Source organism: Sphaeramia orbicularis, chromosome 19, assembly GCF_902148855.1.
Source record: "Sphaeramia orbicularis chromosome 19, fSphaOr1.1, whole genome shotgun sequence".
NCBI classification, from domain to species: domain Eukaryota; kingdom Metazoa; phylum Chordata; class Actinopteri; order Kurtiformes; family Apogonidae; genus Sphaeramia; species Sphaeramia orbicularis.
The window spans coordinates 32,146,872-32,291,050 of NC_043975.1; the positions used below are offsets into that span (position 1 = coordinate 32,146,872).

Consider the following 144,179-nt stretch of genomic DNA (forward strand, 5'->3'; position numbering starts at 1 on the left):
ATTCTGGGCATAGCAACGTGATTGTAAGGGTATTGTATTCCAAAATTACTAATATCTCCCAAAATGTTAGTCCTATCAACTTGCTATTTTCGCTAGTCTCTTCCTTGACCAAAAATACATAAGTATGCCGAACTGCAGCAGTCAGCTCTTTCCAGATTTTATGTGATACCCAAGATACACACACAAACAGAGTCCACTTTCATTTATAATATTGATGATGAGCGACCAAACGTAGGGCAGATTTTGGACATGAGTCAGTTTATAAAGATGCTGGAATGAAGAGTATGACTGGTGTTATGGATGTTGAGTAATGAGCAAAGATGAGTTGGAGTTTTACCAATTAAGTTTTTTTTTTTTTTTTTAATCAACACAAACCAATGTGTTCGCTTGAGAGTGAGGAGAGGGTCATTTGAGCAGTGAATATAGACTGTAATGGTGAGTGTTAAAGGCAGCTTAAAACTGAAGAAAGAGCAACTAACTGTAGTCTAGCAGAGCCAGACCCACCTCTGCACTTTGCCAGCACAGAACCAGCACTGGAGGTAAGTTTTATTATGTTTATACTGTATGTAAAATGACATAATACCTCAAAGTGGACATGAACATGGCTGGACAGCCTGTTCAAGTGGCAAAAGAATACAACCTAAAAAATACATTATTCCCAACTATTCAGTATTTTACCACAGAGGTACAGTTTTACTATTTTAGACAGTATTTAATCATCACCTCTTGAAAAAGAAAATTCTGGCATTTAATAAAATGTCCTCCTTTTGGTCAGGCGTAATTGATTTGATTATAAACCACAAACAATGGTTTCTTTTTCAGGACAAAGTGGAGAAAAACAACAGGAGCAATATAAAATACTTTTACAGTCTTTAATTTTTTTTTTTTTTTAAACAAGGCTAGTCTTGTCATAATCTTTAAGAAGTCACAGTCATAATAGATATTTATCATGCTACAAACATCCACAGTTCCTTGCCAACACAAATCCTGGCTACAAGGAAGTCAAAGAATACTAAAAGGTTGAAGAAAATTCATTATCAGGAATGTTAAGTTGCCATTCGAGTGATTATCTTTGGTGATTTTAATGTGACTCACTTATATGTCATGGTGCTGACACTGGAAGATATCTTAGAGGGATATAATATCTGTTACTACTTTACACAAAAGATTACACACATTTGTTGTTTCATCCTGAATCCAACGCTATAAACTTTAAATCTATTTTCTTGTCATAAACCAAGGAACAGAACTTGAACAGAAATCTACAATATGATCTTGAGCAACATGAGTTACTGAAATGAAGCAAAAAGGTCAAGTTTTCCATTGTGTTCAAGGATTAAAATCCAAGCTTCAGGTTTGTGAAAGCTGTACGGTGGCCCAGGAGGTTCACAACAAAGACACAAAAGCTCTGATGTGAATCCAAAGTCCACAGTATTTTGTTGAAGTTTTGAGTTACATGAAAAACCATCTGTGAGTGAACAGATGCTGATAATATTGATTTATTTATTAGATTAGATGTCCAGTGTTGTATAGTAATGAAGTAATAATACTTTACTAGTGTGCTCAAGTACAGTCAACTCTCGTTAAACCGCCCGCCGTTATACCGCCATTTTCGCTCACCGCCGACCAAAACCATTGCAGAAAAATCCCCAATGCATTATTCCATTAGCTACCGCCATTTCCGCCTATCGCCATCCGCCAGCCCAGTTCCATGCACAAACAACACTTATACCATTGATTTCCCGACCGTTATACCGCCAGCGTGATTCCCATCGAGTACACATAAATTTTAACAATGCACTGAAACAAACGCGCCAGATGCTGATCGCGACAAGCTACGAGTAGGTCTACAGAACGGCCACCGTTCATTTATCGCAGAACATTCAGCAGGTCAGGATGTCGGGAAGAGGACGTGGGATTAAGCCAAAGCCTCAAGATGATGGGGTGTCATTTCCCGACACGGTATAATAATGCTTAAAATGTTTCCCCACTTTAAATGATCCCTTACAACATAACAGAATCAAGATTTATTTAGAAACGCAATTAGAACGGGTTAACGGAGGCAGCATAGACATCATATAGTAAAGACATGCACATTATGGACGCAACTCGTTGTAACGCCATTTTCGCTATACCGCCAATTTGGCCGTGAACGGAAGTTGGCGGTATAACGAGAGTAGACTGTATATGTTGGGGGAATTTGTACTTAACTGAGTATGTTTTATTCTGTTTACTTACACTTTTACTTCTCTACATTTCCTAACTCAATTGCATACATCTACTTCAATACCTTTTTAATGCACAGTATCCTTACTTGTTATGAAAATAAATTAAAGGAAATTTGATGTTTTCACCACTGAGATTACCAGTGACAACAAAGTCAGGAAGCTGATCTGTCATTGGGCCAAGAACAAACAACGGTCCAAACTCACCCATTTTCAATATTTATACTGCTTGTCTTTTACTTAACCATGTTTTTAAAATCCTGAATAAACTTTATAATATTCAAAATTTTTACTACATTTGGTTGTTATTAACATTTACCTGTACTTTTTTGCTTTCATTACTTGACTACAGTTAATTGTATATTACTTCATATTCTTAAGTACAGTAAATACTAGATACTTAAAGACTTTAACTTGAGTAGCATTTCAGTTGGTGACTTGAACATCTACCCACCTGTACTTCTACTCAGGGGTGACTTTCCAGTACTTTATACCGCACTGGCCTTGTCATTATAATGCTTTTAGATTTTCATATTTATGTATATGTATATCCAGCTAATTTTAGGCATCCTACTATAAAGGACGGTCTGTGTCTTTGTCCGACGCACCACGGGTATAATGCTGCTAGTTAGATTAAAGCTTATGCTTAGTCAGCATGACTTAGAGTACATTAAATGTATAATACATGCAACTGGTCATTATGAAGTCAGACAAACTGAGTATTTGATATAAAATAATTGCTTGCAACAATACTTTACAGAAATTAACTTTTAATTTATGCCATATATCCATCTGGACTAAACTCTGGTTGGAGCAGAGTTCACAGCTTTATTAAAATTGCAGAGGACATGGATCAGGACCGTAGAACGATGCTGTAAAACTACCATAACACATGGTACATGACTGAACTATGCACTGACTACTGATAATACTCATATACAACATTAGGTGGCCGGGCAGATAAATATGAAATTATAAGGACAGTATTTATTTACTTATCAGACAAACAGTCATTTTTGTTGTTGTTTAGCTACTTGTTGGTATTTTTATTTTTGCTATTTATTTTTTGCTCTACATTTGCTATTTCCATTTTGTTATTTGCATCTATATTGTTACTATTATCATTACTTATATTATTTGTTCTTCATTGCTGTCTTTGATCGACAGATTTATTGATCCTCTTATTGATCCTCTTACTGATCCTCCTATTGTTGCCTGTAAACTATATGTTTTTTGGTCTTCTTTTACATAAATACGTTAATCAATTCACTTTTTGTCAAGATAAACAAAGCCAATATGACAATTGTGAAAATGAATTGCTTTGCTGCTAAACTGGTTATGAGATTCTGATCATTAGCTTTCTTTTGACATGAAAAAATTAATATGAGGAAATAGACTTTTGCTATTGTTGCAGTGTTGTTGCATTTGGAAAGGTAAGTAAAGTTGGAATGAGTCTGCTGGTTCAATAAACTGGAAAGCTGACACATCTCTTCAAACACTAGTGTGTTTTACTTTCAACCCTTTATTATGAACCACAAGGAAATCACTGGAATAAAAGAACAGATGCATTCAAGTAATACATTTTCTCCAATGTGTAAATAAAAAGTTAACACTCTCCCTTGTTTTCCACAATTACACAAAAATTACACTATAACTGTATATAAGATGACACTGTTTTTATGTACATAAAGTTTAAATGTATAGATTTTTTTCCCCTAATTTTACTTTGATTTTCATTATATCTTGTGTTTATAATTTTCTAGTGAGACAGCTACCTTGAAATTCCTTGAAAGTGTTTACTTATTTGGCAAATAAAGATCATTCTTATTCTGATATAAACATACAAGTCAAGAAATATAATGTGAAATACAATCTGACAGTGAGGTTCCACTCCCTGATTTTAAAACATCATTTAAAATTCTGAAAAGTAGTAGGAGTTTATGATTCTACTGATTTTTACAGAGACAAAGACACACAGATTCTTAGATCTACACTCAGATACTGATTACACATGAATATACAACAATTACTCTGGATTATATTTCAACTTTTTAACTTCTTTTCAGTTAGCAAACAGAATAGATCCAAAGATGCTGGACCCAAAGTACTGCTTGTTTCCATGATTTCTGAAAAAGAAGAAGCAAAATTTACATAATGTATGAAACTCGGTCACTTGAAGGTGTACAAAACTTGTGTAAAGACAACTTGGGTTTACCTTAGAGATGGGGATGGCTTAGGAGTCCGAGTGAGATTTCTGCAGTGTCGTGGAAAGAAACATCCCTTACCACTCTCCCATGGTAACCTGGGTAGCAGTGCTGTAGGAAAATAAAATTGAGGATATCTTATTTTTATTATATTTTACAACTTTAAATCTCATTTCACAGATCCCAGAAGGTGATACATACAGCTGAGCAGTTGTTGTTTCTCAGGAGACACAGGTGGACCCTGCAGTGTAGGTAGATGGATTGGAAGTTGGTAAAAGTGAACATCCTGAAGGAGAAACGAGCCGTCGTAGAGACACCATTCTGTAGCAATTCAACTGTCGTATCCTCTGGGTTAGGACACCTGGAAGTAGACAGAAGTTATATTGTTACCAGGCAGCAAATCAATACAGTTAAGTTGTAAAAAACTGGTTCCAAGCAAAACAAAACACTGTACGAGGAAACTGTGAAGTTCAAGTATCTCTTACTCTTCACGAATGAGATCCCAGCGGACAGGGTGGTTGGGGACGTTGACAGGTGTGGCCCAGCAAGAGTCCAAGACAGTGGAAAGCTGTCTTCCATCAATTCCTTCTGTCCGCAACTCAATGTATAACCTCTGATCAATTTCGATTTCAATGTTGCTGGTACTGGTGAGAGAGTAGCGGAAGCCAGAATCCCGGTAGGGAGTCATCCTCACTCGGTAGTGACCCTCCCCAGCTGGAAGTTTCTTGTCCACAATGCTGCAGGAAAACACAGAAGTAACAATTCAATTGGGAAAAGTTTACTGGAAAAACTAATATTTTACTGTAGCAAATACATCACAAATTACATTTAGCAAGTGAATCCTTTATATTTAAAAATGACTAAATCAATAAATTATGTTGAGGGGATTTGTCCGTCACCTCTCTACAGGGTTGATGCCCACTTCCATAGATGTAGCCTGAACCAGAGGATATTCACAGCAGAAACGGAGATGAATGTTCCTCTGGCGGCTGATGAGACCGTCATGTGGGTCCACGTCACCCTGGATGACGTTATCATAGATGAAATGGGTTCCATTGCTCTGAAAATTAAAATGACAGGTTTACTGGTTATACAGTACATGTGATGTCTCACCCAAAGCATTAATTGACATCAGTGTCTTTTTTGAACCGTACTGTGAGAAGTGTTCCACACAGCTGGTCGTCATTGTCAAACTGGAACACCAGTCGTCCGTCCTGTATGGTCCCGTTACAGGAGTGTTCTCTGAGATGAAGAGCAGCAGAGTGGAATCCTGCTTCAAACAGCTGGCAGCGGGACACCGACATGGTGCCTGAACTACTGACACAAGTGATGGATGAATCTAGCAAATAAACACAGAAAAAGGAAAAAAAAATATACATAATGTTTTTCGTAAGTTTGTGTAGTACTTTTATACAAATGGTGGATTCAACAAGACTGTAATAATTTTAATAAGGCAAGTCTGCAATTTGTTCTTACGTCTTTTTGGATTCTAAAATGTTAACTTTAACATGTGACCAAAAACAATTTCATTTCACTAAAAAATAATTACTGTCGAATTAAGTAGTTCCTGTCCTTACCATAGCTTTGATTGTTGGGCCGATGGTGGTGTTCATCACAGAAACAGCCATAAACACCGTCCTTCTCACCACACCACTCATGATCTGTACAGTCCAGATGTTCACAGGGGTCTGACTCAGCTAATAAGCAAAGGAAGACAACATTAGGTTCAACTGAAGATGAACAGATACACAAAATACCTAATTTCACAAGTAGGACAAGTGTTTTCTCTTAAATATGCCTTTCTTTTGGTCAGTGAAAACTTACCACAGTGCAAATCAGAGCGCCACTCAGGGATGTCCAGACCCAAAACAGAGCAGGTTCTCTCATAGGCTGAGACAGCTGAACACAGCATGCCATTGGCTGGAGTGTAGAGACAGAGATCGTACACACAGGAAGTGAAAAATGGCTGTGGGTCAGAGTGGAGGTGACAGGCACTGAAGGGGCCGCTGGTGTTGGTGATGACACTGCAGAGGTCAGAGTATTCATCTACGAAGCGACAGTCATCCAGACCACCGCCACTTCTGTCGTCTGTGGATCCACATCTAAAAGCACAAAAGGGAATTCATAATTTGTGCCAACACATGAATCATCAAATGTTTAAATGCAAAAAAATCTGTAAATACTTTAAGTTCAGCAAAATGTTTTAAAATGACAATGTTAAAAATCCAACACCAATGAAATAAACCGCTCACCGTGGTTGGCTTGTTGATGACTTCCAGCTGTTTCCAAAGACATAGTCGTTCTGTACCAGTGTGCCATTAGGAAAAGCTTTGTCATCTGAAGGATCTCCATTGAAGTTTCCACACATCCCAGTGACTCTGTTTTGCCAGTTCTGAACCACTCTGACCAGTAAAGTACTACGGCCATCAAACTGAATAACCACGTCAGATGCATCTACCACCACATAGGCTCCCTGTCTTACCACTCGAGCTAAGGATCCGACAGTGGTGGGCAGAGACGCCTCACTGCCATTGACCTGAGAGGATGACACATTACAGAATGAGGGAGTAAGAGCACACTCTGTAAAAGCATCATCACAGAAGTCACCCATTTGAAATAGGATTATCAGATTATTATTATTATTGCAGAAAAGCTAACAAAGAATTTTACCTTTACTCTGCTGTTTGGTCCAAGTCTGATATGCACACTCTCTGGGTGATTAGAGAGGTATACATCCACTGCTGATACAAATGACACCTGGTTGTTGCCACGGTGATTGTTGGTGGCCACCACCTTAAAGTTGGTTTCACTGTCGTCTTGGTTCACGCTTTCACTAATGATGTAAGAGCATGTGCCCTGGAAATGGGCAAGTGCACCATCAAATGTGACGTAGTGTGGATCACCCCACACAGTGCAAGTTGACATTGCATCATAACAGCCCAGCTGGCCGTCTTGGATGGTGCAGTCTTGTGAAGGGGTACAAGATGCGGAAGAACAGCGCAGGTCATTGGGGGCATGGCATTCACATCTCTGGGAGCAACCATCTGTCCAGAAAGATTCTCCAGCCTGACATAAAAAAAAAAAAGATACAGAAATACAAAACAAATTCTGCCTTAGTTAAAATGGCAAAAGGTGAGTAACTCTATTTTTCCATTCCACACATTTAATGCAATATGTTAGTGTTTATCAGTCAGTTAGGCTTTCCTGGCCAGTTTTCTAATCTTCAATTATATTTTGTCCATTCATCTGTAAATATGACCAAAGAAAAGTCTGACACATTTTCTTTTCTTGTTTTCTTCCTTACAGACTGGTTTTACTAGTTGCCCTGTAGGGCTACAATGTCCAGTAACAAACTGCTGTTAAAGGTATGTAGGATTGTGGCCAAAACTGGTACTGCATTCACATTCAAAATACTGTAGAGCATGGTATCCCCTCTGCCTCCCCCCCAGATCCAGCATGAGCATCTACTACAAGGAGCAACCCATAGCAAGCGATGACTGGTATTTATACTGGGCCCGGTCTCTTCACACAGGGCCAGGCTGTGGTCTCTAGTCCCGGGCCGCCGGTCTCTTTACCCACTCCTGGAAGAAGAGACCACGGCCCAGTCCCGGTGAGATCACGGGCCCGGGCCACAGGAGAGCCGGTGTCGGTCTTCTTCTCCACTTTCAGCCATTTCCATGTCATAAAAGCATCTCCTATACATATCCTTGTTTTGTTTGTCACTTTGTCATGATGTATTTGGGAATAATAAGAGGCCTTGTAGGTTTATTAACATCAGACATTTATGATCAGAAATGTTCCAGCTGCAACTCAGTGGGAACTGTCCACTGGGATGCTGAAACGCTACCGACTTGGTGATTGGGAGATGGGTGATGGGTGGAGCATCAGACCAAAACACAAAGTGACAACATAAACATTACTTGTGGGCTGCCACTTACCTTTTCAAATGCAAATATTCTGGCCGCACTACTACTGTCAGTGATATCAGTATTTGAAATGAACATGATTCCTTAATGTCTGGTGACATCCAGGGCCATTTTATGATTACATGGACATAATTCTTACATACAGCTCCTTTAAATTGCAAAACAGTTTATCATTACAAATAATACTACATTGCTCAATTTCCACGAAGATATGAATACATAGGACTGGTTCACAACCATCTGGTCAAAAAACTTGGAGGTCATTTATCATGTAGAGATGGCTTCTCTTTTTTGTAAAAGACACAATTAGTTTTTTACTACAACATAAGTTCTATAATATTTTGCTAATGTTTGCATGGGAATGTGTGTAACTCATTTAGATTTTACTTACACTATAGTAGGAGCCATCATACTGGCAGCCACAGTTTTCCGCTGGAACACACCCAGTCCCACTCCTCAGGAATCCCTCATCACAGAAACATCCTTCAGAACAAACATGCTCACAGGTGGCATCAGTGCTGCTGGCACAGGTGTGGCCACAGTCAGTCCCACACAGCTCATAATGGCTGTTGGCTGGACAGTCAATCCCTTAAAAAGTGGAGAAAGATATTTGATATGTCATACTAGTGATACTTCAGATCAATAATATTAAACAATCACTTTATTCAAGACACATTTTGAGAAAAAAACATTGTTTTGATATTTGTGTGTATTTAGATGATGGAGGCTCTGACTGGGTGACTTACTACATGTGGTGTTTTGTCTCCAAGGGTAGATTCGGACATTAGCAGACTGACAGGCACTGACATATGCCTGAATAGATCTGCACAGAAGATCGTTGCGTTGATTTCCAGAGATGCAAACATCAAAAACACAGTCATTGAAGTATGGCGTTGGGTCCACCTGCTGATGGCAGAAGCTGAGGGGGCCATCAGCTGCTGTAATCACTTCACACTGAGCTCTAGCAGGTTGGTCATTGGTACATTGTGGACAGGAAGTGCCACACCCATCACTGCAGCTGTAGTTCCCTACAACCTTCCAAGCAGTCCCAAACTCAGATGGAGAGGTGACTACCACTCCAGATGGAGTCATGAAGTCATCATTTCGGTTTCCATTGAAGTTTCCACAGAGACCACAAGTTCTCCCACTGTGTTTAAGAAAATGATTAGAGAAATATTCAGATTTATGTATTAGATTGTAGGTTATTGGAAATTTTATAAAATACATTAGAAATCAATCGAGACATGACAATTATGAGACAAACAAATACCTGTAATTTGAAGGTACGGTGATTGACACTGTACTCCATCCATCATAAGAGACACTGAGACCAAAATCTGAGTCTACAAATGTGCGATGTCCACTTGCATAAATAGAAACAAGACCTCTATTCAGCAGAAGAGGCAAATTCTTAGTTATGCCATTCACCTGTAACATTTAAAGAAAATATTATTTGTCAAGTCCAATGGTCAACTTGGTAATTTACCAGATTATTATCATTTTAATGAAATCATGTTTGAAAAAAACAGGATTTTTCAAATTTATATTTAATCTTAAAGTTGTGAATGTCACCAACTATTCAGGTATGGTTGATCTTACCATTACAACACCACGGCTCTGCCTTGACATATGCACTCTGTAGCCCCACACATTCACAAAAACCTCAGCAGTGATTGAAACTGGCAGCCCTCGCCATGCCTCATTCCTGGCCTCCACAGAAAACTGGTGGAGTCCAGTGGTGTCATTACAAAGCGTTGCCAGAACATAGCGGCAGGTTCCCTGGAAGTCATAGGCATTTCGATCAAAGGTCAGATAGTGAGGGTCACCTGATGCAGAGCAGGTGCCATGAGGACTGGGATGGCAGCCGTACTCTCCTCCAACCACACGACAGGACTCCTGGGCACCACAGGAATTGGGGACACAGTGAACTATTCCTGTAGTACCATTACAGGAACACAGGCTCTGACATTCATCGCCAGCCCAGAACTGTTCTCCTCCCTGCCGATAGCGGCCTTGGTGGTGGCATCCACAGCCTGTTGGTGGTACGCACTGGTTCCCATTGAGGACAAAACCATCATCGCACTGACAACCCTCCTGGCACGGAGTGTTACAGGAGAAAGGGAAGGAGAGGCTGGGGCATGTGGAAGGACATGAATCTCCACAGACTTCATAATGGCTGTTTGATGGACAGGTCAGCTCTGGACAGAAACACAGAAGTGGATTAAATGAAGTCAAACATGTATTTAGGTCAAAGCCAACCTGAAGCAAAAGGGAGAAATATCTTACCACAGCCAGTTGCATTCCTCCAATGTCCGAGGGTAACACCCTTCTGTTGGCACATCAGTGCATAATCTCGGAAGACCTCACACAGTGTTGATGTTGGATTTGCAGAGGACCTCATAATCTCCACACATACATCCACCTGTTGCCATGGATTCACCCTGTCCCAACATGCAGAAAATGGCCCATGTGACGATGCAAGGAGGCCACAGTGCTCTGTAGTGTTGAAATTAGTTGCACTGTTGCGATCTCTAGTTTCCACACAGTGTGCACTGAGGGAGCCATCTCGCCAACTGTCCCCAAATGCCTGAGAACTGTTCACCAAGATACCATTGGGTGTGCGGAAGTCATCATGAGGGTGACCATTGAAATTACCACAGAGTCCTCCTACTGAACTACTGTAAACAACTGGTGCAGTGATTCTGACAAAGTGCGGCCAGACTGTCTGCACAGTTACACCAAAGGAAGTGCGAAGGATGATGCTGTGAATGCTGCTGTGATAAATCTGAATTCCACTGTTGGCTGATGTGAATGGTAGTCTGATGAGCTGGCCATCAACCTGCACACACATTCAAAGGAGGTTTCTGAGTGTTAATTTTTTTTTCTATTTGCACTATTTTAGTGGGATAAGCACTTCAGGAACAATGATAATTTTAGAAAAACTGTTTTATAATGTAACTTCTCATTTTGTAAAATTGTGTTTATTTCCTCTTTGAATGGATGTCAGCAACTTACCTGTACTCTGCTGCGGCTGGACATCTCAATGGACACATGTGTTCCCTGTGCCTCAAAGTGTAGTACCCGAGCAAAGCCCTGCTGGGCTTGGGGGACTTTTTCTGCACTTACTACAAAGTGGGGGTGACTGGACAAGCCCATTACTTTGGCAAGGGTCAGCTGACAAGCCCCAGGATACTGGTATGTCAACCCATCAAATGTTTGATATGACCCTGGGCCCCTGATCCAACATGTGCCAAAGCTGTTAGGTCTGCATCCTCTTTCTCCTTCCTCCAACCTGCACGATTCAAGTGGACCACAACCATAGGGCCGGCAGGTCATAGAACCATGCCTGCAGTGGCATTGTCTCCCACAGTCTTGGTCTAGTATTACACTTTCTCCAGAGCGGTAGTAGCTTCCCTCAAAACTGCAGCCACACTGAGCACGAGGGACACAGTTCCCACCGCTGAGGATGTAACCTGAATTACAGATGCAGCTCTCCTGAGCAGGGAGGGGGCAGTTCTGGGTAGAATTAGGATTGACACAAGTGGCAGGACATCCTGTACCCTGGGGCTCAAAGTGGCTGTTGTCTGGGCAGGGGATTTCTAGAATGAAATGTTTAAGGAAAAAGGTTGATAATGGTATCATAAAAATTGTATGAAAGAGTTCTTTCAATAGTAGTTCAATGACTGACAGACATACCACAGAAGCCCTGTCTCCTCCAGCTAGGCAGCTGTACACCATTCTGTTGACACTGACTTGCATATGCATTTAGGGCTTGACAAAGAATAGGTTGGTATCCTCGCCCTACACACATATCAAAGACACAACTCTCCACAAATCTTTGTGGTGGAAATCGTTGATGACAAGCAGCAAATGGCCCAGAGCTGCTTCGAAGAATACCACAATGATCACTGTTGCCGTATAAAACTGTCTGAGCATCAGTACAGGAAGCACAGCCCAGACCTCCACACCGAGTCCCACAACCAGGCTGATGATCTCCTGGTGCTTTCCAGCTGTTGGCGAAGACAACATCAGAGCTCACAACTACGCCTTGCCGTGTTCGAAAGTCGTCCTCTGGGTGATTGTTGAAGTTCCCACACAGACCACATGTCTTATTCTGGTAACCAAAGGGGACGCTGATTCTCACATAATGATTTGCGTCATAGGATACAACTAATCCAAAGACAGTGCTGATGGTCACAGAAAAACCTGATTCATAAACTTGGACTGTGCCATTGTTGAGAGAGAATGGCGTGGTCATGAATTGTCCATTGACCTGTAAGACAGCATATTTGTCACAGACTAGAAAAAACACATCTCCAAAATAAGTACATTTAAATATTACAACAATTATTGTGATAACCACTAACCTTGGCCGCGCCACGACGTCCTTTTACAAGCTCAATTGTTTCATTATAAACAAACACTTTAACCAGTCGTGTCCAAGAGACATGTGTGCTGCCTCGATGCTCATTTGAACCTTCTACTCTATAGTAGGGCACCCCATGACCACATTTCTCAGAAAGAACATATGTGCATGTGCCCTGGAAGTGAAACACAACTCCATCAAAAGTATAGTAATGTGGATCACCACTTATGGTGCAGGTTCGCCTCTGGACTGTTTGACACGAAAACTGAAAGGCATCACGACGGCAGGCTTGAGAAAAGGTGCAGGGCTGGTTCTGGCACTGCAGGCCTGATGAGGTGCAGGTGCACTTTTGTGCACATGTACTGTCACTCCAGAATGAGTCACCCAGCTGCACAGGCTCACCTAGAAAAAAATTATATTAATCAGAAGATTAGCTACATATGTCTTCTGTCCTTGATTAATAAACTTTTCATCCAGTTATCCAGTTACTGAATTACTAGCAACCTCTCGTTAGTGATGTAAGTGATAAATTATCTTGGTCTCCTACAGAGCTGTCTACTTTAATGGCACTGACGGAGTTTTACAATGTGGTATATTCACACCCAAACACATTCACATTCAAGGAGAACAATCATTGAGAGAAACTTGGGGTTAGGTGATTAAACTTTATCCCACTACAAGAGCTGTTTTTTGTTTTTTTTTAAACAATACCTGATAAGTATGGAAGTATAAAGTTGCCATAGTAACTATTTGATGCAATGTTAGGTAAACACTATTTCTTGAATTCTTGAATAAGAAAATACAATACAAGAAGGTGAATCCATTGGGCCATTGGACATGATGACTGGGACACAAACATACAGTATATGAATTCAATGGATTAGTTGACAGAACTTGCTTGACCACATTATGATGCAAGGATAGTTGACACATCTGACTCAACTTACAGTTTTTGTTCCAGAACATTAAGTCATAGTGAAGTCTATCTTTGATTTTCATTATTTTAGACACATGACAAATTTCCTGAGTTAAAAATTTGTCTTGTAAGGTAACAGCAATCTTACCCTTGACTTATGGCCACCAAAACGTAATCTTTAACCTTTTAGATAAAAAATATTCTTCATAATTAGTGCAAAAATATGCTATGACAAGTTATGGAAAAAATGTCGTTTTTTTTTAGATATTACAATCACAATAATGCATATATGAGGTCACACTGACCATCGATTGTTGATATCTGGCCACTAAAATAATTTTATTTCATTAAGAGTCAAAGTATTTGTGTCAAATTTTAGGAACATCTAATGGATGGAAACTTCTTACAGAGAACGATGGATGTGAACACAACTATCAATCATAGGTATTGATCTAACGTATTAATATTATGGCCATTGTATGCCTTCCTGAGGTCTTACCATTGTGAACACAGCCTCTTGATCCATGATCTAAACGGAAAGCCCAACGACCAGCAACATTGACATTGCTTGTCTGGCGGAAGACAGAGTTACTGCCGGTTGCAGTCTGAGAAAATGATCCAGGGATGGTAAAATGGTGTGTAGAATTGATTGTGTCATATCCAGCCTGAAAATACAAATTAGATTTGTAATTTTAGCACATTTAGTTTTTATTCAATACATTTTCATCAATGAGTTTGGATTCAGTTAGTGTTATGGTATTATATGGCAGGGCAGGGCAGGGCAGGGTAGGGTAGGGTATCTATGGTACATTATGCTACAACATGGTGTTATGTTATGTTATGTTGTGTTGTGTTGTGTTGTGTCATAGTATAGTATATTATAGTATAGTATAGTATAGTATAGTATAGTATAGTATAGTATAGTATAGTATAGTATAGTACAGAATGGTATGGTATAGAATGGTATGGTACATTACGGTACAATATGGTACAGTACAGTATAGTAAATTTTGTTTCACTTTACATGTATTTTTAAAATCTCTGACCTGAACATTGCGAGAGGTTGCAGCTATTATCCCGTAGTTCATCAGGACAAATGAGTACTGGCCTCCAGAGATCAGCACAGCTTGGGCAGTTGTTTGCTGACAAATGCAAAAAGGATGTAAATTTTCCAAGGCAAATATAGTAGCAGTTTATAGCATAATAACGATTTTTGTGGTTATGTTACTTTAACCATTCAAAGTGGGCGAACTTACGGTTCCAGTTACTGGATAGTAGGCCACCTGATACCATGTTGCAACAAAGACCCAGTTAGCAGCAAAGTTCAACCCGGGGAAGTACTGATTAATATCATGTGTGGCTTGTTGGAGAACACTGCCACTGGTGTATTGCTTGTAGTAGACCTGACCATTATTTCTGTTGTCCAGATCAGTCCAGAATGGAGCTATGATGTCTCTATGTCCATGCATTGGGAACCTTTGAGCCGTATACCTATACCACGGCTGGAGAAAAGTCAAATGTCCATTGTGGTTTACCTGTAAATAAATCGGGCAAAAAGAGGAGGAAAAATTTTATTTTGAATATGGTTTAGATTATTCCAAAGTTTCAAATGACGGAAATTATTTTCTATGAGAAGTACAACATGTGAAACCTTTACATTTACAAAATATTACACTTCATCATTTTTATGGTTCAGGTAAATTCATTTTTGTATTTCTAGTCCCAAGTCATTGTTGATGTTTGATTCCTTGAAAAATTCATTCATTCATTCATTCATTTTCTGAACCCGCTTTATTCTCACTAGGGTCACGGGGGTCACTGGAGCCTATCTCAGCTACTTATGGGCAAAGGCAGGGTACACCCTGGACATGTTGCCAGTTCATCGCAGGGCTGACATATAGAGACAAACAATCACTATTCCCCAAAATATCAATGAACGTAAATTTTACATACATAAATGGTGTTGTAGCGCTGTCCGAAATACGAAAAAGGCCTGAGGAGGGTAATTTGAGGAGAACTTCCATCATCTGATCGAGAGCTCTGTGTTCCCGAAACTGGATAGAGAGGTGCTGGAAAGAAAAAAAATCATTAAAAAATATTAAAAATTACCCATTTATGTGACACAAAAAATAAACTAAAAAAAAAAAAAAAAACAACAACTGAGCATTTTGGTCTTGAAGGTCTTTGCTTTAATGTGACGTTCAGGTGTCTTCTATAGTGTGTCAGATTCAGGACAGTCACCTTTGTGTTTGGTTGCAGGTACGGCAGAGAATATCTTAGGGTAAAGACTTGCTTTTCAGTAGGAGATTCTACAAATGAATCTTATTACATAAAAGGGAACTCTGTGTGTGTGTGTGTGTGTGTGTGTGTGTGTGTGTGTGTGTGTGTGTGTGTGTGTGTGTGTCTCGGGTATCACACAAGATCTGGAAAGAGCTGACTGCTGCAGTTTGGCAAATGATTTTATTTATTTATTTATTATTTTGGGTCAAGGAAGAGACTACCAAAAACAGCAAATTAATAGGACCAATATTTTGGTCTATATTAATAATGTTGGAATACAATAGCCTTAGAATCACGTTGATATGCCCAGAATCACATGAACACTTTGGCGGTGACTGCTGGACAAATGCGGTATAGCATGTGTGAATACACAATAAGTATCTGTGCTGGGGGATCGGGATGTTGCCCCTAAGTGTCAATATGTGGATTTTAAAAACACCCCCACTTTTCACATCCCACCCTTGGTATTAATAATGATGAAGTCCAGGATCTATAACTTGTTCCCCACGGGTCATTGTGCTAGTTTAACTTTAAAGTTAAGAACAGATCCTAGTAACATAAATGTTGTTTACAAAACATCTAAACCATTAAGACGCTCCTAAGGTGAAAAACTGTTAGGAGTAGAGAAGATGACTTATAAGAGGGCTAAGAGTTTTTTAAACTGGGGAGAAAAGGGAGAAAAGACAAAAAGTGTGAATTTATAGACTAAAGAAAACTAAGAGTAGCTAAATCAAGCAAAGAAAATAAGGACAGAGAAGTCCTTACTCTGAAAAAACATGAAAACTACAACAAGTGGAAAAAGTAGGTGGAGTTTATTGATAAACCCCACCCCGCTACACAACACTTTGCCCTTCCTCTGCTGACCCTGCCTACTCAGGGATTAAATTAGAATTTTAAATTAAAAATAATTGTAAACTAGATCAAACAAATTTACTGTCCTTTTTAGGTTATTTTGCCCAAGTCTTAGCTTTCAATCTGATCACACTTTCTCTGCCAAATTGTATGAACTGTCTTAGAAAAAAAGTTGGACAAAGTTTTCAAAAAAAATTTAAAAATTTAAAAATCAGCCATTAAACTTGACAAGGCACCTCTCCTAGTGGTAAAGAAAATACATGCCAAATCTGAAAAGCATCGGGTGAATAAACTGCAGTTGAAATCAGTTGGACAAAAATCCTTAGACGGACGGAAAGACAGATTGAATTCCTGGTGTTACACTAGACCAGGGGTCACCAACCCTGGTCCTTGAGATCTACTACCCTGTATGTTTTAGATGTGTCCCTCTTCCAGTACACCTGATTCAAATGATAAGCCTATCATCAAGCTCTGCAGAAGCCTGATAACGACCGTCAGGTGTGTTGGAAGAGACAAACATCTATAACATGCAGGATAGTAGATCTCACCCTCAGCCACCCATACTTAGACTGAAGAATATAATAACAATGAAGAATCCAATGTTAATGACTTATGGTCACACAACAAAGACCTTTTTTACACAATAGTTCTAAAAAATTATTAGTGTCACACAATCTGTCCAACAAACTTTTTTTTTTATTATGCTTCAAGGCTCTCCCTGAAAAACACTAAAATTAAATGAAAACCAGTCAGTTCTTCAGAATAAAAATAAAATCACTTTTATATTTGTACAGATAAAAAAACAGCCTAAAATCAAAACCCAAATTGAAACACTAAATAAAAGTCATAATTTTTTAATCATATTGTTGCTACATTTAAAGAATTGCTTATAACATGTAATGTATAAATGCCAATTGTTTCTGTGATTAGTCCTGTTGATTTCATTCTCTGCCCTTATCACATGAGAACTTTTGTTTTACCGATACAATCTTTATCTAATTTTATTTTCTAAGGCTGTGATTTGTGACATATCTGGGATCAAGATCAACTCACTCTTAAATTAGATTGAAGCTGAACTCTCTTTCTCACTTGGAGTTGCTCCAAGAATTCTCATAAACCATTCCTAAGCTAAGACTCACACAGGACTTTTCAACCAAATGTGACAACACTAGTACGGTAACACACACCCTTTTAGTCTAATTTGACATACATATATAGGTCATAAGTAGGTCTAGAGTAGTCATCAAACTCACAACAAAGTAGGTCTTTTGAAGTTCTTTAAAAGCAACCAAAGCATTTTTATGTCTAAAATGCACTTGCAACTATTCATTTCAGTAAGATATGTCATTTATTACTGATATAATGCCAATAATTTATATTCTAATCTATCAGTTGAGTACAAAATAACTGTATTGAGACATATTGGTATTAATTTCCACTGCCATAACAGCTCGTCTGTTTAATAAATCTAATATTTCTTATTGACATAGTTTTCAATTTGGAAGATTCAGCAGTTAAATTTGTATTAACCTGACCTACACAAATATTAAAGCATTCTACAGCAGTGATATGAGCTTTAGTCATGTAGGCATAGTTGATAAGTATTGTATTATGAAGTACTTGAGTGAAATAATAAGAATTATAGAAGTTTAACTTACCTGTAGTTTGCGGAGCCACGGCACCTATGCAAATAAACACAAAAATATTTTTCAACAATCATCTGACACTGAAAATTATATTAAAAGAAGCCACTTTAAATTAACTGAATTACGCTGTATTAATTTCAGTTACACTGAATTATATACTCACTTATTGAGCAGAAAAGTAGCAGCGCCAAGAAGAGTTGACTTGCCATCCTCAAAAGGTCAACAATCAACTGTGCAGAAAACATAGTAGAATGTTTTATATATATATATATATATATATATATATATATATATATATATATATATATATATATATATATATATATACACAATTATTAAGGTTGAGGCTAAGAGATCACTTATTTATAAGAATCTTTATCCACATTCAAATCTACTTAGATTCACCAAAAACAAGATAAAAAAATAAAAAAAAAAATTTTTAAAAATTAAAATTAATCAAATTCAGTATATCACCAAATTAATTAATTAATATTCATCACTCTGTTACAAGTGAAACAGAAAAAAATTCAATAGAAGCTGTGAATAAAGTTCATGCATTACGTACAGTTTTGGAAATTGCAACAATAGTTGGGAAAGAAGTCCTAAAAGAGGCAAAATCACATCACTTACCTGTTCACAGGTGCTCTTCTCTGTTTGCAGAACAGAAACGAGGCTTTATAAGTAGCGGACCAGTCCCATTCATGTGGTTTGACCAGTTTTTGACGAAGCCCATCATGAAGACAATCTCTAATTACTTCCTCATAACAAACAAATCACACCCCTTATTGTAAGGTGTGAATAATAACTTCAACTAGACATGCACAGAAATGTAATCTCTGTGTTTGCCTCTTGCTAGATTTGTGGACTTGTGGTTGGATGCAATGTAAAAGCAAGAAATAATACCAAAGAAGGACTGTTTATAAGTAAAGTACTGTATATACACTACCAGCCAAATGTTTGGACTCACCTTTTCATTTAAATGACATGACATGGACCACAGATGGCCAACAAGAGCTCAGCATCACTGGGAACTCCTTCAAGACTGTCGGAAAACATTTCAGGTGACTACCTCATGAAGAAGAATGCCAAGAATGTACAAAGCACTAATAAAAGCAAAGAGTGGCTATTTTGTAGAATCTAAAATATAAAACATGTTTGGAGTTATGTTACACTTTTTAAAAACTACATAATTCCATATGTGTTCATTCATAGATCTGATGCCTTCAGTGAGAATCTACAATGTAAATAGTTGTGAAAATAAAGAAAAACCAGGTGAGTCCAACTTTTGACTGGTAGTGTATTTGGATGAAAGTTACGTTATTCTACATTGCATTTGTATGTACAATTTATCACAAAAAATGTCTGACTATAACTGTGCAACAGCACAACAAGAAAGAGAAAGAATAAGGATCGGCTGAATTATTGACACTGTTTTTCAAAACCTAAATTTACAAATCATAAGATTAACAGCAGAATTTGTGATTTGTATGAACAGTTTTGAAAAGGTTAAGGTAATGTGTTACATTTCTCCCAAACACACACATGAAAAAACTCAACTTATGGATGGAGGTTGCAAATTGGGAAAACAACAAAACAAAGTGCACAAAAACCATGAGAAGGGGTCAAACAAATAAAGGGCCCTTTTAGGGGTTCTAAAAGGAGACTGAAAATACTATTTACAATCACCCACTGAGTCTATCACAGAGAGAGATCAAACAAAAACATGGGCCTTAAACAATATTTAAAATGGGAGTCAGTGGTCAGGATGGGGGGGGGGATACCTGAGGTGGGAGGGACAATCTCCTTTTAGAATTCAACTGACCAATTACAGCCAGGTGAGGAGAAACATGACAGGTGCACCTGATAAATACTAACAACCTGTGGACAAGATCCAACCAAGAAAGAAAACTACTGTGGTGTTAGGATCGTGTGTGTGTGTGTGTGTGTGTGTGTGTGTGTGTGTGTGTTTCAGGGTGGAGCAGGTCCAGGTGCAGCTGGTTTGTAATGGTCTCAGCTGCTCTTCATCAGCCAATCAGAGGGGACGGTTTATCCGCTCCTCTGACCGACACTCTGCATCAGTTCGTTTCAGCTATGGTAGCTATAGTCTGACTGCTATCCTCTTGTAAATGTACAGTTTCGGTATTCTAACCACTATCTGTGTATTCTCAGATCCAGAACCTCTGTCCGACTACATTGCCGACCCGACTAGCCCCGTGCCTCTGCTGATCCACCCGCCTCCACTACCAACCCACAGTCTGGAGCCTCAACCCTGAAGCCACACCTAGTTTTTCCCTGTTCTAAAGAATTGTGCTCTTCATATCCTGCGTTCTTCTCTGGAAGAGCTGTTTTCCTTTTGCCCTGAAGTCATTAAAAAGGGTGTAGCCAACCTTTGAGTTTCGTTCTGCCTCTTTGGATCCAGTCCACCTTTTTTAACTTAACATGTGGTATCTGTGTCTGGAACCAATGACACTGAAAAGATGGGAACTCACTAAATCCATACCAGTCAACAATAATAGTTGACAGTAAGCCTCTCTCTTGTCCACCCCTCTACCATGTGTCATTGTGGGATGTTCTGGAAAAGACAGAACACAGAGTCAGTGAAAACCTGTTTATAGACATATGATTTATAGACATATAGACATGTTAAAAATAACAAACGGTAGTTTCACGTGACTTTGCAGTTTACATGTATATGTCCCACTGTGGGTTAGGGTTAGTGGTGCAGTGGATAGCACTGGTGCCTCACAGACAGAAGGTCCTGGGTTCGATTCTACCACCAGTCAACAGGGGTTCTCTCCAGGTACTCCGGCTTCCTTCCACCATCCAAACACATGCACTGATAGGTTAATTGGTTAATCTAAATCACTCATAGGTGTGAATGTGAGAGTCATCGTTTGTCGTCTCTATATGTTCAGCCCTGTGATGAACTGGCAAAATGTCCAGGGTGAACCTTCGCCCCTAAGTAGCTGGGATAGGCTCCAAGCGACCTAGTGAGGATAAAGTGGGTTCAGAAAATGAATGAATGAATGAATTGTTAGTGATTCCCTCCTAAATGTGTGCGAGTGTTTCCCGCCACACTAATGGCGGCAAATTCAAATGGAATGTACATGTTTTAATATTTAGTGTCTAATGTGGCTTTGAAAGGGCCAAAGGCCTTGGGGGATCCCACCAGGAAACCAGAGGGAAGAGAACTGAGGACAGATTTGATAAAATGGCAGAATGGTATGAATTTTTGAAAAAAAACTAGGCATTGTGGTGACCTTTAACCTACAACATGACCTTGACATTAAACTTTTCAAAGTACAAAGTACTCTTACGATACAATATGGCACTTACAAGATCATTAAAAAGCCCATCATGAACATATTTATACTTTGCACTGGACAAAAGAGTGGAGACGCTGTGAAAGTTGCGATTTTCAGAGTTAAAAAAGTAATTTTCGGGGTGGGGGGGTTTTGGATGAAAATTAAAAAAAAAAAAAAATTACACAGGAGTGCTTAGAACATCTTGTTGCATCAGAAAATCAGGGCCAATGTGGTATTTGATATTAAGCCCCCCCCCCCCCCCCCCCCCCAATATAATATGAGAGAAAAAAAATCAGCAATCAACATTTTAAGATTAACATGTGAAAAGTCTTTGAAAGAAAAGAAGTTTTCCAACATTTTGATGTATAAATTGTTGAAATCCCAGAAATGTGAGAGTTATGAAGAGTTGTTTCTAGATTTTCTACCATAAAATCTAACCCTCTCCACTCTAAGTTAGAGTGAGAGGATTTCAGCCAATCAGCTGTCAGCATTCTGTTCCCTACGGTGGTCGACAGGTGCAAATGCGCTTCATATACAGAAATCATTTTCATATTAAAACGCCCTGCATATATCAAAATAAATGCTAGAGGAAAACGCTGCATAAACAGGAATGTGCTGCAAAAACAGAAAAGCGCTGCAAATGTGGAAACGTGCTGTAAGAAAAGAGCACTGCAGAAACTAAAATAAATGCAAGAAGAAAACACTGCATATCCACTCACACAACAGAGGTGCTCCAGGCCTCCAGGGGCAGCGCTGAGTTTTGACCCGAGAAACAGACAATGGTGAGAAGAACAGTTTATGGTGGAGGGTCTTCATAATAAAGATTAAGACCAAATGTAAAAAATTAAAACAAAAACAAACAAAAAAAATGTACCTTTACGTCTCTGTGTGCTCTCTCACGACAAACATCACTTCAATCCTTCCACCATATACTGTTCTTCTCGCCATTGTCTGTTTCTCGGGTGAAAACTCAGCGCTGCCCCTGGAAGCCTGGAACACTTCTGCTGTGTGAGTGGATATGCAGCATTTTCTTCTTGCATTTGTTTTAGTTTCACCGGTACCATGAGAAACATCTCTGACATTTCTCACTCCCCCAAAACACATAAATGAGTGGACTTTTTCTTGCAGTGTATGCAACATCATACATTATTAATACCTCTGTAAATCAATTAAATTAACATAAAAAGAACTGTTTTTAGTCATCAGTCCCTTCTGAATTTACAAAGGTGAGGAAGCAGGACTAAACTTGTTGTTAAGTACCAGATGCATGTAACCTGCATTAAACATACACGTACCTTATCTACTTTTATATGAACTAGTTCTACTAACTACATGTTGCACATGGATACAAAACTATATTTGCATTTTACACCATTCCATATTATTGTGTACATACTGTATTCTGTTATCACATCACTAAATAAGCATGCACGGGTGAATGAATGAGGAAGTAGTCTTCACAGAAATTCCCCTTCTGGGAAGCCTCTTTAAGTAGGCCACTTCATGTGTCAGCTTTGCACGTGCGACCTTGTCAATAACTTCAAGGTCTTAGGCGTCCATATTTCTTATTCACTCTCCTAGTTTCTTCACATGAACAGCGTCATCACAAAAGCACACCAGAGACTATTCTTTCTGAGATGTCTGTTAAAATATGGTATGTCAACAAAAACACTCATCACCTTTTAACGCAGCACAATAGAAAGTCTCCTGACTGGCAGTATATTGGTAGGGTTTGGGAATATTACATCACACGACCACACACTCCTGATCGGAACAGTAAAATTGGCATCTAAAATCATTGGAGCACCATTATTACCGTCACTACAGGACATCTACACAAACCACAGCAGGAAAAAGGCTCTGGGCACCATACGTACAGGACACATGCCATCCCATACACAGTCTCTTTTATTATCTACTGTCAGGAAGGCGCTTACAAAGCAGCAAAACCTGGACTACTCGCTTCAGAGACAGCTTTTTTCCTCAGGCAACACAACTGCTGAACAGCAACTCAGCCAGAAGGAGGTAGCTGGAAAACTGCTGCCTGATTTATAGCTTTTATAATTATACTTATTTATTTTGTGTTTTTGTATTACAATAGGAGGGCTAATGCTATTTATTGTTAAGTATTGTTATTGTTGCTGTGATTGTTATTGTTATTTGTTTATTTATTTTTTATTACTGGGTGGAGAGAGAGCCAGGGCACACTGTTTGATTGCCATGGTACTTGTACCCTGAACATATATGACAAATAAACTTGAAACTTGAAACAATTTGTTCAAAAACATGGGTTGATTTTGTAAACGGAAAAAGAGACTGCAGACCCTTACATTATATCCACAACACTAAGTAATTCCACTGTGATATAAATACACTAATAGAAACACATATTTTAATAGATCCTGACCCTTAAAATTATATTTCTTAGCTGGAATAGGATGGATGTGATTTCAGTGTTAAAAATGTAAGTACTATTTTAAGACTAAGAATGAAAAAGGACTGAAAAAGTCTGTGCAAAAAAAACAAACAAATCTGAAGTTACTGTGTTCAAAACTAAGGAATAAGTGAAAATGAAAATATAATGAAACTTCCTGAATCATACAGGGTGGAGAAACAAAATTTACAATATTTTGAGGCAGGGATTGAAAGACAGTGTATGACCAATTAGTTTATTGAAAGTCATGAGAATTTATTTGCCACAAGAAAATGTACATAATAGAAAATGTTTTTATTCTATGTGTCCTCCTTCTTTCTCAATAACTGCCTTCACACGCTTCCTGAAACTTGTGCAAGTGTTCCTCAAATATGCGGGTGACAACTTCTCCCATTCTTCTTTAATAGTATCTTCCAGACTTTCTCATGCTAGTTCAGCTAGTTTTGCTCATAGTCATTCTCTTCTTTACATTATAAATAGTCTTTATGGACACTCCAACTATTTTTGAAATCTCCTTTGGTGTGACGAGTGCATTCAGCAAATCACACACTCTTTGACGTTTGCTTTCCTGATTGCTCATATGGGCAAAAGTTTCTGAAAAGGTATGGATAATAGTGTTAGGTATGATTATGACATCAATATATGTTTGGTTTCAAAACAATTGACGTAGTGCCTGCTGAGAAAAAACAACTAAATGTTCATTGTAAATTTTGCTTCCCCACCCTGTATCTCTCGATCAATGTGTTTGTCATGTTCAAGGCCTTCACTGTGTTCAATTCCAAGAAAATCACAAAAAGTTACTCTATCTCTCAACTAGAACAAAAATTCTGGGATTCGGGTAGATGCAGATCCAATTACACGGAACAAACACTTATTGTATAAACTTTCTCAAGTCATAATGCACTGTAGTTTTTGAGTGACAGATGTAGATATCATTCATAACAGTGTACGTGTGTACCTGTGTATCTAATTACAGATGAAAGTGCAGCTTAGAGGCAGACACTGTCATAGATGGTGTGACAGGTGTTATTTATTTAATAATCTCTTTTAGCTTGAGAAGTAACCCTACGTGTCCGTCTTCCTCGGAGCCAGATGACATTAACACAAAAACATAAGGGCATCAAGGTTATGTCTTCATCGGGGTTTGTCTGTTTGTCTGCTGGCAAAATAACTCAAAAAGTTATGGATGGATTTGGATCAAATTTTCAGGAAATATTGATACTGGCACAAGGAATAAATTATTAAATTTCAGTGGTGATTGGGGAGGGGGGACTGATCTGCCTTGGTGGAGGTCTGCGCTCTGCGAGTGCTTTTATAGTTACTTCATCCATTCAGTGATTTATGCATTTTAATGCTATTAACAAACCAGCCTGCAACTAAAATTATCATCCCAATCATTAAAATCAAATAAAAATCAAATAAATACTAATTAAATCAAATAAAAATGATAATAATCACCTACAGATTGTAAAGTACTATAACTAAGTTCTCTCATCATGAAAACAACAAGAACTCACAAATGAAACCACAGCAAATACAAGAAAATATGCAAGTGATGGAATTACTGGTAGAGTCACGATAGCATTTTTGTTTTGATAAGTCATGGAATGTGGACAGATTGTGCACAGGCTCTTGACACACTTAGCGATTGGCAGATAAACCCAGGTGGCCCGACAGTATTTCACTTAAGAAAACAGACAGCACAAAACAAATCTGATCAGATTGCATTGTACTAAAAGTTGTTGAAATCTACCCCAAATGCACACAGTGTGATATGAATATCAACAATACAACAACTGATGATTATATTGCTTACTGTAAAGTGCATTGTTTGAAATGCAACTGCATATTGTCATGAAAAGTTCTAAATGAAAGAATTAAACCCCGATGATAAGAGTAATTGAGTGAGTAACACACTACAACAAAGAAACTATTATGTGTGTGCATGATAAAGCTGTCTGAGGATTTTTTTTTTTTTTTTTGTGCTTTATGTGCTCTGGCTGAAGGATTTTAATTAAATTAAATCTATGTATCTGGATGTGTCACTTGTCAAGATTCCACTTCCGTGCAGAGTCCTGAGACTCCCTTGGGTGTGTGTGCTCTCATTCCTCTGTGAGGTTATGTTTTTTTAAGAAAACCTGGTCAACAAGCATGCATACCAGAATGGAACTCTTTCGATATCCAGTTATGGACATGACAGATAGTTCCGTCTGTCTAGTTTTCAACACTCACATAAAAAATATCTCACGTGCATAAGAAGCAAGTCCAGTTGGGACATTATATTCACTGAGGATTTACATGTTTAACAGTGAGATTATATTTGTCCTTACATTGTTTAACCGTGAAATCCTAAAAAAGAAAGTTTTTGAATATGTTTTTTTTTTCATTCAGTCAGATTGTAACACCTCAGTACCACATGATTTTGTAAACAGATTTTTTTACACCACAATAAGACTTGAGATGATAATTACACCAAAGACAGAGGGAAAAAAGGACTATAGTGAACAGCACCAATAAATAAATCAATAGAATTTAAGACATCATCACAATAATCATTAAAAATAAATATATTAAAAACAGATGAGGAAAGATACAAACACAAGAAACAAAACAAAAATGCAAGGAAAATACTACAAAGCTATGTTCTTGATAAGTGTATATAAATGACTGCAGGGGTGTCTGTTTGGAGATGTCATTATTAATCACAACATTTAGAGAGAAGAAATTATTATTCACACAAACTGCTGCTGAACTTCACCAGGATCACCAGTGGATGCATGGAAATATAATTGAAATGTTTAAAACAATATTGCAAAAAAAAAAAAAAAAAAAAAAAAATATTGTTTATTTCATAAAATGTATACCCCCCACCCCATGCAGAGTGCATAGCATATTAAAAAGTTCAAGAAATCAAACAAATCAAATACTGTGCTGATCACTACTTAAATACCCATTCATGAATGTGTTGTACTTAATAGAAGAGAATAGGCTTTATTGTCATTGTGTGTACACTGAAATTAAGATTGCTACTCCAGTCAGTGCAACAATATAAAAAACAACAATATTTCAGAAAAAAGAATATACCCAGAAGTCTTAACACCTCCCACTTGGCCGACTGATCAGGAGATCCAAGGAGGCCACAATAATCACAACAGTTACTTGAGTCTTTAAATGGACTCTTGTTGCTTTAGTTAGTGGGTAACCCTGGGAGGCAACTGAGTGGTTCAAGGGCAAACCTACACTCAATAGGAGGAAAGGTGGTGGAGCCTACCTCCTTAGTTAGCCTTTGTACTCATGTTCTAACTCATGGAAGCATTTGGACTACTGAAGAGCACTTTAACTTTGAAAGGTCACTTTATTCTGAAAGACACTTTAGATTCCATGTAGCTACTAAGGCTGGACTTTAAGTCCACGAGTTCCCTTTGATGTCCACTTAAAGACTCAAGTAACTGTTGTGATTATTGTGGCCTCCTTGGATCTCCTGATCAGTCGGCCAAGTGGGAGGTGTTAAGACTTCTGGGTGAAACGACAAAGCTGTTAAGACTGAGTAAATGGGTTTAAAAAACTTCACTGTTGAAAATTGTACTTGTTTGGTTTCTTTAAATTTCTTTATGTGTTTACATATTTTTGTCTAATTTTGTTAATAATAGTAATGTTTATATTATGGTAAATTAAGTGTGACAGTTTATATTTATGAGCAGGCGGGGTTGCCTGAGGTTATATATGGCGGCTGTGGCCCATTCTAATCAACCTATTCATTGATCTGTTCGCCATCGGCAAAAGCACACAGCCCATTGGTATGTAACAAACGCTATCAGCTAATGTAGACTGCTAAGGGTGTTTAATCGTTAATAGATGCTTGTGTATGTTTTCATTTGTCTTGTTAAGTTAGCGTTACTTTACAGTGGAAGAATGTTTGTGTTTGTTTAACTATGAGTTGCGGGAATGCGGAAGTTCGGCTGTGGCGTGAGTGCCAATTATCAATGCTAACCGTATCTTACGTTACCTTAAATATTCTTTAAGTTAATGATCCTGGCGACTGCCATAGTAAACTCCGTAGTAAGCGACGTTTAATTCTTAGTCTGTAACAATGTCGCGCTGCGGCGCATTTTGGCTTTGTTTACGTTGTGGTCGGCATGTGTAGTTATTAGCCCATGAGCTCCCATTCATAAAAAGGGCTACGGTGGCGCTACGGTGGCGCTACGGTGGCGCTTGGGTGCGCTTTGCGCATGCTCCAAGGACACTAAGCCTTCTGGGTAATGTAGTTTCCAGGGTAATATAGTCACTGTTGTTATTAGTCTAATGTGTTTTGTCTTTTAAGTCTGTTTGTCATTTGAGAGATGACTTTGTTTGCTTGATGTTGTGTTTTATGTGTGAAGAGTGCATTGTAATTATGAATTTCTATGTGTTTGTTTTTATTCAAAGGTTTATGACCTGTGATAATTCCTGTGAAGAACAAAAAATAAATTCAGCAAGAAAAGGATAAACACGAGTTGTAACATTGTGTGCTGTCTGTCCAGCCTTTTCGGAGGGCTAAAAATTTTGAAAAGTCCGAACAGTCATAAACCACGGACAGAAAACCTTAAAGAAAGGACAAAGCCCGAAGAACAGAATTATATCTAAGAGACTGCTGAATTAATCTGACTGAGCTAACAGCCCATCCACAAAGCTGTTTGATCATCTGCTAACCTGCTGGCTGAGAAATAAATGAGCAAAAGCCCAATAAGGGCAGAAGAATTATCTGAACCTAGGTGGCACTAAAAGCTTGTATTCTGAGTAAAAGCAGAAAAAGGGTGCAAGATGGCAGCAACAGAGGAGGCGCTGGAGAAGCTAAAGCAGAAGCATTCAGCTGCTCAGACCATGTTCACCAAAAGAGCCAATCACCTCACCTCCAGAGCCGATGCTCTTAGAGAAAACGACATGATAAATGAATGGAGGAACTTTCAAAAGGAGCACTCCAGAGTCAGAGATGCAGGGTTTGAATATACAACGGCCCTGATAGAAGCAAACGTCGAAAAAGCCACAGAAAAGGCAGAAAGTATCGACGAGAAAACAGCAGACTGCGACCGTAAGTTTGATGAAGTTGAGCAGATAGTCCTAATGAGCTTCTGGTCAAGGTTTGCTGAGGAGGGAATTATCACTCTCGCTAAAGAGGCTGAATCAGCCATGGATCAGGCTGAGGCAACCGACCGTCGACAGACAACCAGAAGGCAGCGTGAGCTCATGAATAGAAGCCTGGAGCGGGAGATCTTCGAGCTTGAAAATGAGCTGAGTAAATGGATTGACTTGATTCCCAGATCCAAGCTAACAGAATCAAGAGACCGTATAAGGAAACTGAAGAGGAGACGTGAGAAACTGTGGGATGAGTGGGTATGGCAAAGCAGTACTCGAGGTTCGGATCAGTCCGGCGATGAAGAGGAGGAGCCAGATGTCAAAGTGGAGCGAAATCAAGTTGGAGAGCAGAGCAAGACCCGTGAACAAGCAACGGCTGTTGGTGCTCAACCTAATCCTGATCCGTTCTACTCCGTAGAGACACAAGCCCCTGTAGTCGGCGTCCAGCCTAGCTTGCCCAGTGCACTCCCCGATCTCAGCTATCGTGCACTTCCACATCCTGTGAGCTCATCACCTGGGACTTTCAACGCACCACAAGGTGGCCCAGACATGAACCCCGGAGCATATAACTTCAGACCTCTAATTAGCCTTGAGCGAGCACGCCTGCCCATGTTTTCCGGTAACATCAGGGACTACTACCGCTGGAAAGCTGAATGGGAGGACCTGGAGCGGCTGGGAAACCCACACAGATTGGAGAACGTGAGGAAGTTCCACCTTCTAGGCAGCCTAGATGAGAAAGTCAGGAGGGACCTCGCATTGTCCAGCTGCAGTTCCGTCAACGATGTGTTCAGGCTCCTTGACAACAGGTACGGGAACAAGCCAAAAATAGTGCTGCTGATTTCAAAAGAAGTGCAAGGACTTCCCCCCATCAAAGGAAACAACCCTAGAAAGGCAATTGAACTGATCCAAGCTATAGAGAGAGCACTGCGTGATCTCCAAATCTTGGGGGAGGAAGATGCAGTGAAAAATCGAGTGGTGGCTCAGTCAATTGAGAGCAAGCTATCCGATTCTCTTAAAGAAAAGTGGTTAACATACAAGAATGATCCTGCAAGCGGCTTTTCATCACGCACCCACTTTGATTGTCTACTGCAATACCTGAAGAGGCAGGAGGACATTCTCGAGGAGTTAGATCAGCTGCAACCCACTTCAGAGAATATGCCTGAGAGGTTTAATGGAAATAGAAAAGAAAAAAGAGCATTCACCAAAGCCACATTGGGAAACACCCAAAAGAACTCACAACCAAATTCATGCATCACGTGTGGTGACAGTGAGCATGCAGGTAGACTATTCGCCTGCAAAGTCTTCAAGAAGCTTAACCTGTCAAGTAAGAAAGCTCAGCTAAGGAAAGCAGGAGCATGCTTCAAGTGTTTGTGCCTTCATGGTGAAGCTAACAGTTGCACCCCAAAGTATCTTTGCTCAAAGGATGACTGCCGAAAAGGGGGGTCTTCAGACCACAACTACCTCCTCTGCCCAAAACCACAGATCAGGAAAAAGGATCAAAAGAGTGGAGAGCAGGGTGACATAAAAGTGGAGAAAAGAGGATTTGGACTGACTGACAAACAAGAAGAGCTCCTAGCCAAACTCCCTCCAGAGCTGAAAGCAGAGTTTAAAGAAGCTTTCTCAAATAAAGTATCAACCACAGTGTGCACCAGCACTGGCTGCGATCCAAAAGAGTACCCAGTCATAATGATGCTACAAGAGGTGACAACAAACTCGGGCCAGATAGTTGGTGCACTGATTGACCTCGCATCGGATACAAATTATATCTTGCATGAAGCCGCCAGACGTCTCAACCTGAATGGAGATGACATTAAGTTGATTGTCCAAGGAGTTGGAGGGATGGAGAAGGCAGTTTCTACCAAAAGGTATGCTCTGAGGTTGAGAGTAAAAACCCCCAAAGGTACAGTCACAGAGCACAAACTTCTCTGTTACGGCCTGGAAAACATCGCTAAGGTGAACCAAGCAGTCACACCACAGCAACTACGGAAATTTTTCCCTGATGTTGCAGCCAAGGATTTGGTCCGCCCCAATAAGATTGATCTCCTAATTAGTCACAGGGAGGGTCGCCTGGTCCCACAACCAACCAAAGTGGAGGGAGACCTTGTCCTCTGGGATGGTCCCCTGGGTAAAACTGTCGGTGGTACGCATCCTAACCTCTTCGAAGATATAGACCTAGTAGTGCATTGGTCTGAAACCCACTTCGCAAGGTCAATGAGAACAGCTTCCAGAGCGTACAGAGAGATCCTTGTGAACCCGGCAGGACCTAGAGAAGCCCAAGTAGAACATGGAGAAGCAATCCTGCGTAGTACTGCAACTACCAGCAAAGAAATTTTTGAGTGGTTCGAGTGGGACAGTGTCGGCGCCGCATGTGAACCTCAATGTGGTGGCTGTAGGTGTGGTAGGTGTCCCCCTGGAGGCAAAGAAATGACTCTAGGAGAGGAAAGAGACCTAGAGAAGATCAAAGAATGCCTCACCTATGTGCAAGCAGATAAGCATAGTGCCTTCCCTCACTGGGATGCATCCTACCCTTGGAAAGGAGACCTTGTGACCCTACCTGATAATCGTTGTGCAGTAGAGGCCACCTTCCTGAACACGGAGAAACGTCTCGGGAGGGAGTTGGAGTGGAAGGCTGCATACAGGGAGCAAATTCATGAGATGGTCTCGAGGGGAGCTGCAGCTAAACTCACCAAAGAGGAGATGGACAGCTGGAAGGGACCGAAGTGGTATATCAGTCACCTAGTTGCACCTAATCCTCACTCAATTACTACACCTGTCAGAATTGTATGGAACAGTAGCCAAGAGTTCCGGGGGGTGAGTTTAAATGACCTCCTGCACAAGGGTCCAGACGTCCTCAATTCAATCAGAGGAGTTCTCCTGAGGTTCAGGAGTGGGTTGTATGCTGCCCTAGGTGATGTGAGGAAGATGTACAACTCCGTGTGGCTTAAAGACAAAGAAGTCCATCTTCATCGCTTCCTCTGGAGAGACAACCCAGAGGATGAAATTGAAGTCTTTGCTCAGGGTAAACATCGGTGACAAACCTGCGGGCTGTATCGCTCAGGTTGCAATGAGAGAAACTGCAAACCTGCCCCAGTTTGCTGCCATGGTTGAAGAGCGCCGGGTTCTGATGGAAGACAGTTATGTCGACGACATCTTGACATCCTGCAATGACCTCAAGACACTGGTAAAGATTACCAAAGGAGTGGAAAAGATCTTGGAAGCCGGGGGCTTTTCCCTCAAGCCGTGGGTCTTGTCTGGCCAAAGTGGGAGGTCTGGAGCTGCAGTCAACCCCAGTAACAGTGAAAAAACTGCAACTATGCCCAAAACTCTGGTGTTACCCAATCAAATGCAGGATGAAGAAAACAAAGCACTAGGAGTTGGCTACGAACCAGAGACTGACAAACTTCACGTAATGACATCCATCAACTTCTCAAAAAAGCGAGGCAAAATGAGGTTGGAACGTGACTTATGCGAGCAAGACGTCAGAAGCAACACTCCAAATCCCTTGACTCGTCGAATGCTGTTAAGCCAGATTGCTGGTTTTTATGATCCTATCGGCCTAGCCACACCTGCTAAGCAGAAAGGAGTAATGCTGGTAAGGGAGTCCTACCAAGAAGCGGGTAAAGGCAACCCAGGTAAAGACACATGGGATGACCCGCTCTCTCCAAAACTCCGGGAGGCCTCCATAAGACTCTTCGAGGAGTATGTGAGGCTTGGCCAGATCAGATTCGAGAGAAGTCTCACACCGCCAGGAGCCATAGGCAGCCCACTGGGAGTCACGTTTTCAGATGGGAGTGAAGCTTCCTATGGTGCCGTACTCTACCTCAGATGGGAGACACAGAATGGAGTTGTCGTGAAACTGGTCGAGTCAAAGGCCAAACTCAGTCCATTAAACCAGAAAGGGGATGTGATTAAGGCAGAGTTATGCGGCGCAGTCTTCGCAGTTCGTCTGAAAAAGTACTTTGAGAAGCACTGCCGCATTGAGGTCGCACATTGGGTCCACTTTGTGGACAGTCAAACAATCCTGGGAGCGATCCAGAAAGATAGTTATGGCTACCAGACCTTCTTCGCGAATCGCATCGGAGAAATCCAGAAGGCAGGACCAGTAGAAAACTGGAGGTGGGTTGAGGGTGGCCTTAACATATCCGACATCATCACAAGGGGAGCATCTCCTGAGGAGCTCGATGAAGAGTCAGAGTGGCAAAGGGGCCCTGAGTTCCTAAGATGGCCGGAAGCTGAGTGGCCTGTGAAGATGGCCAGTGAGATAGTGACTACCGTTGCTGATGATGTTAAAAGGCTCCAGAGAAAAGCTTTTTCAGCTGCAGTCACCAGAGCTCAATCACGGAAGAGATCTACCCCCTGCAATGCTGATGTCGGTTTGGATTTGGGAGCACTGAAGGATGATGACGGTCGTCCTACACTGCAACTGCCACTGAGAAGCCAAGATCCAGTTCCAGCAGCAGACAGACCGAGGAGGAAACCCTGGGGTGTGAACCTTGTGCACCTGGTCGAGCCCAGGCGGTTTAGTACTCTGTTAAAGTTATGTGGAACCATCGCCTGGACTCGACGAGCTGCAGAATCCTGGTTGGAAAGGAAACGCCCAACCTTGGGTTCAGCAAAGTGGGAGGTAAATGGTTCCAAGCTATCTGCAGAAGAGAGAAAAGTTGCATTCCAAGACCTTGCCCTCGCAGCTCAGGATGGTATAGATTTTCACAGTACGACCTTGAACCGTCTGGTTGTGACCAAGGATGACAACACTGGTCTCTTGCTGTGTGGTGGTAGGGTTCAATCTTGGAATGAAGATGGAATGGCTGTACCTTTAATTCCTTTCCAGTCATGGCTGGGGACTTTGCTGGCAAGAGAAGCTCATGAGGTGAATCATGAAGGCATCGCTGCGACACTGCTGCGCACAAGAAGAAAGGCCTGGGTGGTGCAAGGTCGGAGAACAGTCAAGAAGGTAGTCAGTGAGTGCATCATTTGCAGAAAACAAAGAGCCAGATTGTGCCAGCAAGTGATGAGTGATCTTCCTCTAGAGCGTACCAGCAGATCAAACCCCTTTGAGTATACCACACTGGACCTCTTTGGCCCTTTTGAGGTTATGGACGCTGTTAAGAAAAGAACCAAGAAAAAGGTCTGGGGAGTAGTGTATTGTTGCATGGCTTCCAGGGCTGTCCATGCTGACCTCGTTGATGACCAGTCATCTGAAAGTTTTCTTCAGGCTTACTCCCGATTTACGGCTCTTAGGGGGCATCCTAAGAAGTTATGGTCAGACAGAGGCTTAAACTTCGTGGGTGCCAGCCCTGCGCTAAGAGAGCTACACAAACACCTAGCCTGTTTACAGAATGGATCAGTTGAGAACGTGGCTGCCAAGAACGGCAGTGAATGGCAGTGGGATTTCCACCCCGCAGACTCGCCCCATAGGAATGGTGCAGCTGAAGCAGCGGTTAAGCTCATTAAAAAAGCTCTAAACAGCCTCAGCGGAGCTACCAGACGCTACACATGGGGGGAGTTCCAGACTCTTCTCTACTCGGCAGCTAACTTGACCAACGAGCGTCCCATCGATGCCAAGGCACAGGAGCAGGAGGACACAGTGGAGTATTTGACTCCTAACTCCCTTATCCTGGGGCGTACTGGGCATGGAGGAGATATGCACGGGATCGACATGGAAACCCACCCTTGGCGTAGGCTGAGGGCTGTCCAGGCTGGAGTGGACAAGTTCTGGTCGAAGTGGAGTGAGTTGGCAGGTCCAAATTTATTCATCCGGCACAAGTGGCACCGAACGGAGAGGAGCGTCGAGGTTGGAGATGTGGTCTGGATCGCGGATCAGAATGCTCTGAGAGGACAGTTCCGGCTTGGTCGAGTTGTTGCTACGTATCCTGACAAGAAGGGGGTGGTCCGGGACGTGGACGTCAAGACCTGCATGGGCCTTCCAGCCTCCCTTGTGCCTAGGGCTCAGAGGAAGAACTCTATCCTGTCTCCAACCATCGTGCTTCACAGGGATGTACGGAGGTTGGTGGTCCTGGTTCCGATTGAGGATCAACGGGAGGTAAGATAAGTCCTCGCCATGGGTACCCGAAAGACTGTGACTTTAAATGGACTCTTGTTGCTTTAGTTAGTGGGTAACCCTGGGAGGCAACTGAGTGGTTCAAGGGCAAACCTACACTCAGTAGGAGGAAAGGTGGTGGAGCCTACCTCCTTAGTTAGCCTTTGTACTCATGTTCTAACTCATGGAAGCATTTGGACTACTGAAGAGCACTTTAACTTTGAAAGGTCACTTTATTCTGAAAGACACTTTAGATTCCATGTAGCTACTAAGGCTGGACTTTAAGTCCACGAGTTCCCTTTGATGTCCACTTAAAGACTCAAGTAACTGTTGTGATTATTGTGGCCTCCTTGGATCTCCTGATCAGTCGGCCAAGTGGGAGGTGTTAAGACTTCTGGGTGAAACGACAAAGCTGTTAAGACTGAGTAAATGGGTTTAAAAAACTTCACTGTTGAAAATTGTACTTGTTTGGTTTCTTTAAATTTCTTTATGTGTTTACATATTTTTGTCTAATTTTGTTAATAATAGTAATGTTTATATTATGGTAAATTAAGTGTGACAGTTTATATTTATGAGCAGGCGGGGTTGCCTGAGGTTATATATGGCGGCTGTGGCCCATTCTAATCAACCTATTCATTGATCTGTTCGCCATCGGCAAAAGCACACAGCCCATTGGTATGTAACAAACGCTATCAGCTAATGTAGACTGCTAAGGGTGTTTAATCGTTAATAGATGCTTGTGTATGTTTTCATTTGTCTTGTTAAGTTAGCGTTACTTTACAGTGGAAGGATGTTTGTGTTTGTTTAACTATGAGTTGCGGGAATGCGGAAGTTCGGCTGTGGCGTGAGTGCCAATTATCAATGCTAACCGTATCTTACGTTACCTTAAATATTCTTTAAGTTAATGATCCTGGCGACTGCCATAGTAAACTCCGTAGTAAGCGACGTTTAATTCTTAGTCTGTAACAATGTCGCGCTGCGGCGCATTTTGGCTTTGTTTACGTTGTGGTCGGCATGTGTAGTTATTAGCCCATGAGCTCCCATTCATAAAAAGGGCTACGGTGGCGCTTGGGTGCGCTTTGCGCATGCTCCAAGGACACTAAGCCTTCTGGGTGATGTAGTTTCCAGGGTAATATAGTCACTGTTGTTATTAGTCTAATGTGTTTTGTCTTTTAAGTCTGTTTGTCATGTGAGAGATGACTTTGTTTGCTTGATGTTGTGTTTTATGTGTGAAGAGTGCATTGTAATTATGAATTTCTATGTGTTTGTTTTTATTCAAAGGTTTATGACCTGTGATAATTCCTGTGAAGAACAAAAAATAAATTCAGCAAGAAAAGGATAAACACGAGTTGTAACATTGTGTGCTGTCTGTCCAGCCTTTTCGGAGGGCTAAAAATTTTGAAAAGTCCGAACAGTGAATATGAAATTACAAAAACTAAAAACAAAATAAGAAAACAGAATATACATTTTTCCAAAATGTAAAATAGAATAAATGTAAAAGGACAGTAAAAAATAGAGATAGACATAAAATATGAACAGACACAATATTAATTGTATGTAACAGTATACATATCTATGAACTTGAGTCTATTCAAAAATTAGTATGTTAGCTTTAATGTGGCATATTTACATCTGATGCTGTCTCAATACAGATATTCATTAATGTGCGTTATCCTTTATAATTAAAATTTATCTATAGTTTTCAACAAGACGATGCAATGCCACGTACTACGCAGCCTTCATATTTCACTTAGACTTGGCTGAGGAGGAGGAAGACATGACTGAGGAAAATATGTTCACAGGAAAGATGAGGCCAAATTAGAACTTCTGCCGTTTCATCCCTTCAATACCTAAATATAATTAATAACAATTGTTGTGACAGTAAATAGAAACATTAAACTGTCACAATTTTTTTCTTGTACAGGGTGAGGAAGCAAAACTTACAATGAACATTTAGTTGTTTTTTCTCAGCAGGCACTACGTCAATTGTTTTGAAACCAAACATATATTGATGTCATAATCATACGTAACACTATTATCCATATCTTTTCAGAAACTTTTGCCCATATGAGTAATCAGGAAAGCAAACGTCAAAGAGTGTGTGATTTGCTGAATGCACTCGTCACACCAAAGGAGATTTCAAAAATAGTTGGAGTGTCCATAAAGACTGTTTATAATGTAAAGAAGAGAATGACTATGAGCAAAACTATTATGAGAAAGTCTGGAAGATACTATTAAAGAAGAATGGGAGAAGTTGTCACCCGAATATTTGAGGAACACTTGCGCAAGTTTCAGGAAGCGTGTGAAGGCAGTTATTGAGAAAGAAGGAGGACACATAGAATAAAAACATTTTCTATTATGTACATTTTCTTGTGGCAAATAAATTCTCATGACTTTCAATAAACTAATTGGTCATACACTGTCTTTCAATCCCTGCCTCAAAATATTGTAAATTTTGCTTCCCCACCCTGTATGTGTTGGTTGTATGTTTACAATTGAGCTGAAATTGACCAGTACATTTGATTATCACTGTTTTCATTTTTTGTTTGCATCCATCCGTCCATCCATCCATCCAGCCATCCATCTTCTTCCACTTCTCCAACTCCAGGTCGTGGGATTCTCCATGCCACATGGGCACTGATGCAGCCCCATAAATGCTTTTGTTTTTAATAGTTTGAATGGTATTATTGATCTTTGGCTCAAAAAACAAGCTGGATCGTGGACTCGTGGACAGCTTTTTTTTAGGTTGCATGTTTTGAAGTATACTGAAACAACAATGGCATATATATCTATTCATCATAGTAGTACATGTAAAGGTCCTTTATATTCATGATAATATAGTTAGCAACAAGGAAGACTTTCCACTATGGCACTTTTTTTTTTTAATTAACTTTCTTTACTGGAAGCAATGTGATAGAAAGGACTTCCATTCTTTCATTTTTCTTTTTATCTCTCCCACAATCCCATCCTACCTGAAAAAAGACCATTCTTTATGTAAATCCAATATTGATATGTGATCAGTACAGAATACATATGACAGTTGTCTAATTAAGAAAAATATGTAAATAAAATAAGATAGAATTTAGAAAAATAAATAAATAAAAAGGGAAGGGAGGTTCAGTCATCACAATCAAGCAGAGATGTCATAATTTAAGAGAGGTCCCCAAGTTTTTTCGAACGACTTTAAGGAGCCATTGAGGGAAAATCTAAGCTTTTCAAGTCTAATGGACAGTAACAGCTCTTTCACCCACCTGCTAGGAGATGGAGGTTGAGGGTGTTTCCAGTCAAGGAGTATGAGATGCCTGACTAACAGAGTGGCAAAGGCAAGAACAGTCTGTGTGACTTTAGAGCAGTGGTTCTTAACCTGGGTTCGATCGAACCCTAGGGGTTGGGTGAGTCAGTCTCAGGGGTTCGGCGGAGGTCAAGACACACACTAGACTCATTAGTCGGGTGTGTGTGTCGGGCTAGGTCTGTGTGTGTAAACAAACGGCTTTGGAGACTCTTTCTCTGATTGACATCCAATATACGCGGTGTATTGTTGTTGCTTATAGCACTACAACACAATCCGGAAGTGTTTCTAATCTCTTCCACTCGTCTGACGATGAATTATTTGAGTATTTTCCACATCCTTGTTATGACTTTTGCTACTTCCTGTTAACCACGGAGGCAGCCATGTGTAGCGTTTGTTTACATTTTCGGTCACCGCACTGGTCAGTTACAATCATGTGACGACCGACGCACTGTCGCAGATGGAGAAATCGTATTACACTAAAGCCGAGCTAGTGCCGTAATAAGGATGCTGGACATAAAAACGAAGAAAAGGAACAGACTTTGCTGTGAAAATGACAAGAGAGTGGCACTTGCCAAGGTGAAGCCATGCATTTCTGAACTGGTCTCTCAAAGGCAACAGCAGAAGTCACACTGATTTGCAGTAAATATTCATTATTATTGTAGCCTGATGGAAATTAGGTGATGGGTGTGTGTTAAAATGTTAAAAATGATAAATAGCATAAATACAATAAGTTCATTATTGGAATACAAAAATTAAAACCATTTCAGTGTGGTAGTATTAAAAAAGGTCATGTCTTTGTGAAAAGGTATGGAATTTGTTGTAAGTTCATGCACTGTATTGGTTTTGTTCTTTGAACACAGTGATGTTAATGCACGGTTCATTTTGGGCACCAGTAAAACATATACCTGTGTCTTGAATTTGGAAAAAAATCATATTTTATTTTTTAATAAAGAAGGGTTCGGTGAATGCGCATATGAAACTGGTGGGGTTCAGTACCTCCAACAAGGTTAAGAACCACTGCTTTAGAGGAAACAGGCTGCAGAGGCACCAAACAGAGCCAATAGAGCAGGGGTCAGCAACCCTGGTCCTGGAGAGCCACTATCCTGTATGTTTTAGATGTATCCCTCTTCCAACCCACCTGATTCAAAGGATAAGCCTATCATCAAGCTCTGCAGAAGCCTGATAACAACCGTCAGATCAGAGGATCAGGAGAAAAAGTAGTGTTATATGTTGTGTTAAGAATTTTGAAGATTTCAGACCAAAATGTGTCAAGCCTGGGACAGAACCACAACATATGGGTATGGTCAGTTGGAGATTGTTTGCACCTATTACATCAGTCAGATACATAGGGGTAAATCTGAGAGAGCCTAAAATTGGTGTAGTGAGCTTTGAGTACAACTTTACATTGTAGTAGACCATGCCTCACACAGATTGAAGAGGAGTGAACAAACCGAAAGACTTGTCACCGATGATCATCAGGCAGTGTGATTCCAAGCACTTATTATGGCACTTTTTGAAGTATCAGATCAGCCATCTTTTGCCTTGTTGACAGCTTTGCACGCTATCTACATTAAGTCATTCGGAATAACAAGATAGTTTACTGGAATTGTTCAACTTCCTTCTGGTAAATCTTAGGTGGGTGTTAACCTATGTATGCAGCAGTACAAATGGTATGAAAAGAATGCCGTGTTAACAAGAAATAAAGATAATGTCAAGGAGTCAAAAGGTGTCTTGGCATTTGGGGTCTGTGTTGCCAGTTACGCTGTTGCAGTGTTCCCCATTATGAATTTACAGTAAATTACAGCATAGGATGGTTAATGTACATACAGAGAGTTCTTGTAAATCATTCTATGTCACATGAACCAACTGTGGGGGAAGAAATAACCACTCTCAAAGTGAGGATCTAAGGAAGAAAATTTGTGATTTGAAAACACAGACGGCACCCTTTTTGTTTGAGAGCACAGAAGGCAACCTTTTGTTTCATGTTCCCTGCCGAGCTAACCTCTTTAGCATTAACCAGTGATGTTTTGATTATATGTTAAGATGCCTCCACCAGGTCTGAGAGACTTACCCTCCCTTTCCCTTGGTGTAAACCCCCTTCCTGGAGTGCGAGCCCCTCCCTTTTCCCTTTAATGTAAATTCTCTTGTCTCCTTCCTAAAGTACAACACCCTTTTTTTATTACTTTGTCTTTTGTTTTCTGTTGACTGCTTTGAAGTAACTGTATAAATACTATCTGAAAACGTAGATTCAGGGTCAGACTACTGAAACAGACTCTATCTGCATTGGTACTCTCACCGTGCTCTGGAACACTAAATAAGTAAGTAAGTAAAGTAAGTAAATTTTATTTATAGAGCACTTTTCACAGACAGAGTCACAAAGTGCTTTATCAATTCAAATCAGAATCAAATTAAGTTTACAGAGACCCAACAGAATCCTTCAGGAGCAAACACTTGTGATTGGTGACAGTGGCGAGGAGAAACTTCCCTTTAACGGGCAGAAACCTCGAGCAGACCCAGACTCCTGAAGGATGGCTGTCTGCCTTGACCAGTTGGGGTTAAGAGCGAGAGAGTAAAGGAGGAGAAAAGAGAGAGTGATAGAGATATAGAGAGACTGGGGGGGGATGACACATGGAGTACGTTAAATAAAGCTACAGTCATCGCAGCAAACTTTGAACCACGTTTTGTGATTTTTCTTCAACAGATCTATAAGCCAGCGTCTCTTTATTCATACGATTTTGGATCCGCAAAGCCTTTGCTACTGTAACATTATGGTGACCTACAGGAAATATTTCTGTCCAACTTGAAAATGTATCAGTTATTATAAGTGCATATTTTATGTTTCACATTTTGTCAGTTCAGTAAAATCTTTTTCAAGCTGTTCAAAGGGATATGCACCTTTAAGAAAGGAGCCTGGTTTTGCTTTAAAATTACCCTGTAGATTGTTTTTTGGTCATATTAAGCACCATAAAGATAAGATAACATAACATAACATAACATAACATAACATAACATAACATAACATAACATATGCCTTTATTTGTCCCACAAGGGGAAATTCCAGGTTACAGCAGTGAAGCACAAAAAGCACACAAGAGCAGAAGGAGTGTAAAAATAAGAAATAAGATCAATCAAAAAAACTATACTATTTACAGTTGTGCATATGTTGATCATGCTACAATAAAAAGTACAGATATTTATGCAAAAAGGTAGGGAGTAAAAGTAAAAAGTTGCCAGAAAAATAAATACTCAAGTAAAGTCCAGATACCTAAAAAATCTACTTAAGTACAGTAAGGAAGTACTTATACTTTGTTACTTCCCACCTCTGCCTAAACTGAACAAATTGCTGCCGTTACGCTTCCTTCAAAGCAGACTATGATGCTTTAAGGTTGACTGTACATTAGACATAAATGATGTCTAAGTAAACATGCTAGCCAGCAGTTCAGTTACAGCCTGATCACTCTCTAGTTACATTGGTATTTATGGACAAATTCTTTGTGGAAAAATTTGTACCCTTTAGTGATTTTGTTTATTTTGGTTACAGACTTTTCTGCAATGAACCTTGCAACATTGAGAAATGTAATATTTGGCAAATCAGTCAGGCAGGTTGTTTACACTCTCTTATCCATTTTCTCTCACTGTGTCGACATTTGGCAGGAGGTCCTTTTCCACGACGATTGTGTATTTGCAGCAAGTATGAAAAAGGCCAATTTTACTTTGTGTTTTGAAACCTTAGAGTTACTTAGAGCTGAATACTTTAGCAAAGCTAATATCATGGTTTGCATTCTTAGTGAACAGGTTAACAAATCATCCACACTTATACAAATCTGGTTTTCTGTATCAGTTGGTTCGAACGTTTTGATGTATTTTCTCATTTCTTGTGAGAAGGCTGTTGGAGAGTCTTGAGCTAACCTTGCACAGATGGGGGGGGCCTTTATGGATAAACACAAGCCAGAACTATGATTTTTCATCTACTGGAATTGAAAAAAAAATTGTGGGCTTAATATTATTCCGGAGATCAGGTACTTTTGGGGCTTCTGGAATAAACTACTCGCAGTTTATTCACAATTGCAGGGAGTGATTTTTTTAACTGGTAAAATCAGTGTTTTACAGGATGAGTTTTGGTATTCTGTACAAATACAGTGCTGTCATAGTGAATAGATATTTGGTTTTGGTATTTGGCCCTAGAGTGTATTTGTAATAGGTGGTAGTAGGTCAGATTGTAATAGGTTCCCACTGGTTTTATCAGTATTGTTTTAGAATTTCATACAATATCTCCCTAAAAATTAACTAAGCAGGATGATTAAACTACTATTTTAAGTTTTTCATTAATGTCAGAGCTTGGATCATCCATTTTTGTTGGTTTTGTAACAGGTTCAATAGCTGTATTTCCTGTTGCTGATTTAACCATTATTTTTGTCTTTTAGTGTTTGCAGGTGACATTGTGATTCAGTTCAATTTAATTTCATTTGTAGAGCCCTAGATCACAACAAGGTTGCCTCACAGGGCTTTACAGAATTAGTTGGATATGAAAACAAACAACAGTCAAATAAACAGTAGATGAAGGAAATGGACTAATGTCCTGGGCATCCCCCGTCCTTAGACCTTCTTTCTCAGCAAGGAAAACTCCAAAAACACAGTGGGAAAAGAGAAACCTGGGGATCTCACAGTGAAGGAGAGATCCACTCCCATGGACGGACAGGCTGTAGATGCACCAGGACTAATGGATGTCCATTTACAGATGTCGTTCCAGTATCTGGAGTGAGAGCAGGGAACAGGTGGAGGTATTGGAGGTAGTGTGAACATGTGTGAACAAGAAAGGCACTCGGAGAGCGCAGACCTCCGCCAAGACAGATCTGCCCCCACCACCACCAAAATTTAATCATTTCTTCCTTGTGCTAGTATCAACATTTCCTGAAAATTTCCTGAAAATCCGTCCATAACTTTTTGAGTTATCGTGCTAACAAACAAAAAAACAAACAAACAAACAAACAAACACATAAACAAACAAACACGCACGCATACAAAGCAAAGTGATCACAATACCTCCTGGCAGAGGTAATGAAAGGGGAGGAGGTGAAACAATGAGGACGCAAGGAGTCGAGGTGAAGATGGCAAAGGTTTTGAAGTATTTGGGGTCAACTGTTCAGAACAATGGGGAGGTTTGGATTGGAGGTGAAGAGGCAAGTGCAGGCAAGGTGGAGCAGGTGGAGATGTGTGACAACAGAGCATCTGCAAGAGGTAAAGATACACTATATTGCCAAAAGTATTTGCTCACCTGCCTTGACTCGCATATGAATTTCAGTGCCATCCCATTCCTAGTCTATGGAGTTCAATATGACGTGGGTCCACCCTTTGCAGCTATAACAGCTTCAACTCTTCTGGGAAGGCTGTCCACAAGGTTTAGGAGTGTGTTCATGGGAATTTTGGACCATTCTTCCAGAAGCGCATTTGTGAGGTCACACATTGATGTTGGACAGAAGGCCTGGCTTTCAGTCTCCACTCTAATTCATCCCAAAGGGATAAATCCAGGTGTGCCTAATTAATCAGTAGTCACAACAAGAAGTAGCAGACACACCTGGATTAATCAGTGTGTCCAATAATGAAAGACAGGAAATAAGGAACCCACCTGAAGTTCAGGAAGTAGTGGGGCTGTGCATAGAGTCCATTATAGATCAGCCTGGACACATTGTCTTCCCCGACTTTTCTCTCATGCCCTCTGGGCTGTGCTACTATGCACCCCCCTAGGAAAACAAACAGATATTTCAACTCATTTATTCCCTCAGCTATAAGGCTGCTTAACACTGGGAAGTGACTGAAGGTGATTTGATTTGCTATTTATTGTGTTTTTTATTATTTTTTAGCATCTTAGTCCTTTCTTCTCATTTCATTTTACTGTTGAACTTATTGCCCAGTTGCTGCTCTGTGAGTACTGACAGGTGAATGTGTATGCATGTGACTGTCATATGTAGGAGTGTTAGAAAATATCGGCTCTGCAATACATCTCAATATTTCATTTCACAATACTGTATCAATATTAAAAAGTACTGTATCAATATTTTTAGGTATTTATTCAAATGCAGACATGGCGGGGGTTGATTTTTTTGTTTTTTTGTTTTTCTTTAATGTTTCTATCTTTATTATTATTTAACACTGTTTTATTAAATAATAGTTATTTGAAGCATCCTAAAAGCACTTTTTACTGTCAGACAGTGTCAGATGTTAGTTCCTTTGGAAACTAGAAAAATGTTGTGATATAGCATTAGATCCGGTTCTGATCAAATAAAAATGTGTTTAGTATTTGTACATATTTCTGGTATAATTCAAACCTTCCAGGAAATAATCTTTTTTTTTAAAATTACCTTATTAACAGTATCATGATATATCATAATATATCGTATCGTGGTCGTAGTATTGTGAGTTGTATCATATCACCAGATTCTTGCCAATACACACCCCTAGTCATATGCTGCTATGAATGTTTTGCATTTGTTTGTTTGTCCCTAATTGTGTGGATGTCCAATAAGGCAGGGTAGCTGTGAACTGAATTGCCCTTCGGGGATTAATAAAGTAGTCTGAATCTGAATCAACTCTGATTGAGATGGTTCAGACATGTACAGAGAAGGGGTAGTGAATACACTGGTAGAAGGATGATGAAGATGGAGCTACCAGAGGAAGACCAAAGATGAGATGTGTGGATGTGGTGACGGAGGACATGCAGGAGTGGGTGTGAAAGTAGAAGATGAAGGAGACAGGGTCAGATGGAAGCAGATGATTGGCTGTTGCGACTCCTAAAGCAGTAGTGGTCTTCTGACGTTGAATCTCATCTGCTCGTAACAGAATTTAGTCTCTTGACCCCACACATTGATAATGAGATGATTCTATCACTATCCATGCTGTTCAAATCCAAAACTTTTCCATGTAAATTTGGGTGCTAACTGTCATGATAATCATCCAGATCATGTTCTGTCTCAGCGTGGGAATATGAGTCAGTGTCATTACGTGGGTGTACGTGACCTGATGTGGGTGTAGGTAGTTATGCTGATGTTTCTCTGACATCGCTTTCATTTCTGTCCAAAGTTTTGACTTTCATAGCTACGCCTCCTGCCTCCACCACTTCCTCATTCACACCAGCTGTCATACATCATCCCTCGTGGATGGTGATCTGACCAGTTTTTCTACAGTGGTAGTACTGCATCTCCTTATCTGCATAGAAAATCTCAGCAGATACAGAAAGAGAAAGAGAAATGCTGGTTATCTCTCTGTTCTTTATCATTTTCTCTGTATTTTTCACGAGACAATATTTGCCAATATCGCATTTTCTCATCCTATGACATGCTTTTTTTTTCTGTTTTAAAACCATCCTGTAATTCCAATCCTAAATTTTCAGTGGCCAATGCATAAATGTTTATGAGTCTTTGTACTTTGCATGGCTGTGGTGGCTGCTCCTCCCTCAGGCTCGTATAGCGGTGGCGGCAGTGGCTATGACAGAGACAGAGGACTGGGATGGTGGTTCAGAGCAGCGGGTACCTGTACGGGTTTTTTTGACAGCACTCAGAACAGTATCAGTACCATCATTGTCATGTTCTTTCATGTTTTCCATATTCAAAACATCTTTATTTCCTGCTTTTCTTCTTCTGCTTCTTCATTCAAGCATCCTCTCTACTGCACAAACCACATTTTTGGACATTTTAAACCTTCCTTTCATCTCCCTTGAATATTTGACTCTCTTCAATTAGTAAATGTTAATATTTCCCTTACATATATCTTTATATTTTGCTCATTTCTCAAGATATTGAATAATTTAAGAATTTGCATAAATTTCACATCACTGGTGAGATTGCCAGTGATTTCCTTACACTTTTTTTTTTTTTACCTTTTCTGTTTTTTCTTTTTACTACGGGATGTCCTCCACCACTTTGTTCTCTTTCATTTTCAGTATTTTTACCAAAAACTTTGAATGCTACGACAATATTCAGCAGGAAATACCACGAGCCACCCATCATGAGTATTTTTTCTTAAGTCTTCGAACCCTACAACAATTTTCAGCAGGGAACACTGCAAATTACAATGTACCCGGGGTTTCCTCAACACACTTTTGAGGCCTTGATCAGTCATGTGCAGTAGGTTCTTTAAGAGAATCTTTAACAGACCTCTCAGCTCAATTCAATCAGTCTATCCTCCTCCACTGAATGCCTTATTCTTAATTTACAGATTGTTTTTGTTCCCAGGTCCTGGAGGAAGAAAAGGATGGCATTTGGGATCTGCCTTGAAGGATCAAGTTGTGTGGGCAAAGAAATCATCACTCTCAAAGCGAGGATCTGGAAGTCAGCCTATCTTTATTCAAATAGTGCACAGAATCTCACACAACTCAAGGATTGTAGGAGAGGAGTTCTTCAAACAGAGAAAACATCAGTATTTAAGCACAATACATGTTACACACAAACCACATCATGGTTTTCTCTGCAACCAACAAGTTATGGTCTCACTGAAGCTGAAGTGACCTTGGTCAAAAACGTACTTGTACTGAGTGCAGTTGGGAACGCAGGATACAGATAAGGCAACAGCTCTTCTTTGTTTTATTCCCACTGGCCTTCATGTTTCTGAAACAAATATGTACATCATTAAAGGTGCGGGAGACTTTCGTGACCAATTTTTTATCAAATCTGTCAGACCTCAGTCATATCCTCAGTATCACAAATCTCTGTAAGTCTTTCTGTGATTACTCACCTGAATCTCTTGCATTACGGTGAACAATTTCGAAGTGTCATCCACCATAAACAAACCCTTTGTTTACAAGCAGAGCCGGGAGGGAACTTGGGCATCTTTGTAATTCTGTTGCGATGTGCACTGTGGGAAGCGAAGGCTCATGCCGCCGCCTGACAGCGGCAACACGACCATATGATATTATATGGATGAAACAAATGCAGAAACAACTGAAATGTGGAAACGGCTGGAGGAATATGAATAGAGGGAACGGAGCACCTGCCTTTTCCACTTCGTGTCTTTAGCAGCTGCCACTGTCACTGTCACGAACTCCGAAGTGTCTGTGAAGGGGTTTGACATCCGAGATGTGGGCTTGCCGCTTCATAATATTTATCTTGATTGTGATTTGGTCAAAGGGTGTGTTGAAGTGGGGGTCCGTGCGCAACTTCCTATAGAGGGGGTGACTTTACTCTTGGGTAATGATTTGGCTGGGGGTAAACTGCTCATTACTCCAGCAGTAGTCACTGTCCCTCTACCAGAGAACTCAGATGATTTGGCTTTAAAATTTCCAAAGGTGTTTTCTGTCTGTGCCGTGACTCGGACGAGGAACGAGCATCAGAAACTGGGGGAGGAAGGGGACCTGTCTGATAGTTTTCTAATGGACAGCTTGATGTCTCCACCTGCCTCTCTGGAGGTCCCTGTCCAGCCTTTTCCGTTGCCCCAGCTGGACACAAAGGTATGCATGTCACGTGAGCAATTAGTTGCTGTTAAAAAACGGGATGTAACATTAAATTCTTTCTTTGAAGATGTTGTGCTAGCATAGGCGTTAAATGATCTGTCAACTGGGGTTTTCCTGAAAGGTGATGTACTCATGCGTAAGTGGACACCTCTGCAGCTTTCTGGTCATGATGACTCGGGGGTGGTGGAGCAAATAGTTATTCCTCAAGTCTATCGACCTGAAATCTTAAAGTTGGCGCATGATCACCCACTCTCTGGTCATCTGGGTATTAATAAAACTTTTGATCGTATTTTGCGGTATTTTTACTGACCGGGTCTGAAAGGTGACGTGCTGCACCACTGTAAGACATGCCATGTACGCCAGGTTGCTAAAAAAAGTTAAGCTATTTCCCCATACCCACTTTATCCAGTTCCTGTTGTGGCTGAACCATCTGAATGTGTGCAAACTGACTGTGTTGGGCCTTTGCCTCGCACCAAAAGTGGTAACAGGTTCCTTTTAATTATCATGTGCATGGTGACTTGTTTTCCCAAGGCAATTCCTTTGTCTTCTATTACAGTTCTGGCTGTGGCTAAAGCCTTGATTAAATTCTTCTCTGTGTTTGGTTTGCCAAAAATCTGCAAATCAGATCAGGGAACGAATTTTATTTCTCGTATTTTTGCACAAGTTATGAAACAGCTTAACATTACTCATGTGTGTTCGAGTGCGTATCGCCCAGAGAGTCAGGGTGTCATCGAGCACTTTCATAGGACACTGAAGTCGATGCTGCGTACTTACTGTGTTGAGTTTAACATGGACTGGGATGAGGTTGTCCATCTCCTCCTCTTTGCTGTTCGTGAGGTAGTCCAGGAGTCCCTTGGCTTTAGTCCGGCCAAGCTAGTGTTTGCGCACACAATGAGAGGGCCCCTTAGGCTTTTGCAGGGGAAGTGGCTGGTTGATGGCAAACCTCAAAATCTGCTAGATTATGTGTCAAAATTCCATTTCAAGCTTCAACGTACGTGTGAACTGGCAAAACAAAACATGACTAATGCACAGAGGAAAATGAAGATATGGTTTGACAAAGATGCAAAAGGCAGGAGTTTTATTCCTGGCAATAAAGTGCTGGTCTTATTGCCCATTCCTGGCTCCACTTTGCAGGCATGTTACAGTAGCCCTTACCTGATTAAAGAGAAGGTGGGTGATCGCGACTATGTTACTGACACCCCTGAACGTCGACAACGCAGTAGGCTGTGCCATATTAATATGTTGAAGCCTTATTTTGACAGGGATTCCCAGCCTGTTCCCTGTCCTCCTGATGGTGCAGAAGCCAGTGGGTCACCGGAGCTGTCCAGTGCTGAAGTGTCTGGGGGGGGGGGGGTAGAGTAACTTTGGCATTGTCTGGTGGTGCCAGTATCCTCTCACCAGAATCTTATGATGACCAGGATGATGTTGTGGGTATATCAAGTGATGTTGTTCCTGGGCAACTTAAAAATTCAGAAATGCTTTGTCATCTTGATGATTGTTTCCTGCATTTGGTTCAGTCTGAATGTGATGATGTGATCAGTCTAACTGGCTCTAATTTGCATCTCTTTTCAGATGTGCCGACTCACACGCATCTGCTGCAACACGATATTGATGTTGGTGATTCTCCACCAATTAAACAACATGCATACCGTGTGAATGCTGATAAGCGTCTTCGTCTACAAAAGCAGGTGAACTACATGTTGGAGAATGGCATAGCTGTGCCACGTGCAAGTTCTTGAAGTTCACCCTGTTTTTGCACTGATTTCTGCAGTGTAAACGGGGTCACAAAACCTGACTGTTATCCCCTGCCCAGGGTAGATGACTGTGTTGATAATGTTGGGCGTACCAAGTATGTTATTAAGCTCGACCTACTAAAAGGTTATTGGCAGGTCCCTTTAAAACCCAGGGCTCAGAAAGATTAAGATGAAGATTAAGAAAGAATTAAACACTAATGATGAGAGTTTTACAAGGATTATAGTTGTCATGTTACACCCTTATGTAAACTCTTGGCACTGTCTAACATTTTACATTTCATTCCACAGTTTGAGTTTCCTGTTTAAAGATATTTGAATTAAAGTATATTGTTACTTCAGACAAGTTGGTTATGTAATCACCTGAGTGACAGCTGCAGTTTGACAGAAATAAAGGACATGACCTCAGAAAACATGCTGTTGACTATAGCTACTGGTAACTGAGAGAACCACATGGACAAATGGAAGATTATAGTAACACATTTGATGGAATTTATGGTTCTTGCATTTGTGGGGTGGAGGTATGCACATACATATACGATCCTATACTTATAAATTGTGCTTTCTGCATAAAATGAATTGGCAGTGTTAGAAGAGTAAAGTTGTGCAGCTATCCTAATTTGGCCAAAAATATGACTAAGGCAATTATGTTATGAGGCTAATGATATGTTGGTTTAATTCCTGGCATGCAGTAACTAACATGTTTTTACCAAATTACACCCTGCCAACAAAAAAACATTTTAACCCATAATTTTTTCAGCTCTAAAAAAAAAAGAAGTAAAATCAACATTGACATTCCAAGTTACTGTTTTTATTTAGAGTCAATGAAAATACTTGGAAGTTCTATAAACCCACATTACATAACTGTGGACCCAGATTTATGACAATAGGAGACATGAAACTATGTGATCCACCATGAAATATAATTTATTCATGATGCTGTTTTTATTTCTGCATGTTATATTTCAGTAGCAGGCTGTGTTTTCCACACCTAAGCCTTCAGTGGTGTTCTACCTGACATAATCCACCTTTAATATCAAAACCATATCATCCATACTCTACAAAAAAGGCAATATAACAGGTCATTGCATCACAGATAAGTCATGAAGCGTGAATGACTGTCATTATTAAAGCAGGAAACCCAATGAACACAACGCAGCAGGCAGCAGGTCTCCTTTCACTACAGCCACAGGTTCACTACATCCATCATCTCAAGTAGAATCATCAATATTTATTTAGTTAAATGGCAAAAGCATAGAAATGTTAATAAAATACACTATAATCACCAATACTATTGCTGCGTAATCAAACTGGGGTTTAGTCACTAAAATCAAAGGATTTTCCCTTCAGTCCAAGTAAACATTTGTGAAAAATTAGAAAATAATCCCCTAGTTGTTCCTGAGATGTCACAGACAGATACAAGATCCAAGTCAATATGACTTTTGGTCGCCAAAATTATTTAAATTGATCCTTCTGCTCTAGTCAATGTTTGTGCTAAATTGGAAGAAAGTCCTTCAAGGTGGTCCTGAGATATCATATTCCGTCTCTTTGCCATTGTGTACTGAGGAGCGGGCAGTACGGACAGAGACAGAAGGAGACTTAATAAACTGGTTGAGAGAGCCGGCTCTGTGTTAGGCTGCCCACTGGACTCCATCGAGGAGGTGGTGGACAGAAGGATGTTGGCGAAGCTGACATCCATCATGGATAACGTCTCCCACCCCCTGCACCAAACTGTAGAAGCCCTCTGTAGCTCCTTCAGTACCAGACTCCTACACTCCCAGTGAAGGAAGGAGCAGTAGCACAGGTCAGTCCCCCCCACAGCCATCAGACTCTACAACAGTTTACAGTAAACCTCCACCCCTCATATCACACCATGTGCATGTACAACTATAATAAAAAATATGTTACTATGTAAATAATATGCAGTTTTTAATTCTATATTAATATAAATATTTATATAAATACCAAATGTTTTACTTTTGTCTTATATTTTATTTTTCACTCATTTTTTTTTCTCAACCTGTCTTTTTCTTTGCACTTACTTGTTGTATATTGCTGTTGTTAACTGTGAAATTTCCCCACAGTGCGATTAATGAAGTCTTATCTTATTAGAATGGGAAGACATGAATTTACAATAACCTTGACCTTTACCTTTTACCACCAATATTGTTTCAGTTCCTCCTTTTGTACAAGTAAATGCTCATATCAGATTTCGTGACTGTTGCTGAGGAACACATTAAGGACATTATATAACAAACTTGGCTGAAGTACTAAATGTAACCATATACTTTAATCAACTTTTCTTTCACCAGGAAACATGATTTAAATAATCTCCAGGAAGCTTTAGCAAGCAAATAACTTCTGTCAGGTGTTCAATAGACTGTGTGTCATTTCTTTTGATGACATGGGTTGACTGCAGCATATAAAGTCCTATTTCTTTGTCACAAATGTATTTATTATTTAGTTATTTACCTTTATTTAACCAGGAAAACCTCATTGAGATTAAAAAATCCCTTTTCCAAGAGTGTCCTGGCCAAGATGGGCAGCAGTACATTAAAGAGTTACAGACTTTCATATAAAAAAATGAAAACAAGTTTTCAATATACAAAAACACAGAATCAAGTCAAACCTTCCAAAGTCAACTTTGCTAAAACATCTGCAGCCAGATGTCTCCCTCTCTAAGTCATACAACATCCTCTGAAAAGTGTCCAATGAAACCAGGTCTTTAAGTTTCAGGTCTTTTTGTAGTTCGTTCCAGGTGAATGGAGCCGCAAATCTGAAGGCCTTTTTCTGCTGTTCTGTTCTAACTTTAGGAATAGACAAAAAGAAGAGATCCTGAGAAATGTTCCTAAAGTTTCAGTAATATGACAGACTGACATGTATCTATTAAATGTATTGCATTATATCACATTAAAAAAAACCATTAAAGGCATATGGAGCGTTCTAAATGGCGTTGTGAGAAAAGAATCCACAAATTACTTGAAATTTTTTACTGAAAATGACAAGACCTTTAATAATATAGAAGAGGTGGTGAATGGTTTTTACAGATTCTTCATGAATGTGGGACTATAATTAGCAACAAAAATAAAGGAACCAGAGACAACAGAATGTGGAGGTGTAGAAGATTTGGTTGATAGAAATCCAAGCACAATGTTTCTAGGAGCAGTTGATGAAAAAGAAATCATGGAGATAGTGAGAAACTGTTAAAACAAAACCTCTACAGACTACAACATGTCAACAGTGAAGAACGTTATTGAAGCAATCACAAAACCACTGACCCACATCTGCAACTTGTCTTTGCAATCAGGTACATTTTCCAACAAAATGAAAATAGCAAAGGTGATACCACTGTTTAAAACTGGGGATAGACATCATTACACAAACTGCAGACCTGTGTCTTTACTCCCCCAATTCTCTAAAATACTTGAAAAACTATTTACAGACAGACTGGAGAAATTCATTGAAAAACACAATCTATTTACAGAAAGTCAATATGGATTAAGGACGGACAGATCAACATATCTGGCATTAACAGAATTAATGACAAAAGTTACTGATTGTTTAGACAATAAAAAAAAATAGTAGGAGTATTTTTGGACCTTAAAAAAAACCCTTCACACCACATTATTAACTAAACTGGAAAAGTATGGGATAAGGGGGATTGGGTTGAGCTGGGTGAAAATCTATTTAAAGAACAGGCAACAGTTTGTGCAAATAAGTGAACATAAATCAGAGTACATGGAAATAACATGTGGAGTGCCACAGGGGTCAGTATTAGGTCCGAAGCTATTTATATTATATATCAATAATATATGTAGAGTATCAAAATTACTGAAATTTATCTTGTTCGCAGATAACACAAATGTTTCCTGTTCTGGGGAGAATTCGCAGTAGATTTTGGAGATGATTACAACAGAAGAAGATAAAGTAAAACTGTGGTTTGACAGAAATAAATTATCTTTAAACCTGATACTGTTTGGAAGACATAAAACAGAATCCCACGTAGAACTAATAATCGATAATACACAAATAGAAAAAGTAAATGAAATAAAGTTTCTTGGTGTAACCTTGGACCACAAAATCTGCTGGAAACCTCACAGAAGCTACATAAGAGCAAAGCTGGCAAAATGCACTGCAATTCTGGTAAAAATAAGTCATATTCTGGATCCTAAATCACTGCATATTCTATATTCTTCCATGTTTTTACCACATCTGTCCTAGTGTGTGGAGATCTGGGGAAACATCTATAAAAGCACTCTATAGCCCATATGCACACTACAGAAAAGAGCAATAAGGACAATAAACAAAGCAGGATACACGGAACACACAAACCCACTATTTATGCAGGGTGTCCCATAAGTCTCCATACAAAGGAGACATAATGCATTCCATACATATATGGTTCTAACATGTATTTCTTTATATTACAGATAACCCAAAGAATGCATTTGAATAAAGAGCAACAAATTGAAATCATCCTGATGGCCGGTTCAGCAAGCAGTCGTATGGTTGCAAGCGCGTTTAACAGAAAACATGGGACGAGTATCACACACGACACTGTGGCAAAACTTATTCTCAAGTTCATAAAAACAGGAAGTGTTTTGGATCAATTTGTTCCCGACAAAATGGCTTTGTGTTACTGCCTACAACACAGCAATTACTGAAATTACTTGAACAATTTGAGAGATTGGTTTTCTAAACATTGATTGATTGATTGATGTATTTATTTCAAACATGAATGTCAACATAATTTTAAAGGATTTTTATCAGTAAATATTATTTGCTTTATTGAGGGACAAAAATGTGTCAGTGATTCCAGGTTATTAAACTGTTTATTGTGAGCATGACTTTGTCTGGTAGTAAACTGTCAAGGCAGTAGTGAATGAATGGACTCAAACCAGAGATGGGCACTTGCACTTGTGACTTGGACTCGAGTCGTACTTAAGTTGCACACTTAGTGACTTGAGACTTGACTCGAGTCTTGACCTCAAAAGACTTCAGACTCAACTCTGTCTCGAGGTTCGGGACTCGTGAACAATCTTTTTTTCTTTTGTGCAGCAGCTAAGCCTGACGGGTCTACTGAGCTGAATCTCATTTCATTCTTAAAGTGCATGCATCATTACCCATGTGTGCTGCCACAGACCTGAATGTCAACAAACTAGTGCAATACTGCAACATGGTGAGCTCGTCTACAGGAGCATGAGCCATTCAACGTATTCTTTTGATATGGCAACTTCACACAGACTCATAGCAAACAAACTGCTACGTGCAATGTTTGCAGAATGAAAATAAAGGATGCAGGATCAACGACCTTAAACTTTATAAGGCACCTTACAATACACCAATAGGTCAGTCACTTAGAGTTAGCAAACATGTTTAATGTTAGCTCACTCATGTCGTAGACAGTACCGCTCAGCTGTCTAACGTTAATACGTTGCTGGTTTTATAGCTGGAAGGAGGGATAACCCCATTATTTTTGTCATGTTTTGAAAAGATGAGTGGTCATGATGTTGCTAATCATCCATGTCCCACTGCCATCATCTACAGGATAATGACAGTCAGACAACCATGTTCATTATGAATGGAGGCTAACATTACAGGCAGGACACGAAGAAGTTTTTGCTGACCACCTAACGTTAGGTTTATAGGTTAACGTTATACTGGGATTGAGAGGCTCTGCTGTGACAGTTGGAGACACTAATGATATTGTTGTAATCTCTTATTGATATTATTTGCAGGCTTTTAGCAATATATTCCTGTTACCCTCAGTAAGGTTAGTCTATATTAATTTTTATGCCTTTAATATTATCTCAGAACCAGTTCTTCCCTCAGAACCCAGTAGTTCCAGATGCTGCGCATGAATATAAAAGTTTGCAGAATTAGTAACCTAACCTATTTCACATCCTGTTCATGTACAGGTTCACAGAATGCAATGAAGCAAAAAAAAAAAAAAAAAGGGGTGCCAGCACTGTTCCCTCTAAGCTGCCCACGGGCTCCGCGCACAGAAAATCTGCGCTGCGCACAAAAAAAAATAAAATCCAACCTGAACTGAGAAAAATAAACACATTGCAATTTATTCTGTACCATTTTGCAGTGTGACTTAGAGTGACAGGTGACGGGTCAGCCAATGAGATGATGCAGTTTACACACGTATTCATGCAGCTAATCAACGTCATCGTTACCGTCCTTACGTGCCGCCAACCGGTGTGTTTGACTGCGAAACGGCGTAGCAGCGGTGGAGTTAAGAGCTACGCATGATGCTTAGTCCTGCTAATGGTAACTTCTTACAATAATGGCGAAACGAACGGGCACTGGCACATCCACTCACCAAGCCAAAGTAAAAAAAGAAATGCACTTCTTTTATGATGGAATGGCTGTCGGAGAATGTGCAGACGGAAGGAAAAACAGCAAAACTGGGTGAGATTTTTTCTGTTTCGAGTGAGAAAGGTCTGCTCTGCAAAACATGTAGCGAAGCCAAAGTAGCCAGCGAGTTTTCGGAGGGAAAAGTGTGGACAGAATGGAAGCTGGACTACCTCAAGCGTCACATTCAGCACAAAAGTCATTTGAATGCGGTTGGAATTATACGAAGATGCAAGATGGGAATGGGGATCGGTGCATTATTGGGGGAGAGCACCACAGACCGAGAGATGAGGAATGAGCTGTCACTCGTAAAGAAATCCAACCCCGAGCAAGTTAAAGTTCTCATCGACAATATTCTTCTGGCCATCAAAATGAATGCATCAGTGCTGTCGGGTCAACAAATTCACGATCACATGGCAAAGTACGTGAGTATACCAAAAAGCTGGCGAAGCAAAAATTATGCCTTTGAATTTGTTAATTAAATCAAAGAGATAGTGCAGAATGAGACGATGTACAATGTTAAAAATGCACCTTGGCACACCCTGATAGTAGATGAGAGCACAGACATAACAGTGCACAAAATGCTAGTCATGTATATCAAATACAGGGAGAAAAATGACGTCACCCATAAAACTGTGTTTGGCGGCATCATCCAGCTGACAGCATGCACTGCTCATGATATTGTCCAAGCAATAACTCAGTTTTACTCCAAGCATGAACTGGACATGCAGAGAAGGGTGATGCTGACCTCTGATGGCGCCTCAGTAATGCTAGGAAAGTACAATGGTGCTTTATTAAAGCGGCAAATACCACACTTAACTGAACAACATTGTGTGGCCCATAGAGAGGACTTGGGCATTGATGATGCGTGGAAAGATGTACCTTTGATGCGTGATGTGGAAACTCTTCTTAGAACGGTATATTCCACTTTCTCTAGATCCACTGTAAAGAGGAGAAAATTGGAAGATCTAGCAAAGATTCTCAATGAGGATACATTGTCATTCAGGCCTTTGAATGAAGTGCGATGGCTGTCACGGCACCAAGCTGTGAATGCTGTTCTGAGGAACTAAGCCGTGCTTGAAGAATACTGCAAGAGAGAATCAAGTGATAACGGAGATCCAGTGGCAAATTACTGCTACAAAAAGCTGACTGATTCAAAGTTCAAGGTTACTCTCACTGCTCCGGGAGATGTTTTGGGTGAATTGGCACAACTTTGTCTTTCTTTTCAAAGACGCAACCTGACTGTGATGGAAGGACACTGCTTTGCAAGAGCAAAGATTGAGAAGTTGCGTTCCCAATACCTGAGGGATGAGAAAGGATGTTCAGTGGAGTGACCGTGTCAAAGAGGCGATGAGGGCCTCATCAGCGGATGGCAGAAAAACCAGTGAGATTATCCGTTTTATTCGTACGCTCTGTGATCACTTGGATGGTCGTTTTCCAGAAGATGAATTGAAGGAGTGGTCTGCATTTGACATTGAGGCGTTGAGCTCAGACATCAGTTTTGAATATGGATCAGCAGACATTGTGACACTGGCAAAGAAGTATGAGGCCATTCTCCATCACCCACATTCTGTGGAGGTCATTAACAGTGAATATGCTGAATTGAAGTACATAATGAGGCAAAAACTTAAACAAGGGTCCATCAGCGCATTCTCAGATATGGTGGCTGCGGCACTTAGATGCGAGGAGCTAAAGAAGATCTCACAGCTTGTGGATATTTGTGCTACATTTCAAGCATCCAGTGCAGATTGTGAAAGAGGCTTTAGTTTAATGAATCATATCAAAACAGCATCCAGAAATCGTCTTGAAGTGGCACATTTGGACCAGCTGATGCGCATAAAGTCAAAGCTAGAAGCAGACGGGGACATCAACCTGGACAAAGTGTTCAACCATTGGAGATGTGAGAAGGACAGACGGAAAAAATAAGGTGACATTTAATTTCTCAATCAGTTTTTTGCTTATTCTAGAGTCATTTATTAAGAATTTTCATTTATTATGAATAATCATTAAATGCTATTACTACAAGTTGTAGAAATGATAATAAAAACTGTGTAATTATATATTTTACAGAGTTGATGGAATTTTCACCATATCACATGCTTGTGCTAGAGCACATGTCATTGTCCAAAATGTGAATGTTTTAATGTGAACAAAATTTTTTCTCAAAAGGTGTACATGTCTCAATTCGTCCAGAGCAAGATCCCCACCCTAACCACAGAAGGAGGACTCTCACACCCCGTGGAGGAAGCAGACAGGGTCATCAAGCTGGACAAATTGTACAACGATTGGAGAAGTGAGCAGGACACACAGGAAAAAATAAGGTGAAATTTAAGTCCTCAATCAGATTTGTGCTTATCTAGTGTCATTTATTAAGAATTTTCACTTGTGGATACTGATCATTAAATTCTGTTATTAGTTTATGAGTAGTAGAAATCCTAATAAAAATTGTGTAATTATATATTTTACAGACAAAGAGTTACAGGAGCAGGACTCTCTCACCCAGTGCACAGCAAGAGTTTCGCACACTGACATACAAACACATACTCATAATACAAGTCAGAGATTTATAATAAAAATGCGAAGTGTGTTTTCAAAATTGCAGTTTATAGTTGGCGCAATTCGGTTGGCAGTTCATGTTGAGCCATGCTTAAAATAAATATACTTCCAATGGTGTTAACATACTACACAGGTCATGAACATAATTTTTGTCTTTTCCATTGTAAGTGGACTAAATCACTTAATTAAAATCAATCTAATGGAAATTACTGTTGTAATTTGATTCTTTTAATAAACTATCTAACTTGGACGGATGTGATACTGGCGTGACCACGGTGCACATGTCTGATGTTGCTCACAGTGATCCAAGGGACCGCTCAGAGAGTTTGTGTGTTTGCTCAGACACATGAAAAATTAGATGGAACATTGGGTGCCAGTGTAGAGGGTTAGAACAGGATGGATACTTTCATGACTCAGGCAACAGAAGTTCAGGTATACAGCCATCCCAGGAGTCTGGAGACTGCTTTTGTTGCACCATGGTTGGGGTCAGTTCAGTTTAGAATTTTGCATCAAAATTTAAACACTAAGAAATATTTAACAGAAAATGTTGTGCAATCCAGCCAACCAGTAAACTGAAAGAGTGTTAGATATTACAGTTAATGTTACTGCAAGGAAAAATACAAGTTTATTTTTTTTAAAGAATAGCTTTTATTGTGGTCTTTTTCCATATTGCATAAATGTTGCTATTTGATTGAGGGATGATAATACAGTACAACTTTGTATTCCTGAGATATAGCTATGCTGTGTTCTAAGCAGAATGACTGTCATGCGCTCATTAACTCCATTATAGACTTGACACTTGACTTGGACATGAACTCAGAGATTTGTGAGCATCTCTGACTCAAACACATGGTGCTGAAGGGAGCGACAGATTTTATTAAACAGAAGGTAAAAATGAGTAGGGAATTGCAAAACCTGAGGGGTAGTGATCTGGTGCTGCACAGCTGCAGAGGAGCCCCTTATATGGGCTCCTGATGGTCAGGTGCTGCAGCTGTGCAGCATGCAGCAGGTGAGGGAGGGGTCAGTGACCATGCCATAGCGGACCACGTCAAACATTGTCATTGACAAAAGATTGCAGGGAGTTAGATATTTGCTGTTGTGGCTGCGTAGTTATTTCTGAAAAAACAAAGGTATGCTGTGGTGACTAAAGGTGGAGTCAGTCAACAATAAAGTACTAGTTCTGGTTTGACAAACTGGAAACACAACACATCCCTTGACACACCAATGTGTTTTGCTCACAACCCTTTATTATGATCCACAGAGAAACCTGGACTGACTTATACACTCCATACAAGTAATATATTTGTCCCATTAAACTTAATTATACCCAATTCCTACATTTCTGATTGAAGATATACAATAATTACAGTGAATGAAGTGAGGATAATACTGATTAACATCATACAGCGATCATACAGCAAAGGAACAATAGGATTAAGCCTCAGTATGTTAAATGAAACTGGTTTCTACTGTTTATCCAAATAAATTCTGATTATAATGTGATAACAGACAAACAATGCAAGGAAAACACAATTTCAAATACAATCCAGAAGCACAATCCAACTCCCTGGTTTTAATATAACCTTTAAAATTAACACTTGTGTTTTTTTTTTCTTTTATGACTGTTCATCTTATATGTTTTTACTGTGAGAATAAAATTAAAGTTCCTGAATTTACACCCTGAGATTATGTATGAAAACAATTATGATGGATAGTATTTAATCTTTTTAAGCAAGATTTTCAGCAGAATGCACACAGAATAGATCGTCACCAAGGACATCTAGCCTCCTTGTTTTCATGATTTCTGCAAGAAGAAAACCAAGATTTTAAAACAATGTATCCATCAAATTGGGATAAAAACAAAACTTGTCAAACAACATGTGAGACACACCTTAGATATGGGTACGGCTTAGCAGTCCTAGTGAGATTTCTGCAGTGTCATGGAAAGAAACATCCCTTTGAACTCTCCTGTGGAAACCAGGGTAGCAGTGCTGCAGGGAAAAAAAAACATTACAGGCATTTTATGGTGACTTTATTTTCCATCTCAATAAAAACTCAGACTACAAACACATGGTGATACATACAGCTGTGCAGTCATTGTTTCTCAGGAGGCACAGGTGGACCCTGCAGTGTAGGTAGATGGATGGGAAGTTGGTAAAAGTGAACATCCTGAAGGAGAAACGAGCTGCTGTAGAGACGCCGTTCTGTAGCAGTTCAACTGTCGTATCATCTGGGTTAGGACACCTGGTAGGTAGAAGTAATAATGTTACCCAGCAGTAAACATCAGTGACCCCCTGGCCACCACTTTTGACAATGAGAGCTGCCCTGCACTTATACCCCCTACAGTGGCATGCTGGGTAACCGGGAGAATTGGGAGGTTTCCTGGTGAATCACTGCCCTTTTGGGATGCCTGGGGGAGAAAAATTATAAATACAGCCCCTAACGGTTGGGCAGTTTGTTCAACTGGGCTGAAACAAATAGCCTGGGCTAGTGTTTCATGATGATAAGACATTAATTAACTTGTATAAATGTTTTTTATTCATGAAAATCCACCAAATGATGACTGAGAATACTCATTTCGCATCACACTTCTCTTTCCCTCAGCCTGAAATAGGGAGATACCATTGAAAACTGTTCTGCACTTGTTAAAGTTGGTTGAGTCCAATATAGCAGCATGCTCCTGACTGAGGCTGGTTGTATTGGAGAGGAGGAATGGCCCCGGGGTCCATAAAGACAGACAAACTGAGGCTCGGTGGGACTGAAAAAGCCAGGATAAGAAAGCGAAAGGCTGTAGAGGAGGATGCTGCCAAGCGTGCGAAACTCACAGAAATTTTTTCAAGAAGACAGACAGAAGAGGGAAATGGTAAAGGGTCGGGGGTATAAGCTAATTAATAAAAGCAAACATCAGGCTTGGATGGTCTGAATAGGCTATACAGTATTTAACCAGTTCAGCTTGCCGTATAATGGAGTAATATATAAATAAAGTTGCAGATACTAGTGCACTCCTTAGGCACACATTGAAGCTTTAGTTTCATTTGAGCTGTTCCATATTGAGTTCAGTTTTAAGTCAGGTGTTTTATCTAAGGTAACTTTTGAAAATATGTTATTTGTGTTCTTATTGTGTTCTGCCAACATATTTGTAAAACATATTTCTTTCAACAAAAGCAAAATATGTTCATTCATTAATCAGGTATTTAAATTTCAAAAAATTTATATGTATAATACTTATACTGAGTGTAATTTCCATCAACAACAGGCCTATATTTCTCAGAAGTTTAAAGATGGCCTTCATAAAGACGTGCATGTGGTGAGTTTATGAAACTTTTCCTGTTTTAACCAACTTTTGACCTTGAGCTGTGATAGCTACTTGTTACAGACAGCACATAAACAGTGGATTTAATTGACATAAGTGTTTTACTGATTATCCCAGTGCATGAAAGAGGTGTGCACACATTACGTGCACAGTGTGTGCATATTTAGAACTTGAAAATTGGTTAACCCATAAGTATTACCCCTGGTCTGTGGGCCGGTTGGATATGAAACTCCCTGGGCTGAAAAATGGTCCCAGTATCCCATTGACCCCCTATACCACCTCCTCTATGCTAGATTCTCCTATCTGTTCCCATGATCATGCACTGATCCTGAAAGACCTGAAAAACGTATGTCAGCATCACCGTTCAAATTTGATGGTCAACACCACTTAGAACGTAAAAATAAAGGTCAAGGTCGACGCCCAAAGAAGTCATCCAAGAGCTTCACAAGTTCCATTTAATTACCAAACAGGAGACTTTCTGATTTGCTGAAGGCTAATTGCATTGACACTGATGCACAGATGTACAGACACACAGATGGACAATACCCCTGTGGCTGATGGTTGAGGGTTAAAAACTGGTTCCAAGCAAAACAAAATACTGTATGAAGAAGTTGTGAAGTTCAAGTATCTCTTACTCTTCACGAATGAGATCCCAGTGGACAGGGTGGTTGGGGATGTTGAGAGGCGTGGCCCAGCAAGAGTCCAAGACAGTGGAAAGCTGGCTTCCATCAATTCCTTGTGTCTGCACCTCAATGTATAACCTCTGGTTAATTTCAATTTCTATGTTGCTGGTACTGGTGAGGGAGTAGCGGAAGCCAGAATCCCGGTAGGGAGTCATCCTCACTCGATAGTGACCCTCACCAGCTGGAAGTTTCTTGTCCACAATGCTGCAGGAAAACACACAAAGTAATGAGACAAGTAACAATTCAATTGAAAAAACTTCACTGCAGAAACAAAAAACTAATGTTTTACTGTAATAAAAACACCACAAATTACATTTAGTTAGTGAAAGCTTTATAGTTTTACTAAATTAATAAATTATGTTGGGGGATTACCTCTCTACAGGGTTGATGCCCACTTCCATAGATGTAGCCTGAACCAGAGGATATTCACAGCAGAAACGGAGATGAATGTTCTTCTGGCGGCTGATGAAACCTTCATGTGGGTCCACGTCACCCTGGATGACGTTATCATAGATGAAATGGGTTCCATTGCTCTGAAAATTAAAATGACAGATTTATTGGTTATACAGTACATGTAATGTCTCACCCAAAGCATTAATTGACATCAGTGTCTTTTTTGAACCGTACTGTGAGAAGTGTTCCACACAGCTGGTCGTCATTGTCGAAGTGGAACACCAGTCGTCCGTCCTGTATGGTCCCGTTACAGGAGTGTTCTCTGAGATGAAGAGCAGCAGAGTGGAATCCTGCTTCAAACAGCTGGCAGCGGGACACCGACATGGTGCCTGAACTACTGACACAAGTGATGGATGAATCTAGCAAATAAACACAGAAAAAAAATTGAAATTGATAATGTTTTTTGTAAATTTGTATAATCCAGTGTTTCCCAACCTTTTTGAACCATGGCACATATTTTACATTAGAAAAATCCCAAGGCACACCACCAAACAAAAATTTCTCAAAAAGTATATATATTTTTTAAATATAATGTAAATCTAGTCTCAATTTACCTGCTCAGTGTGAAACCTGGGCCTGTTTAGTTGAACACAAAGATGATATTTTTGCAGGAATTGAAGAAAGACACAAATCATCCTCAACCACTCTGAGTCTCTCTCTTTTTTTTTTTTTTTTTGGGGGGGGGGGGTGAGCACATCGGGGGTGCACGGGCAATAGCTCCCCCTCCCCAACCGGATACCCGGGGTTTGTGGGTAACTCGTTAATCCACGCATCACTAGTGAGGAGGGCTTTATCAACAGAATGCACTGCATCGGGGCTGGTTCACTTTCACTTTTATTTTTATTTTCCGAACATTAACAGGAGACTGTTGGATCATTGGTGTGTGCAGTCATATGTATCTATATCACGCTGCTCACTTACAGTACCAATCAGGTGAAATTGGATAACTTTCCACAGCACACCTGATGATTTCTCATGGCACACTAATGTGCCATGACACGCTGCTCGGGAAAAACTGGTTTAATCGGTACTTTTATACAAACAGTGGATTCCGTGTGTAATGTTAAAGAAGCTGTTTACAGCAACGACTGTAATAAAGTTGATAAGGCAAATCTGTAGTTTGTTGTTTTGGATAACAAAATGTCAACTCCTGATTTAAGTATTTAATTTATTTATTTTTTTAAATAATTACTTTTGAATTAAGTAGTTCCTGTCCTTACCATAGCTTTGATTGTTGGGCCGATGGTGGTGTTCATCACAGAAACAGCCATAAACACCGTCCTTCTCACCACACCACTCATGATCTGTACAGTCCAGATGTTCACAGGGGTCTGACTCAGCTAATAAGCAAAGGAAGACAACATTAGGTTCAACTGAAGATGAACAGATACACAAAATACCTAATTTCACAAGTAGAACAAGTGTTTTCTCTTAAATATGCCCTTCTTTTGGTCAGTGAAAACTTACCACAGTGCAAATCAGAGCGCCACTCAGGGATGTCCAGACCCAAAACAGAGCAGGTTCTCTCATAGGCTGAGACAGCTGAACACAGCATGCCATTGGCTGGGGTGTAGAGACAGAGATCGTATACACAGGAAGTGAAAAATGGCTGTGGGTCAGAGTGGAGGTGACAGGCACTGAAGGGGCCGCTGGTGTTGGTGATGACACTGCAGAGGTCAGAGTATTCATCTACAAAGCGACAGTCATCCAGACCACCGCCACTTCTGTCGTCTGTGGATCCACATCTAAAAGCACAAAAGGGAATTCACAATTTGTGCCATTCAGTAGGGGATTTACCTACTGATGCCCTCAGCACTGTGCCCCCCCCCCCCCCCCCCCCCCCCCCCCTTTTGAAAATGTGCAGAAAGAAATGACCAGCTCAGCCGAGATTCAAACACTGGTCTTCCACTCCTTATTCTATTGCATTACCATTGACTGACCTATTTTCTGACCTTTATACTTGTCTTCATTCTTTTCAGGATGTGACGTTTACTCCTGTGGGTGGTGCTTGTGTGCAAATTTTTGCATGCTGAGGCTCTCCTATCTCTAGTATTGGAGGAGGGGAGGGGGGTCTACTGCGCACATGCCATTTATAACTAGTGTTTATATGGTAAAAGGAGTTAAATCTGAACTAAAGTCTAATAATCATGAAAAGACAATTGTCTATTCAAGCAGCATTTGGGTCTGCATGAAAAACAAATTGGCAGCCACAGAGGGTATGTATCATTATAGTCTGAACTGTAGAACTTAATGGCATTTACCACAGAACACAGCCAGTGATTGGGTGAATCACACAAAGTTGTCAAACACAGGCCTACTGTATATCTAACTGGTGTGTGTAGATACATTTGACTGCATTTACTGGCTGTTGGACATGTGTCAGCATCTTGTGAATCGTTACAGTGTTTAGTTGGACAGCTTGTCTAGTATTCTACATGCACACACACATTGTCCTGTATGAACTACTAGTAGGCCTACCACCAAGTAGAAAAAAGAAATGCTACTACATCTACATACTACATCTAAACCTCAGGGTTAGTTAAGATTAAAGTGTATATTGTGTTGTGAAACATGACCATAATGCATGGTATGTTTGAAAACATAGCAAACAGGAATATGATAGTATAATCATAAGTATCATCATATGTTTAACTTCAAAAAGTACTGCAAATACTTTAAGTTCAGTAAAATGTTTTAAATTGACAATGTTAAAAATCCAACACCAATGAAATAAACCGCTCACTGTGGTTGGCTTGTTGATGACTTCCAGCTGTTTCCAAAGACATAGTCGTTCTGTACCAGTGTGCCATTAGGAAAAGCTTTGTCATCTGAAGGATCTCCATTGAAGTTTCCACACATCCCAGTGACTCTGTTTTGCCAGTTCTGAACCACTCTGACCAGTAAAGTACTACGGCCATCAAACTGAATAACCACGTCAGATGCATCTACCACCACATAGGCTCCCTGTCTTACCACTCGAGCTAAGGATCCGACAGTGGTGGGCAGAGACGCCTCACTGCCATTGACCTGAGAGGATGACACATTACAGAATGAGGGAGTAAGAGCACACTCACAGAAGTCACCCATTTGAAATAGGATTATCAGATTATTATTATTGCAGAAAAGCTAACAAAGAATTTTACCTTTACTCTGTTGCTGGATCCAAGTCTGATATGCACACTCTCTGAGTGATTAGAGAGGTATACATCTACTGCTGATACAAATGACACCTGGTTGTTGCCACGGTGATTGTTGGTGGCCACCACCTTAAAGTTGGTTTCACTGTCGTCTTGGTTCACGCTTTCACTAATGATGTAAGAGCATGTGCCCTGGAAATGGGCAACTGCACCATCAAATGTGATGTAGTGTGGATCACCCCACACAGTGCAAGTTGACATTGCATCATAACAGCCCAGCTGGCCGTCTTGGATGGTGCAGTCTTGTGAAGGGGTACAAGATGTGGAAGAACAGCGCAGGTCATTGGGGGCGTGGCATTCACATCTCTGGGAGCAACCATCTGTCCAGAAAGATTCTCCAGCCTGACATTCAACAAATAATATAAAACATAATACTTAAAAAATGTATTATGAATTCAGCAATATTTAAAGGTTCAATATCTATCCATTCATTTTCTTGGGTTTCAGGGGTGCCAGAGCCTCCCATGGCTACCTATGGGCTAAGGCAGTGTACATCATAAATGTGTCGACAGAGCAAAGGTTCAGTGTGATATTTAGTGAGATCTAGGGGCTAAGTTACTGGTTCCAAAAACCTGTATACCGTTCTACCTTAACCTACAGTGGTCACTAAAAACACACAAGTGCACCTTTAGAGTCAGTGTTGCTTTTGTTTTTAGAAAAAGAAATTTGACCTCTGGTCCATACTCAAACATAGTAGGTAACAATAATGTACTATGTTACTGAAGGTCACTTAGTATAAAATGAAAAAAGGAAATTAGAAAAAAAAAAAAACTTTATTTGGAGCTACTCAAAGGACACAAGTGGTGAAAATAACTAACCTCATGAGAGGCAACCTGTTCCCTCTGTACATGTAAACAAGTCAAGGCAACAAAAATACATTTTTATAGGATAATACACTTATAGATACATAGTTTTTCTGCAACAAAATCGTTTTAAATCTAAAATTTAGACCTTTACATTAATTAGCCAAAGAGTGATGAAATTATTATTAAAGCATTGCAAAATAAATGTTACACGTATGTACCAGGTCTGTCAAATTTCAATCAACCAACCAATATTTTCTGAAATCAGGCCCTAAAAACTAATTTGTCATTTTTACACCTTCTTGTTTGTAAAAAAAAAAAAATCTAAGATGGGTTTTCAGTCTTGGACTCTATCTTACGTAGTGTGGGGTGTGCTGAGTGGTAGAAATATCTACCGTCTGACAAATCAGTCCAAAAAAACTCACTTTCAAATAAATGAATATTACTTATTACAAATGGATTTCTTTTGTATTGTTGATTAAACATATCATTGTTATTGCTGATGTTTGCATGGGAGTAAGTGTAAGTGTAATTACATTTTACTTACACTATAGTAGGAGCCATCATACTGGCAGCCACAGTTTTCCACGGGGACACACCCAGTCCCACTCCTCAGGAATCCCTCATCACAGAAACATCCTTCAGAGCAAACATGCTCACAGGTGGCATCAATGCTGCTGGCACAGGTGTGGCCACAGTCAGTCCCACACAGCTCATAATGACTGTTGGCTGGACAGTCAATGCCTTAAAAAGTGAAGAAAGATGTTTGATATGTCATACTAGTGATACTTTAGATCAATAATATTAAACAGTCACTTTATTCAAGACACATTTTGAGAAAAAAAAAATACAATTTCTGACATTTGTGTGTATTTAGATGACGGAGGCTCTGACTGGTTGACTTACTACATGTGGTGTTTTGTCTCCAAGGGTAGATTTGGACATTAGCAGACTGACAGGCACTGACATATGCCTGAATAGATCTGCACAGAAGATCGTTGCCTTGATTTCCAGAGATGCAAACATCAAAAACACAGTCATTGAAGTATGGCGTTGGGTCCACCTGCTGATGGCAGAAGCTGAGGGGGCCATCAGCTGCTGTAATCACTTCACACTGAGCTCTAGCAGGTTGGTCATTGGTACATTGAGGACAGGAAGTGCCACACCCATCACTGCAGCTGTAGTTCCCTACCACCTTCCAAGCAGTCCCAAACTCAGATGGAGAGGTGACTACCACTCCAGATGGAGTCATGAAGTCATCATTTCGGTTTCCATTGAAGTTTCCACAGAGACCACAAGTTCTCCCACTGTGTTTAAGAAAATGATTAGAGAAATATTCAGATTTATGTATTAGATTGTAGATTACTGGTAATTTTACCAAATACAATACAAATCAATCAAGACATGACAATTATGAGAAAAACAAATACCTGTAATTTGAAGGTACGGTAATTGACACTGTACTCCATCCATCATAAGTGACACTGAGACCAAAATCTGAGTCTACAAATGTGTGATGTCCACTTGCATAAATAGAAACAAGACCTCTATGCAGCAGAAGAGGCAAATTCTTAGTTATGCCATCCACCTGTAACATTTAAAGAAAATATTATTCATCAATTCCAATGGTCAACTTGATAATTTACCAAATTATTATTTTTATTATTTCTTTAATCAAATCATATACATACTACAAAATTTTACGAAATACACTGCCTGGCCAAGAAAAAAGTTGTCACCAAAAAAAAAAAAAGGTCACACACTAATATTTCGTTGGACCACCTTTAGCTTTGATTACGGCACACATTCGCTGTGGCATTGTTTCGATAAACTTCTGCTATGTGACAAGATTTACTTCCATTTAGCGTTGCATACATTTTTCACCAAGATCTTGTACTGATGATGTGAGAATCTGACCACTGCGCAAAGCCTTCTCCAGCACATCCCAAAGATTATCAATGAGGTTTAAGTCTGGACTCTCTGGTGGCCAGTCCATGTGTTAAAATTATGTCTCATGCTCCCTGAACCACTCTTTCACAATTTGAGCCCGATAAATCCTGGCATCGTCATCTTGGAATATGCGTGTGCCATCAGGGAAGAAAAAAATTCATTGATGGAATAACCTGGTCATTCAGTATATTCAGGTAGTCAGCTGACCTCATTCTTTGAGCATATAATGTTGCTGAACCTAGACCTGACCAACTGCAGAAACCCCAGATCATAGCACTGCCCCCACAGGCTCGTACAGTAGGCAGTAGGCATGATGGGTAATCACTTCGTCTGCTTCTCCTCTTACCCTAATGCACCCATCTCTCTGGAACAGGGTAAATCTGGACTCATCAGACCACATGACCTACCTCCATTGCTCCAGAGTCCAGTCTTTATGCTCCCTAGCCAATGTATGCATTTTTTTCCAGTTTGTTTCACTGATTAGTGGTTTTCTTAAGGCTACACAGCTGTTCAGTCCCAATCCCTTGAGTTCCCTTTGTATTGTGTGTGTGTGGAAATGCTCTTACTTTCACTATTAAACAGAGCCCTGAGTTCGACTGTTGTTTTTCTTCCATTTGATTTCACCAAATGTTTATGTGATCACCAATCACAGTCAATCAGGATTTTTTTCCAACCACATTTCTTCCTCGAAGATGATGGTTCCCCACTATCCTTCCAGTTTTCAATAATGCACTGGACAATTCTTAACCCAATTTTAGTAGTTTCTTCAATCTCCTTAGATGTTTTCTCTGCTTGATGCAATGCCAATGATTTGACCCTTCTCAAACAGACTAACATCTTTTCCATGACCATGGGATGTGTCTTTTGACATGGTTGTTTAATAAATGAGAACCTACTCATTGCATCACTTTGGATTAAATAACTTGTTGCCAGCTGAAAGATAATGTCCCATGTAGTTATTATCCAGTAGGAGGCTCGTACCTATTTGCTTAGTTAAATCCAGAGGGTGACTTTTTTTTGGCCAGCCAGTGCATATTTGAAAATGTAATAAAATAATTTTGGTTAATATTGCTGCTGGTTTATTGCTTAGCGCGTTACAGGATGTTTCAAATTTAGACCTACTCTTAAAGTAGTGAATGCCACCAACTATTCAGGTATGGTTGATCTTACCTTTACTACACCATGGTTCTGCCTTGACATATGCACTCTGTAGCCCCACACATTCACAAAAACCTCAGCAGTGATTGAAACTGGCAGCCCTTGCCATGCCTCATTCTTGGCCTCCACAGAAAACTGGTGGAGTCCAGTGGTGTCATTACAAAGCGTTGCCAGAACATAGCGGCAGGTTCCCTGGAAGTCATAGGCCTTTTGATCAAAGGTCAGATAGTGAGGGTCACCTGATGCAGAGCAGGTCCCATGAGGACTGGGATGGCAGCCGTACTCTCCTCCAACCACACGACAGGACTCCTGGGCACCACAGGAATTGGGGACACAGTGAACCAGTCCAGTAATACCATTACAGGAACACAAGCTCTGACATTCATCGCCAACCCAGAACTGTTCTCCTCCCTGCCGATAGCGGCCTTGGTGGTGGCATCCACAGCCTGTTGGTGGTACGCACTGGTTCCCATTGAGGACAAAACCATCATCGCACTGACAACCCTCCTGGCACGGAGTGTTACAGGAGAAAGGGAAGGAGAGGCTGGGGCATGTGGAAGGACAAGAATCTCCACAGACTTCATAATGGCTGTTTGATGGACAGGTCAGCTCTGGACAGAAACACAGAAGGGGATTAAATGAAGTCAAACATACACAGGGTGTCCCCAAAAAATGTATACACACTTTAAATAATTGTGAAGTAGGTGTTTATTAAAATTCATTTAATTTTCAAAATGTAATAGAATTTACAAACATCATCTGTTCTCAAACTGACATCTGTTCTGCTCCAGACACTGCTGACAACGCCAAGCAATGGAATCACACACATCATGAAACAATTCCCTTGGTATTTGCATGCATTCATGTTCAATGGCTGCTCTCAATTCAGTGACTGTTGCAAGTCTCATGGCGTAGAATTTGTCTTTTAGGTATCCAGATAAAAAACAGTCTAGTGGTGTGAGGTCTGGTGAATGTTTGAGAACAGGCAGTGACAAAACAATAAAATGATGTTTGTAATAAGCGCCTACTTTACAATTATTTAAAGTGTGTACATTTTATGGGGATACCCTGTATTTAGGTCAAAGCCAACCTGAAGCAAAAGGGAGAAACATCTTACCACAGCCAGTTGCATTCCTCCAATGTCCGAGGGTAACACCCTTCTGTTGGCACATCAGTGCATAATCTCGGAAGACCTCACACAGCGCTGATGTTGGATTTGCAGAGGACCTCACAATCTCCACACATACATCCACCTGTTGCCATGGATTCACCTTGTTCCAACATGCAGGAAATGGCCCATATGGCAATGCAAGGAGGCCACAGTGCTCTGTAGTGTTGAAATTAGTTTCATTGTTATGATCTCTAGTTTCCACACAGTGTGCACTGAGGGAGCCATCTCGCCAACTGTCCCCAAATGCCTGAGAACTGTTCACCAAGATACCATTGGGTGTGCGGAAGTCATCATGAGGGTGACCATTGAAATTACCACAGAGTCCTCCTACTGAACTACTGTATACAGCTGGTGCAGTGATTCTGACAAAGTGCGGCCAGACTGTCTGCACAGTTACACCAAAGGAAGTGCGAAGGATGATGCTGTGAATGCTGCTGTGATAAATCTGAATTCCACTGTTGGCTGATGTGAATGGTAGTCTGATGAGCTGGCCATCAACCTGCACGTACACATTAAAACAAATATCAAAGCCAAGGTACAGATTTGTTTTAAATTACAAGAGCATAAGTCTGATATCCATTATTTTATTAAAATGGGAATTTAAAAAAATTTAGAAAGAGGTGTGTTCCTTTGACTTACCTGTACTCTGCTGTGGCTGGACATCTCAATGGACACATGTGTTCCCTGTGCCTCAAAGTTTAGTACCCGAACAAAGCCCTGCTGGGCTTGGGGGACTTTTTCTGCACTTACTACAAAGTGGGGGTGACTGGACATTCCCATTACTTTGGCAAGAGTCAGCTGACAAGCCCCAGGATACTGGTATGTCAACCCATCAAATGTTTGATATGACCCTGGGCCCCTGATCCAACATGTGCCAAAGCTGTTAGGTCTGCATCCTCTTTCTCCTTCCTCCAACTTGCAGGATTCAAGTGGACCACAACCATAGGGCTGACAGCTCATAGAGCCATAACTGCAGTTACATTGTCTCCCACAGTCTTGGTCTAATATTACAGTTTCTCCAGAGTGGTAGTAGTTTCCCTCAAAACTGCAGCCACACTGAGCATGAGGGACGCAGTTCCCACCGCTGAGAATGTAACCTGAATTACAGATGCAGCTCTCCTGAGCAGGGAGGGGGCAGTTCTGGGTAGAGTAAGGACTGACGCAGGTGGCAGGACATCCTGTACCCTGAGGCTCAAAGTGGCTGTTGGCTGGGCAGGGGATTTCTAGAATGAAATATTAAACAAATAAAAAATAAAATGAATGATAGTTGTATTAAAATAATTTCATAAAAAAATTATTTTCAATATTGGTTCTGTGACTGACAGACATACCACAGAAGCCCTGTCTCCTCCAGCTAGGCAGCTGTACACCATTCTGTTGACACTGACTTGCATATGCACTTAGGGCTTGGCAAAGAATAGGTTGGTATCCTCCTCCTACACACAGGTCAAAAACACAACTCTCCACGAAGTTTTGTGGGGGAAGCTCTTCATGGCAAGCAGCAAAAGGCCCAGAGCTGTTCTGAAGAATACCACAATGATCACTGTTGCCGTATAAAACTGTCTGAGCATCAGTACAGGAAGCACAGCCCAGACCTCCACACCCAGTCCCACAACCAGGCTGATGATCTCCTGGTGCTTTCCAGCTGTTGGCGAAGACAACATCAGAGCTCACAACTACGCCTTGCCGAGTTCGAAAGTCGTCCTCTGGGTGATTGTTGAAGTCCCCACACAGGCCACATGTCTTATTCTGGTAACCATAGGGGACACTGATCTTCACATGATGATTTGCGTCATAGGATACAATTAATCCAAAGACAGTGCTGATGGTCACAGAAAAACCTGAATCATAAACTTGGACTGTGCCATTGTTGAGGAAGAAGGGTGTGGTCATGAATTGTCCATTGACCTGTAAGACAGCATGTGTGTCACAGAATAGAAAAAACACATCTCTAAAACAAGAAAAGCACTCGGAGAGTGCAGACCTCCACCAAGGCAGATCAGTGCCCCCCCGATCACCACCAAAATTGAATCATTTGTTCCTTGTGCCAGTATCAACATTTCCTGAAATTTTCATCCAAATCTGTCTGCAACTTTTTGAGTTATCTTGCACACGGACAGACAGACAGACAAACCAACGCCGGCCAAAACGTAACCTCCTTGGCGGAGGTAATAAATATATTTAAATATTATTGGAATTATTGTAATAACCACTAACCTTGGCCTTCCCATGATGTCCTTTCACAAGCTCAATTGTTTCATTATAAACAAACACTTTAACCAGTCGTGTCCAAGAGACATGTGTGCTGCCTCGATGCTCATTTGAACCTTCTACTCTATAGTAGGGCACCCCATGACCACATTTCTCAGAGAGAACGTATGTGCACGTGCCCTGGAAGTGAAACACAGCCCCATCAAAAGTATAGTAATGTGGATCACCAACTATGGTGCAGGTTCGCCTCTGGACTGTTTGACAGGAATACTGAAAAGCATCACGACGGCAGGCTTGAGAAAAGGTGCAGGGCTGGTTCTGGCACTGCAGGCCTGATGAGGTGCAGGTGCACCTCTGTGCACACGAACTGTCACTCCAGAATGAGTCACCCAGCTGCACAGGCTCACCTTTAAAGGAAATTAAAATAAGACACTGATTCAATTACGTTGATAGCAAGAAAAAATATACCAGACTTTCCAGTGTTTTCAAAGGGTTTTGTAAACAGATGCATGTTCCAGCAAACATTTGCGGCAGCTGTTCTTTTAGTGGTCTTACCATTAAACATGCAACCCCTAGATCCATTATCGATGCGGAAAGCCCAACGACCAATTACATTGACATTGCTGGTCAGGCGAATGTCTGATGCATTGTTAGAAAATGATCCAGGGATGCTAAAATGGTGTTTAGAACTGATTGTGTCATATCCAGCCTGGATATAGATAATACAAACTGTTAATAAATGCATGAATAAATGTAATAATATTTTTCATATTGACATCAATAACTTTTGAGTCATGGAAAGGTACATTTTTCACAGCATAAATAACTGGAGATTATCTGACCTGTACATTATGATGTGGGGGGGCTATTTCCCCATAGTTCATCAGGACAAATGAGTACTGACCACCAGAGATCAACACTGCTTGGAAAGTTGCTTTCTGAAAAACAAATACAAAATGATATTCTACTGGAAGACTTTAAAAATCACCTGAGGGATCATGGGTATCACTGTTAATACACGTTGACTTACTGTTCCATTGACTGGATAGTAGAATGGATAGTAGGGCACCTCATACCATGTTGCAACAAAGACCCACTTAGCAACAAAATTGAACTCTGGAAAGTACTGATTAATATCCTGTGTGGCTCGCTGGAGAATATGACCACTGATGTATTGGTTGTAGAAGACCAGACCAGTTTGCCTGATGTCTACATCTGTCCAGAAGGGAGCTATGAGGTCTCTGGATCCATGTCGTGGAAACCTTTGAGCAATGTACATCCACCATGGTTGATCAAAAGTCAGGTGTCCATTGTGGTTCACCTGCAAAAATTAGTTATGCAGTTATTAATTTTCAAGAGAGTAACATTTTTATTCACTCACAAGTTGTGTTAAATTAAAAAAAATCTTGTAAATAATTTACACACATAAATCGTGTTGTTGTATGTTTTTCCAAAGTACACAAAAGGACGCTGCAGGGTAATTGGAGGAGAACTTCCATCAAGTGATCGTTGAGTTGTATAGCCAGCAATTGGGTAGAGAGGACCTAGGAAGAAAACAGATGAAGAGGGATCATCCACACTGGCATTCAATATCTGCTTTGAAATCTGTCATCTGACAGGTGAGGCATATTGTTTTTAATAGCTCTGACATAATGGATCATTAGTACCTAAGACTGCTCATTTATACACTGTTGCCTATGAAGTTGTAATAATTTTTTTTTTTTTTTACCTGTTCTCATGAAATGATTGTGAAAATGTGATTTGTTTTTGATAAATAAAGTGCATCTGGGACTCATTATATAATCATTGCACTTGATCAAAGATAACTAGTGATGAATAGGAATAAAAATGAAGAAACAAATTAAAAGGGGAATGTGTCTGAAAACAAAATTATTCCAGCTTTATGAGCAACAGTGTCTGCTTTGTGATATTTGCACTATGACTACTAGTTTACTTGTAGTTTTTCTAAGTTAATTTTAATACCACAATCAGTGTACACAATTAAAAAGCACAGGATGGAGGGGGCAGACAAACAGTGGAGGTTAATTCACTGAAGTAATGCAACATCAGTTATGTGTATTTTGGGCATGGATATTGTACCACAGTTGATACCTCAGAAATCTATGTTGTAACACCATGCTATTTACAATAGAGTAATTTATCAACAACTGTAAGTGAAATAGATAGACATTAGGGTGGTCCAACAATCATGGTAAAAAATAAAGTTTCAGATAACCTCAATTAGAACGCTGCATCAGGTTTTGGCATTCAAAAGATGATTTAGGAAAAAATTTGGAAGAAAAAGGAGATGTTTTAGAGGTTGCACAAAGCCTCTACATCAGAGCATGGTTTGAAGCCCCATGACCAGTGAAAGCCCCTGCAAATGATTTGGCATTCCTTAAAAAGCTGTTACAGTATAAAAACTCAGTTGTCAAGAAAGCAGCCTTAACAGCTTTCGGCCGACATCTTTGGTATTTGAGTGAAGAATTGGTTGGCCTGGCATTCTTCGACTCCAGTGTGACACAAGAGCAGAAGCAGCTGATGGTTCACAACATGATGGAAAATGAAGGTTCAGAGGTTCCACTAAAGCGTTGTGATGCCCTTAATCAAGCAGATTATGAAGGGTTAGACGCAGATCAGTGATTTCGTCACCACCAGCATGATGCGTTTCTTTGAAACTGTGGATCTGCCACAAACATGCTTCAGAATTCCTCCAGATGATGAAGACTTTCAGAAGGCTGATCAAATTGTGCTTTCCAGAAAAGCTGTCAATGATATTGCTGAAAGAGGGGTGAAGCTTATTCAAGTATTCAACTGTAGCCAAACAAAAAATGAAGATCAGAAACAGTACTTGCTCCAAGTTGTCAAAGAGTACAGGAACATTTTTTTTTTGTAATTTCAATAAAGTAACAGTGGTTGCTGGACTTTCTAAGTAACATTTTTATGTGAGTTGTAGTTTGATTTTGAGAATAAAATTACAAATTATTCTAATATGCCTTATTCATTTGGCTAGTTATGTTATAGTACATAGAGCAATCTTCACATGTCTTGTGCAACCTCTAAATATTAATTTGCATAAAATTCAGACTAAAGTGATTTGGCCAGATATGGTACCTAATGCAGGGTTCTAATCCAGAGAATCTGAAAAAAAAATTTTTTTGGACCACTCTAATAGACATTTATAATATATGAATGTGCAGTAAGAGCAGACACGTGTTTTTAAAAATATTAAACCACTGTTAAAACTGTTTTAATTTAACACTCTCCAATCAGATGTGTTGTGTTAAAGCAGGACCAGTGGAAAACTGGCTGCGTATGATGAACACTGTCCCAGTGACACACACACACACACACACACGTCACTACACAGAAATGAGCCCGCCTAGTCACTTAAATGAAGTAATATGATGTTTTCTTAGGCAACCACTAGATGTCACCAAATAACAGGATGTAACTATGAGTTAAAACCACTGATGTAGAAGAAAGATGGAAAGTATGCTGTCATGAGACCTTACTATTACATGGTCATTGGGAAACTAAAAATGAATCTCATGTAAAATAATCCTGGGAAAGTACATTAGCTGGAATTAGCTCCCACATCTGACAATATTACCCCATCAATCAATATATTGTAAGAAAAGTATGGTTTAAAAACCTTTCAAGCTCAAAATTGCCTCCAGTCTGTGACAGTCAGCTTTCACAGTCACTGATAGATTAGTTTACATTCATGACCCACTTATTTTTTTTAAGCTTTTATTTGACAAGGTTAAACATTTTAATAAAAACTTAGACCAATCTTACAGTGGTGGCCAAATTTATTCGAACAACGGACAGATCTGAAAATAATGACATTTTTTGCCTCCAAAACATGACTTCATTTCCTAATGTTCATGAAACATTAGAAAATGAAACAAAGGAATGAAAAGAGGAAATCTGTTAAATATGTCAAGTGTGTTAATAATTTTTGCCACTACTGTCAATATGATAATATTGATAATTTCTTTATTTCGCTACTTTTTTTTTTTTTAAACAATACCCTGATGTATTCTTGAGTTCATGGATGAATGCAGGAGAGTTATGTCATGTTGTGTTAAAGATTTTACAAAATGTTTCCAGAATGTGAACATGCATGTAAAGTTTCACATATCCTCCCTATTGATAGGAAGATGCAAAGAATTTTTGGCATCAGATATTTAACTGAACTGTGCTTTGTGTAGCATAAATAGCCCTACGCACAAATTTATGATTATTATAACTTATACGGAAAAGTTAGGGATATCCATCACACATGAATGAACCAATAACAATAAAAATCCAAGTGTCCTATTTTTAGCCTGTATAATATAGATACCTTAATCAATATTATGGTTTACTCTAACATTTTGTAAATGGATATGAATTGTAATGGAACTGTAATGACTCCCAGTCACTGATGTGACATTCTTCAGACATTCAGTTTACCTGACACAGATGTCACTGTACTTATGTAGCCTAAAAAAAAACACACAAAAATGTTAACAGTCAGTTATTAAAAACTAGCGACATTGGAAACAAAAACTCAATTATTAAAATTAATAATCAGTTCATTAAACGAATGTTCATTCTTCCTTGTCTGAGTAGTTTTGGTACCAATATAAATAAACGCATGAATATTGACAATAATCAGAGACTGTTAACACTGACTAGCATCCCAGTGAAATGAATAAAGGAATAAATGAATGTTAACATTGCTAAACAGATGGAAAAATATAGTTACTGTATTTATGTGAATCTAATATAAAACATATTAATGTTAATGGTCAATATTTAGACATTACAAACTTCAATGAAAAAAAAAAAAACTTGATGAAACACTTTTATTTTTCTTACTTATCTGAGTAGTTGGTGTACCTGTAATAAATACATCAATATTAGTAGACAATAATGACAAACTAATAACATCAATGAAAGAAATGTTAAATAAATGCTCATAAATGTCTTACTTGTCTGGGGAGTCGTACCTACATAAATAAACCCATATATATTTTAATAGTCAATAACCAAATACTACTAACATCAATAAGCAAACTTTGACTATCTATACCTATAAAAATAAGCACATAATTATTAGTTTATATTAATTAACATAAATTTTTAAAAATGTGTTAATTAAATGCTTATAATTTACTTACTTGTCTGAGTTGTGGGTGCATCTATGTAAATTAACATAAATGTTAATGGCCAATAATCAGACATTACGAACATCAATAAACACATGTTGAATAAATGCTTAGAAATGTCTTACTTGTCTGGGGACTCGTGCCTATGTAAATACAGAATGAATACAGTTTACTGATCAGACACTATTAATATCAGTGAGTAAATGTTATATAAATGCTTATATTTCTTACTTGTTTGAGTAGTTGGTGTAGCTATGTAAATAAAAACAGAAATATTAGTGGAAAATAATGAGAAAATATTAACATCTATGGGAAAAATGTTAAATAAATGCTTATAAGTTTCTTACTTGTCCCAGGAGTTGTACCTATGTAGATAAAGAATAAATATATTTTACAAATCAGTAATTAGACAGTGTTAATATCAAGTAAATGTTAAATAAATGCATATGTTTCTTACTTGTCTGAGTAGTTGGTGTGCCTGTGTAAATAAACACAGAAATATTAGTTGTCAATAATCAGAAACTATTAATGTCAATAAGCAAATGTTGATGAAATGCCTTTAAATTTCTTACTTGTCTCAGTGGTCGTACCTACGAAAATAAAGAATGTATATATTTTACTAATCCCTGATCAGACACTAGTAATATCAATAAGCAAATATTGCTTAAATGATTATAAATTCTTACTTGTCTGAGTAGTTGGTGTGCCTATGTATATAAAATCATAAATATTAGTTGACAATATTCAGAAACTATTAATGTCAATAAGCAAACGTTGATGAAATGCCTTTAAATTTCTTACTTGTCTCAGGAGTCGTACCTACAAAAATAAAGAATGAATATATTTTACTGATCAATAATCAGACACTATTAATATCAGTGAGCAAATATCCATTAAATGATTATAAATTCTTACTTGTCTGAGTAGTTCCGATAACTATATAAATAAATGCAAAATATTAGTTAACTGCAACTAAAGACTAATAAAATCAATAAACAAGTGTTAATTAAATATTATAAAGTTTCTTACTTGTCTCAGGAGTCGTACCTATATAAGTAAATAAGTAATGAATATATTTTACAATTCAGTAATTAGACAGTATTAATATCACGTAAATGTGACATAAATGCTTATATTTCTTACTTGTCTGAGTAGTTGGTGTACCTGTGTAAATAAATACAGAAATATTAGTTGACAATAATCAGAAACTATTAATGTCAATAAGCAAATGTTGATGAAATGCCTTTAAATATCCTACTTGTCCCAGGAGTTGTACCTATGTAAATAAAGAATGAATATATTTTACAAATCAATAATCAGACACTATTAATATCAGTGAGCAAATATCCATTAAATGATTATAAATTCTTACTTGTCTGAGTAGTTCCGATAACTATATAAATAAACACAGAAATATTAGTGGACAATAATTAAAGACTATTAATATCAATTAACAAGATGTTGAATAAATGCTTTTAAATTTCTTACTTGTCTCAGGAGTCGTACCTATGTAAATAAAGAATGAATATATTTTACTAATCAATAATCAGACACTATTAATATCAGTGAATAAATGTTATATAAATGCTTATATTTCTTACTTGTCTGTGAAGTTGGTGTAGCTATGTGAATAAACAGAAATATTAGTGGAAAATAATGAGAAAATATTAACATCTATGGGAACAATGTTGATTAAATGCTTATAAGTTTCTTACTTGTCTCAGGAGTCGTATCTACGAAAATAAAGAATGAATATATTTTACAAATCAATAATCAGACACTATTAACATCAGTGAGCAAATATCGATTAAATGATTATAAATTCTTACTTGTCTGAGTAGTTCCGATAACTATATAAATAAGTGCAAAATATTAGTTATCTCCAATTAAAGATGAATAAAATCAATAAACAAGTGTTGATTAAATGGTTAAAGGTTTCTTACTTGTCTCAGGGGTCATACCTATATAAATAAGGAATGAATATATTTTACTGATCAATGATCGAAAACTATTAACATCAATAAGGAAATGTTAATTAAATGATTAAAAAGTTTCTTACTTGTCTCAGGAGTCGTACCTCCAAAAATAAAGAATGAATATATTTTACAAAGCAGTAATCAGACAGTATTAATCACATACATGTCACATACATGCAAATATTTCTTACTTGTCTGAGTAGTTGGTGTACCTGTGTAAATAAACACAGACATATTAGTTGACAATAATCTGAAACTATTAATGTCAAAAAGCAAATGTTGAATAAATGCCTTTAAATTTCTTACTTGTCTCAGGAGTCGTACCTATGTAAATAAAGAATGAATATATTTTACTGATCAATAATCAGACACTATTAATATCAGTGAATAAATGTTATATAAATGCTTGTATTTCTTACTTGTCTGTGTAGTTGGTGTAGCTATGTGAATAAACAGAAATATTAGTGGAAAATAATGAGAAAATATTAACATCTATGAGAACAATGTTGATTAAATGCTTATAAGTTTCTTACTTGTCTCAGGAGCTGTACCTATGTAGATAAACACATTTATACATTTTAATAGTCAATAACCACATACTAATATCAATAAACAAGTGTTGAATAAACGCTTAGACGTTTCTTACTTGTGTGGAGAGCTGTACCTACGTAAATAAAGAATGAATATATATAGTCAAAATTTAGACACAATTAGAATCAATGAATAAATGCTGAGTAAATGATTTAAAATGTCTTACTTGTCTGAGTAGTTCCAGTAGCTGTGTAAATAAACACATACATACATTTTAGTATTAAATAATCAGACACTAACATCACTGTACAAATATGATTAAATACTTTTATTTTTCTTACTTGTCTGAGTAGTTGTTGTACCTATGTAAAAAAAAAAAAAAAAAAAAAAAGATTATAAAGACACTTAAAATAAAATAAATATGATTTTATAAAAGCTTTTTCTAGCAGTTCAGATTGTTGGTACATCTGATAGATTAAGGAAGAGCATTCTAGAGGGTTGGTGTGAAAACAGAGAAGGCCTTTCAGCTTTGGTGTAATTATAACAGGAAACAAAAAAGAAACCAGGGTCCTATTTCAAGATGTGGGTTCAGTGTAAACTGCAAGTGTTAACACTGAAATGAGGGAAACTTGGTTTATGGTTTCACAAAGTTGGAACATCTGAATGCAGCTCTGTGTCTGACCACTGCATTTCCTCATTCACTCAGATGGCACAACAGCATGTGTCCACATGCATGCATTCAGCAGTCACTGAGAAATCAGGTATATGATTGGATAGAATCATCAAAGGAAGTACAATTTAACTAAACAACTGTAAATTCTCCCTCAGGCTTCACCCTGCAGTCATGGCCAAGAAGGTTCCTGGTTGAATTCCCCAGACCAACAGGGACATTTTTGGCTGATTACCGTAAATTCCGGACTATAGACCGCACCTGAATATAAGCCGCAGACCCTAATTTTTGAAAGAAAATCAATTTTGTACATGTATAAGCCGTGCCGGTTTATAAGCCGTGGGTGTCCACCAGTGGTGATTTCTCATAGACTGCAAGAGAAGCCTGGCCTCCCCTATCATTACGAAAATTAAATGGTTAAATATGCTTGGTTGTGTTGACATTTCATTGACTACACATGTGTTCAAACATGTTCATCTCACAGACGAGTTCGTTCAGAATCAGCTTTATCACAAATCATCAGAATCGATGTTGTTCACTTCTCATACATTCCCGTTGCGCTGTTTCCTCATACGATCTATGGTCAATGCATTTCCCCGTTGAAGCCTGGCTTCTATGGGAGTCTATGGGACCGAGTGGAACCTTTTTTTTCATTGCATCAAAACTGGACGGCAATTGGATAAAGGTTTTCTTTGAGTTCAAATGAAATTATTCCCTGTATGTAAATGGGTATGATATGTGTGAGCTTGCTGTCATATCTATAGGTTGATTCGTTGTTAATATGATGATTAAAAAACAAAAGACAAAAAACGAGGCAATAAAAGGATAGTAATAAAAGCACATTTTCTCTTTCTTTTTTTTTTTTTTTTTGTCAGTGGACTTATTGGGGTTTCCTTTGGATTCGTGCCGATACGGGATTGACTTGCTTTTGCACCTGCTGTGGATTCACGGACTTAAAATGACTTGAAAGACACTTGAAAGTGAACAAATTTTTGTTTTTCGTTAGAGTAGGACTTTTAATTTATTTTTAAAATATAAAGATTAAAAACAAGTAATTATGTCTGTTGTAATATCATTTTCATTTAACATTACGCATGACGTGCACAGTAATTCTGAGATGTTTTAAATTTATGACGGTCTGTTGAGAGCTTTATTGGGTGTTTTCATTCAGAGTTTTGTTTTGTATATTTGTGAAACAATATTAACATTTGAAGGTTTACTATTTTTCCTTAAAAGTTCCCCTTTTGTGTGTGTTAATATTAACTTTATAAAGGTTAAGTTGTTAATGTTATCCATTCCTGCATACCTGGTAACAATAGACAGATTCTTCCCTGGGGTGTGGCAGGCAATAAGGGAAAATCGTTGTATAAGCCGCGTCGGAGTATAAGCTGCAGTGTTTAAAGCGTGGGAGAACAGTAATGGCTTATAGTCCGGAATTTACGGTATGTAGTTGGACTACACCCACTTTCCAAAACATCGTAGAAGACTTAAATAACTGTTACATTTAAATCACTGTGTCACTTTATATCACTGCTACACTTTACATCACTGTTTCACTTTTTATCAATGCCCTGAAATGTGAATACAACCCAAAGTCCTTATTTACAGTACTGTACAGGAAGCCCTTTTAGAGTAGTTTCTTTAGCAATTGTCTCTTAGAGTGTATATACTAACTTTTTTGTCAACCTGGTACTAACCCACTTTTGTGTTGTGTGCAAGCTGCTGAATACTTGAATTTCCCCCCGGGGATCAATAAAGTATCTAGCTAGCTGCAGAGCTAGCTAGGTACCTGACATGTCAGCCCAGCGCTGTGGTGTGTTCCTGCATGTTCAGCTAATGAAGGGTTAAAGGCAGAGGGTCAGTCTGTGTGTGTGTCATATGTACAAAATACTGACAAATACAGATTCTTCTTCTGATGCATTCAGTTTAAATAGGATGTTACGTTATGGTTGAAATCATACTGTCACCTACAGATTCATGAACCTGTAGATTATTGTTGCTTTTTTGTCTTAATCAAATTATAAAATAAATTAAAATCCGTTATGGAAATCAAAGAGCAAAAAATGAACGAATGACCAGCATTAAATCAAGGTAAAGCAAATTATCAATATCAATAAACTGATTATTTATTTATTTATTTATTTAAACTACACTTATGTATTGTATGTACAGGTGGATTTTTTTTTAGACAAACATGTATGTGGTCTGCAAACATGCATTCAGACTATCAGACTAGATACCAGTTCAGTCAAGCCCCCCATATCATATCATGCACAACCATTTCCAATTATGTAAATATGCACAGAATTAATAAGATAAATGGAAGATTTTCTTTTATATTTCCTGTTCACTCTTGAATGTTTCTGCGTTTCTTCCTGCACTTACTGTTTTCATATTTTTGCTGCTGTAAAACAAAGCTGCAATTTCCCCACAGCAGGATCCATAAACTATTAACTTCTCTTTCTGTTTTATCTTACCTTACCTTAACAAACCTTATGCTATCTTGTCTCGTCTCATCTTATTTTATCTTATCTTTTTATCTGACCTTACCTTAACCCTTTCATGGATAGGGGTCACTACAGTGGACAGCTATTCTACAGCTGTTCTCTTGCATATTCATGGGATTTGTTGTTTTAGTTCCATATCAGCCAACACAGCGGATACTTATGCATCATCCCATACACTCCAGTTCACACCATTACTGTAACTTTGCTGTTCTTGATAAACCTGATCTGCAGTAACATGTTTGAGTGTAAATCAATTGCTTGTTATTATTATTGAACAGTGTTGTTGTTTTGTTTTTTTTTAAACATAGTTTTTTTTGTTTGTTTAGTTTTTTGCATATTATCTCCATGAAGTGAATAATGAGTAGTATTAGAGTGTGTTAAAATGTGAGAAAACATTAGAAGCATTTTTTTTAAATTTTATTTCATAGTTTTCAAGTGATGTATCAGTAAATATTTGTTTTTTTGCTTCAAAAATCAAATGCATGGTGTCAAACTGAGTGGACATTTTTGGAACTCCGGAACTCCGTGAAAAATAGATTCATAACAAAATTTTCAATTTAATTGTGTTTTTTTTTCATGCCTAAAGAGGGATAAAAACACTCAAGAAAATAAATCTTGATTAAGGTTCTCACAATTCATGCATGAAAGGGTTAACATACGCTATGTTATCTCATCTCATCTTACCTTACCTCAAGATACCTTATCTCATCTCATCATCATATCTTATCTTATCTTTTTATCTTACCTTACTTTAACATACCTTATGTTATCTCATCTCATGTTTTTATCTTACCTTACCTTAACTTACCTTATGTTATCTCATCTCATCTTATCTTACCTTATCTTTTTATCTTACCTTACCTTAAGATACCTTATCTCATCTCATCTCATCATATCTTATCTTACCTTATCTTATCTTATCTTATCTTATCTTATCTTATCTTATATTTTTATGTTACCTTACTTTAACATACCTTATGTTATATCATCTCATCTTCTCTTTTTATCTTACCTTAACTTAACATACCCTGTTATCTCATCTTATCTTACCCTATCTTATAACTTAACATGTTAACATATTTCTATCATCTCATTCAATATACAAATGCTTAACTGAGATTTAATATATTCACACTTGTATGAACTTGACTTTTGAATCTTTCGGCCTGTCTGTCTGCACTTTGTTTTGTTTTTTGGTTTTTTTTGTGTGTGTGTTTTGCTGCCGTAAAACACTGCAAATTCCTGACAGTGGGAACAATAAACTCTTATCTTGAATCTAATCTTACCTTACCTTACCTTACCTTACCTTACCAAAAACCTTGAGTTTCACATCTAAGGGTTTAGTAAGTGAGGGCTGAGGGTTAGACCCAGAGTTTGTTAAACCTGGTTCTTGGAACAGGGCCCAGTGTTTGAAAAGCAGAGGTTAAGATGTTCAGTGAAGAACCAGATGATGGAGTTTGGGTGAGGTCATGCAGTGCTTTAAATAGGATGCAATTTTGACTTTACACCTGTTTGTGTGACTGAGAACTGGTTGTGGTTAATATGTGGGCAGTGCTCATGTATGTTGTAGAGTGAATTTGTTGAAATAGGTGCACATGGAATTCCAATAATCTAAACAGGAGACAAGTGAAAGTGTGCACTAAACATTCAAGATCAGAGTTAGTTTGTATGTGTCCGATTTTTGTGGTATTTCTATACTGGAGGATGCTTTTTTATATGGAAGTCAAAACACAAGTCAAAGTAGTTGAGAATAATAAGAGACAACTAAAATCAATAAAGAAATGTTGATTAAATACATTTATGTTTCTTTCTTTTGATTAAATATCAGTGTGTTAGTGTGTTTTTTTTTTTTTTTTAACTTATTTGAGTAGTTTCATTACCTATGCAAATAAATACATACATTTTACTTATCAATAATCAGACATAAATCAATATCAATGAACAAATCTTGCATAAATGCTTAGAAATGTCTTACTTGTTTGAGTAGTAACATGCATAAATAAAGGTTAATTAAATACAAATACAGCCCATGATCTTAACAAGTGGAATAATAGACCGGAACGTTCAAACACCAGCAGCAACAGTAACACAAACCCTTCCAGACATGTTTTAATTATATGTAAATTGAGAGCAATCATTAAACCTATAACAAACCTATAACAAAGCAAACATCAGATCTCATTTAAAATAATTATTATTAAAATAGCACTTGCACTTAGTCATTTCAACAAGATGTGTGATTTAACACTAAAATGCCACAATAGTGTATATGTTCTGTAAATGAAGTCAAATTAAAAATAGTTGTATTGATACATGTTTTTCCACTTAATAGTATTTACTAACTTAAACAAATCAAAATACATGCATAATAATAGTAATAATAATAATAATAATTGTTATTATTATTATTATTATTATTATTATTATTATTATTATTATTATTATTATTATACTGCAAAATGGTATGAATAAGGTACAGTAGCTTGTATGAACTAATAAAAATTATTCAAGGTTAACTTTGAGATTGAGTCACTGTACCTACGCAAAAAAACATATAAATATTAGTCAATGCAACTGAATTACACTGGATTGTTACACTGAAATACTCACTTATTAAGCAGGTAAGTAGCAGCGGCAAGAAGATTTGCCCTGCCATTCTCAAAAGGGTGATATTCAAATCTGCAGATAAAAGAGGAAAATCCCACAAGTATTCAGAACTCATTTAAAGAATCTGCATCCACACATAAAACTGCAAAGAATCCTTATAATAATGCTCCTTTTCTATTTGTCATTTCTTGAATGTGTTAAATTCAGATCAACTATTTATCTGAACAGAATTTTTTTATTTTAAAATTATTGATCTGATTCATATTTCCAGTGGGATTAAAATTCTCAAGAAAAAAAAAAAAAGAATAAGTTAATGCATTAATACGTATAAAACAGTTACGAAATTATGTGATAGAATTAACCCACTTACCTATTCATATATTTCTTTTTCCCTTTTCAGTCTGCAGAACAGAAACCAGGCTTTATAAAGAGCAGAACAGCCCCATTTATGTTGTTTGACCAGTTTTGAGTATGTACAATTAGATGGATAATCTCTAGTTACTTCCTCATAACAAGCAAATCAAACATTTTACTTGACTGTGGGAACCGTGATTATAATGAAATCCAATATTTCATGAAAGGCTCCGTTTAGGTGTGGCGATATCTATGTGCCCCATATCTGACACAACCTACTCACACGTAAACTGATTTTTCCTTCCTGTACATGCAACATCACATACTATTATTGAATTTTAGCCTCCTAAGACCCAGGAAATGTCAGCAAAGTACAAGTATTTTTTTGTTTTTTATTAAATAAGTGCCTACATTGTAAACATCATGATGCAACAGTTTTTTTAGATGCAGTTTTTCAAATTTTTTTATGGAATGTCCTTTGTGGTGGACAGTTTTCTTTTCTTTTCTTTTTTTTTTTTTTTGTATAAAGTCGTGAAACTCTTGTCCACAAATGTGGACAGAAAACCCAAAGCTGGGCCTTAGGAGGTTATTGTTCCTGTCAATCAATTAAATGATAACACAATTATCTGTTCTGACTTTTCAATCCCTTCTGACATTATACATGTGAAAAAACAGCAATAAGTTGGATACCAAAAACACCTAACAAAAATTAGACATGCTCATAGTGTATTGATTTGTAGAATATGTTGTGTGTGGACACAAAACTACCTTTATACAATGCAACACAACATATTAATGTGAACATACTGTAATGCAGGTGTGAATGAATGAATGAGAAAACAGTATCCTCATTCCATCAGAAAAAAGTTAGCACTGTTTTTTGTTTCTGTTTTGTGTTTTTTTGTTTATTATTTGTTCAGTAAAAGAGGACAGTTAAGACACTTATGTGAAAAAGTATCAATCAATGACAATAAAAGCCAAATTTAGGTAGTTCAGCAATATAATGATGAATAATTCATTACATCAGAACATGAAATGTTCTGCTTTGAAAAGAAACCTAAAGTCACTATCATTTATTACACTCAGTTGTGTATCTACAGTTTAAGGGAAGGTAAAGAACAGATCCACAGTTTCGAAATCTACTTTTTTAAAGATTTGGATGATTTTAGGAGTGGATATAATGAGAGGTGCAAAAGATTTTGAAATAGATAAGAAATACATGTGAAATAAAAAGAGAACATCATGTAGAAAATGGTCTAGGTCAGAATTAAATGAGGGACCTGGCCCATCAACACCAACATTATCTACTCTGTCAGCAAGTCACACTTAGGGCAAAAGCACGTATTTCTGAGGTTCAAAGCAAAGGAGAATGTTCACATGAATGAAAATTCATCCATATAAAAATACAAAGAGGAAGATAGATCAGTAGTCCTACAGTATAGTGCCACTCATGTCGTAATTTCATTTAGTGGAAATTAAAAGTTTATGCTCTTTTTAATGTACTATAAATATATCAAAGCAAATTCAGTAGTTGTGAAGCATAGAATCATATTTCACATCATTGGCAAAAAACAGGTGCTGTAGATAAGGAATCATGAGTAACTTTTGGCTGAAGTATGAAGTGTTACGGTAGTTCAAGTGTCTACACTTTGGGTTAACTGATGTGCCCACATGTGTGTTTGTAAAGCTGACAGTAAGAAGAGTTTTAAAAGAGTACAAATGTTATTGAGATAAGTTTGACAAAAGAAGAAAAAAAAAAGTAAATGCAGATCCTGGAAACGTTTGTGGATCTGTGTGGAGCTGACATTGTGAAACGTATTCTAAAACCTTTTATGTAAATGGAACCTCCTCTGTGTAAGACAATCCATGCACATGCATTTAACAATCTGTTAAAGAACACAAAAGAAATAGACCCTGATTATGAGAATGGGACAGAAGAACTACAACAATCAGCAGTGCAGCCTCAGGAGTTGAAGACCAGAGGCTGCAAAAACAGATACATAGCAATAAACCTACTACTTTAATCAATCGGATTTCATGTTGGACACACAGGGGTGATCCTGCAGGCGTACAGTAATGGCAGCATTTTCATGTCCTCTGATTGGACAGTCAAAAAGCAACAAATCAGAGCAAACTCAACAACAAACCACATCTGTAGTGACTTGCATTGGATAAAATATATTGGTTTAGATTTAATAGCTAGCTGACAGAAGAAATGGATTTGGTTGCAAACGAACCAAAAAAACAAAAGCTGTCAGTTTGGTGATTATATTATAATCACCAAAACTACAGCTTTTTTTAGTCTGTATTTATTATTTATTTATTTATCTGTCATTTTTTTAAGTAAATATTGATGATTGTCCTTGACATGATCTAAGTGGTGCAACTGTGGCTGTAGTGAAAGACCTGCTGAGGTGTGTTCATTGGGTTTCTTGCTTTAGTAATGGCATTCATTCTCGCTATGTGAGATACATGGCATGACATTGTGTTTTTTGGATTGTACTGAAGGTATAATATTGGCATTAAAAGGTGGATTAAGTCACATAGAACCTACGTGGGAAATGACCACGAAGTATTCACCATCAGACGCCTTAAAAACACTACTGTGTCTTTGCTACCAGAACATACTTTCAATTCGTGATCTGATTTTAACCCCTTTAATCCTTTACTCACGTGCATGAGATTGCAAAATCACTTATATGAGTTTGGTGATGACAGCAGGTTCGTGCAAAGCCAGGCTGCTCAGTGTTCCATGGTGGAAACTCAATGCATTCCTGACCTGCTTGATTAAATTACAGGACTGTAACCTTGAAGGAGGTATGCATATTTACTTCACCATTTCCTCATACTGACAGAGAAACAACACATAAGAATAAGACTGTTAAACTTTAGAGAACTGTAGGGATTTGGGTTTGTTACTAAAGTTGTTTCATCTTAATACTGCACTTAAAAAAAGCATCAGGCATCTGAATGAAACTACTGTGTGTTTGCATGTGAGAGCTGCCTTAGGATGGTTTCTAGTTCATAGTTAATTGAATTTAATTAATGCACTACCACTTGTAAATGGTAAATGGACTGCACTTCTATAGCACATTTTCTACAACTTCATGGTGCCAAAAGCGCTTTACAAAGCCTCACATTCACCCATTCACGCACACATTCACACACCAGTGGGTGGCTGCTGCCAAGCCCTACTGGGAGCAATGTAGGGTTCAGTGTCCTGCCCAAGGACACTTTGATATGTGGACATTTGGAACCAGGATTCGAACCACCGGTCATTGGACGACCTGCTTTACCAACTGAGCCACAGCCACCCCACAGGATTCACTTCAGTGTGGGAACCAGTGGTGTAGTTTTATTTTTGCGTCTGTCATTCTGGTATGCATTATGGCCTCATGCTAAACTGAATTACACACCCAAACCCATTAACTTTTTAATGAGTACAAGGTTGCATGATTTATCTGTACAGCTCTATTATGACACACACACACCAAAAAAACCAAGCAAACAAACCAAAAAAACCAAACACCTCGCTGTGTAATCAAACCAATCCCACACATGGAATTCCTTTTGCAGATGGCAGGTCATTTCATTTGATATTAAATATTTGATTTTTTATTTCTTTTTAGCTAGTGAGTACAGAAACTGGAAATTCTTCAGAGATAGCTTTGATTAAAACCCTCTACTGTATACCACAAATATATTTTTAGATTTTGTATTTTGGTTACCAAGATGTAATCAGTTCAATCCTTGAGTCCAAGCTAATGGCTGTGTCAAATTTGAAGAAATTCAAACATGGTGAGCTAGGGACTGGCATGCTGTTAGCAATTGTGGGCCCTCTGAAAGCTAAATGTTGTGCACCCTTGCTACAAGAAAGTGTTTATCGGAGCACAGCGGCGGGGCAGGGCGGGGGTTCCGTAACTGCTGTAACTACTGTAAACCGAACGTGAAACTTAACACGCTTTGACTGTCCCTCCTCTGGCTTCTATGCCTCTGTTGTACGTCGGAGCTTACATGAAATTTTTACGTCTAACCTCTATCAACTGGGACCCCTCCACTGCTCTATGGGTCCCCTGGGAATGCTGGGCCCCATGAATTTGTCATGTTTACCCCCCTTTACGGCGCCTCAGGCTAAGGATATCACATTCATTCGACTTACAGGCAGAAGGTCCAGCACCCTTGACCTTTGACCTCTGACCACCAAAATCTTTTCAGTTCATACTTGAGTCCAGGTGAACCTTTGTGCCGGACATCAAATAATTTTTTAATGTGGAACCAGTGGAACCTCCTGGCAGCCAGATGTTTGTATAGAAATATGCTATGAACTCATGTAAAAACAAAAAACCTTTTTAGAGGTGGTCTCTAAATATGTGTACCATTATCGAGTCTCATAGTCATACACTTAACTACTGCACAGTAACTACTACTGCAGCAGCTGAAATTCAGTTCAGTCCTGTTTTCCAGTAAAGCAGCTCTGTTTTGGAAGACAGAGTTCTGCACATGTGGAGGAAATGAAAGGAAATGGAAGAGAGAAGGGTAACAGGAGAACATGCTAGATAAACAAAGACCAGGCAACACAAAGGCAAAGTAATGCAAAGCATAGTTATACACTGTTGCCCATGAATTGGAATAAAATACTTTTATCTCTTCTCATGAAATGATTGTGACAATGTGATTTATTCTTGACAGATAAACTGGGACTCAGTATGTAATCACTGCACCTGGTCAAAGGTGATTACTGAAGCGTATAAATAGGAATAAAAAGAGGATTGCGTGTGAAACCTAAATTATTCCAACTTGAGCAACAGTATAGCTTTGCGGTTACTTTCTTTTTCAGTTTTGGCTCAACCTGTTTTACCAGACATGCATGTTATCCTGGGCAGAGGTTAATTCTAATGTTGACTTCATTTTTACTCCAAAGACTGTGGTCTATATAAAACAGCCCACCTGTATCTGACTATCTTCAATTGTCATATCACCATGTTCCTAGTGATACACAGCGACTACATGTTTACAGTTAGAAATAAAAGAAACACAGGAATATAAAGGGGAAAGACATTTTAAAAAAAGATGCCGTCTATTCTTACATGATAATTTTTTTTTAATTTCTTGAAAATTTTGCAGTGTTATGAAACCTTGACTCTGGAAACCCAAAGATAAAATGAAAACACAAATACATTCAAGTGCATTAACATTTTTATTATTTGTATGGAGGACATGAAGTATCTTTTGTGTATGTGATTCTTCCTCTATTCAACTATTAATCAAAATCTTCTGCTGTGCAATTTCCACGTGTGTTTACTGTATGTTAGGAGATCTTTTATATCCCCAGGACAGGATTGTTTCAGTCTGGAAAAAAAGAAAACTACTGGCACCAAGGAACTTTAATCCATTCATCTGCAAGACAACAACAAAAACAGATGTCAAAATGCATCTATATAAAATTACAGAAGGGATCAAATGAATAAAATTGGACCTACCTGGCTATTTAGTCATGGAGAGGTCAAGAGGTCCAAGTGATAGCAGTACAGTGTCCATAGAGGATATTTCTCTCTTTCCTCTGGTGTGACGAGGGTTGCAGTGCTACAGAGGAAGAAAGTTAAAGATTATTAATATTTCCATTTATTCTGGATGGTTTACTGAAGACCAGCTTTTAATGGCTCTCAGCACAAAACAAGAGACAGATGACCAGCATGAAATGAAACATTGTCTTTTTATACACGTTTTGGTATATTTTATTAAGGACACATAATGTAAACAGTCTTTTTTGTAAAAGCTTTGTCCTCCTTTTTGTTTTTGGGCCTTAATCTTAATGGTCAGTTTATTCCTTGTACATTTTACTTCATTATAACTATTTAATTAACCTAACAGAAGCTAGTAAAAACCAGCATAAATGTCAGTGTTCATGAAATACAGATGTGCATCTGTTTTCTTTAATTCCATGAGTATTAAGATCAAAACTTTTGCCTCCCAGTGAGGTGGACAGCTGTGACATGTAATCAAACAATTACCCATATTTGGTTCTAAGCTGATTTTAAGGCCCAATCCCAATTCACTCCTTACCCCTACCCCTTGGCCTTTACACTTGGCACTTCCCCTTAAAACGAAGGTGCAATTTGAAATGTGAAACATTCCCCTACGAAATGGGACAACCCTTTGAGACCTGTTACGTCATCAGCAGTCATCCATGCCTCTTTAAAAAGATGTGACAACTTTATGAAAGAATTCACCATGCAGTCAGCAGCTGTAAACATCTCTGTTGAATGGGCTTTGGTCATCTTTTTGCGGCTATTAACCGCAAACTGCACAAATGTGGTCTATAATACATTGAAATGGCATTAAATGGATGATCAAATGATTGTTATTTACGAAGAAAATACGTACATTTATGTGTTTCTTTCTTCACACTGCTGCACTTTTTAGCTGTTTTTGCCTCCATCTTGCTTATGATTCGAACAGAATTAAGGGAAATTTCCCATACCCCCCATACCCCTCCATTTGTAGTGTCGTCCTGAAAAATCTGTTTTGAAGGCCTAACAGCCCTCCCCCTTAGCCGTTCCCTTCTGACTCATTGAGAATCAGGACACCCTTACCCCTTCACGTGAATGTGCAAAATGGAGGGGTAGGGGTAAGGGGTGAATTGGGATTGGGCCTAAAGGTTCAGTGTATGATATTTAGTAACATCTAACAATGAAGATGTCAATTGTAACCAACTGAATACTGCCTATCCATCCTCATGGTAGGCTCCCATTAGAGTAAATGTTTGTATTGTCCATTCTGGGCTTTTATTGAGGGGAAAATAATGCTGGTCTGTTGATAAAAATGCACCTGAATGCTGGGTACCACCCACTACTTAACACAGGGGTGTCAAACTTGCTTTCTTTCAAGGGCCACATTCTGCTCAATTTGATCGCAAGTGGGTCAGACCAGTAAAATAACAGGATAATAGCCTATAAATAAGGACAACTCAACCTGAGAAAACTGAAAATTCTTCAGAAAAATTAGTGCAGTTTTAACAATATTATGCCTAAGGTTATCATTTATACATGTGCATGACAGATCAGATTGGACAAAGGCACAAAACATTTAGTAACATGTATAATATTGTTAAAATTGCACTTAATTTTCTTTAGATATTTCAGGTGGTTCATATTTGTTCAGGTTATTCACATTTTATTGTTAAAGGATTGTTTGTACATAAAAAACAAAGAGATGTATTTGGAGTTATCATTATTTATAGGCATAAGAGTACTTTTTTCACAATAAACCAAGACGAAAATTTGGGGTCATTATTTATAGGTTATTATGTTATTATTTACTTGAGATCATATTAGTCTGTATGTGGCCCCTGAACTAAAATGAGTTTGACACCCTCGACTGTTAATTTCTTCAGTGTATTTTTTGCACTTTGCAAATACATCCTGCAGAACGGATTAGACCTGTTGGCCCTCGAACCATATGTTTGACACCCCTGATTTAACTGAAGAGGAGATCCAATCCAAGCCACTCTAGAAACATGGTAACGCAAGAGGACAGACTCCCTCTCTGGCTCAGTTTAAGGTAAAACATGATTCTTTTTTTGAATTACTTTTTATTAGTGTTTAATCCCACTAATAAAAACTAATTCATATCATTTTTCATTTCTGGAGGTCTACATAAGAAAGACCTTTCATTTTGGATCCTAACTCTAACATAGAGTGGTTATAAATAGTGGAAGAACAGAAACTTGTACGTACAACTGCACAGTCATTTTGGTTCAGTAGACACAGATGGACCTGGCAGTGCAGGTAGATCATTGGAAAATCATCAAAGGTAAATATCTGGAAGGAGAAACGAGCCACAGTGGAATTGCCATTCTGAATGACTTCTACTGTGCCGTCTGTTGGGGAAGGACACCTGAAAGACATAAAATGTAGGCATGTCACCAGGTTCATCTTCTAATAAATGTGCCAACATGATGTGAAACTACAACAGGTCCTTTACATTTCTGTAATGAGATCCTGGCGGACTGGATAATTTGCGTCGTTGACAGGTGTTGCCCAGCAGGAATCCAGAAGGGTTGATATTTGACGCTCATCCACTCCTTCAGTCTGCACTTCCAAATACAACCTCTCATCTTCTTCCAGTTCTATGTCCTCCCTAGTCTTAAGGGGATGGTCAAAACTACCATCCGTGTAGGGAATCATTCTCAAATTCAATTTACCCTGGCCAGATGGAAGCCTCTTCTTCATAATGCTGAAAAAAGACAACACATGATGGGACTAAACTTGAGGGAAGAATGTTTCCAAGGCAGACTCTTGAGAAAGAATGAATGAATGAACCAATCAATCAAACAATAAAGGTCTGTAGAGGTTCTCCAACTATCCCTAACGTCCTTCACTATGGGTGACGCGGTGGCACAGTGGTTCGCGTCATCAATGGCAGCTCACTGTTCCTAATGTATGTGCTATGTGCTAATGCTAATGCTAGGTACTGTGTTTATTATGACCCAATTTCCTTATGGGGATAATAAAGCGAGTTAATCATTACTACTTAAGTTGGCCAAAAATGAACACGTATTTCAATTTACGATGGGGACTTATCTATTCACACTTATGCTGACAAACGTTTACAGTAGAAACAGTACAAAGAAGTTTTAAAACTGTTCATGGTCATATAGATTGTAAATCGACCATATCAAAGTAAAAATAATGTGGAGAAACATGTTTTTAGAACTTAATATACAGTGTAAAGGGCCTATTTGTGCTAGTGATATCTTGAAATGACGATGCAGATTGCTTTTGTCTGTATACCCCTCGTCTCACCCTCCCCTACACTGGTCACTAAAAAGGGCAATGACACTTGTGACATCCACTGTGGGATTTATGTTAAGACAATATAACTGAGGTGACACATATTAGATGACAGTAATCCATATTAATACTGAATTGCACCAAAAAAAATAAGAAGAACATGAAGTTATTCAGAGCTACTGTTGTAACCTCTGTCAACAAAAACACAGCAATTGTTTTACAATACACAAATTTTAAATAAACCTAATCTATTTGATGGAATTTTGTCGTTTTATAATGTTGTCTATAGTTCAGTTGTATTATACAGAAATGTTAACATATTGTATGTGCTTTTGTGTTGACATTGTGAATCTCACCTCTCCACAGGTTTGATGCCCACATCCATAGTAAGGGCTTCAGTCAGATGGTAAACACAGGAGAAAACCAGGGAAATATTCACACCTTCATCGCCCTGTATGGCATTCTCGTAGATGAAATGTGTTCCATTGCTCTATAGGAATGACGAATAATAGTATTACAATATTTCAGATGCTTTCTTTCCTGAACTGAAATTCATCATTAAAGCTGTGTTCACGGTAGTACCTTAAGAACCGTTCCACACAGCTGGTCATCATTGTTAAAGTGGAACACCAATCGTCCACCTTGGAGAGTCCCTTTACAGGACTTCTCTCTAAGATGGAGGGTACTGGGATGAAAGCCTGCTTCAAACAGCTGGCAACGTGACAGGGAAATGGTGCCAGAACTACTGACACAAGTGGTGAATGCATCTATATGGAAGATAAAATTATTTTTTTGCAATGAAAAAGTACAATACAATGGACATGTTACAATTATCACTATTATACACATTATAATGAATACCACAGAATGTGTTGGCGTACACAAAATATCAGTAATGAACCAGAATTACGGGTTGGATATATCATCATCTTCACAAAGTAACCAGTAACAATGCAGCACTTACCAAAATTCTCATTGTTGGCTGGAGAATGTTGTTCATTACAGAAGCATCCATAAATGCCATCTTTCTCACCACATTTCTCATTCTCTGTGCAATTCATCTGTCTACATGGTTCTGACCCACCTGCAGAGGAAATACAGAAAGACTAAATCAAGAACTGAAAATGAAATAACTTGCAGTAAAAGTTGTTGTACACAGGACAGTTATATATATTATATATACAATATTGCGCTTACTGAAATGCATCCAAAGTGTTTCCAAATTCTGATTTTGCACGTTACGCTCTGTGTTCTACATCTGTTGTCCATTAAGCCAAACTGCATCTATTTTCTTTTAATACCTTTTCATGGGATTTGTTAAAAAATGAAAAACATAGTAAATCACCAGTCATGTACCACCATAAACATACCACAGTGCAAATCAGAGCGCCACTCAGGGATGTCCAGACCCAAAACAGAGCAGGTTCTCTCGTAGGCTGAGACAGTCGAGCACAGCATGTCATTGGCTGGAGTGTTAAGACAGAGATCGTACACACAGGAAGTGAAAAATGGTTGTGGGTCAGAGTGGAGGTGACAGGTACTGAAGGGGCCACTGGTGTTGGTGATGATATTGCAGAGATCAGAGTTTGCATTCACTGAGGGACAGGGTGTTGATGTCAGACTGTCATTGGATCCACATCTGTAAAAATACAAAGCATCACAAGTTTAACAGTTGAACAGTTGTTTTTTTTCATTTTTATGTTTTATGTCTATACAGCCAGTTTTGTTGAGGAACTGAATAATATTAATTAACATGAAGAACTGTGTGTTATTTGTGTTTATTTTCAACTATATTCTCATTTATGAGTCAAAGCATTTTTAAAGCAGCTGGAATGGTCAAATGAATTCTAAACATCTACTTGAAGCTGATTTGATCAATCAAAGGTCCCTGTTGTCCTTACCCTGGTTGGCTTGTTGATGACTTCCAGCTCTGTCCAAAATCATAGTCATTCTGTGCAGGTGTGCCATCAGGTAAAACCTTGTCATTTGCAGGATCACCATCAAAGTTACCGCACATCCCAGTGACTTGTTTTGTAAGAGTTCTATCAATTCTGACCAGTAAAGTACTCTGGCCATCATACTGAACAATCACATTAATGGCATCTACCACTATGTAGTGTCCCTGTCTTAGCACTCGAGCTAAGGATCCTGCAGTGGTGGGCAGAGACACCTCACTGCCATTGACCTAGAACAAAAAAGATTAAAAAGAGAAGGAGAAGCAGAGGAGTACTTGTTTTTTGCAGTTTACAACATAATAAAAGTAGTAAAACGCTTAGACTTTGAGAAGAGCTCACCATTACAATTTTGTTGACTCCAATTCTGATGTAGACACTGTCCATTTGATTAGAGAGGTATACATCTACTGCTGACACCAATGATACACGATCGTTGCTACAGTGATTGTTGGTGGCCACCACCGTAAAGTGGGTTTCACTGTCATCTTGGTTCACTCTTTCACTAATGATGTAAGAGCATGTGCCCTGGAAATGGGCAAGTGCACCATCAAATGTGACATAGTGTGGATCACCCCACACAGTGCAAGTAGACATTGTGCTGTAACAGCCTAGCTGACCATTTTGGATGGTGCAATCTTGTGAAGGGGTACAAGATGCAGAAGAACAGCGCAGGTCATTGGGGGCATGGCATTCACATCTCTTGGAGCAACCATCTGTCCAGAAAGATTCACCAGCCTACATCAGAAAAGAAAAATGTAGATCATCTTGAAGGCCTAAATGTAACTTTAAATATAATTACTGTGTTTATCAAGCCACCATCCCCCTACATCATAAAATGGCAAATTTTAAATGGCCAAGATAGCTATTCCAGCTGATGTGTAAATTATGCTGGAAATTTTATCTAGACAAACAACTGCACATATTCTTTACTAATTACCCATTGACAAAAAAAGATGTATCAATTTATTGTGTTTGCAAGTACAAAAGGCATATCCAGATTACTCAGTGTAACATAGCCTAAATGCACTGCTATGTTGACTACACAGAGCTGTATTTATCTATGAAACCTGATGAAACAAATCAGTTACAATAAAACTATAATGGCTTAGTTAATATGGACAACATTTTTGTGAGGACCCTAGAAGCTGTTTTTGACAAGGACTTACCATTTAATGCGTACATTAAATAAATGTGTAAGACAACATTTTTCACCTCTTCAATGCTGCCAAAATAATATCCTATCCTAAAGTGATGCAGAAAAATTAGTCTATGCATTTCTTACTTTCAGGCTGGATTACTGTAAATTTTTACTTTCAGGAAGTCCAAACAACTCCTTATACTTCAGTTACTTCAAAAAGCTGCAGCATGAATATAACCATAATTATTATTTTTTCACTGGGTTCCAGTGATGTAGTGGTCCCTGGAGAAGTGGGTATACTCTCAAATTTTTCCTTTTTTTTTAAATTTTTAAGTAGTCCAGAAAAACACTCTGTTTTAGAAACAGTGACATGTAAGAATACTGTATTTACTTTACCCAAAAATCCGTCAGTAGTTTTTGCTCACTATTATAAAATTATCATGACTTGACCAGGAGCAGTTTGTAGGTATTACTGGTCACACAAGCAGCTGCATGAATGTAAATGTATTCAACATGAGGCAAACAAAGGATAACGTCAGCCTTTCATAACATTAACATTTCATAAAGTTATCCTACTCACACTGTTTAACTATTGGTGACAAAATCTCTTCTCCTCTAAATGTGCAATCATATGTCCAGTAGTTTAAAACAGTGACTCATTCTGAAACCACCTAAAAACATTCCTCAGAATGATGTATTCCGTTAAAGTAGGTTCTCTTGATATGTGTCACTCATCTGAAATGCATTTATTCTGCCTTTCTTGTTTACATTGCCAATAATTGTGCATCTTTCAATGACACATGCAGTGACCTGTCAATCAACTGAGGTGGCACTGGCACCTGAGGTGTCCAATCAGGTTCCAGAGGTGGCCAGCTCTAGTTAGCAATATTTTCCTCAGCATGACCCGCCCTACTCTGCCTCTGATTGGCTCATCTACCCTCATGCCTAAAGTTGACCAATCTAATCAGTGAAGGCAGCGAGTACTAGCCAATTAGAGGCAGGTTATGGCTTTAACACCTTGGCAGTTTGGCTCAAATACTACTGAATGGTGTGCATCAGGGGGATTTAAAAGTGAATATATGCAATGCTGACTGAAAGAAGAGAAGCTGTAGAAGCTGGTCTTAAAACACATTAACTCCATGGTTCCAGACACAGTGGACCCCCTCCAGTTCGCCTATTGCTCAAACAGATCAGTGGACGATGCAGTGGCCCTGACACTTCACCACATTCTACAACACCTGGATAATCCAAACGCATAAGCTCGGCTCTTCTTCCTGGATTACAGCTCTCCCTTCAACACAGACCAATGAAGCTCACTGCAAAGCTGGCAGCCCTGGGAGTACCAACAGACACATGTAACTGGATTTTAGATTTCCTCACAGACAGACCACAAGTGGTGAAGATGGGGAAGAAGGTCTCTGCTGAGCTCGCAGTGAGCACAGGAACCCCACAGGGTTGCTGCCTCAGCCTCAAACTCTTTGCACTCTACACCCATAACTGTACCTCCACCCAGGGCAATAACATTATCATAAAGCAGGGGTGTCAAACTCATTTTAGTTCAAGGGCCACATTCAGCCCAATATGATCTCAAGTGGGCCAGACCAGTAAAATGATAACATACAGGGTGGGGAAGCAAAATTTACAATATTTTGAGGCAGGGATTGAAAGACAGTGTATGACCAATTAGTTTATTGAAAGTCATGAGAATTTATTTGCCACAAGAAAATTTATTCATTCATTCATTCATTTTCTGAACCCGCTTTATCCTCACTAGGGTCACGGGGGTCGCTTGGAGCCTATCCCAGCTACATAGGGGCGAAGGCGGGGTACACCCTGGACAAGTTGCCAGTTCATCGCAGGGCTGACATATAGAGACAAACAATCACTCTCACATTCACACCTATGGGCAATTTAGATTAACCAATTAACCTATTAGTGCATGTTTTTGGATTGTGGGAGGAAGCCGGAGTACCTGGAGAGAACCCACGCAGACACGGGGAGAACATGCAAACTCCACACAGAAAGGTCCCACCCCCCGTCAACTGGTGTTGGAGTCGAACCCAGGACCTTCTTGCTGTGAGGCACGAGTGCTAACCACTGCACCACCGTGTTGACCAAGAAAATTTATATAATAGAAAATGTTTTTATTCTATGTGTCCTCCTTCTTTCTCAATAACTGCCTTCACACACTTCCTGAAACTTGCGCAAGTGTTCCTCAAATATTCGGGTGACAACTTCTCCCATTCTTCTTTAATAGTATCTTCCAGACTTTCTCGTAATAGTTTTGCTCATAGTCATTCTCTTCTTTCCATTATAAACAGTCTTTATGGACACTCCAACTATTTTTGAAATCTCCTTTGGTGTGACGAGTGCATTCACCAAGTCACAAACTCTTTGACGTTTGCTTTCCTGATTACTCATATGGGCAAAAGTTTCTGAAAAGGTATGGATAATAGTGTTAGGTATGATTATGACATCAATATATGTTTGGTTTCAAAACAACTGACATTGTGCCTGCTGAGAAAAAACAACTAAATGTTCATTGTAAATTTTGCTTCCCCACCCTGTAATAACCTATAAATAATGACAACTCCAAATTTTTCTTTGTTTTAGTGCAAAAAACCCATTAAATTATGAAAATCCTTACTTTCATAAACTATCCAAACAAAAAAGATGTGAATAACCTGAAACTACTAAAATTTCTTAAGAAAAATAAGTGCAGTTTCAACAATATTATTCCTCAGCTTATCATTTCTACATTATGGATCAGATCTACAAAGACACTAAACAGAAAATTGTTAAAATTGTGCTTAATTTTCTTTAGATATTTCAGGTTGTTCATATTTGTTCAGGTTATTCACATTTTATTGTTACAGGATAGTTTGTAAATGTAAATATTTTCATAATTTAATGTTATTTTTTGCACTAAAACAAAGACAAAAATTTGAAGTTGTCATTATTTATAGGCATAGTGTAATTTTTACTTTTTTTTCCACATCAAACCGAGAAGAAAATATGGAGTCATTATTTTTTGTTGGTTATTATGTTATTCTTTTACTGTAGATCATAATGGTCTGTATGTTGAAACGGAACTAAAATCAGTTCCACAGCCTTGACTGTGGAATTTTTGCACTTTGCAAATTCATCCCACAGGCTACATTGGAACCTTTGGCAGGCCGCATTTGGCCCCCGGGCCGCATGTTTGACGCCTATGTCATAAAGTATGCAGACAACACAACCATCCTCAGCCTCATCAGAGAGGGGGGTTCTGCATACAGGGACCTGGTTCAGAAGACTACCAGCTATGGGGAGGAGAACAACCTCATTTTCAACACAGACAAAACAAAAGAACTCATATTGGACTTCAGCAGACAAGCCCCCCCTCTGCAGCCACTCACCAGCAAAGGGACTGTTTTGGAGTGGACTGCCAGCTGTAAGTTCCTCAGCCTTCACATCACAGAGAGCCTCAGCTGGGCCAAAAACACTATCACATCAGTGAAAAGAGCTCAGCAGAGGCTAAACTTTATAAGGATGCTGAAGAAGGCGGGGCTTAGACGTCAGCCCCTCATCCAAGCCTACAAAGGACTCGTTGAAAGTATCCTCACCAGCACCATCACAGTGTGCTATGGCAACATCATGCTGGCTGAGAGGAAAATGCTGCAGCGGGTCATTAAAACTGCACAGAGGTTCATTGGCTCAGACCTCCCCTCCATAGACACCATCTACAAAACAGCACTGACAGAAGAAAGCACAGAGGATCCTCAGAGACCATCACCATCAAGCTCATGCTCTGTTCCAGTGGGTGGAGTCGGGTTACAACCTGAGACACTGCAGGCCGGTGAGCATCAGTGCTCGCACCACAACAGCTTCGTCCCAGCCACAGTTAGACGAGCAGCACAGGACATTAAAGAGGGAAGGAGGTACCCCAGGCCACTAGTCACTCACATCCCTCACAGTCTTACAGACATTTAACTTAACAAATACCATGCTTTTAATTGAATGTGCAATACCCTGTTCTACCGCCCAGTATTTTATTTTAATCAAATGTGCAATTGCTTGTTCCACCTCCCAGTACTTTTATTATTATTATTTTTCTGACACAGTACTCTATTTTATGTGTGTATTTGTGTCTGTCTGTGTAATAACTGTTTTTATATGTTTTAGCTGTGTTTATGTTTTGTTTCTGTTTTTGTTCATGTCTTTTTTAACTCCGTAACTCAGGGAAACGCACAAGAATTCCAGTGTACCTATACTGCGATGTATCTGTGCAAATGGCAAATACATTCTGTTCTATTCTATTCTATTCTATTCTATTCTATTCTATTCTTGTAAAGTGTAGAATCAAATTTAATAAATGTACATTATGTATTAGGGATCTCATAGTAGTTTACACCCAAACAGATCACTTTGCTCTCAGAGTGCAGGCTGACTTGTGGCTCTTAGAGTCTCCAAAACTAGGCTGGGAGGAATTTGCTTTCAGTTAGCCTATAGTTATCAAGCTACTGTCATTTGGGACCAGTTCCCAGCATAGATCTGGGAGCCAGACACCCACTCTTCCTTATAGACAAGACTTGCATTTTCCACAAGACATGTATTTTCTTTCCATTTTGATGCACTGTAAAGTGACAATGCATAGTATAGTGTAGTGATTCTCAAGTAGTGGGTCTAGATCCAAAAGTGGGTTGCAAACCTGTTTTCAGTGGGTCACGGGCCTTAGTCTGGACAAAAAATAATGTTAGGAAACCAGTCCTGCGCTTTATTTTTTATGGAGCTGAGTGCCGCCTATTCACACTCTCCAACAGTAGGTGGTGGTAATGTGCTGTAATGCTAATTATCAATATGTATTTTACTGCATAAAAGAAGACCCAAAAGTTTCTATTCATATCATGGCAAAACTCAGGTATAACAACGACTACATCGTATATGGTTTTACCTGCATTGAGGAGAAAAACCTCAGTGTGTTAAGTTCTTGAATAAGTACTGAATGCACTTTTAATTTTTAGTGATCATTTTTGGTTTTTCTTAAAATTAACCAAATTTAGTGTTGAAAGGAATATTTCCACATTTCCATCATCACTTGCTGGTAAATTGGGTTTATCATTGAACTTGTTTTCTGTGTTTTCATACTGTGATATTCTGTATTATCTAAGGTTCAAAACACACTGTATTTTTATTAAAATAAATTTGAGAATCTGTTATAAATTTGGGTCACAGCTGGTCACTGAGGGGTGACAGTGGGTCCTTAAGCCAGACCAGCTGAGAACCACTGTTATAGTGTACTAGCGCGTTGATCCAAGGGGATCCACGGTTCTAGATGTGGTAGTTTTTATGCTGTTGTGTATTTGTGCATGCTGTCCTGCATTTGTCCAGCAGTCACCGCCAAGCCGTTCTTGCCATAGCAACATGATTGTAAGGCTATTGTATTCCAAAACTACTAATATCTCCCAAAGTATTGCTCCTATCAACTTGCCGTTTTCGCTAGTCTCTTCCTTGACCAAAAATACATATGCATGCCAAACTGCAGAAGTCAGCTCTTTCCAGATTTTGTGTGAATCCTGTGCCACACATACATGCACGCACACAGAGGCCATTTGGCTTTTATAATATAGATAGCTCTAGTAAACCTGAACCATCTGTTAGTTCATCTGTATACTCCTAGGCTGCTTGAGGATAGTGATATATCAAGCACCTCTCCTCCTGCGATATTTTTCTTTTTCTATCTTTATGAATGTCACCATTACATGTCGCTAACTTGGTGTCTTCCCTTCTCATATATTTTGCTTTGTCCACTCTATGCAATCTCTCCCAATGCCTTTCTGCAGGTGTCTCTAGTTCAGGTACTGTCCATTCTTAAAGGAGTGATATTTTGCTTTTTTAAATGGAATTATGCATTTTAAAACATTTTCCTGTGGTCTACATAAACTGTAAATGCTATGCTTGGGTCTGAATTCTTCATTAATTCAACTCCACAGGTCCATCTTCAACCCTATTTCTGAGTAATGACAACAGAAAGGTTGTTTTGAGCGCTGGCCCTTTAAATACAAATGAGCCACTTCACGCCTCACACCCCACCCCCTCCAGGTTGCTGACCATGCTTTCTGTCCTGTTCAGCCACTTATGTTCATTAATACAACCAAAAACTGAACATTTTAGGCAATCGGCTAGAAGTTTGGACATATTTTCAGTATGGACTACAACCGCTGCTGCTGACAAACAGTTATGGCACACTCTGAGAAATACTTGTTGGAAGTCTTGACCTTATATGTGCAAACGTCGTTACATAATGAGTTATAAAATGTAACAAATAAAGAAGGAATGGAAAGGGGTTGTAGAAATTGACTCAATTTTTGCCGAAATGAATATTAAGATAGCTTTGCAGCACCTGGAGGGTTCAAATTCTAACTTTTGAAACTACAAGGGTCCAAATACACAAATAAGTGTACCAAAGACTAACAAAAGCGGGTTTAAAAAATATGACCCCTTTAATATTTGTTTCTCAATTTGAATCTGTCCAGTGTTTGCCTGTGTGACAGTGTCTTTTGTTTGCTGTTCCTTTTCTATGCAGTTTTCTCTCTTATCTTTCCCCTTATCCAAGCCAGTTATGACAAACGGTCACTGAAATTGAAGACAGTTGAGAAGGAGAAGGCTCTTTCTGTGAACTTTTTTTTCCTCCAAGGTGTTTCTTGAGGCTTTCCCCTGGAACATTCATTGGATTTTCTCCTTGTATAATCTTTTTGAGTCCTTGACCTGATATTGTGAATTTAAGGTTTTATTCTAGAATCTTAACAGCAAATTTAGAATTTTTAGTTATTTGATTCAACTTACACTATAGTAGGAGTCATCATACTGGCAGCCACAGTTTTCCGCTGGAACACACCCAGTCCCACTCCTCAGGAATCCCTCATCACAGAAACATCCTTCAGAGCAAACATGCTCACAGGTGGCATCAATGCTGCTGGCACAGGTGTGGCCACAGTCAGTCCCACACAGCTCATAATGGCTGTTGGCTGGACAGTCAATGCCTTAAAAAGTGAAGAAAGATATTTTTTGATATGTCATGCTAAAGATAGTTTAGATCAATAATGTTGAACAGTTGCTAGATTCAAGAAACAGTAAAAACACAAACCATTTCTGATATTTGTGTGTATTTAGATGATGGAGGCTCTGACTGGGTGACTTACTACATGTAGTGTTTTGTCTCCAAGCGTAGATTCGGACATTAGCAGACTGACAGGCACTGACATATGCCTGAATAGATCTGCACACAAGATCATAGCCTTGATTTTCCGACACACAGAAATCATATACACAGTCATTGAAGTATGGCGTTGGGTCCACCTGCTGATGGCAGAAGCTGAGGGGACCATCAGCTGCTGTAATCACTTCACACTGAGCTCTAGCAGGTTGGTCATTGGTACATTGAGGACAGGAAGTGCCACACCCATCACTGCAGCTGTAGTTCCCTTCCACCTTCCAAGCAGTCCCAAACTCAGACGGAGAGGTGACAACCACTTCAGATGGAGTCATGAAGTCATCATTTCGGTTTCCATTGAAGTTTCCACAGAGACCACAAGTTCTCCCACTGTGTTTAAGAAAATGGTTAGAAAGATATTCAGATTTATGTATTAGATTGTAGGTTATTGGAAATTTTATAAAATACATGAGAAAAATTATCCTAATCCAAATGAGGATGAGGAGAGCAGATACCTGTAATTTGAAGGTACGGTGATTGACACTGTACTCCGTCCATCATAAGAGACACTGAGGCCAAAATCTGTATCTACAAATGTGCGAAGTCCACTTGCATAAATAGAAACAAGACCTCCATCCAGCAGAAGAGGCAAATTCTTAGTTATGCCATCCACCTGTAACATTTTGGGAAAAATACATTATTCAAACTGTACCTTGATGAGGCCAGTACCACAACTGAAATGCGAGAATTAAGCAAATGTGATTAAATCTTACCAAGGAAAACATAAAACTACATTAAGATGGATAATAAATTACCCTTCAAAACTTTTTCATACACAACATTTGCATTAAAATGCAATCATATTGTGTAAAAACATTCACTGAATGTGAAAATGATTTTAAAAGCATTCTTACATATTATTGGCATGTATAATTTCATATCAGATTATGGTTGACATAAGCCCTAATCCTTACAGATCTATTCTGTGACAGAGTTATTGTGGCTGATATTGATCCTAGTTTAATGGGAACATTTATTACATCATTTTAAATGGCTTTTCAAATTCATATTTAATCTTAAAGTTGTGAATGTCACCAACTATTCAGGTATGGTTGATCTTACCTTTACCACACCATGGTTCTGCCTTGACATATGCACTCTGTAGCCCCACACATTCACAAAAACCTCAGCAGTGATTGAAACTGGCAGCCCTCGCCATGCCTCATTCCTGGCCTCCACAGAAAACTGGTGGAGTCCAGTGGTGTCATTACAAAGCGTTGCCAGAACATAGCGGCAGGTTCCCTGGAAGTCATAGGCATTTCGATCAAAGGTCAGATAGTGAGGGTCACCTGATGCAGAGCAGGTGCCATGAGGACTGGGATGGCAGCCGTACTCTCCTCCAACCACACGACAGGACTCCTGGGCACCACAGGAATTGGGGACACAGTGAACCAGTCCAGTAATACCATTACAGGAACACAAGCTCTGACATTCATCGCCAACCCAGAACTGTTCTCCTCCCTGCCGATAGCGGCCTTGGTGGTGGCATCCACAGCCTGTTGGTGGTACGCACTGGTTCCCATTGAGGACAAAACCATCATTGCACTGACAACCCTCCTGGCACGGAGTGTTACAGGAGAAAGGGAAGGAGAGGCTGGGGCATGTGGAAGGACAAGAATCTCCACAGACTTCATAATGGCTGTTTGATGGACAGGTCAGCTCTAGACAGAAACACAGAAGTGGATTAAATGAAGTCAAACATGTATTTAGGTCAAAGCCAACCTGAAGCAAAAGGGAGAAACATCTTACCACAGCCAGTTGCATTCCTCCAATGTCCGAGGGTAACACCCTTCTGTTGGCACATCAGTGCATAATCTCGGAAGACCTCACACAGCGCTGATGCTGGATTTGCAGAGGACCTCAAAATCTCCACACATACATCCACCTGTTGCCATGGATTCACCCTGTCCCAACATGCAGAAAATGGCCCACCTGACAATGCAAGGAGGCCACAGTGCTCTGTAGTGTTGAAATTAGTTTCATTGTTATGATCCATAGTTTCCACACAGTGTGCACTGAGGGAGCCATCTCGCCAACTGTCCCCAAATGCCTGAGAACTGTTCACCAAGATACCATTTGGTGTGCGGAAGTCATCATGAGGGTGACCATTGAAATTACCACAGAGTCCTCCTATTGAACTATTGTAAACAACTGGTGCAGTGATTCTGACAAAGTGCGGCCAGACTGTCTGCACAGTTACACCAAAGGAAGTGCGAAGGATGATGCTGTGAATGCTGCTGTGATAAATCTGAATTCCACTGTTGGCTGATGTGAATGGTAGTCTGATGAGCTGGCCATCAACCTGCACGTACACATTAAAAAATATATTAAAGCCAAGATAAAGATTTTTTAAAATTTATTTCAAGAAAAAACAATTACATTAGCATAAGTCTCCAAAATATTACCTTTAAAACAACATAACAATATTCATAAAACACAACCTTTCTAACTACAGCTACAATTGTCTTTTTGCAATGAATGCCTCAATTAAAATGGTGATATACCAAACAGACATTAGAGATGTGCTCCTTTGACTTACCTGTACTCTGCTGTGGCTGGACATCTCAATGGACACATGTGTTCCCTGTGCCTCAAATTTTAGTACCCGAGCAAAGCCCTGCTGGGCTTGGGGGACTTTTTCTGCACTTACTACAAAGTGGGGGTGACTGGACATTCCCATTACTTTGGCAAGGGTCAGCTGACAAGCCCCAGGATACTGGTATGTCAACCCATCAAATGTTTGATATGACCCTGGGCCCCTGATCCAACATGTGCCAAAGCTGTTAGGTCTGCATCCTCTTTCTCCTTCCTCCAACCTGCAGGATTCAAGTGGACCACAACCATAGGGCTGACAGCTCATAGAGCCATAACTGCAGTTACACTGTCTCCCACAGTCTTGGTCTAATATTACAGTCTCTCCAGAGTGGTAGTAGTTTCCCTCAAAACTGCAGCCACACTGAGCATGAGGGACACAGTTCCCACCGCTGAGGATGTAACCTGAATTACAGATGCAGCTCTCCTGAGCAGGGAGGGGGCAGTTCTGGGTAGAATTAGGATTGACGCAGGTGGCAGGACATCCTGTACCCTGGGACTCAAAGTGGCTGTTGGCTGGGCAGGGGATTTCTAGAATGAAATTCATAAAAAGGTTGACACTGGGGTCAGAATAAATTTATAAAAAGGTTCTTTCAAATTTACTTTTATGACTGACAGACATACCACAGAAGCCCTGTCTCCTCCAGCTAGGCAGCTGTACACCATTCTGTTGACACTGACTTGCATATGCACTTAGGGCTTGGCAAAGAATAGGTTGGTATCCTCGCCCGAAACACAGGTCAAAAACACAACTCTCCATGAAGTTTTGTGGGGGAAGCTCTTCATGGCAAGCAGCAAAAGGCCCAGAGCTGTTCTGAAGAATACCACAATGATCACTGTTGCCGTATAAAGCTGTCTGAGCATCAGTACAGGAAGCACAGCCCAGACCTCCACACCCAGTCCCACAACCATCATCATCTTCTCCTGGTGCTTTCCAGCTGTTGGCGAAGACAACATCAGAGCTCACAACTACGCCTTGCCGAGTTCGAAAGTCGTCCTCTGGGTGATTGTTGAAGTCCCCACACAGGCCACATGTCTTATTCTGGTAACCATAGGGGACACTAATCTGCACATAATGATTTGCGTCATAGGATACAACTAATCCAAAGACAGTGCTGATGGTCACAGAAAAACCTGATTCATAAACTTGGACTGTGCCATTGTTGAGGAAGAAGGGTGTGGTCATGAATTGTCCATTGACCTGTAAGACAGCATGTTGTAGTAAAAAAAAGCTCTACAATAAGTACATTTGAATATTACAATTATTGCGATAACCACTAACCTTGGCCGCACCACGACGTCCTTTTACAAGCTCAATGGTTTCATTATAAACAAACACTTTGACCAGTCGTGTCCAAGAGACATGCGTGCTGCCTCGATGCTCATTAGAACCTTCTACTCTATAGTAGGGCTGTCCATCACCACATTGCTCAGACAGAATGTACGTACACGTGCCTTGGAAGTGAAACACAGCCCCATCAAAAGTATAATAATGTGGATCACCACTTATGGTGCAGATTCGCCTCTGGATTGCTTGACAGGAAAATTGAAACTCATCACGTTGGCATATTTGAGAAAAGGTACAGGGCTGGTTCTGACACTGCAGGCCTGATGAGGTGCAGGTGCACTTTTGTGCACACGTACTGTCACTCCAGAATGAGTCACCCAGCTGCACAGGCTCACCTTAAAAATAACAAGGACAGGAAATAACCATTTTGTGGTATTCATGTCAATACAAAAGAATAATTTTCCATTTAATTTGGTCTAAACTCGTATTAAAAGTGTGTAGTGTAGCTTTAGTCACCCTCAAAGATGCAATTCTGATCAAAACAGCCCAGCTGGCCATTTCTGATGGTACATTGTTGTGAAACGGTGCAGGATGCAGAAGAACAACGCAGGTCATTGGGAGCATGGCATGCACAATTTTGGAAGCAGCCATCGGTCCAAAAGGATTCACCAGCCTACATCCAAAAGCAAAATGCATAGCACTTAGCAGGCCAAATGCAGCTTTAAATGGAATCACTGTACATATCACACAACAATCCATCTCAAGCGTATACTGGCATGGCACATTTGGTGTGAGCTATCCCATCTATCATTAAGATTAAACTGATTTGTAAATTATGCTAGAAATAGAAATATAGAAATATTAAAAAAAAAAAAAATAGATGGAAAACCCAAAATTATGACTCATCTAAAATGTTCATTGAGGAGGGGTGGTGACTGTATTTATTGTATGCTTGCAAGTACAAAAGGTAATTCCAAATTAATCAGTACAAATACGTAGCGAAGTGAGAATCTTTGTGAAAGGATAACTGTATATTATTATTGGACCTATATGGATTTAACTGAATGGAATACAAAAGTTAAAATTTTAAGAACAAATAGACTAGTAGTTGTTTGACCAAGAAAAAAGGACCTGAAATTGATGCAAGACAGGGTTTTATTCTAGTATCTCAAGAGTGAATTTAGGATTTTTAGTTATTTGATTCAACTTACACTATAGTAGGAGCCATCATACTGGCAGCCACAGTTTTCCGCTGGAACACACCCAGTCCCACTCCTCAGGAATCCCTCATCACAGAAACATCCTTCAGAGCAAACATGCTCACAGGTGGCATCAATGCTGCTGGCACAGGTGTGGCCACAGTCAGTCCCACACAGCTCATAATGGCTGTTGGCTGGACAGTCAATGCCTTAAAAAGTGAAGAAAGACATTTTTTGATATGTCATGTTAATGATAATTTAGATCAATAATAATGAACAATTGCTAGATTCAAGAAACAATCTGAGTAAAAACACAAACCATTTCTGATATTTGTGTGTATTTAGATGATGGAGGCTCTGACTGGGTGACTTACTACATGTAGTGTTTTGTCTCCAAGCGTAGATTCGGACATTAGCAGACTGACAGGCACTGACATATGCCTGAATAGATCTGCACACAAGATCATAGCCTTGATTTTCCGACACACAGAAATCATATACACAGTCATTGAAGTATGGCGTTGGGTCCACCTGCTGATGGCAGAAGCTGAGGGGGCCATCAGCTGCTGTAATCACTTCACACTGAGCTCTAGCAGGTTGGTCATTGGTACATTGAGGACAGGAAGTGCCACACCCATCACTGCAGCTGTAGTTCCCTACCACCTTCCAAGCAGTCCCAAACTCAGATGGAGAGGTGACTACCACTCCAGATGGAGTCATGAAGTCATCATTTCGGTTTCCATTGAAGTTTCCACAGAGACCACAAGTTCTCCCACTGTGTTTAAGAAAATGGTTAGAAAGATATTCAGATTTATGTATTAGATTGTAGGTTATTGGAAATTTTATAAAATACATGAGAAAAATTATCCTAATCCAAATGAGGATGAGGAGAGCAGATACCTGTAATTTGAAGGTACGGTGATTGACACTGTACTCCGTCCATCATAAGAGACACTGAGGCCAAAATCTGTATCTACAAATGTGCGAAGTCCACTTGCATAAATAGAAACAAGACCTCCATCCAGCAGAAGAGGCAAATTCTTAGTTATGCCATCCACCTGTAACATTTTGGGAAAAATACATTATTCAAACTGCACAATGATTGTGGATTTCTGAGGCCAGTACCACAACTAAAATGTAACAGTTACACAAATGTGATTTCATTTTACCATAAAGGAAAAATATAAAACTAAATTAAGATGGTTTTAATAAATTACCCTTCAAACCTTTTTCCATACACATTTGAATTAAATTTCAATCATATTGTGAAAACAAAACATTCACTGAATGTTAAAATGATTTTAAATGCATTCTTACATACTACTGACATGTATAACTTCATATCAGATTATGGTTGACATAAGCACTAATCCTTACAGATCTATTTTGTAACAGAGTTATTGTGGCTGATATTGATCCTAGTTTAATGGGAACATTTATTACATCATTTTAAATGGCTTTTCAAATTCATATTTAATCTTAAAGTTGTGAATATCACCAACTATTCAGGTACGGTTGATCTTACCTTTACCACACCATGGTTCTGCCTTGACATATGCACTCTGTAGCCCCACACATTCACAAAAACCTCAGCAGTGATTGAAACTGGCAGCCCTCGCCATGCCTCATTCCTGGCCTCCACAGAAAACTGGTGGAGTCCAGTGGTGTCATTACAAAGCGTTGCCAGAACATAGCGGCAGGTTCCCTGGAAGTCATAGGCATTTCGATCAAAGGTCAGATAGTGAGGGTCACCTGATGCAGAGCAGGTGCCATGAGGACTGGGATGGCAGCCGTACTCTCCTCCAACCACACGACAGGACTCCTGGGCACCACAGGAATTGGGGACACAGTGAACCAGTCCAGTAATACCATCACAGGAACACAGGCTCTGACATTCATCGCCAACCCAGAACTGTTCTCCTCCCTGCCGATAGCGGCCTTGGTGGTGGCATCCACAGCCTGTTGGTGGTACGCACTGGTTCCCATTGAGGACAAAACCATCATCGCACTGACAACCCTCCTGGCACGGAGTGTTACAGGAGAAAGGGAAGGAGAGGCTGGGGCATGTGGAAGGACAAGAATCTCCACAGACTTCATAATGGCTGTTTGATGGACAGGTCAGCTCTGGACAGAAACACAGAAGTGGATTAAATGAAGTCAAACATGTATTTAGGTCAAAGCCAACCTGAAGCAAAAGGGAGAAACATCTTACCACAGCCAGTTGCATTCCTCCAATGTCCGAGGGTAACACCCTTCTGTTGGCACATCAGTGCATAATCTCGGAAGACCTCACACAGCGCTGATGCTGGATTTGCAGAGGACCTCAAAATCTCCACACATACATCCACCTGTTGCCATGGATTCACCCTGTCCCAACATGCAGAAAATGGCCCACCTGACAATGCAAGGAGGCCACAGTGCTCTGTAGTGTTGAAATTAGTTTCATTGTTATGATCCATAGTTTCCACACAGTGTGCACTGAGGGAGCCATCTCGCCAACTGTCCCCAAATGCCTGAGAACTGTTCACCAAGATACCATTGGGTGTGCGGAAGTCATCATGAGGGTGACCATTGAAATTACCACAGAGTCCTCCTATTGAACTACTGTAAACAACTGGTGCAGTGATTCTGACAAAGTGCGGCCAGACTGTCTGCACAGTTACACCAAAGGAAGTGTGAAGGACGATGCTGTGAATGCTGCTGTGATAAATCTGAATTCCACTGTTGGCTGATGTGAATGGTAGTCTGATGAGCTGGCCATCAACCTGCACGTACACATTAAAAAATATATTAAAGCCAAGATAAAGATTTTTTAAAATTTATTTCAAGAAAAAACAATTACATTAGCATAAGTCTCCAAAATGTTACCTTTAAAACAACATAACAATATTCATAAAACACAACCTTTCTAACTACAGCTACAATTGTCTTTTTGCAATGAATGCCTCAATTAAAATGGTGATATACCAAACAGACATTAGAGATGTGCTCCTTTGACTTACCTGTACTCTGCTGTGGCTGGACATCTCAATGGACACATGTGTTCCCTGTGCCTCAAATTTTAGTACCCGAGCAAAGCCCTGCTGGGCTTGGGGGACTTTTTCTGCACTTACTACAAAGTGGGGGTGACTGGACATTCCCATTACTTTGGCAAGGGTCAGCTGACAAGCCCCAGGATACTGGTATGTCAACCCATCAAATGTTTGATATGACCCTGGGCCCCTGATCCAACATGTGCCAAAGCTGTTAGGTCTGCATCCTCTTTCTCCTTCCTCCAACCTGCAGGATTCAAGTGGACCACAACCATAGGGCTGACAGCTCATAGAGCCATAACTGCAGTTACACCGTCTCCCACAGTCTTGGTCTAATATTACAGTCTCTCCAGAGTGGTAGTAGTTTCCCTCAAAACTGCAGCCACACTGAGCATGAGGGACACAGTTCCCACCGCTGAGGATGTAACCTGAATTACAGATGCAGCTCTCCTGAGCAGGGAGGGGGCAGTTCTGGGTAGAATTAGGATTGACGCAGGTGGCAGGACATCCTGTACCCTGGGACTCAAAGTGGCTGTTGGCTGGGCAGGGGATTTCTAGAATGAAATTCATAAAAAGGTTGACACTGGGGTCAGAATAAATTTATAAAAAGGTTCTTTCAAATTTACTTTTATGACTGACAGACATACCACAGAAGCCCTGTCTCCTCCAGCTAGGCAGCTGTACACCATTCTGTTGACACTGACTTGCATATGCACTTAGGGCTTGGCAAAGAATAGGTTGGTATCCTCGCCCGACACACAGGTCAAAAACACAACTCTCCACGAAGTTTTGTGGGGGAAGCTCTTCATGGCAAGCAGCAAAAGGCCCAGAGCTGTTCTGAAGAATACCACAATGATCACTGTTGCCGTATAAAGCTGTCTGAGCATCAGTACAGGAAGCACAGCCCAGACCTCCACACCCAGTCCCACAACCATCATCATCTTCTCCTGGTGCTTTCCAGCTGTTGGCGAAGACAACATCAGAGCTCACAACTACGCCTTGCCGAGTTCGAAAGTCGTCCTCTGGGTGACTGTTGAAGTCCCCACACAGGCCACATGTCTTATTCTGGTAACCATAGGGGACACTGATCTTCACATGATGATATGCGTCATAGGATACAACTAATCCAAAGACAGTGCTGATGGTCACAGAAAAACCTGATTCATAAACTTGGACTGTGCCATTGTTGAGGAAGAAGGGTGTGGTCATGAATTGCCCATTGACCTGTAAGACAGCATGTTGTAGTAAAAATACACAAAATGCTTGACAATAAGTACATTTGAATATTACAATTATTGTGATAACCACTAACTTTGGCCGCACCACGACGTCCTTTTACAAGCTCAATGGTTTCATTATAAACAAACACTTTGACCAGTCGTGTCCAAGAGACATGCGTGCTGCCTCGATGCTCATTAGAACCTTCTACTCTATAGTAGGGCTGTCCATCACCACATTGCTCAGACAGAATGTACGTACACGTGCCTTGGAAGTGAAACACAGCCCCATCAAAAGTATAATAATGTGGATCACCACTTATGGTGCAGGTTCGCCTCTGGATTGCTTGACAGGAAAATTGAAACTCATCACGTTGGCATATTTGAGAAAAGGTGCAGGGCTGGTTCTGACACTGCAGGCCTGATGAGGTGCAGGTGCACTTTTGTGCACACGTACTGTCACTCCAGAATGAGTCACCCAGCTGCACAGGCTCACCTTAAAAATAACAAGGACAGGAAATAACCATTTTGTGGTATTCATGTCAATACAAAAGAATAATTTTCCATTTAATTTGGTCTAAACTCGTATTAAAAGTGTGTAGTGTAGCTTTAGTCACCCTCAAAGATGCAATTCTGATCAAAACAGCCCAGCTGGCCATTTCTGATGGTACACTGTTGTGAAACGGTGCAGGATGCAGAAGAACAACGCAGGTCATTGGGAGCATGGCATGCACAATTTTGGAAGCAGCCATCGGTCCAAAAGGATTCACCAGCCTACATCCAAAAGCAAAATGCATAGCACTTAGCAGGCCAAATGCAGCTTTAAATGGAATCACTGTACATATCACACAACGATCCATCTCAAGCGTATACTGGCATGGAACATTTGGTGTGAGCTATCCCATCTATCATTAAGATTAAACTGATTTGTAAATTATGCTAGAAATAGAAATTATGCTAGAAATAGAAATATAGAAATATTTAAAAAAAAAAAAAAAAAATAGATGGAAAACCCAAAAGTATGACTCATCTAAAATGTTCATTGAGGAGGGGTGGTGACTGTATTTATTGTATGCTTGCAAGTACAAAAGGTAATTCCAAATTAATCAGTACAAATATGTAGCGAAGTGAGAATCTTTGTGAAAGGATAATTTTATATTATTATTGGACCCATATAGATTTAACTGAATGGAATACGAAAATTAAAATTTTAAGAACAAATAGACTAATAGTTGTTTGACCAAGAAAAAAGGACCTGAAATTGATGCAAGACAGGGTTTTATTCTAGTATCTCAAGAGTGAATTTAGGATTTTTAGTTATTTGTTTCAACTTACACTATAGTAGGAGCCATCATACTGGCAGCCACAGTTTTCCGCTGGAACACACCCAGTCCCACTCCTCAGGAATCCCTCATCACAGAAACATCCTTCAGAGCAAACATGCTCACAGGTGGCATCAATGCTGCTGGCACAGGTGTGGCCACAGTCAGTCCCACACAGCTCATAATGGCTGTTGGCTGGACAGTCAATGCCTTAAAAAGTGAAGAAAGATATTTTTTGATATGTCATGTTAATGATAATTTAGATCAATAATAATGAACAATTGCTAGATTCAAGAAACAATCTGAGTAAAAACACAAACCATTTCTGATATTTGTGTGTATTTAGATGATGGAGGCTCTGACTGGGTGACTTACTACATGTAGTGTTTTGTCTCCAAGCGTAGATTCGGACATTAGCAGACTGACAGGCACTGACATATGCCTGAATAGATCTGCACACAAGATCATAGCCTTGATTTTCCGACACACAGAAATCATATACACAGTCATTGAAGTATGGCGTTGGGTCCACCTGCTGATGGCAGAAGCTGAGGGGACCATCAGCTGCTGTAATCACTTCACACTGAGCTCTAGCAGGTTGGTCATTGGTACATTGAGGACAGGAAGTGCCACACCCATCACTGCAGCTGTAGTTCCCTTCCACCTTCCAAGCAGTCCCAAACTCAGATGGAGAGGTGACAACCACTTCAGATGGAGTCATGAAGTCATCATTTCGGTTTCCATTGAAGTTTCCACAGAGACCACAAGTTCTCCCACTGTGTTTAAGAAAATGGTTAGAAAGATATTCAGATTTATGTATTAGATTGTAGGTTATTGGAAATTTTATAAAATACATGAGAAAAATTATCCTAATCCAAATGAGGATGAGGAGAGCAGATACCTGTAATTTGAAGGTACGGTGATTGACACTGTACTCCGTCCATCATAAGAGACACTGAGGCCAAAATCTGTATCTACAAATGTGCGAAGTCCACTTGCATAAATAGAAACAAGACCTCCATCCAGCAGAAGAGGCAAATTCTTAGTTATGCCATCCACCTGTAACATTTTGGGAAAAATACATTATTCAAACTGCACGATGATTGTGGATTTCTGAGGCCAGTACCACAACTAAAATGTAACAGTTACACAAATGTGATTTCATTTTACCATAAAGGAAAATATAAAACTAAATTAAGATGGTTTTAATAAATTACCCTTCAAACCTTTTTCCATACATATTTGAATTAAATTATGATCATATTGTGAGAACAAAACATTCACTGAATGTTAAAATGATTTTAAATGCATTCTTACATATTATTGACATGTATAACTTCATATCAGATTATGGTTGACATAAGCACTAATCCTTACAGATCTACTTTGTAACAGAGTTATTGTGGCTGATATTGATCCTAGTTTAATGGGAACATTTATTACATCATTTTAAATGGCTTTTCAAATTCATATTTAATCTTAAAGTTGTGAATGTCACCAACTATTCAGGTACGGTTGATCTTACCTTTACTACACCATGGTTCTGCCTTGACATATGCACTCTGTAGCCCCACACATTCACAAAAACCTCAGCAGTGATTGAAACTGGCAGCCCTCGCCATGCCTCATTCCTGGCCTCCACAGAAAACTGGTGGAGTCCAGTGGTGTCATTACAAAGCGTTGCCAGAACATAGCGGCAGGTTCCCTGGAAGTCATAGGCATTTCGATCAAAGGTCAGATAGTGAGGGTCACCTGATGCAGAGCAGGTGCCATGAGGACTGGGATGGCAGCCGTACTCTCCTCCAACCACACGACAGGACTCCTGGGCACCACAGGAATTGGGGACACAGTGAACTATTCCTGTAGTACCATTACAGGAACACAGGCTCTGACATTCATCGCCAGCCCAGAACTGTTCTCCTCCCTGCCGATAGCGGCCTTGGTGGTGGCATCCACAGCCTGTTGGTGGTACGCACTGGTTCCCATTGAGGACAAAACCATCATCGCACTGACAACCCTCCTGGCACGGAGTGTTACAGGAGAAAGGGAAGGAGAGGCTGGGGCATGTGGAAGGACAAGATGTTCCGCAGACTTCATAATGGCTGTTTGATGGACAGGTCAGCTCTGGACAGAAACACAGAAGTGGATTAAATGAAGTCAAACATGTATTTAGGTCAAAGCCAACCTGAAGCAAAAGGGAGAAACATCTTACCACAGCCAGTTGCATTCCTCCAATGTCCGAGGGTAACACCCTTCTGTTGGCACATCAGTGCATAATCTCGGAAGACCTCACACAGCGCTGATGCTGGATTTGCAGAGGACCTCAAAATCTCCACACATACATCCACCTGTTGCCATGGATTCACCCTGTCCCAACATGCAGAAAATGGCCCACCTGACAATGCAAGGAGGCCACAGTGCTCTGTAGTGTTGAAATTAGTTTCATTGTTATGATCCATAGTTTCCACACAGTGTGCACTGAGGGAGCCATCTCGCCAACTGTCCCCAAATGCCTGAGAACTGTTGACCAAGATACCATTGGGTGTGCGGAAGTCATCATGAGGGTGACCATTGAAATTACCACAGAGTCCTCCTATTGAACTACTGTAAACAACTGGTGCAGTGATTCTGACAAAGTGCGGCCAGACTGTCTGCACAGTTACACCAAAGGAAGTGCGAAGGATGATGCTGTGAATGCTGCTGTGATAAATCTGAATTCCACTGTTGGCTGATGTGAATGGTAGTCTGATGAGCTGGCCATCAACCTGCACGTACACATTAAAAAAAAATATTAAAGCCAAGATAAAGATTTTTTAAAAATTTATTTCAAGAAAAAAAAATCCATTAGCTTAAGTCTCCAAAATATTACCTTTAAAACAACATAACAATATTCATAAAACACAACCTTTCTAACTACAGCTACAATTGTCTTTTTGCAATGAATGCCTCAATTAAAATGGTGATATACCAAACAGACATTAGAGATGTGCTCCTTTGACTTACCTGTACTCTGCTGTGGCTGGACATCTCAATGGACACATGTGTTCCCTGTGCCTCAAATTTTAGTACCCGAGCAAAGCCCTGCTGGGCTTGGGGGACTTTTTCTGCACTTACTACAAAGTGGGGGTGACTGGACATTCCCATTACTTTGGCAAGGGTCAGCTGACAAGCCCCAGGATACTGGTATGTCAACCCATCAAATGTTTGATATGACCCTGGGCCCCTGATCCAACATGTGCCAAAGCTGTTAGGTCTGCATCCTCTTTCTCCTTCCTCCAACTTGCAGGATTCAAGTGGACCACAACCATAGGGCTGACAGCTCATAGAGCCATAACTGCAGTTACATTGTCTCCCACAGTCTTGGTCTAATATTACAGTTTCTCCAGAGTGGTAGTAGTTTCCCTCAAAACTGCAGCCACACTGAGCATGAGGGACACAGTTCCCACCGCTGAGGATGTAACCTGAATTACAGATGCAGCTCTCCTGAGCAGGGAGGGGGCAGTTCTGGGTAGAATTAGGATTGACGCAGGTGGCAGGACATCCTGTACCCTGGGACTCAAAGTGGCTGTTGGCTGGGCAGGGGATTTCTAGAATGAAATTCATAAAAAGGTTGACACTGGGGTCAGAATAAATTTATAAAAAGGTTCTTTCAAATTTACTTTTATGACTGACAGACATACCACAGAAGCCCTGTCTCCTCCAGCTAGGCAGCTGTACACCATTCTGTTGACACTGACTTGCATATGCACTTAGGGCTTGGCAAAGAATAGGTTGGTATCCTCGCCCGAAACACAGGTCAAAAACACAACTCTCCATGAAGTTTTGTGGGGGAAGCTCTTCATGGCAAGCAGCAAAAGGCCCAGAGCTGTTCTGAAGAATACCACAATGATCACTGTTGCCGTATAAAGCTGTCTGAGCATCAGTACAGGAAGCACAGCCCAGACCTCCACACCCAGTCCCACAACCATCATCATCTTCTCCTGGTGCTTTCCAGCTGTTGGCGAAGACAACATCAGAGCTCACAACTACGCCTTGCCGAGTTCGAAAGTCGTCCTCTGGGTGATTGTTGAAGTCCCCACACAGGCCACATGTCTTATTCTGGTAACCATAGGGGACACTAATCTGCACATAATGATTTGCGTCATAGGATACAACTAATCCAAAGACAGTGCTGATGGTCACAGAAAAACCTGATTCATAAACTTGGACTGTGCCATTGTTGAGGAAGAAGGGTGTGGTCATGAATTGTCCATTGACCTGTAAGACAGCATGTTGTAGTAAAAAAAAGCTCTACAATAAGTACATTTGAATATTACAATTATTGCGATAACCACTAACCTTGGCCGCACCACGACGTCCTTTTACAAGCTCAATGGTTTCATTATAAACAAACACTTTGACCAGTCGTGTCCAAGAGACATGCGTGCTGCCTCGATGCTCATTAGAACCTTCTACTCTATAGTAGGGCTGTCCATCACCACATTGCTCAGACAGAATGTACGTGCATGTGCCCTGGAAGTGGAACACAGCCCCATCAAAAGTATAATAATGTGGATCACCACTTATGGTGCAGGTTCGCCTCTGGACTGTTTGGCAGGAAAATTGAAAGGCATCACGTCTGCATATTTGAGAAAAGGTGCAGGGCTGGTTCTGACACTGCAGGCCTGATGAGGTGCAGGTGCACTTTTGTGCACACGTACTGTCACTCCAGAATGAGTCACCCAGCTGCACAGGCTCACCTAGAAAAAAAATGACATGCAATGTCTTGTATATGTTCTCGAGAAGTAAATAACATGAAGCTGTCAGAGGAATGTGTTTTATTACGTATGGTGTTTCTATTGCACAGCTCTCTCTCTTCTTATTTTGCTCGAGCATTACTGCATTAATGCTGTCAGATATAGGTTTGATTCTATTCTGTGTCCATAGGAGGACACACCGATAGAACCAAATAAATATACCATAGAAATGAATTTATAAAGTATCAATACCTACAGATTAAATACCAATATAGTGGTGGCATCACAGTCAATCAGTCAATCAATTTATATAGCACTTTTCATACACACACGTGCACACGCACACACAAACACAAGCACACATACACTTTAAAAACACTGACTGAGCATGAGAGGGGCCAAAAAGTAAAAGAGGAGGCACTGTCTCAGGGAGCCATCCACACCAGGAGGCAGCCACCGACCCTAGCCACCGACCCTAGCAACCTGGCGCAACCAACACAGTGCCACATCCTGACCAGTGAGAGAGGGCCAGAAACTGCCACCGCAGTGCAGCAGCAGGGACACCCACCCACCAGGGAGGAGCAGACCCCATGGAAGGAAAGCGCCACAGCCACCGGAGTCCACAGCTGCAGTGACAAACACTGTATGCTGCTATTTTGATATCTAGAGTACAATTAAAGATGTACTTGACATGGTATTTTGTTTTTTATGAACTAATTCTGTTTCTGTATGCAAAGTAAAATAATGTAAGCATCCAAAATAAAACTAGGATGTTTGAAAAAGCTATGTTTAAAAATTTTACACTCTATTTAACACCAATTTGAAATACTCAAAACGAAATTTTTGAAAGCTTAGGCTACTTACAACATTGATTTTCACAGATGTGACATCACATGTTTTAGATACAAATATATAATCAAATTTTGAGTATTACCTGACAGCCTCATGCTGCTCGCTCTCTGTCTTACTCACAGCACCTTTTCTGCACATACATATATGTATTTATACATTAAATTTAATTAATAAAACAAACAAAAAATGCTGTGTTCGACCTATTTATAATGAAAAAACTAAATTAAATTAATAAATTTTAATATCAGTGCTTTCTTGTTTAATTTTCATTTCCCTTACCACTCCTCTTATCATTATTTGTGGTTGTACATTACAGGTGGTCATCATAAATGCAAAGCTTTGCATCTGCTTATCTTACCCTTAAAGGTGCAGCCTTTTGATCCATGATCTGTGCGGAAAGCCCAGCGACCCGCTATATTAACGTTGCTTTGCAGGCGGAAAGGTGAGTTACTGCTTGTCGCAGCTTTTGAGTAAGAGCCAGGAATGGTGAAATGGTGAGTCGAGTTGATCGTATCATATCCAGCCTGAAAGGACGCAGAAAATACAATAGAAATCAAATTAAGAAGAAGAATAGAATTTGTTTCCAGTAGCTTGAAAAATAATTTGGTTGCTCCTACCTGTACATTGATAACAGTTGGCGCTATTTCCCCATAGTTCATCAGTACAAAGGATTGTTGGCTGTTAGAAATCAACACTGCTTGGACAGTTGTGCCCTGGAGACAAGATTTTAGATCAAGTCACAATATGAGGTTTATATATTGTTCTGTTTTCTCATTTTAACCAAGCTGACTTACATTTCCTGTATCTGGAAAGTAGGGAACCTTATACCATGTTGCCACAAAGACCCAGCTGGCAACAAAGTTCAACCCAGGGAAGTACTGATTAATATCTTGTGTAGCCCGTTGAAGAATGGTGCCACTGGTGTATTGATTGTAGTACACCACACCAGTTTCACTGTTGTCCAAATCAGTCCAGAATGGGGCTATGACGTCTCTGGGTCCATGTAATGGAAACTTTTGTGGAACAAAATTGAACCATGGCATTTGAAATGTCATGTGTCCATTGTTGTTGACCTGCAAAAAGTTTTATATTTTATTGTTTAGTAGAGTATACGTCATTCATCCTTGGTTTTGTCTATGAACATTGTTATTGTATATAATATTGTATCTGAAAAACATACATAAATCTGATTATACTTCCGTCCAAAATAAACAAATGATCCTTGAAGGGTTATTAAAGGAGAACTTCCATCATCTAGTTGAGGACTTGTATCTCCATTAACTGGATAGAAGATTTCTAGGAAGAACAAAATTAAATAGTCACATTACGGAAATAACATTTTGCAAATATGCTTACTGATCAGAGATAATACTTTGCTGATAATTTGTCCATGTGCAGTAGTGGAAGAGGTTTTCAGTTTCATATTTCCCTAAGTACAACCGAGTATTTAATGCCAGGTAAAAGTCATTACAAATCTTACTGATACAAAAGTATGTAAACATTATCAGCAGGACAAAACAATTCTTATTAAAAGCAAAAGTAGTCATTGGACAGTAAAATGGAACCTGTCAGTGCTTTATTATTATATATATTTTGGTTTCCATGTTAATACACTTGGCCATTAAGTTGGAATAATTTTGTTTTCACATTCCTCTCAACACATTCCTCCTTTTATTCCTATTTTGCATAGACATTTCAGGTTGAACCCCTTTGACGTGTTTTTTTTTTGTTGTTGTTTTTTAATACTGTGTATGATATTCTGTAAGAAAAAAAAAACTCTTGCTTCTCTCAGTTGCCCCATGCATATCTCTAAAAACACTTTGTTTATGTTTATTTTCCAAGGTAATACATGTACAAAAGTGAATCGCTGGTCAGAAAACTGAAAACTGATTAAAATTTCATGTCATAACAAGAAAAGTTTCATATTACATCAAGATATTTTTCATGTCATACCATGGAAATGAGCACATTATAACATACAAACTTTTACCAATATCATGTGATAATTTTTTTGGTGAATGTAATACAAAATATGCTGTTTAAACATGAAAGCTTTCATGTCATAATATTTCATGTCATAATATGACTACTACATCCCCATCATGTAAATTCTGAAATACATGATGGGGATGCTTGACTTCTGGTGCTCCTCTCCTTCCTGCTCTCTGCTGCCTCCTGCTGGTCATCCCTGCCTTCTCATAGATACAGTCGACAAAGATATCGCAGCTGGGGGCGGGGAAACCTGAGGGGGAAAACAATCCTTTCCCCCAAAAAGACATGGAATTTCAACTTGGTTTGCTAATGCTAACAAGTTGTCATGATGCACTTTGAATTGCTATTGCCTTCTGACAAGGATTAATATATTCAATTCACTGGGGTTGGATTGTTCTCCATATGCTTTAAAAGACTGGGCCAATGATCCGACTCAGTGGCCTGAAGTGTCATTTACACACATCTTCTGCTACTTAAAGCTATACCTACCGATGTGGCATTTCTCACAGCACTTAGTAAAAGTTTGAACATGAACAACCCGCCTCCCTCCAAAGCCCCGCCCCCTTCCCTCTGCCTGAGCTCTGAGGCTCCTCCTCCTCTCTCCTCCTCTCATCTGATGCGCGATGGAAACAGAGGAGGAAGCAGAGGTGGAGGTCCGGTCCGTTTTGGCGTGTCCGCGGACCCCTCCCTCAGTAATCAGATGCATCATCCACCTGCCACGGGCCCGCAGCTCCTGTTCCATCAGTAGACCTGGTCTGTGCAGTACTGGGTCAGTGTTTTCACTGCAGTGCCCAGGGGATGGGCGCGCGCACTGTGAATGCGCGGCCTCTGCGAATTTTCCGTGGACATTTGAAGTTTCATAGTCCATACAATTATCATCCTACATCATCATACATTGTGTGACACCATGTAATTGCACCTGTATGAGTCCCACGGTCATAAAAGCTGAGCTTTATGCAGACCTGTTCAGTCCAGTACAGCTGACTTCCGGACTTTTATCTCCATCTTTCACGAATCAGACTTGAATCAGAATCAGACACGAATCAGACACGAATCAGTTTGTGCCCCTCAGTTGTTGTTTCTGTTAATAAATCAGTTTTTTCCTTCCACATGTGCATGTCAGTTCTATCCAACACATCCTAAACAGTAGACTGTGGTCAGTGACAGGAGGAGCAGTGCGAGTGAAGCGTCAGATTCAGAGGGACACATATCGGATGTGAGACGGCGATAATGGATCGGATGCTGGACAGCTGTAATGGATGATTGACAGGAGGTTCAGTCAGGTTCGGCCAATTATTTCATTCGGACCGACTAAAATGATTGGTCAGACTTTTATTAGAAATATATGAGAATTAAACATTTTTCAGTTTCAATACCTGGCGGATTTCTTTTACATTTTAGTTTGACACACACTTATTAGGAGCATTTTAAGATGACAAAAGAAAAGTGTAAAAATGCCACATACGGTATAGCTTTAATCAAATCACCTGGTAAGGGACTATATCACTTTTGCTATAGATTTGATGAATTAAACTTAACATAATTTCAGTACCTGACATTAAATAGACGAATTAAGGTTAATTAATGTTGTTGTTGGTCCAATATGACCTGAGGTTCTTTTAGCTTTGCGCAGGAACAGGCAATAGAAATGTCCTTCAGAGGGTTATATCTGATTTTACGCTTGGAGCACATTTCAGAGCCAGCACTTTTTTTTTTCTTACATATACTGTACTCAGTAAAGAACTTCAGTCAGTACTTCTACTTTTACCAGACTTTAGTGCACAAGTATCTGTACTTCTACTTAGGTACTGAATGTGTAGGCCTACTTCTGTTTGTGTTATGAGGAAATCTACCCAAATTACAAATGTAGTGCAGAGTTCACTAGCATTTAAACAATTAATCTAATATTCCTGATACCCCTGACATAGTCTACGACTGTTTGGAAATGGTTAACATTACATTAAACTTACCTAAAATGAAGCACTGACTGTTTTGTTGTTGGGTCCCATAATCTGCCAAACATGTCCTCTCTTCTGATAGCTTGAAGCCATTTTGTCCTCCTTTGAGGTTCCGTCTTATTATGTCAAATGTATTAGGTCAAATGTAAAACTTTAATTGTTGTTTTTCGCTTATTTGCCGTGCAAAAGGCAAACAACAACTCTTCAGCATTATGGCTAAGGACAGATACCGGTTTGTTTTCCCCCTCGGCTCTTAACGGATGTGACGTTTGTGGGCGTTCCCGTTGCTGCCAACTGTATCTATTGGTTGATCTGGATGAGCCTCCTCAGCCAATCAACTCCTTGCTTTCAGTGCATGAACTTCTGCTGTAGTTTGTCATTGTTTTTGGTTCAGTTTGTTTGTTTGTTTGTTTCTTTCTTTCTTTCTTTCTTTGTTAACACTCTTGCAGCAAAAGTATTGGTTGAATTCATACCAAATTGTGTTCATAGATAGGTCAAAGTTTAAATATTTTATGAATTTTTTAAAATCTTTTTTCCCCCATTTACTTATAATAAGAGAAATTTCAAATGTCTGTGGCAGAAAAACTATTGGTTGAATTCTTACCAAATTGGGTTTATAGATTCCCAGTGATCCACAATAGATATGATTACATTTTGAGAAAAGTAAGTCCAAATGCTAATTTTTTATGAATTTTTAAAATCTTTTTTTTTTCTTCCCAATTACTTATAGTGGCCGAAATTTGTCAATGCTGTCTAAGTCTATAGAGGGAATGCACATACGTCACTTCCCCCCTGGGCCACGCCCCTCTAAGTCAGACTAGTGGCAAAAACAAACCGGCTCAACATGGCGAAGCATAGCAGTAACTACAGCGAGACCGGGAAAAATGTGGAATATAACATGAAATTAAAGACAGTTGGACTGGACGTGGATCCATACAAGCTACCAAACAACAAGTGGTCTACGAACATTGATATGTGGCCGGAAATCACGTATCCTGACATTTATATGAACCTGATTTCAACACCGGGAAAATCCACAATGCAAAGGCTGAAAGCATACAAAAGACAAAGAGTTGTTGACATCCTCGTCATCGTTAATTAGAGGATTACAGCTGGTGAGTGCTTTCAATTCAACATACTATTGTTTTTGAGGTTTTATGTCAGTGAAGACGTATTTTCTTGGTGGTGATTGCCAAGGTAAAGGCCCAGCAGTAGTGCTCACAGTTCACTACTGATTCACTGTAAATGAACCCTTAGTACTGACCCAAGTGAGTGGATGATCTACTGGTACTGTGGAGATTTAAGTAGAGTTAACATCAAATACTTGATACAACACAGCTACAACAGCTTTGTGCTAGAGTACCCCCTTATTTGGAAAACTAGGTTAGCCTCAGTTTAAGCTAGTTTACAAATTACGTAGAGCACAAAGTTCATAATCACACAATTGAAGACAAAAACGTTTCAGTTCTGAAATATAGAACTAAATGACAGATGCTAACATTAAGAGCTTTACTATGAAGTAACGTTAGCCAAAACGATATGTAATTTAAGGTATGATTTTACACAAGAATACAGCATAAATTAACGTTACCTGACACAAATCCAGGTTTTGTTGCCTGGATTCCAGTTATTTCTACGAGTTGCAGTGATCCATCTGCTTCTTCTGTCTTTGGCTTTAGGTAGCTGCTAAAACGATAGCTCCGAGTGCTTTTTAAACCTATTTGTGCAATCAATGGCACAACAGCTCTTCCCCATTTTTTAGATTGTTCTAAAGTTTTCGCAGTATTCAAGCCAAAGCCTACTCATCTCCCTCTTTCTGCCACTCAGTGGGCGGAACTGCAGTGACTTCTGCTAGCGGTGACGTCACGTGCATACCTCTATAGGCAGATTCTGTGTAATAACGTCTATTGGAATTGTTCATTGGTAGTGGTATGTATTTCTTTTTTCCTATTTTGTTCATCTTGATTGTATTGGTGAGTTCTTTTAGTGATTTAAATGCTTGATTTTTGACACTTTATATTTAGTTGGATGGTATTCTTATTGTGGGGGTGGGCTGCCACTTGTTTGAGGTGTTTCTTAATTTTACTTTGTGGTTAGAGACTTAGGTTTCAGGTTTGTAACTTTTTGTTTCCACTCTTAGAGTTATTTTAAGCATGACTTTTATGTCTGTTTAAGGCTGTTTTGTTTTAGTTGTTTTTCTATGTGGCCTTGGTCCTACCTGAAGCCATTCTTTCATTCATCAGAGGTTTGGCACTAGAGATAAAAAATGTTCCAAATGTTCTCTTGGTCTTCCTTCCCATTGTTTCCTGATACCTCCCACACCCTTGATTAGATTGTAACAACAATAAGCGCCTACACTGTGAGACTCAGGCTCTAGGACATGGTGCATGAAGAACATATAAAAAGAACATATAAAAAGAGGAACATTGATAATTTATGTTGATTGTCAAGGTTGTATTTGATACACATTATATGGGACTGTTCAGAAGGAAGTTGGAATAAAATATTATTACCAGCAAAATTATTCCAACTTTTTTGGCAACAGTGTAGTATCAGTATCTGGTAGCATAATAGATTTATCATTAGAACAGGTTTCTAACACATCTGTGGACCATATCCACAGTCTCTTGATGCTCAGGCTGATCAAATGGCGCTGCCTGATTGAGGACAAACTCAGGACTAATTTCCTTTTGTTCAGTCTCATGCATCATCATCTGCACGACAACAGGAAAATTCCAAGCACTGTGGCACAGACATGTAAAGGAGGAACCTCATGACCTAAATCACAAAATACACTGTATAATGAGAAGCCTCACTATACAGGCTCTGAGTATTCATAACTCATATGACTTTACAGAACAATCAGTGTCTTTATAATACACACAATTTTATTCAACACACCAATATTAACATGTTGCTTGTAAAGTATGAAACAGCACAACTTAATTTAACTCTGCATAATCTTATATTTGTTTGTTCTCCAGGGACCAATTACTTACGCATGAGTGAAACGTTTTAACAATATATGCATCTATCTCATTATAACATGAACATTTTCACATATGACATTTTAAGTCATCTCATCATTACATGATAAGTTTGTACTGTTTGTCATTATAGTGTGAAAATCCTCATCTTATTGTGTAATAATCGAAAGTTGTCATTATAAGAAGATGCTGATCATTTTTTATTTTTCTCAGGTAATAAAAGCGTTTTTTCAAGAGTTAATTTAAGAGCAGTAAGAGAATTTTCTTAGCCCATAAGGGGACATTTAATCCTTCATTACTACACTTTGATAAGAGGTTTTTGTCATTGGACAGAAACAGGCTGCAAAAATATAACATGAGTAACATAGTATTACTATGTTAGTTAAACTAAGAGTAGACATTTTAACATACCACGACTGAATGTACCAGTAGTTCAACAGTTGAATAAATGCACATAGTTACATTCCACTACTGACTGTATATTAAACATAGAATTTTTTGTAAATGTGATTTTTGTCCAGAGAAGTCTACGGTTTTATAAAATCTTTTAATAGGAAGAAACACAAAACTACAAAGAAATGAAAAATATTAAAACCTTACATTGTCAATTAGATGTACATTACAGACAGGTGTTTGCTGCTGAAAAATATGTCCAAACATTTAGGTTGGATGCCATAATTAAAGATGAAGGTGGAAGAACTAGATCTATCGATCGATCTCTGTATGTCTGTCTGTCTATCTATCTATCTATCTATCTAAATATATCTAGTTAGTGACTAGGATGCACAATTCATGTTAATATGTATAATGAAACAAATGCAATAATGTTTATTAGACGAAAAGCTCCTAAAAAGACAATTAACTGAAATTGTATGGGCTTACCTGGAGTCAATGGAGACACTGCACCATTGTCTGTTAAATGACCAAAGAAAAATGAAAATTATAGGAGTGAAATGATACATTCACATTTAACTGTCACAAAATAATAACTATCATCATCATCATATTTAGTAGTAGCAGTAAAATTAAAGTTTGATCATAACAATAAGGGCCAAATTTGCATTCATTTTGTACATATTGCACTTACTCATTATGAATATACTGTACATTATATATCATCCCATACCTAAAGTTGATTCTACCTCTGCATATTTACATTTTAATATCCTACTACTTTGCACTTCTTATTTGATACAGTCTCCATTTTGCTGCCTTTTACTTGTGACATGTGTCATGACAAAGTTGAATCAATCAATCATTTACAGTTTATGTAGACCACAGGGAAATGTTTTAAAATGCAAAATTCTATTTAAAAAAGCAAAAGATCACTCCTTTAAATAAGATTAGATTTTTTCAAACCATAATGGAATATTTCATTCCTCAGTTTGTCCCAGACATTATAAATCCATATGTTTGAAGATATGGTTTTTGACACAATATAAAAGGGGTGAAAAAACTGTTGTAAAAATGCAATGGAGTAAAAAGTACAATATCTGAATTTGAAATGTTCAGAAGGATCTTTGAATTTTTTGGTGGTACTGATATGAGAAAGAAATTTAGTTTGAAGCTTGAGTGAACAGTTTTTGGAGAGATATGAGGTTTTGCAAGTGAGCTATGGTGTTGTGCTGAACTGTAAGACTGTTTTGCAAATGATCTTAGAGTTTTTAGAATGTAGTTTCTGTTTTGAGAAATGAGTCAAACCAATGAAGAAAAACTGTAATGCTCAAGGAAGAAACAGAACCTTTATGAGACAATGAACTGACGAGAAATCATTGTATAGGCTTACTTGTGGTTTGGGGAGGCACGGTACCTGTTCAGTGAAAAATGAAAATGATAGGTATAAAGTAGTTAATCTTATTTAACTTTATTTAATACGAGACAGTTTCATAAACTAACCCTCAAAAACCTAAACAGCTTGTGTCCACGAAAAACATCTGTTGATCTAAAATGTTTAATAAACTAAATTAATCCTATGAATGTATTTGAGGTCAAATACAGCAAATTCAACTTTTCAGATGCATCAGATATGCCTTTTCTTATGCTTATTAATTCACCAGTAAAACCTATGTAGTTTGACAGTGGTTGTAGACAGTTGTCTCTTTTTTGATGTAATAACTTTTGAATTTACTCTGACATTTTATGAACATCTACATGATCAGTGAATTAAACATAGAAAAATACCAGATTTTCAATGAAAATGCAAAATGCATGGGATAATATTATAATAAATGGTGATGAATCACTAAGGAAAGGTAAAATGTAAAGAAAAATTAATTTGGAAGTCATCAAAAAATAGTTCAAGATCTTAAAGAGTTAAAACAGAAAAAAAAGGCAAATGTGCATTACAAATATTAACTTGTTAAATAAAAAGCACTCATATTACTTACTTAGTGTCCCCCAAAACGCTGACATCATAAGGTAACTTGCCATTTTAACTGGCAACTCAAACCTGCAAAACAAACAGGATTCATTTTTTTGTAAATTAAAATCAACTACTGAATCACAGGCAGGATTTAGCAATAATCAATGATAAAATGGTCATAAGAGTTTTGTGCATAGATCAGTGCATGCTCATAACAAGTATAACTACCTGCTGACCCATGCAGTGCTTTTTCCCACTAACCAACTGGGATTTTGGAGCTGGCTTTATAGAGTAAAATCTGGCATTATTTTTCAGGGTTTTTTTGTTTTGTTTGTTTTCTTGGCGAGTTTAAATGGGTCGATGTTAAACACACCTCTTTTCCTGGTATCTTTCAACCATTCTGTACAACTATTGTTAAGAAGAATGATGTTTATGAAGCCATGAACTTTTAACACTCACAAAAGGCTTGAAGCGATACGACCTACTTCAAATCTATGAAAGCCTTTGTATCAAACTGTGATCAAGAAAAGTGATATGCAATGCTTTCAAAGGGTCAATACAGCAACACAAAAGTTGTTGCAACATAGAATGCAGACTGGGAAAACCTCCTCTACTGTTCCAGGTATCGGCATTGTTTCACTGTGCCCTAAAGATAAACAGGTGAACAAAGGTAAACAGATAACAGATATTATGTAGATCTATCATATGTAAATCAGTTCCCCGAATAATATCTCAGCCAAAATTAGGGCTGTCGGTCAAACACACTGTTTTACATAAATTTTGCATAAAATATTTTTACCTCTTCTCATGAAATTAATGTGACAGTGTGGTTTATTCTTGATAGATAAAGTGTTACTGGTACTCAATATGTGATCAATGCACTCAGTTAAAAGTGATTACCAATGTGTACAAAGAGGAATAAAAAGAGGAAACTAAATTATTCTAGCATTATGGACAACAGTGTATTTAACCCCTACTTGTCTGAAAACACCAGTGAAGTCCAGACATCCAGATAAAGTTAAACTTTATTCATCTCCAGGGGGAGTTCTTTTTAATGAAAAAATGAAACAAGGTCCGCACAACCTGTGAGCTCCCAAAGAATTTATTCACCACGAGTGATGTTTCAGGCAGACGCCTTTCATCAGACTTAGGGCAGATAATGTCACACAGCTGTCTATACAGAGCGCTTGATTACAGTGTCACGTGACAGGCAATGCACGACATCTCATACAATCAAAACAAATGTGAGCGTTTTTTAAAGTACAATAAATCAGATAAATTCAATAATCAAATCTCTTAAGTTAATTCAAAGACAGTGATGCAGCCACTTTAAATTCATGCAAATACAAACAGGCAAATGCAATGACCAAATTAACCTGAATTCATGCAGATTCATTAATATGGTGATCAAGTTACTTTAAGTTAAAGCAAGTTAAATTCATATAGTAACCAAATTGTTTTAAAGTCATATAAATTCATGTTACCCCAATGACCTTGAAATTCATACAATAACCAAGTTGCTTTAAAGTCAAATAAGTTCATGATATTACAATGACCAAGTTACTCTAAATTCATAGAAGTCCATGTACCTACAATGACTAGGTTACCGTTAAGTTCATCTAGGTTCATGTAACTGCAATGATCAAGTTTCTGAAAGTACATGTAATTTAAATGAGCTTGTTTCATTAAATTTATAAAAGTTGGTGCATATAAGACTGTCATGTGATAATGATTTTCTGCCCATTTGAATGTGGTGACAGAACCACAGCATAAGCGCAAAGTTTTCATATTAATTTATATTTTATTTATGTTATATTTGAGGCAACGTTGAAAAGCATCCAAATAGATATCTAAATAAACTACAGTGTTGGAGCAAAATTATGTACACTGCATACACTGGAGTGAAGTGATCTATATGAAGAGTAATATGAAGATATATGAAGAAATATGAAGAGTCTATAGAAAGGTTCTGAGATCAAAATCTTCATTGAGACTGTTAGGGCTAAGGCTACGTTCAGACAGCAGGTCTTAATGCACAATTTGGATTTTTTGTGTGCTCGTTCATATTACACATTAAATACGACTTCTGTCAGTTCTCAGTATGAACTGAATGCAACCCTGAAATGACCCACATGTGCAAAAGAGGTCCTGATGTAATATGTGACCACGCAGCATGCACTGTGTTTATGGAAGGAAATATGGAGGCATCTCATATCGGCGTGTGTGTGGCACTGATAAAGTTTCTCTACAACCGAAGTCAGCACCATTACAGTCAAATAATTTTAAGTAGAAGATTAAAAAAGAGCAGAGCCAGTTTTTTTTTTGCTGTGGCCTTTTGTGGTGCAATGACTGCTACGTCTGTACAATGGAGTGTTTGGATGTGGAGTCAGAGTCAGGAGCGGTGGGATAGTGATGTCAACGGCTTCACTCACACAGACTTCATTCATAAGTTACGAATGACAAGAAGCCTCTCTGGAACACTCCCACGACAAGACACTCATCTTCGGCGACCTATATCTGTTCTCAAGTGTGTTACTGTCGGGCTATACTGGCATTTCAATGACGTAAAGGTCGGATAAATGGGACCTGGCTGTTCAGACTGACGTCGCTTTGCAAAATATCTGATATGTATCGGATTTAGTACCACATATGAAAGTAGCCTGGGTTGGATTTGAAAAAATGGGATTTGTGCCGTTCAGACTGTCTTTAACAGGTCAGATACAGGTCAAATAGCGGCAAAGTGTCAGATTTGGGCCACACTGGGCTGCAGTCTGAATGTAGCCTAAGTGTGTCTAGTGTATGAGCGAGAGCTGCAGAAGGAACCTGTGTATTATCAAATTCTGGTACTTTTGGCAGCTGCTGCTGTAGGAGTATTACATCAAGCAAAACCTGTTCCAGTCACCGGCTTTGATACTAGTCCAAAACCTGAATTATGGTGGAAGTGTAGACCTTTTTTGGCCTTGGCAAAGGAGGTGAAGTCTTGTAATGTGACGTGAGCCACAAGTCACGTTGGTAATCATAGCCCTCTATGCTGATGTATCATGCTTGATAAAAGTCTCGTGTTAGTGCACTTTATCACACGTGAGATCAAATACCATCCACATAAGTGAGCTGCACAACTAATAGAATCATATTCGCAGTGTCACACTTTAAAATTCTTTAGTAAAAGGTAAGTAATAAACTGTAATGCAATACAGTGAATTAAAGTGTACTAAATTACAGTCAAACAGTTTATAGAAAAGTACCTGGTGCATCTGAAGTTTCACTTATTATTATTATTATTATTATTATTAATAATAATAATAATAATAATAATAATAATAATAATAATAATAATAATAATAATAATAACCATAGATTAGATTTCTACAGTGTTTTTCATGACACAAAGCGCTTTACATTAGTGACCCATTATTCATTCACTCTGTAAAACTATGCAGTTTGATGATGAAGGGCTGATTTGTGGTGTAATAATTAAAACTTCTTCACTGGCATACGGTCAAATATGATAACTGGTCAGGGATTGCGTTTAATGCTTTATTCTCTCTTCATGCAGATTATTTACCGGTGGAACAGTTCTGGTGATGACATGGGTAGGATGATTTGGACTGACATGGATGAGATGATTTGGATGAGATGACATGGATAGGATGATTTTAGTCTTAAACAAAGGGAAACAATAACTATTACTAAACAATTCCAAACATATTCAAAGATATTCAATTAAAGCTATACCGTATGATGTGGCATTTTTACACTTTTCTTTTGTCATCTTAAAATGCTCCTAATAAGCATGTCTCAAACTAAAATGTAAAAGAAATCCACCAGGTATTGAAACTCAAAATGTTTAATTCTCATATATTTCTGATAACAGTCTGAGCAATCATTTTGTTCGGTACGAATGAAATAATTGGCCAAACCTGACTGAGCCTCCTGTCAATCATCCATTACGGCCGCCCAGCATCCGATCCATTATCGCCGTCCCCGCATCCGATATGTGTCCCTCTGAATCTGACGCTTCACTTGCGCTGCTTCTCTTGTCACTGACCACAGTCTACTGTCTAAGGATGTGTATGGATAGAACTGAAATGCACATGATGAAGGAAAAAAAACGGATTTATGAACAGAAACAACAACCAAGGGGAACAAACAGGAGTCTGATTAGTGAAAGATGGAGATAAAAGTCTGGAAGTCGGATGTACTGGACTGAACAGGTCTGCATAAAGCTCAGCTTTAATGACCGTGGGATTCAAACACGTACATGTACATGGTGTCACACAGTGTAGGATGATAAATGTATGGACTATGAAACCTCAAATGTCCACAGAAAAATTTGCGGAGGCCACGCGTTCACAGTGCGCGCGCCCGTTGCCTGGGCATTTCATCTCCATGGTGCAGTGAAGATACTGACCCAGTACTGCACAGACCAGACCCTTAAATACAGGGTCTACTGATGAAACAGGGGCCGCGGGCCCGCGGCAGGTGGATGATGTATGTGATTACTGAGGGAGGGGTCCACGGACACACCGAAGCGGACCGGACCTCTGCCTCTGCTTCCCCTGTGCGCATCAGGTGAGAGGAGGAGAGAGGAGGAGCCTCAGAGCTCGGGCAGAGGGAAGTGGGCGGGGCTTTGGAGGGAGGCAGGTTGTTCATGTTTGAACTTTTACTAAGTGCTGTGAGAAATGCCACATCGGTAGGTATAGCTTTAACAATAACACAGAATACAACTCACTCGAGTATGCATCCATCCAGTCTGTGCATTTAAGTCTTTGTCTTCTCTTCAGGCCACATGCTCCCAGTCAAACAAAGGGAAAAAGCATGGTCTGGGCCTGGTCCTTCCTCTTAAATGGTTGGGTGTGTATAGGAGATGACTTTGAAACATGGAGATGGCTGAAAGCAGAGAAGGATTTGAAGACCAACGCTGGCTCTGCCTTAGCCTGACCACCCGGTAAGAGCCACAGAGAGCCGGGGCTGCGGTCTCTTCACCCGGTCCCAGACCGGCGGTGTGTTCTCCTGGGGCCGGGCTGCAGTCTTTTCTCCTGGCCCTGGTGAAGAGACCGGGTACCGGTGTAGGACTTGTCTCTTGCCGTGGTTGCTCCTTGTAGTACAGTATTTTCTGTGGAAATGACCTCTTCATGTAGCGGTGTGTAATCCGAAAGGGGTGTGGGGGGGTTCGGTAGTCCGGCGTCCGTGGTTCAGTGGGGGGTTGTAGCGATCTGTGTCGCTTGTACTTCACAGAAGTAAAAGTGAAACTTAAGGCTCATTTCCCTTTTCCCTATCTCCTGAATCTTTGCAAACTTTCATTTGAGTGGGCAGAACATTTGTCCTAGCCAATTATATATTATACTTATATATAATAAGTCTGGTGATGATTTTTTTGTATGAAATTTATGGTGTGGTGGCAAGGGTTAGTGGAAATGCTAGTAGTAGACGCTCATGCGGGATCTGGCAACCCCCAGTCTGGGGGGAGGCGAAGAGGATACCATGCTCTACAGCAGGGGTCACCAATCCTGGTCCTCGAGGGCTACTATCCTGCATGTTTTAGATGTATCCCTCTCCCAGCACACCTGACGGTCATTATCAGGCTTCTGCAGAGCCTGATGATAGGCCTATCATTTGAATCAGGTGGGTTGGAAGAGGGATACATCTAAAACATGCAGGATAGTAGCCCTCGAGGACCAGGATTGGTGACCCCTGTTCTACAGTATTTTGAATGTGATTGCAGTACCAGTTTTGGCCACAATCCTTCATACGACACCTTTAAAGCATATGCACAACTTGGCCAAGAGAAGGTCTCTACCTGTCATTTATCTCAACAAATACATGCATCTTTTATGTACAATTACTACACTTACTGCTGTTGTTCCTGTATCTTCTTTAAGGCCACTCTCCCTTTCACATTAGTAAAACTGCTGATTAAAATGCAACTATGGGGAGTTTTTTGTTTTTGTTTTTTTTTTTTATTATTCTTTGTTTATTTGGTAAAGCACAATTTACAAAACTTCTGTTCATGCACAGTTCAATTTCTATACATCACATAAAAAACTGCTTATCCAAGATTTTTTGTCATATAAAGAACTTTTAAAGTAAATAAAGAAAAGTGGGCTGGAAGAGAGGGCTTACTCCATTACTTTAATGAAAAGACAAGACCCTATAAGGTGTGAATGTTTACATCACTCTAAACAGAAATGTTTCACATGTAAAAGTATTCACATCACCGATTTCACATCCATGACAAATTTAACATAGTTTGTCCATTTTGACCAAATAGTGAAAAAAGATTCCTTTTGACCCTTAAAACAAAATGTCAACTTCTCCAGAATGTAAATGTCCTGTACGATGTCGATCCATTCTTCTGTTGTGGGTGTTTCAGGCTTTAACCATTTTCTAGTGATAGTCTTTTTACTCGCTGCCAAAAGCATTAACAACAGTTTTTTTTTCTTTCAGAGTCCAGTTCTCACATGAAATATCTCCTAAGTATAGGGCTTCATACTTATAAGGAATTTTTTCAGTAAAAATGTTATTTAAATGTTCACACATCTGTTCCCAAAATGGTTTAATCACTGGACAACTCCAGAAAATATGATAGTGATTGGCGTTCTTTGTCCCACAGAGTCTCCAACAGGTGTCTCCACTGCCCTGATGTGTTTTCTGGGCTGGAGTTACAAAAAATCTAACAATACTTTTCCAACAGAATTCCCTCCAATTGTTGGAGCTTGAGGTCATCCATTGTTGTTTGAGGATCTTTTCCCATCTGTCTGCTGGTATAACTAGATTTCCTTCCTTCTCCCTCTTATTTCTAATGTGGTCTGTATCACCCTTTTTAACTATGGGGAGGTTTTTAAAGTTATCTATACCCTCAATGATGTGCGGCATAAACACATGCATTCTCTGGCCATGGAAAAAAAAATCATCTGATCTTCCTCCTACTATTATCTTGAAGAACACAAACCCTGCAGTTTGATCTGAGTACCATGAAAGGCAGCGTGGGGAGGTTGGCATTTTTTCAGCGGCAAGTGTTTACCTCTAATTTTAATGTTTTGAGGTAAGTTAGGAATTCTATTCATCATAGCAGCAATGTTCTAAAATGACTTTTATATCCTTGCTTTTGGAGGGTGTTTATAAAAACATGCAGTTGCAAAGATTGATTTGTATCAGGTCCATACAGGTGAGTGTTGGTATTGATGTGATTGTATAATTTTTATGTCACTTGACTATCGATCAATCAGTCAAAGTTTATTTATATAGCACTTTACAACAAAACGAAGAAGGCCAAAGTGCTTTATGATAGAAAAATTCTGTGATACACGCTGAACCTAAAGACGGAGTCACTGGATTCAGGAATCAGAAGATTTTACTTGCAAGGAGTCAAGTACATACAGTGAGATGCAGCAGTTGACTGACTAACAACAGGTAGTTTAAGATCTTATGAAAGAACATGAATATTAAAATCATTGGACCAAGTGTACAAATGTAATGACGTTGATCAAGTTCACCATTGGCTTAGGTATTGAAAACATGGTGATGCATAGGTTCAGTGACCGTGTTTGTACTCTTTTCCCACTTACACTATGGCCTGGGGCCTCATGTATAAAGCGTGCGTACGCACTAAAACCTGGCGTACGCCCTTTTCCACGCTCACATTCAGATGTATAAAGACTGAAATGATCGTGGAAATGTGCGGTCCTTCATGCCAAGTCCATAGCTGGCGTACTCACGTTTCAGTGTTTTGGAACCTTTGGCAACACTTAGAGGTGACACTGAGAAACTGTTAATAATGTAACAAAGGTCATTCCTTCGATTGATGGGCACATCGGAGATACACAGAAAAACAATGAACACACCGGCACGTCATCCTGCTGCCACAACAGCACATCCACCACCTGAACCAGAACCAACCAGACCAACCCAGGACCCATCAATGCCAATCCTGCCCGGGAGGACATTCAGCAACAACCATATAAAGAGACAAGGACACAAAAGTCACTGGTTGATAAATGCATTTAATGTAGTGTTAATGTCTGTGAGAACATTTATAAGTCAGTCCAGTCACTCATTGACTCCGCCGATTGTCCTCTCGATGTCCTCTGGTGACTCTGGTCAGCATGGACCCATGCCGGTGTCAGAACACTGGTCAGACAGGCATCAGCAGTGGGCTGTGGCAGACCAGAGGACCGGCTAACGCTGAGGAGTCAACAGGAAGCCTGTGATGGGAGGTTGATACTGTGTCTCACCATCTTCTGTCTCATTGTTGGAAAATAATAATTTGAGTAATTAAACATGAGTCAGAGTCTATGATTTCCTCTTTGATATCCTGACATGATTACACATGAACTTTTATCTTGTTTGGCTGTGATCAGACTGTTGTATGACCCATAGAATGAACTAATGTGTCAGTTACACTAATACTAAATATATATTTACCTTGGGGGTGATCTGCATCAGCCCTGTGAGAAAAGTGTCACCCACAATATTGTCGACTCTCAGCTCAAAAGGGCTGAGTTCGTCCTGTTTTCTCCTTCCGCCTGTTTCGTCCTCCACTTCGCGTCCACCTTGACGTCATCATCTGATCACGCAGAGATGGGAATCCCAGAGGGAATCCCACCTGCAGACCCCGTTTATACTAATTTGCATATTTAAATGTGGGCATGGAGAGGGAGGAGTCTGGTACTCCAACATATGCGCTCAATTCCACGCTGATTGGGATGTATAAAGGAAGTGTGCTTGGATTCGGGCGTACGCTCAGTTTTATACATCTGGATTTTTTTGTGCATACAGACTTTTCTGGATTTTGGCATATGCCAGGTTTCAGTATGAAATCCATGCAAGTCTTTATACATGAGGCCCCTGGTATTTACAGGATATAGTCTAATAGCCTAATTTTTCTAAAACTTTACATCTAAAAGCATGATTAAATTATAAGATAGAAACAGTTAAGTCAAATACCATAAATATGCATAAAACAATAGGACACAATACACAGTGATAAAAACTTGACATAAAAAACTTGACTAAAAGTGTGTGCATTTGGTAGTGGACAGGTGAAGTCCTGTCCCATTAGGTGTGTCCAAAAAAATCTGAAGGTCAATGGTGAGAGAGAGATATCTTTTTATTTATTTTTTTTTTTTATCATGTTTGAGGTATGCCACGATTTACAAATATATTTGACCAGTTAAAATATAATTTCACAAATCAATAAAAGTTGCAGATTATTCTAACAATAGTAAAACAACTTCTGCACCTGTTACCACACCTGAAAACCATTTATCCACTGAGTCATCTCTTATGTATGTGGTTGAACCTGATGTGCAGTTCTGATGACACATCAGACACAAAGCAGATTAGACCAAACAAAGAGCTCTGCAGTTTCAGTTTGATGTCACATAATGTGTTGATTTGATAATAGTAATTGTGTAAAGCTTAAATAAGTGTTTGATGACAGGTGTGTGGCATGAGTTCTATGTGAAGCCATTAAGACATGAAAATATTGATATGAATATTAGTGTAATGGATTAGTGTGTATAAATATTCCACGATGCATGCTAAAGCTAGTATTGTTAGCTCCAGCATGCTGATATCAAAGTGTACTCATGCAATGTTGCAAGTGACATCCTATTGGCTAATCTATTAAAGCTGCAGAAGCTGAAATCTGTCTAAATCAAAAGACTAAACCTAAAGCTTAGTAACCCTGACACTCTTAGTAAAAATGAAGCCACTTTTACAAGCTTTCAGGTCAACACACGTAGCAGAGCAGTAGCATCACATCCAGGTCTGGTCTAACAGAAACTGATCAGGAATTTATAATTACAGCTGTCAATCATGTGTTAAACTCCCACCTCCCTGTTCTAAACTTAATACAGCCTGAAAACACACACTGTGGTGCATTTTATTTGTACCTTACGTAAGATGTGCCTCTGCAGTAAGGTTTGTCATTCACTTCACCATCACTAATAACCATACACCAACATGAACCCATGACTGACAGGGTTTCCACAAGTGGAAGAGTTTTTAAGACCATTATTAATGCAGTTTAAGGCCTATTTCACATCCCTTCATATCAAGGTTGGACTTTAGTGATGCTCCAGATGTGACGTAAGAGTAAATTCATTTGATCTATCAAGGTTTTTCTTTCTGAATTTCATTAAAAATGCTTAAATTGCAAAGTTGAAATTATTCCTCTGGAGACCTTTACTGCTCATCAAACTTTAATAGTGCATCCTGTTTGTTTGTTGTTATTAGTGATGGAACTTCTGACTCTTTGAAGGGAGCCGTTCAAACAGGAGCCGTTCACTGAAAAGAGCCGTTCGAAAGATTGGCTCTTTTATGTTTTTTGCATTATTTTGAAACACCAATGTTTTAATGACTAAATAGGCTACATGTGATGATCAACATTACATTTTAAAGGTGTTGAATTGGCGTGGCAGTAAATATTATCTTACCGTAAAAAAGAATAGCTTGTTAAAATGTGTGGGCTCAATCCATGACATGAGAGGTGACATTAGGCAAATTCTGGAATTTGACAAAAAACATCATGGTACATTATGTGGATTAGTCTGTAGTCTAAAAATGAAGAAGAAAATAAAACATTTTCTTATGAAATAACATTTTATTCTCCTCAAAACAAGAACAATAAATGTGTGTAAACATACGGAAAAAATTGCGCAAAACACAAGTGATTAATCACTGCAATTACTTAAATACCTGAACTATAGTGCAATTCTCAGAACAAGAACAGTATGTTGGTAAATTGACAGGCAATCAGACACCCCCTCCTTAAAAAAAATGTTAAAAAATGAACAGCTCTTTACAAAGACTCGGTTCCCATCGTTCATTTCAAAGAGCCGTTCAAAAGATTCGATTTGTTCATGAACGTCACATCACTACAGTTTAGCAAACTCTGGGCAATGATGGAGCTTTTCCCACTCCCTGTTCTCCAGCATCCTCCCGCGTCGTTGCGGGTGGTACCAGTGAACGGACAGCAGATAGGGTATGGAGTGGACCAGACACATCATGCGGGGCTGAGTTTCCATGGTGGAGTTGGAGATGAGACCCACACCGGTACCTGGTCTCACCTGGAGCACCTGTCAGATGACGGCGTCCACTTGAATGCAGAGGGAACCGGTGTTCTGCAGAACATCCCATTGGTGTTGGCTGAGGTATGTGGACAGTGATCACCACAAAGGCTCTTTTCAGAGCCACCAAACCCACAGTAAAGAGCACTACAGCCGGATTCCCTCTGAAAAATAACTTAGATTTTTGCTAAATAAACTCAACTAGACTGCTCACTGTGGCAATATTTTTTCCAAATAAAAATAGGAAATGTGCAATTACCTTACAACTATGACAATAAAGTTACTTTTTTTAGAACAACAAACAAATTTTGGCACCAAAGATGAACATGTGACCAATATCAGTGGGTCAGTGAGCCCGTTTCCATTGCACATCTCAGAACATTAAAGCCCAAACTGTCCAAACTGGTCCAAAACACAAACATGTCCCATGTGTCTTTTCCAGTCCAGTCCTTGTCCATTGTCCAAACCTAAACTCTTTGTCCAGTCTAGTGACAGATCACCATGGCAGTAGATTGGTTTGGTGGATGTCTTTAAAATGAGTCCAAGGTGCTCCAAACATCAAACATTAGTTCCACCTGATACATGTTCTAACCTGAAGAACCAAAAAACATCCAGGACTGGTCCCATGACCCCCCTGAAACTTCACACCCACCAGTTTGACAAACACTGCACTAAAGGAACCAGTTTGTCAGCAGTGCAGTGGTCCCTGGAGAAGTGGGGATACTCTCAATTTTTGTTTTCTTTTTTTAGCTTACTGGCTGACAGGCCATAAGCTATTGTCGTCATGCGGCGTCCGTTGCCGTCGTCTGTCGTCCGTTACAAAAATTTCAATCATCTTCTTCTCTAAAACTACAATTCCAATTGGCTTCAAACTTGGTATGCAGCTTCTTTATGATGATGTCAACAAAAGTTAGTGAAATTATTTGGATCCGGATCTGATTCTGGATTTGGTGCGACTTTGAAAAATTTCCCCATTATAAGAA

General features: G+C 39.2%; 2 protein-coding genes across 3 annotated transcripts; both read right to left on the bottom strand.

Annotated features, from left to right (window-relative positions):
- Positions 1–3,715: 3,715 nt before the first annotated feature.
- Positions 3,716–87,168, bottom strand: LOC115439650 (alpha-tectorin-like). Of its 2 annotated transcripts, XM_030163517.1 has the most exons (52): positions 87,100–87,168; positions 81,654–81,674; positions 81,539–81,559; positions 81,428–81,445; positions 81,315–81,332; positions 81,201–81,221; positions 81,082–81,105; positions 80,973–81,005; positions 80,865–80,882; positions 80,749–80,766; positions 80,635–80,655; positions 80,521–80,538; positions 80,407–80,427; positions 80,294–80,311; positions 80,178–80,198; positions 80,064–80,081; positions 79,949–79,969; positions 79,835–79,852; positions 79,721–79,741; positions 79,607–79,624; positions 79,492–79,512; positions 79,378–79,395; positions 79,263–79,283; positions 79,153–79,170; positions 79,037–79,057; positions 78,931–78,948; positions 78,818–78,838; positions 78,629–78,646; positions 78,516–78,536; positions 78,108–78,137; positions 75,072–75,190; positions 74,677–74,967; positions 74,489–74,584; positions 74,202–74,355; positions 73,653–74,053; positions 72,767–73,343; positions 72,075–72,658; positions 71,382–71,934; positions 70,277–70,875; positions 9,626–9,783; positions 9,102–9,502; positions 8,747–8,943; positions 7,100–7,495; positions 6,682–6,965; positions 6,254–6,531; positions 6,007–6,126; positions 5,584–5,768; positions 5,329–5,489; positions 4,915–5,166; positions 4,631–4,790; positions 4,441–4,540; positions 3,716–4,351 (listed from the first exon to the last, which is right to left on the bottom strand). In XM_030163517.1, exons 1-51 carry the CDS (start codon positions 87,143–87,145, stop codon positions 4,442–4,444), a joined length of 6,705 nt encoding a protein of 2,234 aa, XP_030019377.1. In that variant the 5' UTR covers positions 87,146–87,168; the 3' UTR covers positions 3,716–4,351; position 4,441. The 2 variants fall into 2 exon arrangements, with proteins under 2 accessions (XP_030019377.1, XP_030019378.1); XM_030163518.1 differs by lacking the exons at positions 70,277–70,875; positions 71,382–71,934; positions 72,075–72,658; ... (34 more) ...; positions 81,654–81,674; positions 87,100–87,168 and adding exons at positions 9,955–10,553; positions 10,642–11,194; positions 11,371–11,954; ... (6 more) ...; positions 18,428–18,451; positions 18,579–18,646 and having other exon boundaries at positions 3,728–4,351.
- Positions 59,935–118,274, bottom strand: LOC115439649 (IgGFc-binding protein-like). The gene is made up of 31 exons (XM_030163516.1): positions 118,139–118,274; positions 117,613–118,013; positions 117,251–117,447; positions 116,533–116,689; positions 116,011–116,411; positions 115,346–115,922; positions 114,669–115,252; positions 113,879–114,431; positions 113,192–113,790; positions 112,567–112,724; positions 112,041–112,441; positions 111,679–111,875; positions 110,984–111,140; positions 110,462–110,862; positions 109,804–110,380; positions 109,127–109,710; positions 108,337–108,889; positions 107,650–108,248; positions 107,043–107,200; positions 106,517–106,917; positions 106,161–106,357; positions 98,537–98,932; positions 98,144–98,427; positions 97,613–97,881; positions 64,377–64,496; positions 63,331–63,515; positions 63,076–63,236; positions 62,656–62,907; positions 60,792–60,951; positions 60,599–60,698; positions 59,935–60,511 (listed from the first exon to the last, which is right to left on the bottom strand). The coding sequence occupies exons 2-30, from the start codon at positions 117,956–117,958 to the stop codon at positions 60,600–60,602; spliced, it is 9,723 nt and encodes a 3,240-aa protein (XP_030019376.1). The 5' UTR covers positions 117,959–118,013; positions 118,139–118,274; the 3' UTR covers positions 59,935–60,511; position 60,599.
- Between the last annotated feature and the right edge of the window lie 25,905 nt (positions 118,275–144,179).

Coding starts and splice junctions, on each gene's coding strand:
- LOC115439649 (XM_030163516.1), bottom strand. CDS start 117,958: ATGACTCCATCTGAAGTGGTTGTCACCTCTCCATCTGAGTTTGGGACT. Junction 111,876..112,040: donor GAGACAAAACACTACATGTA/GTAAGTCACCCA, acceptor TCACTTTTTAAG/GCATTGACTGTCCAGCCAAC. Junction 111,141..111,678: donor ATGATGGCTCCTACTATAGT/GTAAGTTGAATC, acceptor TTTTGGATGTAG/GCTGGTGAATCCTTTTGGAC.
- LOC115439650 (XM_030163517.1), bottom strand. CDS start 87,145: ATGGCAGGGCAAATCTTCTTGCCGCTGCTACTTACCTGCTTAATAA. Junction 71,935..72,074: donor CCAGCCACAGCAGAGTACAG/GTAAGTCAAAGG, acceptor GTGTACGTGCAG/GTTGATGGCCAGCTCATCAG. Junction 9,503..9,625: donor ACCGTACCTTCAAATTACAG/GTATTTGTTTGT, acceptor TCTTAAACACAG/TGGGAGAACTTGTGGTCTCT.